General features: G+C 44.7%; 5 protein-coding genes across 9 annotated transcripts in view; 3 read left to right on the top strand and 2 right to left on the bottom strand.

Annotated features, from left to right (window-relative positions):
- LOC106539462 (transmembrane protein 132C) overlaps positions 1-10,098 on the top strand; it is a 75,419-nt gene extending 65,321 nt beyond the window's left edge. The window contains exon 4 of the mRNA XM_087703490.1: positions 9,904-10,098. Within this exon, the coding sequence (XP_087559616.1) occupies positions 9,904-10,098 (195 nt within the window). The remainder of the gene's footprint in view (positions 1-9,903) is intronic.
- A 12,347-nt stretch (positions 10,099-22,445) lies between these two features.
- Positions 22,446-34,455, top strand: LOC148048891 (transmembrane protein 132C-like). The gene is made up of 4 exons (XM_087705815.1): positions 22,446-22,724; positions 24,038-24,311; positions 29,408-29,599; positions 33,098-34,455. Exons 1-4 carry the CDS (start codon positions 22,561-22,563, stop codon positions 34,292-34,294), a joined length of 1,827 nt encoding a protein of 608 aa, XP_087561941.1. The 5' UTR covers positions 22,446-22,560; the 3' UTR covers positions 34,295-34,455.
- A 12,857-nt stretch (positions 34,456-47,312) lies between these two features.
- On the bottom strand, positions 47,313-78,485 carry SLC15A4 (solute carrier family 15 member 4). Its single transcript, XM_087705816.1, has 8 exons — positions 77,132-78,485; positions 69,170-69,465; positions 67,431-67,605; positions 65,907-65,996; positions 60,591-60,759; positions 54,642-54,797; positions 49,110-49,268; positions 47,313-47,586 (listed from the first exon to the last, which is right to left on the bottom strand). Exons 1-8 carry the CDS (start codon positions 77,711-77,713, stop codon positions 47,450-47,452), a joined length of 1,764 nt encoding a protein of 587 aa, XP_087561942.1. The 5' UTR covers positions 77,714-78,485; the 3' UTR covers positions 47,313-47,449.
- A 3,102-nt stretch (positions 78,486-81,587) lies between these two features.
- GLT1D1 (glycosyltransferase 1 domain containing 1) lies at positions 81,588-129,971 on the top strand. 5 transcript variants are annotated; one of them, XM_087705814.1, is made up of 12 exons: positions 81,588-81,872; positions 89,718-89,866; positions 96,391-96,496; positions 97,469-97,520; positions 102,324-102,360; positions 104,092-104,148; positions 110,164-110,259; positions 112,796-112,845; positions 116,019-116,062; positions 120,875-120,995; positions 124,709-124,807; positions 129,181-129,971. In XM_087705814.1, exons 1-12 carry the CDS (start codon positions 81,754-81,756, stop codon positions 129,223-129,225), a joined length of 975 nt encoding a protein of 324 aa, XP_087561940.1. In that variant the 5' UTR covers positions 81,588-81,753; the 3' UTR covers positions 129,226-129,971. The 5 variants fall into 5 exon arrangements, with proteins under 5 accessions (XP_087561940.1, XP_087561939.1, XP_087561938.1 ...); XM_087705810.1 differs by lacking the exon at positions 129,181-129,971 and adding an exon at positions 127,707-128,360 and having other exon boundaries at positions 81,593-81,872; XM_087705813.1 differs by lacking the exons at positions 110,164-110,259; positions 129,181-129,971 and adding an exon at positions 127,707-128,365 and having other exon boundaries at positions 81,591-81,872.
- An 11,697-nt stretch (positions 129,972-141,668) lies between these two features.
- Positions 141,669-142,502, bottom strand: part of LOC106539466 (transmembrane protein 132D) — a 296,128-nt gene continuing 295,294 nt past the window's right edge. The window contains exon 9 of the mRNA XM_087705809.1: positions 141,669-142,502. This exon is cut by the window's right edge and continues 365 nt beyond it. Within this exon, the coding sequence (XP_087561935.1) occupies positions 141,680-142,502 (823 nt within the window). The 3' untranslated portion in view covers positions 141,669-141,679.

Raw genomic sequence — 142,502 nt, 5'->3', positions numbered from 1 at the left:
GTTGCCTCCCCAAACATGAATAAATAATAAATGATCTTTTATTACAATTTATTACACTACTACGTCTTCTGAAATCCTCTATTAGGGGAAAATGGCCACGCTGCAGTTTGGATGAGCAGGCATCTGTCTCATTGTGAGACCGAGCGGCAGTTATTAATTCTCTTTCAGAGATGTCCTCGGCCTTCCTCATCGTTTGGAACTATTCCGTTTTCTGCCAATGCCATTTGTCTGAAATAATATAAGGAGGGGTTGGATTAGAAAGCTTCCAAGGTCCCTTCCAATTCTGTTATTCTGTCTCTCGCTTCATCTGTATATCTATCTGTCTGCCTGCCTGCCCACCCTCCTCTTTTTATGTCGGTCTGCAGGGTCCAATCTGGGTCAGTCATCTGAACTAGAAGATAGTCTTCTAAGACTATTTTCGTACCTGCTCAGCCAACAATCTTAAGTAGCTGCGAAATTGAGTGTATGCCCTTGTTCATTGCAGTGTGAGGCTATCAATGAGTTCAGGTCTCTTCCGCTGACCGCTCACTTGTGTTTGGAGGTTAGCTTCCTCCCCATCTGTCCTGCATAGCCATAGGGGCAATCTATGCACTGGATCTGGTAGATTACATTAGAAGTATCTCCCACCTCCAAGCAATGTTCTGACCTAGGCTTCCCCCAAAAGCACGAAGCAGATTCCTGGTCCTGACAAAATCCCTTTTATTAAATGAAGGTGATTTCCTCTCATTCACATTTAGCAAAGGCCTGGCAAACAGTCTTTCAAAGGTGAAGTTATGACCACAGACCTTATCTATCTTGGAAATCTGCCCTGTAAATATTTTCCAAATGAGGTACTATGCAAGGAAAGGCTGGGCACAGAGTCTCTGAGATTCATGGACAGATCTTTACACTCCTGAAATGAATATAATGAATGAATTGTTTCCTGCAAAAGCCCCCTCCCCTTTCGCTCCTATTTTATTTCCTATGGGAGGGCCATCACTTTACTCCCAAGTTGACCCTGATTTCTCAGCTGTTTTTTTCTTCGGGCAGCTCTGTGCATGCACACACTGTGAACAGGCTCCAGCTGTTCATCTGCTTCACTGATCTCCAACTCCGAAGGCAGCTGAGAACTGTCAGACGGCCTTGGCCCCCTCTCTGCCTCTGATGCAGAGCCCTCATCCGAGCCTTTCCCAGCCTCTAGGACTGGTCCATGTTCCTCCCCAACCTCCTCACTGTCTGACTCTGCTGCCAGCTCCACTGGCGGGCCACAACAAGTGATGTTTGCAATGCATCATTTGTCCTCTTATCGTAGCCTCTGGGTGGTGTTCAGAAGTCTAAATTTCTGGTCCCAGTGAGCAATTTAGATTACATCCTGCAACATTATCCTGGGGCATGTATATTTGCCTTCATCCATCTGTCTGTCAACATGCCTCTCAGTCTGTCCCGTCATCTGCCTGTCTGTAAGTCCATCTAGCTGTTTGCCTGTGTGTCCACCCATCCTTTCTGTCCTGAAAAGGTGACTCCCCGGGAAGCTCCAGTTTAGCGACAATGGAGCTGTGGATATTTGGATATTTTATTTTATTTCATTTTTTGGAACCATCTGGTCTGTGTTTAGGACTGAGGAAGTCCCTTGACGGTATGCGTGAATGTGTGTTCCCTTATAAAACATTCATGCGTGTTGCTTTGTTGGTGTTTGGAGTCCATGATTCTTGTTGATCGCCGCTATTATCCCATTGCTATTAAGTAAATTACCAAATGAATAACTTAGTTCCACCAATGGGCCCGGTATGTAACTTTTTGCATTTTTAATTTTGCTTTTAAAAGGCCTGGGGTATCAAGAGTGTGGAAGGAATTGCCTTTCTGAGCGAGGGAGTGTGTTATCATGTTATGGGTGCTTTGGTCTTGCAGAGTCATTCTTCATTCAGCAGCTGCTTTATAACCTTCCATAATTTCTTCTTCCTGACTATTAAGTGCCTGGAGATCTGTCTGTCTATCTATCTGTCTAGTTGAACTGTGAACTGTGAAACTAGACAATGAAGTATCTAGTTCAGTCGTTCATAAAAGCATAGAATGAAAGAATCCAACATCTTAGAGAGGGAGGGAGGAGAAGAGGGAGGGATGGAAGGAAGGGGGCAGGATGGATGGATGGATGGATGGATGGATGGATGGATGGATGGATGGATGGATGGATGGATGGATGGATGGATGGATAGGAGGAAAGGCAATGGGAGGGAGGGGAAGGAAGGAAGGAGGATAAATGATTTGGATATGAGGGAAGGAGGAAAGGCAATGGAAAGGGGAAACGGAAGGGAGGGAGGGAGCAGAAATGTGGGAAAAGCGTGGAAAAAAAGTGGAAAAAGGGAAGAAGTAAAGGCAATGGGAGAGAGGGGAAGGAAAGATGGAAGGAACGAGGATAAATAATGTGAAAAAGAGGGAAGGAGGAAAGGCAATGGGAGGGAGGGAGGAAAGGGGAAACGGAAGGGAGGGAGGGAGGAGAAATGTGGGGAAAAAGGGTGGAAAAAAGGGGGAAAGGGGAAAAGAGTAAAGGCAATGGGAGGGAGGGAAAAGGGAAAAGAAAAAGAAGGGAGGGAAGAAGGGTCAGGAAACAGGTAAAAATACGATGCCAAACCATTCACACTCCCCAATAATTACTAATGTAAAACAAAAGGAAGGAAGGAAGGAAGGAAGGAAGGAAGGAAGGAAGGAAGGAAGGAGGATAAATCTTGTGAAAAAAAGGGAAAGAGGAAAGGCAATCGGAGGGAGGGGAAAAGGGGAAAGGGAAGGGAGGGAGGGAGGGAGGAAGGAAGGAAGGAAGGAAGGAAGGAGGATAAATCTTGTGAAAAAAATGGAAAGAGGAAAGGCAATGGGAGGGAGGGGAAAAGGCGGAAGGGAGGGAGGGAGGAAGGAAGGAAGGAAGGAAGGAAGGAAGGAAGGAAGGAAGATAAATCTTGTGAAAAAAAGGGAAAGAGGAAATGCAATGGGAGGGATGGGAAAAGGGGAAAGGGAAGGGAGGGAGGGAGGGAGGGAGGGAGGAAGGAAGGAAGGAAGGAAGGAAGGAAGGAAGGAAGGAGGATAAATCTTGTGAAAAAAGGGAAAGAGGAAAGGCAATGGGAGGGAGGGGAAAAGGCGAAAGGGAAGGGAGGGAGGAAGGAAGGAAGGAAGGAAGGAAGGAAGGAAGGAAAAATGATGTGGAAAAGAGAGAAGGAAGAAAGGCAATGGGAGGGAGGAAAAGGGAAAAGGGAAGGAAGGTTGGAAAGAAGGAAGGAATGAAGATGGCTGCCTTCTAATTCTGTGCTTCAACACCTTGTAACACTCAGATACAACTCAGCGCAAGTCAGCGCAGACAAAAGAGAATGTGGTCCTGTTCAAAGTTCTTATTGAAGGTGGGTGGGCACATTTCACAGAAAGACATACACAGAGAGAGGGGGGGCAGGGACAGGGACAGAGAGAGACAGACAGAGAGAGAGATACGCAGGGACTATTCCCAATCTTTTTTCTTCTGCCAAAGTTAAAGTCTATTCTAACTTTTCTTCTTCCTGGCAGTGAGCATTTAAGTGTTGCTATGACAGTGATGGGCCTGGAGGGGGAGGAGAAAGGCAACAATCATATTTTGAAAGTCGGGATCGTGGTAGGAAATTACACCTTTTGGCTACCTGAGAAATATCATTTTCAGTTTAGCAATTGTCCAGGCAGAGGGAGACCGCTGGTCTGTCTCGCCAGCTAGAAATCGTGATTGCTTGTTTTGTTCCTTCCCTTCCAGCCTCTCTCCTTTGCAGCTAATCTTAAAATTGGCTCAACTGGTAATCTGTTATCTATCCATCCTTCTCTTTATTACTCAAAAAAGGAGGAGGAGGGGGGAGGAGGAGGAGGAGGAGGAGGAGGAGGAGGAGGAGGAGGAGGAGGAGGAGGAGGAGGAGGAGGAAAATAACTGGGGTGTCTATTGGTGTTTCTCTTGCAAATGTTTCATTACCCAACCGGGTAACTTCATCAGTGCTAGCATTAGCTAGATTCCTTCTAGCACTGAAGACATTACCAAGCTTGGTCATGAAACATCTGCAAGAAAACAATTGAGCTCACAGAGCACCAAGGACCACACAATCCTCCTCCCTGCCTCCTACTCTTCCACCTCATCCTCTTCCTCCAGCACTGATGATGTTCCCTAATTGGGTCATGAAACATCGGAGGAGGAGGAGGAGGAGGAGGAGGAGGAGGAGGAGGAGGAGGAGGAGGAGGAGGAGGAGGAGGAGGAGGAGAAGGAGGAGGAGGAGAAGGAGGAGGAGAAATAATTCAGTAGGACAAAGAAGGAGGAGGAGGAGGAGGAGGAGGAGGAGGAGGAGGAGGCGCAGGCACAGGCGCATTCGGAACAGATATAGAGTATTGGTAAGTGCCCTTAGTATCACCAGAGTTAGCCCAGAGTGGATAATGGAGGCTGCAGAAATAGGAAAAATTCTTATCTACACACGCCAGAGAATGAGAAGGAAACATTATGCACAGTTGGCATGGACTGTACCATTTTGGACTACTGTTGGGGAGGGAAAAAGCACCAATTTCACAAATAATTCTTCCTGGAGTTTAAAAGAAAGAAATTGTCCACTTTCATTTCCAATGAAGAACATTTATAGCTCAGGATTGAAATGAGGGGTCCTTGGTGCTCTCTGAGCTTGATTGTTTTCTTGCAAAGGTTTCATTATGCAATGAGGTAACTGGAAGGGAGAGGAGTCTGTGGAGAGGAGGAGGAGGAGGAGGAGGAGGAGGAAGAAGAAGAAGAAGAAGAAGAAGAAGAAGAAGAAGAAGAAGAAGAAGAAGAAGAAGAAGAAGAAGAAGAAGAAGAGGGAGGGGGAGGGGGAGGGGAGGAGGAAGAGGAGGAGGAAGAGGAGGAATGTGGTGTTTTCTCAGCTTCTTGAAGATGTTTCATTACCCATTTAGGTAATATTATCAGTGCTAGAAGGAAGTGGGATTTGCAGAAAGGAGGAGGAGGAGGAGGACTGTAGGATCTTTGGTGCTCTCTGATCTTGGTTGTTTTCTTGTAGACGTTTCATGACCCAACTAGGTAACATCATCAGTGCTTCAAGGGAGTGAGATTTGCAAAGAGGAGGAGGACATCCCTTCCCATCCAATTTGGGTTAGAATAGAAGATTGCCAATTTTGACGCCTGAAGTCTCCCTGTTTTGCTAAGACTTTAGAAAATACATACAAGATTGGATTGATTGGAGGCATTTGTACATCACCGGGAGCCATAAATCCTGATTTATAGGCCAGGATGGCAACATAGAAATCCCAAACGAAACCCACCGCAGCAAGGAAGAATAAATGATGCCAAACCCTGAATGCCAGCAGAATCAATTGGCAGAAATATGCAGAAGGTTGTGTATAATTCTTCGTAGCCCCGAAGCTGCTTCAGAAAGAAAATTGCAAGGGCTGCATTCAAAGCCGTGCGCCCTGGGATGAGACGCAGGCAGCGAAACAGAAAAACCAAGTTATTTTTTTTTCCGAAAGGCTAAAACATTGACAAATGCTCCCTGCTCCTAACTGTGCAACAGTGATAGAAGGTCTAAGATTTTTGCAACTTTGGTGTAACTGAGGTGCACGTTACCAGGAAAGGCTCTTGAAGGTTTCATATAAATAATAATGAGGCCTGCAAAGGCTCAGAAATAATTTGTATTTGGGAGGTTTAGAAAAAAAGGCAGCTACGTTTTCTCCATTCCAACAAGTGAAATCTGTAACTCTCAGGGAAACAGATGAGAAAAACCACTCGTCCATCACTTTTCAGCTTCGTTTGTGGGGGTTGAAAGAGCCGGTTGTTAATGCTTGTAGTAGGAGAGGCTCTGAACTTATCAAGCCGTTACAGAAACGAGGGAGAAAAACACCTCTTAATAGCTTTGCTTGTTAATTATCTGTTTACATGAAATCGCTGGCCTCCCCTTTGTACATGAAAAGCACTGGGGAATTCATCACCGTTTGCAAGAAGGAAAAGGAATTCCTTAGCTTTGTAGATTTGAATGGAGAGAAACCACCCCTCCTAGAACAATGAAATAATTTGAGATTTTTTAAAAAGGCAGAATATTAGATTTCCCCTGAAAAAGAAATGGAAATCTCTTTTTAATGTTTTTATTACACATTTTCCTTTATAATATATTACATTTTCAATTTTATGATGACAGTCTATCTCTTTCCGTCTCTTTCCTTTTCCTTCCCTCCCTTCTCTCCTCTGTTTCTCTGTCCTTCCCTCCTTCCTTCTCCTCTCTTCCTCTCCACTTCCCTCTCCTTCCCTCTTTCCTTCCTCTCCCCCTCCCTACTTCCCTCTCCTTCCTTTTCCTCTCCTTCATTCCCCTCTCCTCTCTCTTCTCCACTTCCCTCTGCTTCCCTTTCTCCTACTCTTCCACTCCACTTCCCTCTCTCCTTTCCCTTCTCTGCTTCCCTCTTCTTCTGTCTTCTTCCTTCTCCTCTTCCCTTGGCCTTTCTCTCCTCCCTTCCTCTCCTCCACTCCACTTCCCTCTCTCCTTTCCCCTCTCTGCTTCCCTCTTCTTCTGTCTCCTTCCTTCTCTTCCCTTGGTCTTTCTCCTCTCTTCTCCTCTCCGCTTCCTGCTCTCTGTTTCCTTCTCTACTTCCCTCTTCTTCTATCCTTTCTTCTCCTCTTTCCTCAGCCTTTCTCTCCTCCTCCCCTCCCCTCCACTTCCCTCTCTCCCTTCATCTCTCCACCTCTTTCCTTCCATTTTTTTTTCTTTTCATTGCTGTATATAAATTTCCAGAAATGGAAATCTTAAGGGAGACAGAAACTCATAGCTTCAGCTCCCTGCTCCCAGCAGATATTTGGTGCCCATTGAGAAGGACTGGGCCAGCCTATCTCAAGACAAAAGACCTCCGGCTCCAGGGTGAAGGGATTAAAACATGACCCTCCAGGACATAATAGGTTTATCTATCAGCAGGGCTCACTGCATTGCAAAATCTAAGGACATTGCATCACCCAGCAAAGTTCAACCAAACGTATCTCAGACAAGCTCCTAGGATTTGCACATAGCCCCGTGGGAGTCTGACAACCAATAGAATACATTTCTTGCACAGAAACAGGAAGCTCAAGGGCAAGGCCCAAAGGAAAGTATAATACCTTTCTCTCTCAACTACAGGGGGTCGGCTGCCCAGGACTTCAAACCCATGTGGCCCTGTTCACCAATAAACCATGTGCTTTGGCTTGAAAACATGCCTAAATAGGATGGCATAGAGCCAGGGTGGGTGGGCAGGCCCACTCACAATTTCCACTACCAGTTCAGGCGAACTGGTCTGAACCAGTCAAATACCACCTCTGGCCACAGCTGTTGTGGCCTGCCAGGAGAGCTGGCAGCAGAGTCGGCCAATGAGGAGGTTGGGGAGGAACATAGGCCAGTCCTGGGGGCTGAGGAAAGCTCAGTCAAAGGCTCTGCGTCAGTGAGGCAGACGAACAGCTGGAGCTTGTTCCCAGTGTGTGCATGAGCAGAGCTGCCAGAAAGCAAGAACAACTAAGAAAGCAGGGTCAACTTGGGAGTAAAGCCACAACTCGGAGGTGATTTGCCCCTCCCATGGGAAACAAAAGAGGAGCGAATGGGGAGTGAACTTTTGCAGGAAACAATTTGTTCCTTCGGTCAGTTCAAGAGTGGAAAGTTCTATTTGTGACTATAAGAGACTCTGTGCCAAATGTTGCCTTGCCCTGCATTTGGAAGCTACAGTAGTTATCTGGCAGCTCGCCAAGTGAGATAAGGTGTGTGTGGATAAACATTCCTCTGAAAGACTGTTTGCTAAGACTTGCTGATTGTGAATGAAAGGAATTCACAGTCATGTAAATAAAAGGGGTTTTGCTGGGACCAAGACTCTGCTTCTTGCTTTTTAAGGAAGCCTGGGTCAGAACAATGGCATGCCAGCAACTGGACCACGCAAACAAGCAAATGAAACCACAGCCACGAAATCACGGAACCGATCCCTGGTATCCCAAGTTTGGGGGGCATTGTTGTAAGGCCTTGCTAGAGACACCTGAAGTTCTGATAAGGAGGGATAAAATGTGGGAAGGAAGGAGTAAGCAAAGATAAAACAACCTTAAAAGAAATCAATTTATTTCTTATTTAGCTCAGGGCTCTTATTAAAATCCTGATGATGAAGAAGTAATTCTTTTCTTCTTCTTCTTCTCCAAGCTAGCAATTGAAATTAGAAACCTGCAGCTTCCCCCCACCAACATCCCATTTATCCAACGGTTGGTCCATTTGGTTCGATTTGGAAAAACGGAAGAAGAATCTGCCAAATGTTTTTTTTCCATCCCTGCGTTTTTTTCATACGCATTTCTTAATCTCTGATGACAGCACGATCGTAAATGTCCTTTAAATGTTATGGAACAGGAGCGAAGTTAAACTGTACAAATGTTTTGGAATTGATGTGTTTAGCATTTAAATGGCAGGCTTTTTTTTCAGATGGTTTGATGCACGTCTATGGATCATTTATTTCTATGTCTCTCGGGTCTATTTTGAAAATATTTCCTTCCAAATGAAAAAGGAAAACAGTTTGGCAAAACTTTAGGAGGGGGTGGTGGAAATGTTGACTTATTTGACCAAGATTTAATAATATCCTTTTCCTGGAATTCTTACAGATACCTGCTGAAGACAAGATATTATTTTAATCATTGATTTAATTTAGTACTGAGCTATAAATGTAAATTCTCTCGATTCGGCTCAGCTCCTGGTGAGCTCAGTAATTATTTTAGGAGCAATGTGGAAATGGTTTTCACGGCCTTCTTCTGATTGATTTTTTTTTACATTCTACTTTGATACAACAGTGTTTTTTCTTTAATCGTAATCTCCCTCCAAGTATTAACCAAGTCTGATTCTGCCAAGTCAAGATAATGTTGGCTAGTTTGGATGAAGACAACTAAATGATATCCTGCCCACTTTGTCCCGTGGCCTTTGGCACCCAAGGAGGGAGATTCTTTCCACAATGGGTCAACTCTGGTTTGAAACCTTGACAAAATGGTCATTTTGGAGAACTTCTCTCGACTGGTGCTATTTTAACACCTGAATCAGAATCAGAATAGAGCTGGAAGGGACCTTGGAGGTCTTCTAGTCCAGCCCCCTGCTCAAGCATAAGACCCTGTACTATTTCAGAAAAATCACTGTCCAATCTCTTCTTAAAAACCTCCAGTGACGAATTTTCAGAAGGCAACTGGACTTCCTTGTTTTTTCTTTGAAGACGTTTTGCTTCTCATCCCAGAAGCTTCTTCAGCTCTGACTGGATGGTGGGGAGTGGAAGGGTTTATATTCTTTGCAGACAGCTGGTCACTTGCATCCTTTTTAGAGGGTCGTTGAGGCACTTGGAGGTTTATCTGTGTCCTCAGGGTCACCTGAGTGGTGCAAATAGTTCCTGTAGTCTACAATTTTTCTCTCTCCAGAAATCTATTCCTACTCCCATACTATTCCAAGAGTGTTCATCTCAAATTGTGTAGCTAAAAGTCTACCCTCTGATGCTTGGGAAAATAAAGTAACCCCATCTTCTTTGTGGCAGCCTCTCAAATACTGGAATACAGTGTCTGCCCTAGTCCTTCTTTCTTCCAAACTAGCCATGCCCAGTTCCTGCAACCGTTCTTCATATGTTTTAGTCTCCAGTCCCCTAATTATCTTTGTTGCTCTTCTCTGCACTCTTTCCAGAGTCTCAGCATCTTTTTTGTAATTTGGTGGCCAAAACTGCATGCAGGATTCCAGGTGGGACCTTACTAAGGCTTTATAAAGCGGTACTACTACTTCACGCAATCTTGATACTATCCCTCTGTTTATACAACCAAGGATTGTATTAGCTTTTTTGGCTGCTGCCGCACACGGCTGGCTCATGTTTAAGTGATTGTCCATCCCGACCCCAAGGTCCCTCTTACAGTTACTGGTTTTTTTACCTGCTTTTGTTTCCATTGTGTTCCAGGACACGGATATCTTGAATACGGCTATCCTCACTGGGAAAACAGTTGCTGTCCCCGTCAAGGTGATTTCTGTTGAAGAAAACAATATGGTGATGGATATCTCTGAATCGGTGGAATGCAAGTCGTTTGCTGAGGATGTGGTTAAAGTAAGTGCTAGGATCATCAGCTATGGGAGATGTTTCATTCTTGGTTTTTGAGGAGTTTCACAGAGTTGGAAAGGTCATCTTGTAGGTCATCTAGTCAACACCCCCCTCCCCAAGCAGGAGACCCTACACCATTTCTGACAGATGGCAGCCCAGTCTCTTCTTGAAAGCCTCCAGTGATGAAGCTCCCACAACTTCCGAAGGCAACTTCTGTTCTATCAGTTGATTGCTCTCACCATCAGGAAATTTCTCCTTATTTCTAGGTTGAATCGCTCCTTGGTTAGTTTCCATCCATTATTCCTTGTCTGGCCTTCGGGTGCTTTGGAAAATAGTTTGACCCCCTCTGCTCCGGGGCAGCCCCTCAAGCATTGGAAGGCTGCTATTCTGTCTCCCCTGGTCCTTCTCTTCACTAGATCAGCCATGCCCAGTTCCTGCAACCGTCTATCATATGTTTTAGCTTCCAGTCCCCTCATCATTCTGGTTGCTCTTCTCTGCACTCTTTCTAGAGTCTCCACATCTTTTTTATAATGTGGAGTTGACTTTCTGTCCTTCAGCTCTGCACCTCCATGGTCAACTATGACCTTGTTGGATCAAGATGGCTTGCTGATTCTTGTCCCATCTTTCTGGTCAAGGTTTACTTGTTGGTGTTGCCTTTTCTTCTCCACTGGATAAACATTCAGAACTTTCCTGACAACATACTGGGTTCTGACACCCTTTTGTAGGGGAAATATGTTGATGTTGTTGACTTTATATGGATGCAAAGATGATCTGGAGCAGAAGACAGCAGCCCGCAGCTCTGGATGTGGCTCTTTCATCCCTCTTCTGCTGCTCCCTGTCACTGGTCAGTGCCACAGTTGATAGGGCTTTTGGTTAGGACAGATAGAGAAAAAAGGATGCGGTGCTAGGAGGAGACTCTATGGTGGGGGAACCGGACTTCCAATCTGCAGAGGAAAAAGGATGCCACACTGGGAGGAGACTCTATGGTGAGGGAACCGGATTTCCGGTCCACAGAGGAAAAATGATGGTACACTGGGAGGAGACTCTATGGTGGGAGAATGGGATTTCTGGTCAGCAGAGGAAAAAGGACGTCATGCTAGGAGGAGACTCTATGGTGGGGGAACTGGATTTCTGGTCAACAGAGGAAAAAGGACGCCATGCTAGGAGGAGACTCTATGATGGGGGAACTAGACTTGTGGTCAGCTACAGAATTGAACCAGGGGCTTCTATTTAGGCGCTTTGAATGTTTAAGGTTGCCTGATACCCCTGATCTGGATTAACACCTGAACTTCGGTTCAGCAGTAAGCAATACCTGAGGTGAATTAAAGAGTTATGTTACAAAATAGCTGGGTTATTTGTATTCCAGATTAGAGCCCATCCTGAAATTGGATATAATTAGTGCTTCCTGAAAATATCTCTAAAATGTATTGAGGTGCACCATAGAGATAATATATGTCGCTCCAGCTATTAAAGCATCCCTGCTGGATTTTAATGCTTCCGTATTAATAATGCAGCCAACCTTCCTTTGGCTCAAGGCAATTTGAGTTTTTGGCTGGCCGCCGTTGTCTACCGACCCTTCAGACTTTCAGTTAAAGATGCAGATTTCGCAAACCTTCATCAACTGGCACACACACACACACACACACACACACACACACACACACTTATTTATTTATTTACTGCACAATCTTCCTAATACAAATAGAAAGCCCCAAACTTTATGGCTACCGATCTGTCATTCTCTAATCTCAGAGCTTCCTTGCAACTTCTCTACCACAGTTATGGTCCTGCAGTCAGGGTTTAAAGTAATAGATATAGAGGTGGCATTCAGCAGGTTCTGAGCAGTTTTGGAGAACCAATAGCGGAAATTTTGAGTAGTCCGGAGAATGGTAAATACGACCTCTGACTGGCCCAGCCCCCATCTATTCTCTGCCTCCCGAGTCCCAGCTGATCAGGAGGAGATGCGGATTTTGTAGTATCCTTCCCCCAGGAGTGGGGAGGGAATGCAGATTTTACAGTATCCTTCCCCTGCCACACCCACCAAGCCACGCCCACAGAACCGGTAGCAAAAAAATTTGAATCCCATCACTACATAGATCCATTTCAAGCAACACTCCAAGGCAAGTAGATTCCTCAAAGAATAGCTTTATTGGAAATATCATATTGACACATACCTGGTGAAAACCGACTCTGAAAAGTCCTGCGGTTTTCACCTAATTAAAAGTAATTAATTTTTTCCCCTCCCCAAACAACCAGTCACATGGTCCAATCAAGGTGCTGTCTGGTTGCCTGGTGACATAGCAATAGTTTAGTTTAGTTTAGTTAGTTTAGTTTATTTGTCTTGTATGCCGCCCACTCCCGAAGGACTCCGGGCGGCTCACAATAGACAAGGGAAGGGGGATAAACAGACAAAGACAACACTTTAAAAAATGCAACATTCACAGTTTCCGTGGGGCTGGATGTTTCACAAGCCCCCCGGCCTGCTGGAGCAGCCAGGACTTGGTGGCTTTGCGGAAGGCCGGGAGGGTAGTAAGGGTCCGGATCTCCACAGGGAGGTCATTCCAGAGGGCTGGAGCTGCAACAGAGAAGGCTGTCCCCTGGGGAGTCACCAGCCGACATTGGCTGGCAGATGGAATCCGGAGGAGACCTAACCTGTGAGATGTAATCGGTCTATGGGAGGTAATCGGCAGGAGGCGGTCTCTCAGGTACCCAGGTCCGATGCCATGTAGGGCTTTATAGCACCTTGAAGCGGGTCCGGAGACTAATGGGTAGCCAGTGCAGCTCGCGGAGGATAGGTGTGACGTGGGTGTACCTGGGTGCACCCACAATCGCTCGCGTGGCTGCATTCTGGACTAACTGAAGTCTTCGAACACTCTTCAAGGGCAGCCCCATGTAGAGCGTGTTACAGTAATCCAGTCTTGAGGTCACAAGGGCGTAAGTGACTGTCTGAAGGGCCTCCCGATCCAGGTAGGGTCGCAATTGGTGCACCAGGCGAACCTGGGCAAAGGTGCCCCTGGTCACAGCCGACAAATGGTGTTCTAAAGTCAGATGGGGATCCAGGAGGACTCCCAAATTGCGGACCCTCTCTGAGGGGCGTATAATTTCACCCCCCAGCCTGAGAGATGGAATAATTGGCCAATCTTTGGGAGGGAACATCAGAAGCCACTCGGTCTTGTCTGGATTGAGTGCCAACTTGTTTGCTCCCATCCAGACCCTAACAGCCTCCAGGCACTGGCACATCACTTCTACTGCTTCGCTGAGTTGGCACGGGGCGGACAGATACAGCTGCGTATCGTCGGCGTATTGGTGGTACTTAATCCCGTGCCGACGTATGATCTCACCCAGCGGCTTCATGTAGATGTTAAATAGGAGGGGGGACAGGACCGAACCCTGCAGCACCCCATAATTGAGGAGCCTTGGGGTCGACCTCTGCCCTCCGACCAACAGCGACTTCGACCTGTCCGAGAAGTAGGAGGAGAACCACCGAAGAACGGTGCCTCCCACTACCACCTCTCACAACCACCACAGAAGGATACCATGGTTGATGGTATCGAAGGCCGCTGAGAGGTCAAGGAGCACAAGGATAGAGGGGTGATCCCTATCCCTGGCTCGCCAGAGATCATCAATCAGCGCGACCAAAGCAGTTTCCATGCTGTAACCAGGCCTGAAACCCGACTGATAGGAATCTAGGTAATCGGTTTCATCCAAGGACCGTCGGAGTTGAGAGGCCACCACTTTCTCAACAACCTCCCCAACAAAGGGCAGGTTGGAGACTGGACGATAGTTGCTCAAAATGGCTGGGTCCAGGGACGGTTTCTTCAGGAGGGGTCTCACCATCGCATCCTTTAGGAGGGGCGGGAAAATTCCCTCCCGGGAAGAGGTGTTAACTATCGTCCGGATCCAGCCGCGTGTCACCTCCCTGCTGGTCGAGACCAGCCAGGAGGGGCACGGGTCCAGTATACAAGTGGAGGCACTCACCGCTCCCATGGCCTTGTCCACTTCCTCAGGAAAAGCAAGTTGAAACTCAATCTATAAAGTATGCTCAAGACCTTCCCCCGGTACCTCGGCTGGTACTGTGCAATTGGAGTCCAGCTCTGTCTGAATCCGAGTGACTTTATCCTTTAAATACTGAACAAATTCCTCAGCTCTACCCTCCCTTTCAAGAGGGAGAGGGTTATTCTAAACAAGGCGGCTGGGCGTGATTCAGCGGATGCAATAAGGGCAGCAAAATGCGAACATTTCGCCACCCGTATTGCCACGAGATAGGCTCTGATAAAGGCTTTCATCAGTGCTCGGTCTGACTCAGATTTACTGGCCCTCCAGCGGCGCTCTAGGCGTTTCTTTTGGAGGTGCCCTCCTGGATCCGCTGCCTCGGAGAGGTCGCAAAGGCACAATCCGGTTTAGAGCCCCCGCTGCCGCTGTATTCCAGGCAGCGACTAAGGACTCCACCGGATTGTGGACGATAGTGTCAGGTATTTCTCCAAGCACCGTCTGAAATCCCATAGGGTCCATCAGGCGCCTGGGGTGGAACCACCTAATCGGTTCCCCCTCCCTACAGTGGGGGATTGGTTTCCGAAAGTCAAGCCTCAGTAGGAAGTGATCAGACCATGACAAGGGCAAGGTCTTAATGCCCTTCAACGCTAGATCACATCTCCACTGCTCCGAGAGGAACACGAGGTCAAGTGTGTGACCCGCTGAATGAGTTGAACCCCGAATTACTTGGGTCAAGTCCATGGCTCTCATGGAAGCCATGAACTCCTGCGCCCCGTCAGAGCATTCACCAAGTGTAGGCAGGTTGAAATCCCCCAGAACCATAAGCCTGGGGAACTCCACCGCCAACTCGGCAATAGCAGTTAGACTTATATACCGCTTCATAGGGCTTTCAGCCCTCTCTAAGCGGTTTACAGAATCACATCACCCCCTCCTTCCTCTGACCAGGTGTGAGAACATCCTTGGTTCCCAAGAGTATTTTATTTTGACTGCAAAACCCCAGCTCTCTCTAATCCCCGCCTCCATATCTGTTTTGATCCAACGTTAGCAGAAGCAAGAAACAGACTTCTTGTCACAAAACCCCCCTCTTTATTTACCTCTTGTGAATTAATGGCATTCACCCACCAAAACATCCACACAATAGTCCTTCAAGGAATTAACTGCAATACAGACCTTATCAGTTCCTTGTGATAATTGCCAGGCCGTGAACTCCCACCTGAAAGGCTGCAAATTAAGTTCTGGCAAGCAGTCTTTATGGCACAAAACACAATGAACAAAATCTTCAGAAATACGAACTGTTGTCTCCTACGACCACCACTCCCCTTTCCTTCTATTTATTCCCCAGTCAGGGAGGCGCCATTCAGCATCCACATGTGCTTTGCTTCCCGAGAGTCGGGAACGACTAGCACATATGTGCGAGGGGAAACTTTACCCAGATAATTACAGAACATAGAATACCAGAGTTGGAAGGGATTCAGGGGTCTTCTAGTCCAACCTGCTCAAGCAGGTAACCCTATATCATTCCAGACAAATGGTTGTCCAGTCTCTTCTTAAAAGCCTCCAGTGATGGAGCACCCACACCTTCTGAAGGCAAGTCATTCCAATGATTAATTGTTCTCACTGTCAGGAAATGTCTCCTTAGTTCTAGGTTGGCACCGTCCTCAAAAATTTCAAGAAACATTAAAGGAAACCAGAAAATTGTGGCCCAATAAACCATAAGGCAGAACTGGAAGGGTGAGACTTAATATTTTACACACTCACTCTTGCTATATACCTCTTGGCACGCCAACCAAGTCTGGTCCATAAAACATGAACATCATTGAAAAGTTGGTAATTCTCTATCCTTAGCAATATAAGTGACACACTCAAAGTGTAACTGATGTTCCGGGATATTTAGCCAGTTCTTTTCCTATCTCTCTCCTGGTTTGGCTTATCAACAGCCCTCGCCTTGTCTGAATTCTGAATTTACACTCCTCCCTACAGTTATAAAAGTCCTCAATCTCCCAAGGACGGGTCTAACCTTTTAAAAAGTGGACCAGAAGATATTTACAGTGGCACTAAACCATGAAGAATAGCCCAGGTTTCTTCGCTGGCTCAGCAAGATTCATCCAAGATGCTTTCTCAATGTCTATTAATAATGAGGGTTCCATTCTGGGCTTTGGGAATCTCTTCCCTTCCTGGAAACTTAGAAAAGGAGCCAGTTATTTTTAATTTTAATGTTTTTGCAAAACTTGAGGGGCGAGGAAATCGCTTCCCTCTCTAGAACAGATTGCTCAGATTTGAACTCTAGCCTTGCTTTGGCAGTCAAATGCCTTCTACTTATTTCTGTGTCTATTCAAATGCAAGTAAGTCGAGCATGTGCTGAGGTTGGCAGCAAAGGAATCCAACAGAGAAGAAACATAGAATAAAGGAGAATATCTGTAGCTCAGGGTTGGCATGAGGGGGTCCTTGGTGCTCTCTGAGCTTGGTGGTTTTCTTGCAGAGGTTTCATCACCCAACTAGGTAGTATCATCAGTGCTAGAAGGGAGTGAAGTTTGCAGGGGGGGGGAGGAGGAGGAGGAGGAGGAGGAGGAGGAGGAGGAGGAGGAGGAGGAGGAGGAGGAGGAGGACCACTGTGGAGTCCTTGGTGCCCTCTGAGCTTGGTGGTTTTCTTGCAGACGTTTTATTACCCAACTTGACAACATCATCAGTCGTAGGAGGGAGGGAAGTTTGCAAAGAGAAGGAGAGGGACTGTGGAGTCCTAGACTAGGCTAGCACTGATGATGGTACTCACTTGGCTAATGAAATGTCTGCAAGAAATCAACCAAGCTTGAGGAGCACTTGAGGACCCCTTCCTCCTCCTCCTCCTCCTCCTCCTCCTCCTCCTCCTCCTCCTCCTCCTCCTCCTCCTCCTCCATCATTCTGCAAACCCCACTCCCTTCTAGCACTGATGACATTCCCTAGTTGGGTCATGAAACATCTTCAAGAAACCACCAAGCTCAGGGAGCACCAACAATCCTACTTTCTTCCTCCTCTTCCTCCTTCCTCTCCTCCTCCTTTTCCTCCTTCTTCTTCTCCCGCTTCCTTCTCCTTCTCCTCCTTCTTCTTCCTCCTCCTTCACCTTCTCATCCTTCTCCTCCTTCTCCTTCTTCCTTCTCCTTCTCCCTCTTCCTTCTCCTCCTTCTCCCCCTCCTCCTTCTTCCTCCTCCCTCTCCTCCTCCTCTTCCTCCCTGCAAACCTCACTCCCTTCTAGCATTAATAATGTTATCTAGTTTGGATAATGAAATGTGTGCAAAAAAAAACAACCACCACCAACCAAGCCCAGAAAGCAGCAAGGACCCCCTCAGATACATCTAAGTAAATCAACCCAGTGGGGCATGTCAGGATTTGAAGGACAAAAATCTCTTTTGCCTTTTCCTGCGGGCCTCTTTAAAGGCTAAAGAATGCTAATAAACCTGAGGAAGTTAGTAAAATTCAATACTTTTTAGTATCTCCTCTAGCATTGATGCTGAGATAAAATATGTGTATATCTTTGGAAGCTTTCCACCTGACTTCGAAGTTCAGGAGTTGCTAAATTTGAAGGTTGGAGGACCTGGTGTGCAGTAGGTGTTTTGAACGTTGGACTAGGATTGCAGAGGTTCAGGATGGAATTCCTGCTTAGCCATGATGGAGATGCATAGCAAGCTGCATCCATCCTGCTTTCCGTTGCATTAGAAGTCAATCAAATATCCCATGATCCCCAACTCTTTTGAGATTTTTTCAATGTGCAAATGTCCCACAAATTATGAGATTTCCCAGATTTTCCTATTCTTCAAAAGAAAAAGAAGAAAGTCCAATTGCTTCCTGAAAAAGCACCTTTGGGACAACTGTGACCTGATGGCTGAGAATCTCTACAGACGTTTTGCTATGCAATTTGGGATGAAGACCCTTGGAATGGTGTGGGAGTAGGAACGGATTTCCAGAGGAAAATTGCAGACTACAGAAAACATTTGCACCTCTTAGTTGACCCTGAGGACACAGATAAACCTCCAAGTGCCTCAACGAATCTCTAAAAGGATGCAAATGACCAACTGTCTGCAAGTATAAATCCTTCCCTTCCCCACCATCCAAGTCAGAGCTGAAGAAGCTCCTTGGATGAAAAGCGAAACCTCTTCAAAGAAAAAACAAGTAAGTCCTCCTGAAAAAGCACCTTTGGGATGAGATTTCCTAGTAAGAAAACATCCTGTGATCCCTGACTCATCAGATCTCTATGAGCAAATGTTTCATAAATCCTCAACTCTTTCCCTGTGCAAATATCCCATCATCCCCAATGCTTATCAGATTACCCAATGAGAAAATGTTCCATGATCCCCAAATCTGGCCAAATGTCTGTGTTAAGAGATGAGATCTTGTGTGAGTTGCAGGCATCTTTCTACAAATGCTTCCAAACCCCATGAGATCTCCCGTGATCTTGGGAGATCTCTAACTCCTTTGAACTTTCATTCTCACTCCTTTTTCTTACCATTGAACAAGACTGTGTTATAAGGCAGGTTGACCCAAAACATCAAGATCAAGATACAATCAAGATGCAATTAAGATCAAGTGAGGAACTAATACCTCTCTATAAAGCTTTAGTAAAATCACACCTAGAGTACTGCATCCAGTTTTGGTCACCACACTATGAAAAAGACGTTGAGACTCTAGAAATAATGCAGAGAAGAGCAACCAGGATGATGAAGGGACTGGAGACTAAAACCTATGATGAACAGTTGCAGGAACTGGGCCTGGCTAGTCTAGTGAAGAGAAGGACCAGGGGAGACAGGATAGCAGTCTTCCAATATTGGAGGGGCTTCCGCAGAGAGGAGGGGGTCAAGCTATTTTCCAAGGCCAGACAAATAATAATGGATGGAAATTGATCAAGGAGAGATTCAGCCTAGAAATAAGGAGGAACTTTCTGACAGTGAAAACAATCAACCCATGGAACAGAAGTTCTCTTCGGAAGTTGTGGGAGCTTCATCACTGGAGGCTTTGAAGAAGAGACTGGACTGCAGTTTGACAGAAATGGTGTAGGGCTCCTGCTTGGGCAGGGGGTTGGACTAGATGACCTACAAGGTCTCTTCCAACTCTGTTAACCACAGCTCCAGACTAGGTGAGTTGACAATGTGAATTGCCATGACAAAAGAGTTATGTTGACCTTAAATTTCTTTATTCCGCCTTTATTTCTATTTGGTGCCTTTTACTTGCGATGAAAGCTGTTTGCGAGAGAAGCGACAGATGTTGGATTTCATGTCTGGGAGCAATATTTTATTCCATATATCCAGGGTAGCAGGAAGCTTTCATGAGTTAATGGACCAAGGCTCTTTGCCCCTTTGTTTTTCCCAAAGTAAAATCTCTTATTGCATTCTTACAGCCTGAAGATTTATAGAGAGGATATTGTTTAATTAAGCACACATACCAAGAGATTTTTAGATGCTACAGTGAAAAGAAACTGAATTTTTCAGACTTATAACATCCTTCTAGGGCTTATTCCCACCTTGCCAACGAGTGTTAAATTATGAGAAAAGGTGAATAGTTAGGAAGAAGTCCATTTTAACGCTTTATTCCTTGCACTTCATACTTGATTAATACCTCCCATCAACTTGGCTTAGTGGTGTAAAGGGACGCGGTGGCTCAGTGGCTAAGACGCTGAGCTTGTCAATCAGAAATGTCAGCAGTTCGGCGGTTCAAATCCCTAGTGCCACATAATGGAGTGAGTTCTCGTTACTTGTGCCAGTTTCTGCCAATCTAGCAGTCCGAAAGCACGTAAAAAATGCAAGGAGAAAAATAGGAGCCACCTTTGGTGGGAAGGTAACAGTGTTCCATGTTCCTTTGGCATTGAGTCATGCCGGCCACATGACCACGGAGACGTCTTCGGACAGCGCTGGCTCTTCGGCTTTGAAACAAAGTTGAGCACCGCCCCCTAGAGTTGGGAACAACTAGCACATATGTGCAAGGGGGAACCAACCCAACCTAGTGGTGTAAAAGAAGTTTATTCCATCTCTCAATTTTATACAAATTTACTCAGAATCAACTTTCCAGAATTCTAAATGTCTATGGAGATTCTCAGTCATCCAGGCTGACCCAAACATGTGTTTTTCTCTCTCTCAAAAGGCAAATGAACGTTTTTCCTTGAAGACGTTTCACTTCTCATCCAAGAAGCTTCTTCAGTTCTTACTGAAAGGAGGAGGTTGGAAGGATTCATATTCCTTGCAGTCATCTGGTCGTTAGTGCTCTTTCTGAGAGTCCTTGAGGCCACTTAGACCAATGAACCCCCTCCACCATTCAGTCAGAAGGAAAGAAGCTTCTTGGATGAGAAGCAAAACGTCTTATAGGGAAAAATAAAAAGTCCACTTGCCTTTTGAAAAAGCACCTTTGGGACACCAGAATTCTATTCTTACGGTTGCTTACCCACTCAGCCAGATGTTTCGATCAGATCTGGCATTTCTTTCCACCCATCAAGTCCTTCCCATGCACAGATGTTGTCATTTGATGGCACTAAAAATGTTGTTGAAAGATGTAAGCTGTTCCAAATCAGGCTGCCTTTTGCAATTGACTTATGGGGGTTGTGTCAGTGCTGACGATGTTCAAGTGATGCTCCAGATGTTTTGCAATTATATCCAAGGCACCTTTTACTGTTGGTACTACATGTCAACTCCTAAAGTTTCCACAGTGAGAGAAGGAGGGGGGAGTGCATTCTACACATACCTTCGGCTAAAGTCAGATTACTGCAGAAGGCTTGGGAGGGGCGCACCTCATTGCAGAATGTGATTCATGACACAGACTGAGGGAAGGGGAGGAACGGGTTAAGTTCAGCCATAAAGTAAACAAAGCTTAGATCTGACTATGAAACACCTTGCCTAATGGTGCTCCTAATAAATGACTAGTTTTGTATTGAAACTTGGCTCAATACTCATCAATCAATTAGGGCATTTTTAGGAAACCTGACACTATCTTTGCAAACAATATCTTCCTATCCCAAGTCCTTGGGAAGGAGTCCAAATCCAGCTGCCAGTTCTTTAGTGGGTGTTGGCCTCCATTCATGCCAAGTTCTTCCCAAGAACCATATATCAGCAGCTCCAAGCTGTGATGAATTCTCATCATCATTATTATTATTTCCCAAAGCAGCCCTTCTATTTTTTCTTCTCCCTTTAGACGTTACAAATTCCTAGGATGGTTCTGTACAAGGAATAAAACACCCAGGGGAGAAAAAAAAACCTCCATTCCTTCTATGACAGACCATTATCTCTTTTTTATGGCTGGTTTTATGCTGTTGAACTTTTCTTTTCATTCAACTTCAGGGCAGCCTCCCATCTTCTCACTGGCAGCCTTGAACTGGATTTATTATTTAGCATGTAAATATTGTCCCAGAATAGAAGCATACATTAGCATAGCCAATTTCAGAGGGAGAACCGTAATCGCTTCTTTAATCAGTGTTGGATTTTACAGACCACTGACTTCCCTCTTCTGTTAACATGGCTGGGGACAAGCTGGCTGGTAGAGATAGATAATGGATGGATGGAAAGAGAAAAGAGAGAGAGAAACAGAGAGATGATACAGGGACGATAGACAGACAGACAGATATAAATAATAGATATCATTGATAGATAAAAAATCATTGAAAGAAACAAAAGGTACAGAAAGATTAGATTAGATAGATAGATCGATGATAGATAGATAGATAGATAGATAGATAGATAGATAGATAGATAGATAGATAGATAGATATAGAGACAGACAGACAGTCAGATAGTTATACATAATAGATAGATATCATTGTTGATAGATAAAAATCATTGAAAGAAACAAAGAATACAGAGTGATTAGATAGATAGACAGATAGACAGACAGATACAGACAGACAGTCAGATAATTATACATAATATATATTGTTGATAGATAAAAATCATTCAAAGAAACAAAGGATACTGATTAGATAGATAGATAGATAGATAGATAGATAGATAGATAGATAGATAGATAGATAGATGCTAGATAAAGAGAGAGAGAGAGAGAGAGAGAGAGAGAGAGAGAGAGAGAGAGATGATACAAGAGAGAAGATAGATGACAGAAAGCTACAGCTAGATGGCTGGATGGATGGATGGATGGATGGATGGGGAGAGAGAGAGAGAGAGGGAGAGAGGGAGAGAGAGAGAGAGAGAGAGAGAGATGGTTGCCAAAGAGACTCTGTGATAACATTGCCATCATAACAGTTCTTAAAAGTGTCAAAAATGTTGCCAAAAACTTTGCAACCATGCACATTGTGTCATATGTATTTCCAGTGAAATCATTGAGCCTCACTGAAGGCCCAGGCCCGAAAAGCTAAATGGGCATGGTCTGATCATACCAAATGCCAAGTACCTACCCTGGCTCTCAAAATTCCAGATGTGGCACCAAAGATCTCCTCCAAAGATGGCCAATCCATGGCAATCATCCACTCAGCGACATCCCCTGATTCTATCTTGACCTCTTCCTCGTTTCATTCTTTTCTAGGTCTCTGATCGATGTGACTATGTTTTTGTCAACGGCAAAGAGATGAAAGGGAAGGTGAATGCTGTGGTGAACTTCACCTACCAGTATCTCAGTGCTCCCCTGCGGCTTACGGTTTGGGTCCCCCGCCTGCCTCTTCAGATCGACGTGTCCGACACGGAGCTGAACCAGATCAAAGGTTGGAGAGTCCCCATTGTTTCCAACCAGAGGTGGGTTTTGTTGGTTGGCTTGAGATTTGTGGCTTCGATCTAAGTACAACAGACTTCTGTTTCTATGGCACCTTCTTTTTCAACCTACTGTTCTGCTTCTTTCCCTTCTTTCAGTAGATAGGGGAGAGGAGTTCACCAAGGTGACCGGAAAAGGAATAGATTCCCTAGGGTGATCCACCTCAGTTTTCCCCCCAATTCCAGAGGACCTGGTGCAGTGGTTAGAGTTGGATTGGGTTCAGGGAAAATCAAGCATCAAGCTGTCACTTGATCATGGGACTTTCTGAAATATGTGTCTCTCCTCTATCTCTATCATCTACCTACCTACTATCTACCTACCTACCTACCTACCTACCTACCTACCTACCTACCTACCTCCATCATCTATCTGTTTATCTCTATCTTCTATCTATGTGTATATTTATCTGTTTATCTGTCTGTCTATCATCTATCTATGTACTGTACCTACCTATGTACCTATCTATCATCATCCTGTCTATCTATCATCTATTATCCATCCATCTATCCATCCATCATCTATCTGTCCATCCATCCATCCATCTATCATCTACCTGTCTAACATCTATTATCCATCATCCATCCATCCATCCATCTATCATTTACCTATCTATCATCTGTTATCCATCCATCCAGCCATTCATTCATTCATCCATCCATCTATAATCTACCTGTCTAATATCTATTATCCATCATCCATCATTCATCTATCTATCTATCTATCTATCTATCTATCATCTATCTATCTATCTATCTATCTATCTATCTATCTATCTATCTATCTATCTATCTATCTATCATCTATCATCTATCTATCTATCTATCTATCTATCTATCATCTATCATCTATCTATCTATCTCTATCTATCTATCTATCTATCTATCTATCTATCTATCATCCATCTATCATCCATCTATCATATTTCTCCCTCTCCCTCCCTCTTTCTCTCTCTCCCTTCCCCCTCCTCCTCCCTCCCTCCCTCTCTCTCTCTAATGTAGTTTATATAATGATTGGGGGGAGGATAACATATGGGCAATTCCATTTAAGAAGTCAATAAACAAATATATTTGGTTCAGGGTAATTGCAAATTCTCCCTTAGAGGAAGCCTTCATTGGAGATTAGTCCATGAGCCAACGATGCATTGTCCTCTCCAATCAGCAGAGAGATTCCCATTGACTATAGAGAATCTCCCTACAAGGGCATCTTCTTTGAAGACGAAGCCATGGCAGTTTTGAAGTGTCGTGTGCATATTGAACACATTAAGCATGAAGTTCGTCTCTAAATGCTAATTTTTCAGATTGACGCGAGACAGTGAGGATGAAGATGAAGATGAGCGGAAGGGAAGAGGCTGCACCCTCCAGTACCAGCATGCCATGGTGCGGGTCCTCACTCAGTTTGTGGCGGAAGATGCCAGCCCATCAGGGCAGCTGTCCTATTTGTTGGGCTCCGACTGGCAGATGGACATAACAGATTTGGTGACGGACTTCATGAAGCTTGAGAAACCTCACGTGGCCCAGTTACAAGGAGGCAAGGTTCTGGTTGGGCAGGAAGTTGGCATGACAATGGTCCAGGTGAGTCTATCACGTTGGTAGAACATTCCTGCCTTGATATTCCATTCTATAAAGATATTTGAGAGAAAGGGACAGTGAAACTTGGAAATTTACTAAGTCTGCATTACTATTACTATTAATCTTCTCATCGTTCCCATCACCCACCTCCTTCCACTTATGACTGCAGGACTGTGACTTTGTTGCTTGTATCCTTACGATTTATATGGATTGTTTCCTAATATGATTTGATTGCTTATTTGTACCCTGTGACTATCATTAAGTGTTGTCGCTTATTGGTATTGGTATTGGTATTGAGTTTATTTATATGCCGCCCTTTTCCCTGGGGGGACTCAGGGCGGCTCACAACTTAAAAAGGGAAGGGGGGAGAAAGACAAACTTTTGGACATATAAGACAATACATAATTAAAAAAAAACAACATTCATACCATTCGGGCGGGTTACAATCTTAGTCCCAGGCCTGACGGGATAGCCAGATTCTGAGGGCTGTGCGGAAGGTCTGGAGGGTGGTGAGGGTCCGAATCTCCATGGGGAGATCGTTCCATAGGGTCGGAGCTGCTACCGAGAAGGCTCTCCTCCGCGTAGTTGCCAGTCGGCACTGACCGGCAGATGGAACTCGGAGGAGGCCTAATCGGTGAGATCTAATAGGTCGCGTGGAGGTAATTGGCAGTAGGCGGTCTCTCAAGTACCCAGATCCACTACCATGAAGGGCTTTATGGGTGACAAGTAGCACCTTGAAGCGTACCCGGAGATCGACAGGTAGCCAGTGCAGCTCGCGGAGGATAGGTGTTATGTGGGTGAAACGAGGTGCACCCACAATCGCTCGCGCGGCCGCATTCTGGACTAGCTGAAGTCGCCGAATACTCTTCAAAGGCTGCCCCATGTAGAGCACATTGCAGTATTCCAGCCTAGAGGTCACAAGGGCTCGAGTGACTGTTGTGAGAGCCTCCCGATTCAGGTAGGGGCGCAACTGGTGTACCAGGCGAACCTGGGCAAATGCCCCCCTGGTCACAGCTGACAAATGATGTTCGAAAGTCAGCTGTGGGTCCAGGAGGACTCCCAAGTTGCGGACCCTATCTGAGGGGTGTAAAATTTGACCCCCCAGCCTGAGAGATGGAATACTTGCCAAATTGGTGGGAGGGAAACACAACAGCCATTCGGTCTTATCTGGGTTGAGCACGAGTTTGTTAGCCCTCATCCAGTCCCTAACAGCTTCAAGTCCCTGGTTCATCATGTCCACCGCTTCATTGAGTTTGCACGGGGCGGACAGATACAACTGGGTATCGTCCGCATACTGCTGGTATTTTATCCCGTGCCGCCGAATGATCTCGCCCAGCGGTTTCATGTAGATGTTGAAAAGCAGGGGGGACAGGACCGAACCCTGCGGCACCCCATATGTTAGGGGCCTAGGGGTCGATCTCTGCCCTCCAACTAACACCAACTGCGACCTGTCCGAGAGGTAAGAGGAGAACCACTGCAAAACAGTGCCTCCCACCCCCACCTCCCGCAGTCGTCGCAGAAGGATACCATGGTCGATGGTATCGAAAGCCGCCGAGAGGTCAAGGAGAACCAGGATAGAGGCGTAGCCTCTGTCCCTGGCTAACCAGAGGTCATCGGTCAATGTGACCAAAGCGGTTTCTGTGCTGTAGCCAGGCCTGAAGCCGGACTGGAATGGGTCAAGATAGCTGGCTTCCTCCAAGGACCGCTGGAGCTGAAAGGCCACCACCTTCTCAACAACCTTCCCCACAAAGGGGAGGTTGGAGACTGGACGATAATTGTTAAGAACGGCTGGATCCAAAGATGGTTTCTTCAGGAGGGGTCTCACCACCACCGCCTTAAGTGCGGGGGGAAAGACCCCCTCCCGAAGGGAGGTGGTAACAACCGCCTGGATCCAGCCCCGTGTCACCTCCCTGCTGTTAACAACCAGCCAGGAGGGGCACGGGTCCAGTACACATGTGGAGGCACTCACAGCTCTCATGGCCTTGTCCACGTCCTCTGGGGCAACATCCTGAAACTCAACCCAGCGATGGTCTGCCAGATTATCCTCTTGTGCCTCGGCTGGATCTGCAGGATCGGAGTCCAACTCCGGCCGAAACCGAGCAACTTTGTCCGCTAAGAACTGGACGTAATCCTCAGCCCTGCCCTGCAGGGGGTCCCCCGTGTCCCTCCTATTTAGGAGGGAACGGGTTATCCTAAACAGGGCGGCTGGGCGGGACTCAGCGGAGGCGATCAAGGTGGCAATGTAAGTTCTTTTCGCCGTCCTAATTGCCCTGATGTATTCCTTGACGCACGATGTTAGGAGTGCTCGGCTCGATTCGGATTTGTTGGATCTCCATAAGTGCTCTAGGCGTCTCTTCCGGCGCTTCCTCTCCCGGAGTTCCTCGGTAAACCAAGGGGGCCTCCTGGATCCACTGCCTCAGAGTGGCCGCAGTGGCGCAATCCGGTTAAGAGACTCCATCGCTGCCGAGTTCCAGGCAGCAACCAGAGTCTCCACCGGACTGTGGGTGAGAGTATCAGGAATAACCCCAAGCTCCGTCTGGAACCTCAAGGGGTCCATAAGTCGCCTGGGGCGGAACCACCTGGTCGGTTCCTCCTCCCTACAGTGGAGGTTTGGTCTCCGAAAGTCAAGCCTCAGTAGGCAGTGGTCTGACCACGACAGGGGTATGATCTCACTACCCCTCAGACCAAGATCACAAGTCCACTGCTCCGAGAGAAATACGAGGTCGAGCATGTGACCCGCTGAGTGGGTTGGGCCCCGAATTACTTGGGTCAAGCCCATGGCTGTCATGGAAGCCATGAACTCCTGCGCTCCATCCGAGTGTTCACCGAGCGAAGGCAAATTGAAATCCCCCAGAACCATAAGCCTGGGGAACTCAATTGCCAGCTCGGCTACCGACTCGAGGAGTGAGGGGAGGGCTGCTGCAACGCTGTTGGGAGGCAGGTACGTTAACAGCAAACCCACTTGACCCTTGAGGTCCAACTTCACCAGCAGGGACTCACACCCGACAAGCTCCGGAGCAGGGATCCTACGAGGTACTAGAGACTCTCGGATAACAATAGCCACACCTCCACCCTTTCCCTGGGCTCTCGGCTGATGGAGCACCTGAAAACCTTCTGGGCACATCGCTACGAGGGGGACTCCTCCCTCCGGGCCCAGCCAGGTTTCAGTAATACATGCCAGGTCTGCCCTCTCATCTAAAATTAAGTCCCGGACGAGGGGAGCCTTGTGAACTACAGACCTGGCATTTAGCGACAACAGCCTGAGACCAGGGTCCTGATTACTCGCACCATCTGGCCTTGGAGTGGGACTCATAGGGCCGGAAGGAGGGATCTCTGTGACGTAGCGAGCCCTCCTTCCCCGGTAATGGCCAGCCCTAAAGTCCCCGCCGTATCTGCCCCTCCCTGTTACGACCGTAATGCTCCGGCCCACTCCCGTGTCCGTGGTTCCCTCAACCACCCCTATGGCTCCCGCGTTCCCCGGCAGGCCCTCCGAATCAAACACACTCATTTGTTCACTCAGACAGTCCCCACATGGTAATTAAAACACATAAAATACAATAAAATGGGATAATAAAAGTGGGATCATTCATTCAATCACAAGCAAGTCCCATGCACTCACCATACCAGTTAAAAATTACGGAGCACTGCGATAGTGCGCTATCAGACAATGGTGTAAGAAATGAGGAGGGAGCTGCTCCGCTCTTCTCCCTCTTCTATGTCCCAGAGGAAAGTCCACAGCTGGAAGGCCAGAAGTCAATGATGTACAAGGCAGTCGCACGTGGAGAAGGGCAAGGCAAAAATGCCTGATGTTTATAGATAGAATCTGTTCAGTCTTATTCCCCTTAAGGTCCCAGAGGAGATCAGCAGACCACGTGGAAGGAAGTCTCTTTCCTGGAGTTATATAAGGTCCATAGTCCGGTGGGCCAAAGTCTGAAGCTGGCCCCAGCTGCTCAAGGCAGAGGGAGAGAGCACCAGTTTTCTTGGTACCAAGGCCTCGTCCCTACAGCTGCCATCATCTATTGTTCCTAATAAGCAATTAAGGAGAAGGTAAAATAAGGTTCCCCAATAACTGGGGGGAGCGACAAAGGAGCAATGTCTGAGGCGGCTATGATGATAAGGGGGCCAGAAGATGGGGAGAGGAAGGGGCGTCCAGGCCTCTTTTCTCCTCGGATTGGGAGCGCAGAATGACAATAAAGCTGCTCAGGGCTCCGTCCTCCGTCCTCCATTCAATCCCCAGCCGAACAGACAAGCGGCCAGATTTCTTTTCTTTTTTTTTCCCCGGAGGACCACAGGACAAACAAGGCAGCTGGCAGCAGGGCGAGCAGAGTAGAACGGGGGGGGGGGGTCCAGGGGGGGGGGCTACGGCGGCGGCAAAATACAGCCGGCCGCCCAATCCACCGCTCCCGACGATCTCCAGCGAGTTTCTGATGACCCCCACCTTCAAGATGGCAAGAACTGAGCCCCCAAGCTCACCGCACCACTCAAACCCGTCACAGCAGGCAGGGAGAGAGGGAGCGCCGAAGAGTTACACAACGCTGAGATCAGCAGCGCCGCGCCGCCATCTTCTCCCTCACGCCGCAAATCGCCGTTCCAAGCCGCCGCAGTTCCGCTGCTCAGGGGGACAGCCACAGGCAGCTACCGATGAAATGCTGGCCCTTACAAAATTCCTGGGACCAAGCCCTACCAGGGGGCTTTGTTGTTGTTGTAAATGGACTCCGGAGGCTCTAGAAATCTTCTGTATTTAGCACTGGCTTCTGTGGAACGAGAAGCCAGGCAGCCATCCGAGTCCCGCACATGCACTTATGATTTGTGACAAATGTATCTTGTCTTTGTGTACACTATTCTGCTCCTCTCTGCTCTGCCCTGCCCTGTCCTATCCTGATTTCTCTTCCTATTCCTAATCTTCTATTCTATTCTACTCCTATTACTATTCCTTCCTCTTCCTCTTCCTCTTCATCTTCCTCTTCTCTTCCTATTCCCATTCCCATTCCATTCTATTCCTCTTCTCTTCTCTTCTCTTCTCTTCTCTTCTCTTCTCTTCTCTTCTCTTCTCTTCTCTTCTAATGTTCCTAAGAGGATCTCTTTGTTGACTCCCAAAGGTCCTTTCTCCACTATCTGACTCCATCTTGGCTGAGAAAACTGTGATGGTGTTGGACGACAAGGTGACCATCACCGATATGGGAATCCAACTAGTAGCTGGGTTGTCCCTGGTCCTTCAGCCCAGCACAGCTAGTCATCAAGCTTTCGTGGCTACCACCATAGCTCAAGACTTGCTTCACACTCACAAACAGGTAGAGCATTTTGGATTTTTCTGAGTCATTACACCTATGTCTCCAGAATCTCACTTCATCTTTAACCCACCAGTCCTTATCATCAAAAAGATACGGAGGGATGTATTCTGATCTAGGCTACCCAAGAACAGGAAGCAAACTCCTTGTCCTGACAAAAAACCCTTTTATTAATTTACTGTGAATTCTGCTCATTCACATCCAGCAAAGTCTTTCAGGGAAGGATTTACAGTCACAGACCTTATCTGGCTTGGAGAGCTGCCAGGCCGAGATCTGCAAAACTTGGCAAGGAGTCTCAGAGAGTCACGAACTAATGAAGTAAACTAATGGTCTCCTGCAAACTCCACTCCCCTTTCACTCCTCTTTTATTTCCTCTGGGAGGGGCCTTCATTGTCCACCTGTGGCCTTACTCCCAAGTAAACCCCTGTTCTTTAGCTGTTCCCTTCATCTGGCAACTCTGTGCATGCGCACACTGGGAACAGGCTCCAGCTGTTCTTCTGCCCCACTGATGCCTGACTCTAAAGGCAGCTGATAACAGTCAGATGGCCCTGGCCCCCTCTCTGCCTCCGACCCAGAGCCCTCATCAGAGCCTTCCCCAGACTCCAGGACTGGCCCAAGTTCCTCCCCAGCCTCCTCACTGTACGAATCTCCTGCCAGCTCTGCTGGCCACTGGCAGCCCACGACAGGATGGAGCAATGAAACTGTTCCTCAAATGGGGAGAGTCATTACGCCTTCTTACTTTATGTCCCCCTCTAAAAGCTTACTTCTTCACAAATATCCCACAGAGGTCCAGGCATGTTCTTCCCAAGGCAGTGGTAAAACCTTTTAAGCTAAATGGGTATACATTTGTACCAATTGTTCCAAAAAAGAAAAGACCATTCTCATGTTTAAATGATGTTTGCATCAAGGGACAAATCCTCTTAGAAGAGATTTTCCCCCCCTCTGGCTATTTCCTACCTGGAAGGTATAATAATCCTTGAAGACCATTAAACTGAATGGCTCCCTTCTGCATTGCTTAAAAAGTATCAGATTTATTGATCAGTCCTATTGATTAAGCATTCCAGCCCTGTAAAGAGGCACTCTATTTCTCCTTCCCTTTACAGCTGATTTATGTCAGGAAACAACCATCTCCTTGAAAAGTTTCTAGAACAAGTAAAAAAAACAACACTGATAGTATGGGCCAAAATGTTTGGCTATACCATAGAATTAGATAAATGGCAAAAACTTTGAGAGAGAAATTACAAAATGACAATGGCTGCTGCATATAAGGAAAATCTTTATAAAATGTTCTGTAGGTGGCACTTGATACCAGCAAGACTAGCCAAAATGTTTAAAAATATGTCCACCAAATGTTGGAAACGCAATCAGATTCCGGGTGCTTAGTATCACATGTGGTGGACATGTATGAAAGAAAGAAAATATTAGACGAAAATACACCCACGGCTGGAAAAGATGATTGTGCAGCATTACAGATTTAAAGCCAGAAATATTTTTGTTAGGTATAATCCCAGAAAGTTATGGTTAAGCGACTAGACACTTAATGACACATGTATTGACAGCAGTGAGAATTGTACTTGCACAATATTGGGGAAAACGAGAACACCCCACCAGATGAAAACATAGCTTGGAAAATATTGGACTGTGCAGAGATGGATAGATTGACATTGAAAAGAAAAGATAAAGGAGATACAGAGTATTCAACATAGAACAGGTTTTATCAATGGTTAGAGATGAGAGGCAGAAATTAGATGAAGAAAGATTATTGTTATGTATAAGTAAAATATGAATCTTCTTTTATAATTATAAGTAAGATAAAGGTAAAGGTTCCCCTCACACATACCGTATGTCCTAGTCATTCTAGACTCTAGGAGGTGATGTTCATTCCTGTTCCAAAGCCAAAGAGCCAGCGCTGTCCAAAGACATCTCTGTGGTCATGTGGCCAGCATGACTAAACCCCGAAGGCACTTTCCCGTCCCAGTTGTTCCTTATTTTTCTACTTGCATTTTTACATGCTTTCAAACTGCTAGGTTGGCAGAAGCTGGGACAAGTAATGGGAGCTCACTCCATTATGCGGCGCTAGGGATTCAAGCCGTCAAACTGATCGATAAGTTCAGTGTCTTAGCCACTGAGCCACTGTGTCCCTATAATTGTTATAATTTTAAAAAAAGAAAGAAAAGTCAGTAGGCTTTCACCAGATTCATGAACCTCAAAGCTAGAATGGAATAACAACTTGAGAAAATAAGAGTTACGGATAGTAACTTGGGAAACATACATAAGGGAAGTCCTTGACTTTCCAACTGTCTGTTTAGTGGTGATCTGAAGTTAAGAGACCTCAGAAGCAGTTGGGTCCCAGTAGTAAGTGGGATTCAACTGTAATAATTATTAATTATTAATCAATAGCAATAATTCCAAAACCTGGAATTAAGGAGAAACTTCCTCACAGTGAGGCCGGTGAACCAGTGGAACAGTTCACCTTCAGAAGTTGTGAGTACTCCATCACAGGAGGTTTTTAAGAAAAGACTGGACAGTCACTTGTCTCAAATGGTACAGGGTCTTCTGCTAGAGCAGGAATTGGACTAGGAGACCTCGAAGGTCCCTTCCTTCTCTATTCTGAACTTGAATTTAGTTGGGTCCCAAACAGTTGAGTCACAATTCATAAAACCAATGCAATCCTAAATTGCATTAACAGAGGGTTTCAGTCAAGATCAAGGGAGGCTCCATAAAGCCTTAGTAAGACCACACCTAGAGTACTGCATCCAGTTTTGGTAACCACACTATAAAGAAGATGTTGAGACTCTTGAAAGAGTGCAGAGAAGATGACTAGGGGACTGGAGGCTAAAACATATGATGGACAGTTGCAGGAACTGGCATGGCTAGTCTAGTGAAGAGAAGGACCAGGGGAGACAGGAGAGCAGTCTTCCAATATTTGAGGGACTGTCATAGAGAGGAGGGATGGTCAAGCTATTTTCCAAGGCCAGACAAGGTATAATGGATGGAAACTGATCAAGGAGAGAGTCGACCTGGAAATAAGGAAAAAATTTCTAACAGTGAGAGCAATCCGCCAATGGAACAGAAGTTGCCTTTGGGTGTTGTGGGAGCTTCATCACTGGAAGCTTTCAAGTAGAGATTGGACTGCCCTCAGTCAGAAATGGTGTAGGGTCTCCTGCTTGGGCGGTGGGGGTTGGACTAGATGACCTACAAGCTCCCTTCCAACTCTGTTAATCTGTATCTGTAAGACGTCACATTATCTCTGCGGTTACAACATTGCAATTCAGGCACTTGACAACTGATTTAGAAAGTCATGTGGTTGTACTCTATTTTTTATTTTGCCAAGGTAGAGTCTGCTTCCTGTCTGGACTATGTCAAAGACTTAACACATGCAATGTGTTTTCTTTTTCACTGGTCCATTTTCCATGAAAACTAGCGAGCTGTTCAACTGACATCTCAGAAGGCAGAAGGCGTTTGACCTTGTTTTAACTATTTCCTTTTGTTTTCTGCTAGGAGGCCATGGTGAGCTCCTGGATCCAATTCAGTGATGGTGCTGTGACCCCACTGGACATCTATGACCCCAGAGACTTTTCCCTCTCTGCCTCCTCACTTGATGAATCGGTTGTTACGGCCCATCAGAGCTCTGCGGTCAAATGGCCAGTGGTGGTAGCAGAAGGGGAAGGAGAAGGCCTCTTGGTCAAAGTCGATATGATGATCTCTGAATCTTGCCAGAAGTCCAAGCGGAAGAGTATCCTAGCAATTGGCAATGGAAACATCAAAGTCAAGTTTGGCCAGAACGATGGCAACCCCCATAGTCTTGGGGATTACAGTGCTGAGGAAATTGAAAACCATGCCAGTGACCGGAGGCAGAAGGTGTTGGACCAAGACCACCATGGCCAGGAAGGACAATATTATAGAAGCTCTTCTGCTGAACGAGAAGAAGGTCCTGCAAGGAAGAACGGTGTGACAGCCAAGTCTACAACCAAAAACAAAGTCTTCAAAAGTATCCCCGAAGGAGATAAACTTTCAGATGAAGGTCTACTCCAGAACATCCCGATTGACTTCACCAACTTCCCGGCTCAGATCGATCTTCCCCAAAGCAATAATGGCATGAAGGACAGCGACCTGGTTGAGACACCTAGAGGTCTCAGTGACTTGGAGACAGGGATGTATGCCCTGTTAGGAGTCTTCTGCCTCGCCATTCTGGTCTTCCTAATCAACTGTGCCACCTTCACATTGAAGTATCGTCACAAGCAGCTTCCCATGGAAGGGCAGACCTCCATGAACCACTCTCATGACTGGGTGTGGCTTGGGAATGAAATGGAGCTGTTGGACAACCCAGCAGATGTCTCACCTCCGCCGGATGAATGCACCACGATCATAGACCAAGGGATAGGCTTTGACATGGGCAGTCAACTCCTCGTTGGCACGCCAAAAAAACTCCCGAGTCAAAGCAGTCCCAAAATTCAATTGGGAGACAAGCAAATCAGGGACCTGAAGCAGGAAAATCCTCTGCATTCGCCCGCCTCCAAGCGGAAGCGGGTCAAGTTTACCACATTCACCACCATCCCTCCTGATGATGGTTGCCCCACAGTCAATTCCATCCTCAATTGCAATGAAGATGACATTAAATGGGTTTGCCAAGATATGAACCTGGGAGAATCGAAACAGATCAGGAACTATCTGGAGAAACTCAAAGACAAAATGTAGCATCACTCCTTGGTTTTAAGAGTCAACAGCCACACCTTGATGCCTTCAGATGCATTGAAATATGTGAATAAACAAATATATGCATGAACTGGAGTGGAGACTGAGTAGGTGATGTGTAGGACCAATTTTGATAGCCCAGCAGATACGTTCTTTGATAAACCCAGCTAATGTCTAATCAAGCTGGACTGATTGCAGGGGGCAAAAAAACAGTTGGACTTGGTTAATCCTTAGATAGAACATCATCAATATGTTCTTGGGCTGTAGGCCCTACTGGGAAGTAATAAAACACAACCAGAAAGAGACAACAGCAAATTACTTCCACATTGTTGCCAACTATACTACATGGATGTTTTCATTAAAAGTTAATTCCATGTTTATTTGTTAAAGCATATTTGCTAATGTCTATGGAGATTCTCAGTCCTCCAGGTCATGGTTGTCCCAAAGGTGCTTTTTCAAGAGGCAACTGGAGTTTCTTGTTTTTTCTTTAAAGATGTTTCGCTTCTCATCCAAGAAGCTTCTTCAGCTCTGAAGAAGCTGAAGAAGTTTCTTGGATGTCGATGCCTTGTGATTTCTCCCACATCCCATCCTCTTCAGACCAAATGTGTAAGTTTGCTGCAGAAATCAAATCCAGAAAGCACATACAGGTGACTGAGTCAGCAGGATTCATTAACTTCTTTATACACATAATAACACATGAGTAAATGTACAATACCAATAGTGGATTCTTCCAACGTGGTAGTCGTTACAAGCAAAACACAGGAGAGGTTGGTTTTCAGTTTCAATTCAGAAAGCAGACTAGACTAGTTCTCTTGCACAGATTCAGAGCTTCATAGGTAAGCCATGCCCAGGCTCCGAGCCATCTGGAATGGCTCTCAGTCACCAAATAGTTCCCGTTGGCTGACTCAGTTGCCATGCCTATACATTGGCTGACCTTGTTACCATGTCCTATTCCAGCCAGTCCCCAATGGCTGACATGTTGCTATGTCCTATTCCAGTTCATGAATATCCTGACAAAATGTTTCTAAGGTCAAATGGAAGTTCCCAAGCAATAGCTGGTGGATAGGTACGAATCAAAAGGTTGGGTTTGGAGAGATTATCAAGTGCAAAGTAACCAAAAGTATTCTTTTTTTTAGAGAGGAATCCAAGTGGATAGTAGAGATAAAAGGCCGCACACTTTTTAGGTGTCTTGTAAAGGTTTGAAAAGGGACGCGGTGGCTCAGTGGCTAAGACACTGAGCTTGTCAATCAGAAAGGTCAGTAGTTGGGTGGTTCGAATCTCTAGTGAGCTCCCGTTACTTGTCCTAGCTTCTGCCAACCTAGCAGTTCAAAAAATGCAAGTAGAAAAATAGGAACCACCTTTGGTGGGAAGGTAACAACTTTCTGTGCACTTTTGCATTGAGTCATGCCGGCCACATGACCATAGAGACGTCTTTGGACAGCGCTGGCTCTTTGGCTTTGAAACGACTAGCACATATGTGCAAGGGGAACTTTCCCCTTTAACTTTAAAGGTTTGAAAAGTCTTGAGATCTAAAGAAACCTTGAGGGAGTTATCATGGTGGACTTCCCATTCCTTGAAATGAAGAAAATTGGGGATGATGCCTTGTGCAAGAGATTGAAACAGGGCTCATGTTTGGATTCAGCTGCATTTTTCCTTTGAAGGAACACATATGGAAATTTGGTTCTCCTTATCGTGCCTCTTTCTTTCCCCAACAGCCATTTAGGGCAAAGGAGACTTATTCTACAGAGATTCCAATCCCAAAGCTTCCCATTGGTCCAAAATTAACATAATCCACTGAAGTGTCTTGGAGAAGACAACTTTGGCAAGGAAATTCTAGACTGAGATGTGTCCCATGAGCTCCTCCTGACTATAAGCAACGACAAAAGCAACACCTCCACATTGCAATGTAAGTTTCATTCCCCTATGGGTCCTGTGTGTGATGTCACAATGCACATAGAAAGGGGGTAGGGCACCACAACATTGCTTTATTCAGCCTAACCACCAGTGGGTAGATAGAACAGCCAACTCTGGTTGTTGGGTTAGCCTTGTAATGAATAAGCACCACTTGACATTGAGCGTTGTCTAATCCACATCCATGTCTATCTTAGAAGGTTTTTCCCCCCACTCCCTTGAAGGCAAACCCAATGGCCTGTTTGAGAGGACAGAGCTGATCTGGAAACCAGAATGTCATCTTCTCCTTTCTTAAGAGAGCAATCATCTTGAAATTAACAGATTAACAGAGCTGGAAGGGAGCTCTAGTCCAACCCTCTGCTCAAGCAGGAGACCCTACACTATTTCTGACAGATGGTAGTCCAGTCTCTTCTTGAAAGCCTCCACTGATGAAGCTCCCCCAATTTCCAAAGGCAACTTCTGTTCCATCAGTTGATTGTTCTCACTGTCAGAAAATTCCTCCTTATTTGCAGGTTGAATCTCTTCTTGATCAGTTTCCATCCATTATTATTCATTGTCTGGTCTTCAGGTGCTTTGGAAAATAGGTTGTCTCCCTCCTTTCTGTGGCAGCCCCTCAAATATTGGTTCATTCTAAGCAGAACAGAAATTAGTTCATTCTAAGTGGAGCAGAAACCCTGATATCCAGCTTTTCATTCTGGTCCTCCTTTACTCGAAACAAAAATGAGTCCTAGTTCAACGGACTAGGGTTGAGTTGGCTGGATTTCCACAACCCAATGAACCAGAGCTGGTCAAATCTGTGTGACTGCTGCTCCCTTGGTTCAGCTTGGCTGGTGTTAACCTTGATTAGCTATCTCTGGGTGTAGTCCAGCACAGGGGCCCCCAACCTTTTGGACCTCAGGGACCACTAAATTCATAATTTTAAATCCCATGGACCACTAATATGATCTGCCTAATGACTGGCTGGATGGGCGTGGCTAGGTGGTCATGTGACTGGATGGGCATGGCTAACTCGATGTCACTCACATCAAGGGGCACCTCGCCGGCCTCTACTCGCCCCTCCCCTCCCTCCCCTGCCCACTTGGGCTCCTTAGGGCCCCAACAGAAAGCAGTTGCTGGAGCGAAACAGTCACCATGAGAAAGAGTTGGTGAAAGAGCTCAGTTCAAATTGGATCTGACTGAGTAGGAGGCCCAGCAGAAGCACCTCACTGAGGACTAGGAACATAGGCTTTCCAAGCAGAGGGAAGACCTGTGGGAGTGCAAGGCCAGGTACCTGCGCCTGGAGGCTCAGCGGGCTGACATGGTCAGCTAGTTCCAGGCCATGATGCAGTCCCACTGGAACAAGGTCCTCCGGCTCTTCACCACCAGTGATGTTTCTCTCCACCTTTGCCCAAAGCCCCAGACCAGGAGGCTGAAGCAGACCCCAAGTCAGAATTTCTGCCCCCCTCCGACCTGCACAAAAAGACCTCCAAGGGGGAGATTCTCTGCAGCAACACAAGCGTTCATTGCACGTATCCATCCCAGGGGCCGTAGTTGAGGACCCCTGATTTAGTGCAATATAAAAAATGCAAATAATTTTTCTGCGGACCACCAAAATTTTCTCTCAGACCACCAGTGGTCCACGGGTCCCCAGTTAGTGACCGCTAGTCCAGCATATCAACTTGGCCCTGGAGTGTTTACAGCTGACAGCATTGTATGAATTCAGAAAATTGGTTCATTTAGTTACTCAGGTTAAACGTGTTGTGCGAATGAAGCTTCTAAAAGCTTTCCAGACTGCTTGCAAAGGGGAATATGCTCTGTCAATCATCATTAGGGATACTTAAATGCCTCATTACATTTTATTTGTGCCCTGTTTGGGTTTGGGCTTTTCTCCCACCCAAAACACCTGTCTTATTTTACTTCTTTCTTTGGGAAATGTAGACCAACTTTTTTATTATTATTATTATTATCATTGTTATTATTTTAACAAGACTGGCCTGGTATTCACTGTAAACGGAATGAATGTAATATTTATTTCTACGTGTCCACCGTTGTAATTAAAACGTTTCCATGGCTTTGTTGCATGAAATGTCCATCTGGGTTCAGTTTCAAGTGGGAGAAAAGACCCTGGATTCATGGAAGTTGCTTGGAAAGAAGGTTTATTGATGATGGACAGGATCACATGGTTTGAGGTCCTGGGGGTGGAAAGGGTATAGATTAGAGATGGTATTCAGCAGGTTCTGAGCAGTTCTGGAGAACCAGTAGCAGAAATATTAAATAGTTCGGAGAACCGGCAAATGCCACCTCTGGCTGACCCCGCCCCCATCTATTATCTGCCTCCCAAGTCCCAGCTGATCAGGAGGAAATGGGAATTTTACAATATCCTTCTCCTGGAATGAGGAGGGAATGGGGATTTTGCAGTTTTCTTCCCCAGGAGTATGTTTTCTGCCTGATCCTATTCTTCCTCTGTGTTGTGTCTACGTGACTTTCTTGTTGCGTCTTGAAATATTGTGCAGCCATCTTTGACAAATAGAAACCTTGCCATTAAATGAACTAAAATACCCTTATTTAAACTGTCATTCCGGACATGAAGGCATTCCTGTTCAGTCAATCCTTGTTTGCGTGTAGATCAATTTGGCTGACCACAGGAAGATCCAGTCCAAAGTTTTGGCCACGTAACCGACTTCAATCTCTAGGCTGTTTTCCTCCTGATGTCCAAGCAACCACTCCCAGCAAGTGAGTCTATTTTTTTTAAAAAAAAGCGGGGGGGGGAATAAACCAGGAGTTAGTGTGATGAACCAGGATAGACCAAGTTCTAAAAGAAAGTTGATTATTCTCCAATGTAGCCAGAAGAGGGCGCCTGATAACTTCCTAACTGATAACTTGTGAATTTTGCTCTCTACTTCTGCCTTCTCCAAATCCTTTGCAAAAAAAAAACCAGTGCTGCGCTAAAGCGTTGTTGTTGGGGTGTGTGTGTGTGTTTGAGTGTGAGAGAGAGAGAAGGGGAGGGGAGAGTTTGTAGGAAAAACAACAACAACTAGCTATGCTTGGGATATTTGACACTAGGAGGTTTGCTGAGTAAACGGTTTCCCACCGTTAAAATTGGTTCTGTGGTTCTATGAGCTCTTTAAAGTGCTACCTTTTGGGGGGAGAGGAAAAAAGCTCCCCTACACACTTCTTCTTTTGCTGCATCCAACAGCTTTTGAATAGCTAGGCTGCTGGATTCAGAAGCTGAGCTTGCTGTTAATGCTTTCCCAGCTTTTGAAAGACTTTTGAAATGAGCTGTTGAAATTGCAAGTATGGAAAGAGAAAATAAAAGAAAAAAGAGGAAGGGAAGGGAAAGGAAAGGTGGGGAAGGGAAGGGAAGGAAGGGGAAAGAAAAGAAAGGGAAGAGAGAAGGAAAGGAGGGAAAGGAAAGAAGGGAAGGGAAAGGAAAGGTGGGAAAAGAAGTAAAGACAAAATAGAAAGGGAAGGGAAGGGAAAGAAAGGAAGGAGGGAAAGAAAGGAAAGGAAAGGAAAAGAGGGAAGAAAAGAAAAGGAAACGCAGGAAAGGAAGGAAAGAGGGAAGGGAGAAGGAAGGAAAGAAAAGAAAAGGGGAGAAAGGAAAGGAGGAAAAGGAAATGAGGGAAGAAAAAGAAAGGAAAGAGGGAAGGGAAAGGAAAGGAAGAAAAGGAAAGGAGGGAAGACAGGAAAAGAGGGAAGGGGAAGGAAAGGAAAGAAAAGAAAAGGGGGAAGGGAAGGAAATGAGGGAAGAAAAAGGTAAAGAAAAGAGGGAACGGAAAGAAAAGGAAAGGGGGAAAAGGAAAGGAGGAAAAGGAAAGGAAAGGAGGGAAGAAAATGGGAAAGAAAAGAGGGAAAGGAAAGGAAAGGGGGGAAAGGAAAGGAGGAAAAGGAAAGAAAAGAGGGAAGGGAAAGGAAAGAGGGAAAGGAAAGGGGGGAAAGGAAGGAAAGGAAATAGCTCTGAATTGCTGGAAGAACAAAACCAACTTCCCCACCTGCAGGGGTGGAAGACAGCCACCCTGTCCTTCTTAGAGTTCTCCATGGTAACATGGGAAGAGAGAACTCTACTCTACATTAGGGTTGAAAGTTCTCCATCTGTAGGCTTTTATGAAGAGGTTGGGCAGACCATCCTAGAGGCTGGCCAAGTTGCTTTTCCTGCAGATGACCAAAGGCTTGGAGGAGAAGTTCCTTGGGGTTCCATCAGCTCCTCCATTCTGTGGTTCTATGATTTATGGATGCAGCCTATTTAGCCATTGGCAAATGACCATTCAAAGCAGCCATTCTTTTATTAAACCTCATATTGGCACCAAACAGGAAAAAAGATGAATTCCATTTGGACGGCAGTTGCCATATTATGGGAGATAGATTGAACTTTTGTTTGGCTCGACAAGGAATTAAACATCTCTTGGATGCTTTTCCTTTTTATTTCCTAATTAGGACCCCAACTTCTTTTGGAGAATAAATTCAGACCATTGGCTGTGGTCAGCCTCATAAAGGATCTCATTATTATAGAGCTGCTCCAAAGCCATGCGATGAGTTATAATTATTTTCTTCTTTCTTAATTGGGCCGTCTGTGTCTCTTGTTTCCAAATATGGCTGGAAAACAAATGACTAATTGCGGGGAAACTTTGCTGGTTTTTTTTAAAAAAATTGGCATGCAGGAAATGAAACTCGGCAGAAAATGCTGCCCCAAAAAAACCTCGGCAAAATTCACCCAATGAAAGCTTTTCTTTTAGTTTTTTGCCATGGGCGGGGGGAGGGAGGGAAGGACAGATTTTATGAGCACGGTCGAAGGTAGCCTTTGAAAATATTGGCTTAGGAAAGCTGTACGTGTTACTCTAGGCATTCATTCTGTCTGTCTGTCTGTCTGTCTGTCTGTCTGTCTGTCTGTCTCTCTCTCTCTCTCTCTCTCTCTCTCTCTCTCTCTCTCTCGTCTTCTCTGCTTCTCCTTCTCCCTTTCTCCTCCTCCCTCTCCTTCTCTTCTCTTATCCCCTCCCCCTCATCTGCTTCATTTTCTATTTCTCCTTTCTCATTCCATTCCATATTCTATTCTGCTCTATTCTATTCTATTCCATTCCATTCCATTCCATTTTCCATTCCAATTCCAATTCCATTCTATATTCTATTCTGCTCTGCTCTGCTCTACTCCATTCCAATTCTAATTCCATTCTATATTCTATTCTGCTCTATTCTATTCTGCTCTATTCCTTTTCTATTCCATTCCTATTCTATTCCTATTCTGCTCTATTCTATTCTGCTCTATCCTGTCCTATCCTATCCTTACTTAGAGTGCTCAGCAGTTGGAAAGAGACATGACCTGTTACATCCCCCCTTCCCCGCCTCATAAACAGCGGTGTTTTGCTAACCTCAGGAACCCTCCAATCTAACCCGCGCTTCCCGAAATGCAGACCCGTTCTGATATTTCATTTCCCTTCCGCCTGAAATCTATATAAAAATATTTCAAGTGCTCTCTGCCAATATTAAAAACACTCCAGAAGGTGCACACACGCTGCAATTTTGAATTATTGCTTCCCTGCACACTTATATATATATTTTCCCCCTCCGCACGTAAGTCTTCGGTACACAATATTTTTGATGTGTTTTTAAAAGCAAGAATCATAGCAATTTAACAATACTGCCTTGGCAGCCAGCGCATGTTATGCCTTGGAAACTGGGCGCTGTTATGATTCTCCGAGTGCGATTTCTGAATTATTAACCTTTCATAAATACTTAGCTGGAGCATTAATGGATTTACAACGGCTGGGTTTGGAATGGATAGCGGCAGACCGATTTAAGGTACATTATCTTCCAAATAGAGAAGCAGGTGACATAACCACAAGCGAGAAGAAAAGAACCCAAGTAACCAATAAAAACAGTCAACCCTGAATGCTTGCCTTCTTCGGGATTGCTGTTGTCCTCCCTGTAAATTGCAGGCAGTCCTCAACTTATGTCCATTACAGTTGTAAGGTAAAATGGCTCACCCCTGGGACCAAGCCACTTGTACGTCCTTGTCTTGTTTTTTTCATCCAATGATCAGTTTTGCCATGTACTACCCTCCCTTTCTTGGCTAAACAGATGATAACATTCTCTCCAGCAAATGAGGTTTAATTTCTTAAACTCTTCTCACAAATTTCCTGTAATCCCCAGGAGAGATACAGGACTGATAGCAATAGCACTATGCCTCTTCACAGTGCTTTCCAGCCTTCTCTAAGCGGTTTTAGAGTCAGCCTATTTTATAAACTCAGCCTATTACTCCCAACAATCTGGGTCCTCATTTTACCGACCTTGGAAGGATGGAAAGCTGAGCCAACCTTGAGCCATCAGAGCCTGCAATACATAGATATAGATATAGATGACAAAAAAATGGCAAAAAATAGAGAAAATAGATATTAGATAGATAGATAGATAGATAGATAGATAGATAGATAGATAGATAGATAGATAGATAGATAGATAGATAGAAGACATGATTATGATTATGATCGTAGAAGATAGATGATTATGATTACGATAGATGAGATAGATAAGGATAGATAGGTAGGTAGGTAGGTAGGTAGGTAGGTAGGTAGGTAGATAGATAGATAGATAGATAGATAGATAGATAGATAGATAGATAGATAGATAGATAGATGATAGATAGATAGATAGATAGATAATAGAAGACAGATGATTATGATGATAGATAAGATAGATAATGATAGATAGATAGATAGATAGATAGATAGATAGATAGATAGATAGATAGATGGATGGATGGATGGATGGATGGATGGATGGGTGGGTGGGTGGGTGGGTGGGTGGGTGGGTGGGTGGGTGGGTGGGTGGATGGATGGACTGATAGAATGATAGATGAAACAGATAGAGAGGTAGACGTAGATGATAGACAGATGATCTCTGCTTCTTTTTCCATTTTCAAAAGGAAGGGCAGGACTTTTGAAAACTCCATATGGGAAAAAACCCCGACAGTGTCAACATCATCGGATGACTGAGATTAAAGGTTGGTTAGTTTGATTTCACGACGGGATAATTCTAGCCCATCAAGCCATTAAGATCTGACAGCCATTGAGGTGTAAATTTTCCCCCCTCTTCAGAGGAATAGATGTTAAATCACCCCAAATTTCCTCTCTTAAGAGGAGAGTCGCTTAAATACCTAATAGACGGAGGAGGAGGAGGAGGAGGAGGAGTGACTTTAGTTAGGTGCTCAGAGATCAGCCTAATAAGATATTGTAAAATAGAATAAAACACACATTTCGCAAACTGAGATGGGTTCAGGATTGACACCAAGGGTTAGGTTTATAAATCAGATTCATTTATCAGGATATTAGCTTTTATGTGATGGCAGGCCTTCACATAAGTAAGTCCTTGACGTACAACGGCACTGAAAAAGTCATTTATGACCATTGTTCACACTTACATCCGTTGCAGTATCCCCCATAGCCGCTTAATCAAAATTCAGATGCCAGTTGCCATGTCTTAGGGTCCCTGATCCCCTTTTACGACCTTCTGACAAGCCAAGTCAATGGGAACATTTAATGTGTGGCTCAACAACAGCAGTGATTCATTTAACAACCATGGTAGCAAAATGGGGCAAAACTCACTTCACAACTGTCTCGCTTGGTAAAGCGAAATTGGGGGCTCAGTTGTAGTCGTAAGTCGAGAATTGCATTTTACTGTTTGCAGAAAGAAAGGTAGCTTCTCTTAGCACATGCTGGATTTCTGTTTACGGGGAAAATAGCAATAGCAACAGCCCTTGGAGTTATAAACCGCTTCACATGCTTTATAGCACTAAGCAGTTCAGAGTCAGCCCATTGCCTCCAACAATCTGGGACCTCATTTTACCCACCTCGGAAGGAGGGAAGGCTGTCAAACTTGAGCTGGTCAGGATCAAACTGTCGAATTGCAGGCAGCTGGCAGGCAGCAGTAGTAGCTTGCAGTACTGCATTCTAACCACTGCCTACCATGGATGGATGGATGGATGGATGGAAGAGGAAAAGGAAGAGCAATAGAAATAGCACTTAGACATATACCGCTTCATAATGTTTTATAGCCCTCTCTAAGGGGTTTACAGATTCTGCCTCTTGCCCCCAACAATCTGGGTCCTCATTTTACCCACCTCGGAAGGAGGGAAGGCTGAGTCAACCTTGTGCTGGCCAGGATCAAACTGCTGAATTGCAGGCAGCCAGCAGTAGCAGCCTGCAGTACTACGTTCCAACCACTGCACCACCACCACGGCTCTTACAATGAAGGCATTTTGAAACGGTGCCATTCAGGGGTGTCTCCATTCTCTGGTTTCTGGTCAACGGATGCCCCAAAAGTTCGGCCTCGCTTGATTTATTTCCCAATGATTTATTTCCCAGTCCAGAAGAAAAGGACTTAAAAAGGCAGGACGATGTTTCTGCTACATTAAATCAGCCACTGAACCCGAAAGCATAAACGATGAATTGCCAAGGTATTTCTTTAATTAGCCATAAAGTTAATTGGTTAGGCTTTCAGGGGAAAAGAAGACTGACCCAGAATGTGGTAAATCTTTATAAGGAAACCTGTTCAGGCAAAAATGCCACGTTCATCTCCAGGAATCCAAATAAATGGATATTGAAGATTTAGACACTGGCGGACAAAAGAGCAAAATTGTGCCAAAAGTTGCAAGGTTCACTTTGTCCCTGGGATCAGAGGGTGGAGCCTGACCTGGCAAAATTAGAGGCTGTCTACATTTAGTGACTGCCTCACACAGCAACCCTTAATAGTGATGGAGATGAAAAAGTTAACTTTGCTACCAGTCCTTGCGTTGATGGCTTTTGCAGGTCTGCCCAGCAAGAAAAGATGGAAGATGGCAAGTAAAATTGGGGTTAACAGATTAAGAGTTGGAAAGGACTTCGTAGGTCATCTAGTCCAACCCCCAGCCCAAGCAGGAGACTCTACACCATTTCTGACAGATTGCAGTCCAGTCTCTTCTTAAAAGCTTCCAATGATGAAGCTCCCACAACTTCTGAAGGCAACTTCTGTTCCATGGGTTGATTGTTTTCCCTGTCAGAAAATTTAACCTTATTTCCAGGTTGAACCTCTCCTTGTTCAGTTTCCATCTATTATTCCTTGTCTGGCCTTCGGGTGCTTTGGAGAATAGCCTGACCCACTCCTCTCTGTGGCAGCCCCTCAAATATTGGAAGATGCTCCCCTGTCTCCCCTGGTCACTAGACTAGCCATGCCCAGTTCCTGCAACTGTTCTTCCTATGTTTAGCTTCCAGTCCCGTAAGTTGTGCTTGGGTTTCATTTAGTAACCTCCTCACTGAACGACCAAGTGGCTAGTCTCACTGTGATTGCTAAATGAAGATGACCTGTAGAAGGAACAAAATATTCCCACCAAGGTGTACGATGTGCTAAGTTATGTTGTTTGTACAATATTATAAAATATAAATAGACCAATGAAGATAAAAATTGGACACGTTTCTTAGGTTATTACACAGGAGCTTTGGTGTCTTGTCAGTAATGATTATAGATGGAAAACCTATTTGAAAAAATTATGGTATTCACTGGTTTTCAAGTTTCTAGCCCTTATGAACTGTGAAAATAGCTTCCAACAGCGACGTAGCACAGTTTCTTAAGTATTGAGTTTATTCGCAGACATTTTGCACCTTGCAACTAAAAAAAAAAGACTGAATTTGGAGAGAAAATGAAGAGACCAAGTTTGTTTTAAAATTTATTTACACAGGCTCACATCACAAGGTTTTTGTAAACAAGTTAAAAGGGAAGATACTTGATATTTTTTAAAAGAGAAGGGCTGCCTGCTAACCCTGTTTAAGAATTAAAGAGCAATTTTCAGGGTTTTTTTTTTTTAAAAAAACAGGCAAAGTTTCTTCCCTCCAATGGCTCTAAAATTCAGTGCAAAGAATTGGTTAAAAGGGTTTCCGAGTCAAGGTTGTGTGTCTGAGACAACTTGGAAAACATGAGCGGAGGAGAAATTGAGAATTTTGTTTGCATGTTCATCTCGGATTTCAACCCATATGTCATTAAAAAAAACCTGGAAAGGAAGGGAGGGAGGGAGAAAAAGGGAGGAAGAAGGAAGCAAAGAATAGAGGGAGAGCAATGAGAAGGAAGGGAGGGAGAAAAAGGGGGGAGGAAGAAAAAGGAAGCAAGCAAGGAATATAGGGAGGGTGGACAATGAGAAGGAAAGAAGGAAGGAAAATAAAGGAGGAGGAAGGAAGGAAGGAAGCAAACAAGGAATATAGGGAGGGAGGGAGGGCAATGAGAAGGGAGGGAGGAAGGAAGGAATATAGTGAGGGTGAGTGGGAGGGTAATGAGAAAGAAGGAGGGAGGGGGAAGCAAGCAAGCAAGGAATATAGGGAGGGGGGGCAATGAGAAGGAAGGAGGGAGGGAGGGAGGGAGGGAGGAAGGTGGAAGAGGAAGCAAGCAAGCAAGGAATATAGGGAGGGAGGGCAATGAGAAGGAAGGAGGGAGGGAGGAGGAGGAAGCAAGCAAGGAATATAGGAATGGAGGGCAATGAGAAGGAAAGAAGGAAGGAAGGAAGGAAGGAAGGAAAGAAGGAAGGAAAGGGTCAGAAAATAGGCAAAATTACAAAGCCAAACCAGTTTCACACTCCCAAATAATTGCTAACATAAAACCAAACCACAACATCTCCCAAAATCTACAGTAGATTAAAAAACATCCTTTATTTCAGTCTAACTAGACCTCTTCATAGCTTGGACTAAATGAACTATGATCCCCAGCCCTAACGCCAGAACCGTTGGTAGAGCTTTGGAGTTCTACCCATGCGGACAACCGGTGCATGTGTGTGTGTGTGTGTGTGAGAGAGAGAGAGAGAGAGAGAGAGGGAGGGAGGGAGGGAGAGGGAGGGTTCGATGCACAGCACAGCAACTCATAAACCTGGCTTGACGCCTGCAACTTTTACCTCTGAACCTTTATGAAAGGCGTCCAAGGGGGGCGGGGGGGAGGAATTCTTTCCAAGCCAGGATCTGAACTGATCCGTTGGACAGTTCTGTCCATCTGTCTTTACATCACCCTGGAAGGGAATCTGAAATGCTTCCGGGTTCCAACGCCTGGCCTGCATTGCATTTACACCTTGTAAAATTAGTTTGCTAGCATAAGGCACTCTCTGCTTTGTATGTGTTTGTGTGTAAGATTTGGGGGGGGGAGCAACCTAGAAGTCAAAATCATGCAAATCAAAAGAAAATGCCCCTCCAAATGGCTCTTTCCTGCTGGATCAGCAACCTCTTCCGATCCCCACTGACTTCTGTTCGTCTTCTGTTACAGGCCTCGTCAAGTCCGTCCGGCATTAGTCCTCGCCTTCTGGCGGTCGTATTTGACGGACACGATGAGGAAAAGCAGCAGAGTGACACCCTGGATGACCGCCAGGAGGAAAAAGTAGTAGTTTAAATGGCAACCGTTGATGTTGCCTGCGAGGGGAAAAAAACAAGAGGCAGAGTAAGCAGCGGAACGGAGAAGAGAAATTAAGCAGAGACCTTCTCTTTTTTTTGTCTGTGGAAGGAGCCTGGGAAGTTAGGAAGTGTCCTAAAGGGAAAGAGGTATGATTTTAAGGCAAAGGTTGGGCCTCGCCTAAGGAAGATGTACAGCTAGGAAGAAAAGAGATGAGAAGAGAAGAGAGGAAGGAAGATAGAAAGGAAGGAGAAAAAGATGAATGGGAGGGAGAGGAAGGGAGGGAGGGAGAGGAAGGAAGGGAGGGAGAAGAAAGAGATTGAACGAGGGAGGAGGGAGAGGAAGGGAGGGAGGGAGGAAGAAGAAAGAGGTGGGAAGGGAAGGGAGGGAGGGAGGAAGATAGAAAGGAAAGAGAAAGAGATGGGAGGGAAACAGAAAACTCTCTGAATTTCGTCAGTCTGCTGACAATACCCCTGGGTCAAGGTGAAGCCTCTTTCCTTTGCAAGCATTAATTCAATTAAACCTTTTTTTTAAAAAATCCGAGGTGAGAACTGCACCCAAGCTCCTCCATTGACACTTGAAAAACAGGATATATATTTCCCCTGAAAAGCAGAGGGGCTTAAAAACTGCCTTTCCCCTCCCTGATTTTTTACGGATCAGACTGCGAATGCCATAAAAATCTTTTTCTCACTCACAAGGCAGAACTAATTTTAATTGTTTTAGAGGAACGCTGGCTGGCGATTTCGGGCTCTTACAGATCCATGAAGAAGATTTTGAGCCGACCCCGTGAATGGAGAAGGGATGGAAGAAACTGGATCAATTCATTGTGTTAATTATTGCACATCGAGCAATTTATAAGGGCTGGTTTTGCTGAATCAGTTTCTCAGAAGGACCTGAGAACTTTGAAGCTCTGCCTCCCCCCAAAAGTTCCCCATGGGCTCGTTTAATGAGGTAGAACGCTTCTATGTTACTAAGTTGGATCTCACCCAGCTTCTTCACCATGAGATGGTGGTTGTCCAAGATTTCAGAGGAGAATATATCATGGGTAGTCCTGGACTTATGGCCATGTAAGGCAGATGATCTCCAAGATTTCATAGGATATATTATGGGTAGTCCTGGACTTATGGTCATGGAAGGCAGATGTTCTCCAAGATTTCAGAGGAGAATATAGTATGGGTAGTCCTTGACTTATGGTCATGGGACAGATGTTCTCCAAGATTTCAGAGGATGATATGTTGGAGAATCTTGGAGAACCAGTATCTCCCTTGGTTGTTAAGCCGAAGGGCTTCTTGCTATAGACTCCTTGACTTACAACCAGGGGAGGTAGTGTTTCTCCAAGATTCAGTGGCGAATATGTTTATTATAGGGAGTCCTTGACTTACAACCGTGAGAGATAGTGGGTCCCCAAAATTTCAGAGGAGAATGTGTTTACTACAGAAAGTCCTAGACTTTGGGATCAGCCTTTGGGTAAACTTGAATGTGGTTTTCTGCCTGCCTATTTTTTTTTTTTAAAGAAAAATCCAAGCCAATAGAGATAACTGACCCAAATCTGTGTGGTTGCTCATCCAACCGATTGATTTGAGGGACACCAACTCCAGGAGACCGGAGCCCACGAAAGACCCGATTCCAGAAAAAAAAAAGAAGAGGCCCATTATTGCACTTTGCATCGATTTCGGAGCCGCGGAGTAGGCGAATTCCAAACCTGGAACACAAAAGAGAAGACACAGACAGACAGACCATGGTTTAGTTCTGTCAGAGTTTGTTGCAAAAATCAAATCCAGAAAGCACACACAGATAACTGATTCAGCAGGATTCATTAACTTCTTTATATACATAAATAACACATGAATAAATGTACAACGCCAACAGCAGATTCTTTCAACGTGGTAGAGAAGAGAAATTGTAAGCAGTTTCAAACACAGGCAGGCTATATATAGTTTCTTTTAGTCTCAGTTCACAGCTCAGCCACACCCAGACTCCAAACTGTTTCAGCTCCCATTGGCTGACCTTGTTACCATGTCTCTGCCGCTCATGAATATTCTCACACGTTCACAAGCTAACTTCAACAGAAAGACTTCTGTTTCTCTAGTCTCGAATTTCCCACCGCTTTATTTTGTTGAGAGTTGTAGTGCTAGGCGCAAAACCTAAGTCACTCTCAGGACGGTGTTGAAGCAATGGATTTTCAGTCATTTAAAATTTAGTTTAATTCACTTGCACTGCAGGTTTTATACACTCTTACTTTTATGGTGTTTGTGCCACTGGACAAGGATGTTTCTGACTTTTGTGCTTGGAAATTAAAAAAAACATGGCTGCCTCTGATGTCAACAACGAAAGCCCAGAATGCTATGCAGATTTTTTTTTTTTTGGGAAAATATATTTTCCAAAGCACCAGAAGGCAAGAAAAAAAATGGATGGAAACTAATCAAGGGGAGAAGCAACCTGGAATTGAGGAATAGCTTCCTGACAGTGAAGACAAATAACCAGTGGAACAGCTTGCGACCAGAAGTTGTAATGACTTCATTACTGGAGGTTTTCAAGAAGAGAGTGGAGAGCCATTTGTCATGAATGGTATAGGGTCTCCTGCTTGAGCAGGGAGCTGGACTAGAAGACCTCCAAGTTTCTATTCTATTCAATTCTATTCCTTATTCTCTTCTCTTCTGTTGTGTTTCTTATTCTGTTCTATTCTATATTCTAATTTATATTCTATTCTCTCTTTTCTTTTTCTCTTCTCTTTCCTTTCCCCTCCATTCCATTCTCTATTCTATTCTATTCTATTCTATTCTATTCAAGATAAAAGTAAAGGTTCCCCTTGCACATATGTGCTAGTCATTCCCGGCTCTAGGGTGCGGTGCTCATCTCCGTTTCAAAGTCAAAGAGCCAGTATTGTCTGAAGACGTCTCCGTGGTCATGTGGCTGGCATGACTCAACGCTGAAGGCGCACGGAACACTGTTCCCTTCTCACCAAAGGTGGTTCCTATTTTTCTACTTGCATTTTTAATGTGCTTTCGAACTGCTAGGTTGGCAGAAGCTGGGGCAAGTCACAGGAGCTCACTCCACTACACGGTGCTAGGGATTCAAACTGTCGACCTTTCTGATCGACAAGCTCAGCGTCTTAGCCACTGAGCCACTGCATCCTTATTCTATTCTAGTCTAGTCTAGTCTTTCCATTCCAATTCTCTCTGCATTCTCTCCAAATCTCTGAAAATTCCACCCTCTCGTGCTCAACACGCAGCTACAAGTAACTGAGCAGACTTGGAGAACCGTTGATCTCTTGATGGCATCCAAAAATGAGTTCTCTTCTCCAGCCGAAGCCTCTTCAGAACTCAAAGAGAGAAGCAAAAATCCTTATTTTCTAAATCCGAGTCACCCCTGGAGAAGAGAGGAGAAGAACGTGGCTCGTTCCCAAAGGAAAGGAACCAAATAAGGAACAGGAAAGTCTTGTTCTCCATCCAGAATTCAACCCCCCCTCCCACACACACCCAATCCCCCCCCTCTACACACACACACACACACACACACACCTTAAAGGTGCCTCTGGAGGCCTCTCAAGCAAATGGCCAAATTGCCATTTCAAATGTGTCCAGAGGGGAAGAATAATTCAATATTATGAATGGAAAATAAAGGCAGCCGGTGTATTGAATTTTAATGAAACCTAAATACCAGCAGTGTGATTGTTCTCGTGTACGGCTTCACGTTTGAGATCGAGCCACACACAGAGAAAAGAGACATGGCACTCAAAGGTTGCACATTCCTGGTTGAGGAAGATGGTCCTTTTGCAGATCAAGTGTTTATTTATTTGTTTGTACCTGGCTCTCCTTGATCTTTACGAGTAACTCAAGGAGGAGGACACATATCCAGCACACCTTCCTCACACAACAACAAGCTTGAGTAGTGAGTTGGGGTGAGAGAGAGAGGGACTAGCCCAAAGTCATCCACCTGGCTTTCATGCCTAATGTGGAACTAGAATTCTCAGTCTCCTACTGATGGGCCAAAATCACCCAGACAGTTTTCATGTCCAAGGCAGGACTAGAACTCCCAGTCTCTTGGTGAGTGGCCCAAACTCTCCCAGCTGGCTTTCATTCCTAACAGGGGACCAGAATTCCCAGTCTCCTGTTCATTGTCCAAGGCTTTCACGCCTATGGCAGATCTAGAATTCGCCATCTCCGGGTGATTGGCCTGAAGTCACTCAGCCAATTTTCGTGCCTAAGATGGAACTAGAACTCACAGACTCTTGCTTTCTAACCTGGAGCCTTAACCATTAGACCAAACTGTCCCTCTGAATCTTGGAAAGAGTCTTCACTAGGCCTTGGATCTGGCATTTTTCTCCCAAGTGCTACTCTACAATATTTGGTTTCTAGGCTCAAAAATCACCCTGCCAACGACAGTGCCAAGTCTAGTCAAGGCTATGGTTTTCCCAGTTGCAACGGATGGCTGCGAAAGTTGGACCATAAGGAAGGCTGAGCACCAAAGCATTGAGGCCTTTGACCTCTGGTGCTAGAGAAGACTCCTGCGAGTCCCTTGGACTGCAAAGCCATCCAACCAGCCAGTCCTGGAGGAGATCCACCCTGACTGCTCTTTAGAAGGCCAGATCCTGAAGAGGAAACTCAAAGACTTTGGCCACCTAATGAGAAGGAAGGACTCCCTGGAGAAGAGCCTCATGCTAGGAATGATGGAGGGCAAAAGAAGAAAGGGACGACAGAGAAGGAGGTGCCTGGATGGAGTCACTGAAGCAGTCGGTGTGAGCTTCAATGGACTCCAGAGGATGGTAGAGGACAGGAAGGCCTGGAGGAACGTTGTCTATGGGGTCGGGATGGGTCGGACACGACTTCACAACTAACAACAGCAGCAGGAGCAGCAATAACAACATGCTTTATAAGCAGTGTATTGTCTGAGTCAATTTGCAAATAGGTAGTAATAACAATAGCCACATTCTTTACTTGTATGGTATTCTTCCCATTTCAAATTTCTACCTTGGTACAACAAATCCCAAGTTAGAAAATATTCTGTATCTTCTTTGTCCTTTATCTTTAATGTTAACCTATTCATTTCCGCACAGTCTAATATTTTTATTTTATTTAATTATTTGACCTCAAGGCGATCCAACTGGTCAGTCCTAGAGATCAATCCTGATTACTTAGAAGGCCAGATCCTGAAGAGGAAACTCAAAGACTTTGGCCACCTATTGAGAAGGAAGGACTCACTGGAGAAGAGCCTCATGCTGGGAACGATGGAGGGGAAAAGAAGAAGGGGATGGCAGAGAAGGAGGTGGCTGGATGGAGTCAACGAAGCAGTCCGCGTGAGCTTAAATGGACTCCAGAGGATGGTAGAGGACAGGAAGGCCTGGAAGAACATTGTCCATGGGGTCACGATGGGTCGGACACAACTTCACAACAAGACTCAAAAATGCCCAACTCATCCCCGTAAACCTGGAGGCCAGTTTGTCACTGCTAGCAAAAAGCCACAAAAAGGACCCCGGAGAAACCAAGCTGTTCAGAATTGGTTGGGCCCCCACAGCGAGAACACGGCTACGATTTAATTAGAAGACGAGGCAAAATGAGGGCTGTGCAAAACATGGAGAGCCTAGCGGCCTTTTTTCCCCCTAATGAACCCAAAATGTGTGTGAAACAGAGCAGAAAATGAGATTTTATGGCCACGCACACACCTCCCGTTTGCAGGTTGCACCAGAAAAGTTGGAGGGGAGGGGAGGAACAGAGAGAGAAGGAAAATCAATCGCTGATGATGAGCCCAGATAGTTATGCACTAGGAAAGAGGCCCACAACTTCCTCATTTACTCAAGCCAGGAATTTTCTAAAAATCCACCGGGAACAACCTAGAGACAGTCCCAAGAATCTGGCTGCTTCCCTTGAGTTAAATCCTGGTTTGAGCCAATAGTAAGTTTGTAAGTAGTGTGTTTAGACCTGGGCATATTATGGGACTCAAGACCATATCCAGCCCTGTGGTTGTTCTTGTCCGCATGAGATCAATCAGAAAATTAGAAATCATATATAAAGGTAAAGGTTCCCCTCACACATATGTGCTAGTTGGTCCCAACTCTAGGGGGCGGTGCTCATCTCCGTTTCAAAGCCGAAGAGCCAGCACTGTCCGAAGACATCTCCGTGGTCATGTGGCCGGCATGACTAAACACTGAAGGCACATGGAACGCTTTACCTTCCCGCCAAAGGTGGTTCCTATTTTTCTACTTGCATTTTTAACATGCTTTCGAACTGCTAGATTGGCAGAAGCTGGGACAAGTAAAAGGAGCTCACTCCATTACGCGGCACTAGGGATTTGAACCACTGACCTTTCTGATTGACAAGCTCAGCGTCTTAGCCACTGAGCCACCATGTCTCTTAGAAATCATATATTAATATATGTAAATAAGTGTATGAGGGGTCCTTGGTGCTCTCTGAGCTTGGTTGCTTTGCATGTAGACATTTCATAACCTTGGTAGGGAACATCATCAGTGCTAGGAGAGAGTGGGATTGGTACTCCCTGAGCCTGGTAATTTCCTTGGAGACATTTCATGACACAACTAGGGGACAACATCAATGCTAGAAGGGAGTGGACTTTGTGGAGTGGAGAAAGACAAGGAGAAAAATAGGAGGACTGTGGGGTGCCTGGTGCTCTCTGAGTTTGGTTGTTTTCTTGCAGACATTTTGTGACCCAACTAGGGGACAACATCAGTGCTAGAAGGGAGTGGGGTTTGTAGGAAACCATTCATTCGTTCCTTCGTTCGTTTCAGGAGTGTGAAGATCTGTCCGTGAATCTCAGAGACTCTGTGCCCAGACTTTCCTTGCACAGCACCTCATTTGGAAAATATTGAAATGGCAGCTTTCCAAGGTAGATAAGGTCTGTGGTCATAAATATTCCTTTGAAAGACTGTTTACCAGGCCTTGGCTGAATGTGAATGAGAGGAAATCACATTCATTTAACAAAAGGGATATTGTCAGGACCAGGAATCTGCCTCGTGCTATTTGGGGAAGCCTAGGTCAGAACATCTAGGGAATTATGGACCAAATGAAGGACCTTAAAGGGGGCCTGTTTTCCTGTGACACACGCGACATGGCAAACCAACCTGCAATGCTGGCTAAGATTTCGCTGATTCCGATCAGAATATACTGGGGGACCTGCCACCAGACGGACATGTCGGCTGCATAGTAGATGGCCGTCCCAATCTTCTGATCAATCGTTTTGGTCTTGACTCTCCTCAGCCGGTCGCTTTCCAATATTCCTGGAAGAAGAAACACACAGGAAATGACTCCCAATTGCCAACACCCATTGTCAGGGTTCCAAATAGCATCCAAAAGTAAATCAGAGTCCGAGGCAAAGTATTTCTCAAAGTTCCAATTTATGAAGAGAGCCATGTTGGCACATCTGGGAAAACCTGAATGTGAAAGCTTCCCGGTTTTCCCACCCAGTTGAAAGTTCATGATCTTGCCCCCACACCCACAAGTCCATCCCATGGTTCAATCTCCCACTGCCATGCTGGCAGTGCCACCCATCCAATTCTGGCCAGTTGCAGAGACAAAGGATGACCTTGGCTTTCTGGAAAGAATTTTGTTACGGCTACATAGCATCTAACTCTGTACAATCCCCCCTCCCATTTTCCCACAATAGAAAATGCATAGTAGAATAATAGACAGTGTGGCAGGCCAAAGATCCAAAAGAAAAGATGGCTGCAGGCCTGACACCCATCTGATGTTCAACCTCTGTATTTCTGCCACATTGTCCCTGATCTCACCCGTGTGTTCAAAGCATTGCGCTTTTGATTGCACGGTTGCATCCTGTTGCATCCTGTTTAGGATCAACCGTGCAATGTACTCCAAACCATCAGAAAGGGAATTCGGATGGGTTTAGCTCCCTATAAAAGGGATCCCCCCCGAAGAATGGTGCAGTGGCCTAGAGATGGAGCTCTCGCCTTACAATCAAGAGCTGTGAGTTCGATCCTAGGTATAGGCAGATATTTCTCTCTCTGGGCACGATGAGAATATTTCTGCCAAAGAAAACTCTGCATTGGCAACAGGAATGGCATCCGGCCAGTAAACGCTCAGCTCCATTCAGTTGCCCAGACTCCACCCCCATAAGGGATTATGGGGTTGTTAAAAGATGATGATGATAGTTATTTATTAAGCTTTAAAATGGAAGAAACAAGTGAAAGAAACAAATAGCACAGGCAAATTTTTTTAGATATACAATAGAATTAGACAAATAGCAAAAACTCTGCGATAGAAATGATAAGTTGACAATAGCAACTACGTACAAGGAAAACCCGTATAAAATGCTTTACAAGTGGCATTTGCCACTGGCAAGACTAGCAAAGATGTTTAAAAACATATCTGCCAAATGTTAAAAATGTAATCCCACACCGGGCTCGTACCACCATATGTGGTGGACATGCCCAAAGGTAAAAAATGATTGGACAAAAATACATACGTGGCTATAGAAAATGATAAAGTAAAATATACAGTAAATTTAAAACCAGAAATATGTTTGTTAGGTATACTGTCAGAAAAATACGACAAAGGGAATGTATATTTAATATTACATGTTTTGACAGTAGGGAGAATTGTATTTGCACAGCATTGGAAAAATGAGGAAAATTCCTACAAATGAAAATATAATTTAAAAAAATTAGACTACATTAAAGATAAAAGACAAAGAAGACACAGAATTTTTTTTAACTTGGGATTTGTTTTACCAATTGTTAGATAATAATGGTGAAATTATTAAGAAAATGCTCCATGATCTTATCCTTCAATTCTTTTTGTTTTTGAGTTAGTTCATCAGTTGGTTCAGTGATAACTGGTTCTAGTGGTGGTGGTGTTATTTCCTCCCCGAGAGCTTCTTCTGGGAGTTCTACTATAGTGTCTTTAGTTGTGTCTTGAATATCAGTTATTTCCGCTTGTGATATTGTTTTTTTGGTTTTGTAATTTGCCTGAATTTCCTCAAGTTCAACTTCACTAAACACTTTATTCCGTATAATAAATCGCCTTTGATCTGCTAGTCGTTGTTCACTAACATTTGAATCTGGATATTATTCTTTCCATAATTCATACATTCGCTTTAAATAACCTCTTTTTTCTGGCTCTGAGTTGTAGTAACAGGCCATTATGGCACGGTTTTAATCTGCACTATATTTTTGTCGTTTTGTTGGCTGGTCCACTTGTAGCCCACTTGTCAACGGATGTCCAGGGACCCCAACATCCGCCGCGGCCCTTGTTAACCCGCGCGACGACCGATGCGGTATAAATTTTTTATTTGTTTCTTTCACCATATTGTATGGGTTGGCAGGGGTTTTTTTATGGGGCCAGTTGCCAACCTGACCCCAATACTCCTCCTTTCTCATCCGGGCTTGGGACCGGCAACGGCGGAGTATTATTATTATTATTATTATTATTATTATTATTATTATTATTATTATACAATTGTATCACAGCGGCCAGTTGTTTCGCTGGATTTGGCATTGGTTACTAGTTGGGCCCCACCCAGGGGCCTAGGACGTCGTAACGTATTTTCGTAATATGCGTGCAGATCCAACCAGTGCAGCTTTTTGCATTTGACTGATGGTGATTTTGTCAATTTTTAACTGTTTTAAATGTAATTCCAGTGCTTTTGGAATAGCACCCAGTGTGCCAATTACCACTGGAATTACCACTGCTGGTTTGTGCCATAGTCGTTGAATTTCGATTTTTAAGTCCTGGTATCTTGCGATTTTTTCATGTTCCTTCTCGGCGACCCTGCTATCACCTGGTATTGCGATGTCTATGATTGTGACCTTATTTTTCTCAACCAGTGTGATGTCTGGTGTATTATGCGCCAGTATTTTGTCGGTTTGTATACGGAAATCCCACAAGATCTTGACCATCTGATTTTCTGTGACTTTTTCAGGCTGATGTTCCCACCAGTTTGTTGCTGTTTTAATATTATAATTTTTGCACAAATTCCAATGGATCATTTGTGCTACTGAATTGTGCCGCAATTTATAATCAGTCTGCGCGATTTTTTTACAGCAGCTGAGTATGTGATCAACAGTTTCGTCAGCTTCTTTGCAAAGTCTGCATTTGGCATCATCAGAGGATTTTTCGATTTTGGCCTTAATGGCATTTGTGCGGATAGCTTGTTCTTGCGCAGCCAGGATTAGTGACTCTGTTTCTTTCTTTAATGTACCTGTTTTTAACCATAACCAAGTTTGTTCCCTGTCCACTTTATCTTTTATTTTTTCCAGAAATTGACCATGCAGTGCTTTGTTCTGCCAACTCTCCATTCTTGATTTTATCACATCTTTTCTGTATTCTTGTTTTGTCTGTTGGGCCTTCAGTAGATTTTTGTTCTTTACTTCGATTAATAGATGTTCTTGACTTTCTTTTAAATAATCAGCCAGTGCATGTTTTTCTTCTTCAACTGTTTGCTTCACTTGTAATAATCCTCTGCCACCTGATTTTCGGGGCAGATATAGTCTATCAGTATCACCACGTGGATGTAAACTGTAGTGTATTGTCATTAGTTTCCTGGTTTTTCGGTCCAAAAGGTCCAAATCAGCTTGTGTCCAGTTAACTATGCCAGCTGTGTATCTTATAACTGGTATTGCCCAGGTATTTATGGCCTTGATTGTATTTCCACCATTCAATTTAGATTTCAAAATTTTCCTAACTCTGTTGGTGTACTCTCGTCTGACAATAGTTTTTACTTCTCCATGCTTGATGTTATCCAACTGCAGAATGCCTAAGTATTTGTAGGCTTCATTTTCTTTGCATTTAATTAGTTGGCCATTGGGCATTTCAATTCCCTCAGATGCAGTGATTTTGCCTCTTTTTATGGATACAGTGGCGCATTTTTCCATGCCAAACTGCATTGAAATATCGGTGCTGAATACTCGGACTGTATTTGTCAATGATGATGATGATGATGATGATTATTATTATTATTATACAATTGTATCACAGCGGCCAGTTGTTTTGCCAGATTTGGCATTGGTTACTAGTTGGGCCCCACCCAGGGGCCTAGGACGTTGTAACGTATTTTCGTAATATGCGTGCAGATCCAAGCAGTGCGACTTTTTGCATTTGACTGATGGTGATTTTCTCAATTTTTAACTGTTTTAAATGTAATTCCAGTGCTTTTGGAATAGCACCCAATGTGCCAATTACCACTGGAATTACCACTGCTGGTTTGTGCCATAGTCGTTAAATTTCGATTTTTAAGTCCTGGTATTTTGCGATTTTTTTCATGTTCCTTCTCGGCAACCCTGCTATCACCTGGTATTGCGATGTCTATGATTGTGACCTTATTTTTCTCAACCAGTGTGATGTCTGGTGTATTATGTGCCAGTATTTTGTCTGTTTGTATGCGAAAATCCCATAAGATCTTGACCATCTGATTTTCGGTGACATTTTCAGGCTGATGTTCCCACTAGTTTGTTGCTGTTTTAATATTATAATTTTTGCACAAATTCCAATGGATCATTTGTGCTACTGAATTGTGCCGCAATTTATAATCAGCCTGCGCGATTTTTTTACAGCAGCTGAGTATGTGATCAACAGTTTCATCAGCTTCTTTGCAAAGTCTGCATTTGGCATCATCAGAGGATTTTTCGATTTTGGCCTTAATGGCATTTGTGCGGATAGCTTGTTCTTGCGCAGCCAGGATTAGTGACGACGACGACTACTACTACTACTACTACTACTACTACTACTACTACTACTACTACTACTATTATTATTATTATTATTATACAATTGTATCACAGCGGCCAGTTGTTTCACCGGATTTGGCATTGGTTACTAGTCGGGCCCCACCCAGGGGCCTAGGACGTTGTAACATATTTTCGTAATATGCGTGCAGATCCAAGCAGTGCGGCTTTTTGCATTTGACTGATGGTGATTATGATGATGATGATGATGATGATGTTAATCTTTGGTGAGATTCACAGCCTTTGGGCTGGTTGGTAGCTCAACAGCTCGAGTCCTAACCAAGGACCTAGGAACTGTTAAGGTAACGTCGGAGGATAGAAGCTGTTCCAAGTAGGGTGGTTTTTTGTAGAATCAGAATGTTCAAGTCTGATAAATTTAAAATTTCCAAATAGTGAAGTAGGCCTTTGGGTATTGCTCCAAGGGCTCCAATTACAATCGGGACAACATACAATTTCCTTTTCCACAGTCGCTCAACTTCAATTTCCAAGTCCTGGTACTTTGTGATTTTTTTCTTGTTGCTTATTTATTATTGTTATTTATTTGCAAATTGACAAACAACACACTATTTATTAAGCACTTATATATGTTAAAGAAAAATGTATAAATAAAAACTAGGAAAAAAAGTTGTTGACGATGATGAACAGGGATCCCCCTCCCCAACATTTGGGCTGCGGCCCCCTAGTGGACCGTGAGCTGTTTTCAATTGAGCCACAGAAACGGTGGGCAAGCGCATGAATGCGTATTCCATGTGTGTGAGCTGCATGCGGTGTGCCCGCCGCTTGTGGAAAAGGAGCTGCGCATGCACACACACACACCGGCACATGCTAGCTTGACTCCTGTGCAGAACTGTCCCCTCTGACCCATCCATCCCCACAAAGCCCGAATGATTGGGAAACTCTGACCTATAATGCCCACAGATGTTAAACCACTGGTGAAGATTTTAGGATCATTGGAAATTTTGGTTGACCAAAACAAAGTGTTCTCCAACAGCAGGTTATTCCTGTTTAGGGGCTGCCTCATTTTGCAACCATACGAAGTTAACGGTGGTGATGAAAAGGGTCCCTTAGGGTTACATAGATGACCTTCGCAGGCGTGCGAAGCAAAGGAAAGCTCTAAGTGCAGCCTCCATTTCACTTAACGACCGCTTCGCTTAATGCCCAAATTGTCAGCTGTTCATGGGGGGAAATCTAACAGCTAAAGTCGTTAATTACAGCAAGCCTAGAAACCGAATGGCTAAAGTGTCATTTCTGAGCGGAGATCTAGAACAGAACCCTATATCGATGGCCTGCGGTACCCAGCGTTAGCACTCCATAACCCCAAATCCTGCACCTCACCTGCAGCGAATGCAGAGCACATGACGAAGAACATCCCAAAGGCGATTCTCTTCAGCGAGGAAGGAAGGAGACCCTTCCTCTTCAAGATGGGGTCCACCACTTTGTCTTTCAGGGGGATGAGGATGAGGATGAGGACAGCATCAAACATGGTCAGCCAAGCCGCCGGGAACTATGAAATATATAAAATAGTATTCCACACTATAAAAAAAGCCGTTGAGACTCTAGAAAGAGTGAAGAGAAGAGCAACCAGGATAATTAAGAGACTGGAGGCTAACATCTATGATGAACGGTTGCAGGAACTGGGCATGGCTACTCTAGTGAAGAGAAGGACCAGGGGAGACAGGAGAGTAGTCTTCCAATATCTGAGGAGCTGCCACAGAGGGGGGGGGGGTGTCAAGCTATTTTCCAAGGCATCTGAAGGCCAGACAAGGAATAACGGATAGAAACTGAACAAGGAGAGATTCAACCTGGAAATAAGGAGGAGTTTCCTGACAGTGAGAACAATCAACAGAAGGAACAGAAGTTGCCTTCAGAAGTTGTGGGAGCTTCATCCCTGGAAGCTTTCAAGAAGAGACTGGACTGTCATTGGTCAGAAATAGTATAGGGTCTCCTTCTTGGGCTGGACTAGATGATCTACAAGGTCCCTTCCAACTTGATTAATCTGTTAAGAACTGTGGTGGGGAGACAGAGAGGATAGCCTCTCTGATAGTCACCATGTGGCTCGATGAGGAACCTCAACCCCATGCTAGCAATGATTAATGTGTGTGAGAGCAGAGCCTACTATAGCAATAGCCCTTATAGACCACTTCACAGTGCTTTAATGCCCCTCTTTAAGTGGTTTGCAGGGTCAGCCTGTTGCCCCCAACAATCTGGGTCCTCCTTTTACCCATGTCAGAAGGATGGAAGCCTGAGTCAACCTTGAGCCAGTGAGAATCAAACACCCGGCTGTGGGCAGAATTAGACTTCTAACCACTACGCATCATGGAAGGAAGAAGGGAGGGAAGGAGGAAGGGAGGAAGAACAATAGCACTTAGTCAACCTTGAGCCTGGTGAGACTAGAAATGCCAAATTGCAAGCAGCCGGCAGTCAACAGAAGTCGCCTGCAGTACTGCCTTCTAACCACTGTGCCACCGCAGCTCTATTTACAGAATAACAATAGCAGACTTGGAAGGGACCTTAGAGGTCTTCTAGTCCAACCCCCTGCTCAGTGGGGAAACCCTACGCCATTTCAGACAAATGTTGTCCAATATCTTCTTAAAAACCTCCCGTGTTGGAGCACCCACAACTTCTGGAGGCAAATCGTTCCACTTTGCATTTATCCCTATGACTTTCTGGTTTTGGAGTACATCTGCTAAATCCTTGGCACCAAGAGGACCAACAAGCTAAGAACAATCACATTGCCACTCTGATAGCGTCCGCTGAGTCTCGTCCTGCTGCCTTGTTTAGGGTGACCCGCTCCCTCCTAAATTACGAATAACCCTTTACAAGGTAGAGCAGAGGAATATGTCCAGTTCCTCGCGGACGAAGTCGCTTGGCTTCGGATGGACCTGGACTCTAATTGCGCAGAGCCAGCCGGGGTACCGGGGGAAGGTCTTGAACACCACCTCTGGACTGACTTTCAACCTGTTGCTCCTGATGAAGTGGACAAGGCCATGGGAGCGGTGAGTGCTGCCACGTGTGTACTGGACCCGTGCCCCTCCTGGCTGGTCGCGAACAGCAAGGAGGTGACGCGGAGCTGGGTCCAGGGGATGGTGGATGCTTCTCTTCGGGAGGGCTTCTTCCCACCGGCATTGAAGATAGCGGTGGTGAGACCCCTCCTGAAGAAGCCATCGTTGGACCCAGCTAGTTTGAACAACTACCATCCAGTCTCCAACCTTCCCTTCATTGGGAAGGTTGTTGAGAAAGTGGTAGCCTCTCAACTCCGACGGTCCTTGGATGAAGCCGATTATCTGGACGCCTTTCAGTCTGGATTCAGGCCTAGCTACAGCACGGAAACCGCTTTGGTAGCACTGACCGATGATCTCTGGAGAGCCAGGGATGGAGGTCATTCCTCCATCCTGGTGCTCCTTGACCTCTCAGCGGCCTTCGATACCATCGACCATGGTATCCTTCTGCAACGGTTACGAGAGGTGGGAGTAGGCGGCACCGTTTTTCAGTGGTTCTCCTCCTACCTCTCGGACAGGTTGCAGTCGGTGTTAGTTGGGGGAGAGAGGTCGACCCCTAGGCCCCTAACATATGGGGTTCCTCAGGGTTCGGTCCTATCCCCCCTTCTGTTTAATATCTACATGAAGCCACTGGGTGAGATCATTCGATGGCACGGGATCAAATACCATCAATATGCGGACGATACTCAGCTGTATCTGTCCGCCCCGTGCCAACTCAGGGAAGCGGTTGACATGATGTGCCAGTGCCTGGAGGCTGTCAGGGTCTGGATGGGGGTTAACAAGCCTGTATTCAATCCAGACAAGACCGAGTGGCTGTTGTGTTTTCCTCCCAAGAATTTGGCCAGTATTCCATCACTCAGGCTGGGGGGTGAAAATGTACACCCCTCAGACAGGGCGCGCAACTTGGGAGTCCTCCTGGACCCACAGCTGACTTTAGAACATCACCTGTCGGCTGTGACCAGGGGGGCATTTGCCCAGGTTCGCCTGGTGCACCAGTTGCGCCCCTACCTGAACCGGGAGGCACTCGCAACAGTCACTCACGCCCTCGTGACCTCAAGACTGGACTACTGCAATGCGCTCTACATGGGGCAGCCTTTGAAGAGTATTCGGAGACTTCAACTTGTCCAGAATGCAGCCGCGCGAGCGATTGTGGGTGCACCTCGGTACACCCACATTACACCTATCCTTCGCGAGCTGCACTGGCTACCGATCGGTCTCCAGATACGCTTCAAAGTGCTAGTCGTAACTTATAAAGCCCTTCATGGTATTGGACCCGGGTACTTGAGAGACCGCCTGCTGCCAATTACCTCCCAAAGACCCGTCAGATCTCACAGGGTCGGCCTCCTCCGGGTTCCGTCCACCAGCCAATGCCATCTGGCTACTATCCGGGGGAGGACCTTCTCTGTAGCAGCTCCGGCCCTTTGGAATGAACTCCCCATGGAGATCCGGACCCTCACCTCTCTCCAGGCCTTCCGGAAAGCCGTCAAAACCTGGCTGTGCTAGCAGGCCTGGGGTTGATGAGTTCCCCTCCCCTCTCGACTGGTATGGCTGTGTGATTTTCGTGTATTTTAATTATGTGTACTGTTGTTTATGTTCCCTTCCCCACTGAGTTGTTCGCCGCCCCGAGTCCCTCCTGGAGAAGGGCGGCATACAAACAAACCAAATACAATACAATAAATACAATACAACTTTCCAGAAGCTAAAAACAAAATCCCATCAGCAGAGAAATTAAAATCCCCCCCCCCCTTTCTGATACGCAGAAACTGTAAACTCATTAAGGATTTGTCTTCATCAAGCCAGAAGCGGAGAAAAATGACGGTTTCATAGGTTAAAACACCAGGACACATGATCTGTGCAGCAAAATTGTTCCTAAAATAGTTATTTACACAAACAAGCAGCCCCTCGTGGTCTCGCTGTTGTCTCAGACCTTCTGCAGATGCCCTGCTCTTCATTAAAATTTCTCCTTTGCAAGATTTTGACCCGGGTCAAGCCGATATACCCTTAGCTGCCTGCAGAAAGTTACTCCCTCCTCTGTAGTCACTGGAAAAGTTCACGAGGGGAAGGGTGAAAAGTCCCAATTAAACGAGGAAGCAGCCAGGATCTCCGATGAGTTTAAAAAAAAAACCCACAATGACTCTAATGATGAAATATTCATGCCGGAGAAAATGCAGAAGGAACGATGAAATGGGCAAGAAATGGGTAAGGGATAGGTCAGGCATTCCAAATGATTTTGGGGTGGTCGGGGGAGACGGGCATCTCCAATTGGAGATATTTTGACCTTCGGTTTTGCGGATTGACCTCTGGGCTTTCACCGACACAGTGGCTTCAGGGTTATCCAAATGGACATATGGAAAGGCGTTTAGAAGCCCTTCTGTTTTTAGCCCTGCAGAAAAAAGGTGTGGAGACTCTAGAAAGAGTGCAGAGAAGAGCAACCAGGATGATGAGGGGACTGGAGGCTAAAACATATGATAGACGGTTGCAGGAACTGGGCATAGCATGGCTAGCCTAGGGAAGAGAAGGACCAGGGGAGACAGGATAGCAGTCTTCCAATATTTGACGGGCTGCCCCATTCCTCTATGGCAGTCCTTCAAATGTGAGTTACTAATACCACTCTATAAAGCCTTAGTAAGGCCACACCTAGAATACTGCCTCTAGTTTTGGTCACCACACTATAAAAAAAGATGTTGAGATGCTAGAGCAACCAGGATGATGAGGGACTGGAGCCAAAACATATGATGAACGGTTGCAGGAACTGGGCATGGCTAGTCTAGTGAAGAGAAGGACCAGGGGAGATAGGAGAGCAGTCTTCCAATATTTGAGGGCCTGCCCCAGAGAGGAGGGGGTCAAGCTATTTCCCAAAGTACCTGAAGTCCAGACAAGGAATAATGGATGGAAACTGAACAAGGAGAGATTCAACCTGGAAATAAGGAGGAATGTCCTAACAGTGAGAAAAATCAACCCATGCAACACACACACACACACACACACACACACACACACAAATACACATATGCTGGTCTTGTTGTATTCAGGTCTTTTCCCGTGCAAGATTGAGATTGTCTTATTATTCTAATGATTATATATTATGTATTGTACACATTATATATTATAGTCTAATTATTCTCTTGTTGAAGTATTATGGAAGCTATTGAAATAGAGAAACACCCCCACAACATGAATAAACATGAGAATACCTCCCGCCTATCAGACATCTGGAAACCAGCCCTAGTCAACGAGCCCCACCCACCACCCAGGCCGCTACAACATGAAACAACAACGGACACACAGCCAGCACCAATCAGCAACAATCTACCAATCATGATACAACCACACAACCAATCATTCCACTTACTGAAACAAAGCCAGCATTCCACACACCCCCACCAAGATTTATAGAAAGATGGCAGCTCCGACCACGCTTTAAGCCCAAAACCCAGCCTGAGAATGGCAAGTGAGACCTCGCCGAAATGTTGCCAAGACAATCTCAATCTTACACGGAAAAGACCCGAATACAACAAGACCAGCATACCTACTCCAGTGACAGTCATTTGTCAGGAATGGTCTAAAGTCTCCTGCTGGAGCAGAGGGATGGACTAGAAGATCCCCAAGGTGCCTTCCAACTCTGTTATCCTGTTTCCACTTTGTGGCTCACCGTGGGGACGTTCATGGTGCCGTTTGATGTGCTGTTGGAAAACTGTGGAATTCTCAGGTGGAGGCTCTGGAGGACATAGGTGGTTTGCATCTGTGAAGTCAAAAGGAGGCATTGCTCAACAGCGTTCTTTACAAAACCCAGGAAGATCAACCTTTCTTTGTCAATGGCTTAGAAGCAGCTGACCAACTTTGGTCTGACTCGCCAACTCATCCTTAAAAAATAAATGTAATTATTCCATCCTTCGGGGCGATCTGTTTCTTCTGACAAAGCAAGAGAACAGTTCCTAAATTTTATTTATTTACTTAAATGTGTCCAGCTGCCAATCTTAACCTGTTATTTTAACTCAATTTAGAGCCTGCAGAAACACACACACACACAAATGCCTGCATGACTCTGGTCCACTAAGAAGGAACAAAACAGTAAATGGTAAAAACATGTGAATCAAAGAATAAGTTACAAATATAGATGCTATCAGGCCTGCAAGCCATCTTTTCTTTTGGACTTCGGTCCTGCCACACTTTCTACTATTCATTTTCTATTGTGGGAAAATGGGAGGGAGGATTATACGGAGTTGGGTAATATGTAGCCATAACAACATTCTTTTAGAAATTCGTCATCCTTTGTCTTTATACCTGGCCAGAACTGGATGGGTGGAAACTGCCAGCAGGGCAGTGGGAGATTGGGCCATGTGATGGACTTGTGGGTGTTGGGGGCAAGTTCTTGAACTTTCAACTGGTTGGGGGAAACTGGGAAGCTTTCAGATTTGGGTTTTCCCAGATGTGCCAACATGGCTCTCTTCATAAATTGGAACTTTGAGGAATCCTTTGCCTCGGACTCTGATTTACTTTTGGATGCTATTTGGAACCCTGACAGCTGCTGCTGAAGGTTTCCCATCTCTTCAGCATTGTTTATTTATTGTTTTATTTATTAAGAAAATTTATCTGGCTGCTCAACTCACTCACAGTGACTCTGGGTAGCTTATATAGAAGTAAAACCCCAAATATTAATCTCAACAAACTTGTGAGGAGGTCCTAATCTTGTAACCATATAGCCCCAAGCAAAGAAAGAGAGAGAGAGAGAGAGAGAAAGACAGAAAGAAAAAGAGAGAGAAAGAGGGAGAGAGAGAAAGAGAGGAGAGAAAGAGAGAGAAAGAGAGGAGAGAAAGAGAGAAAGTGAGAGAGAAAAAGAGAGAGAAAAAAAGAGAGAGAGAGAGAAAGAGAGGAGAGAAAGAGAGAGAGAGAGAGGGAGAGAAAGAGGGAGAGAGAGAAAGAGAGGAGAGAAAGAGAGAGAGAGAAAGAGAGAGAGAGAAAGAGAGAGACAGAGAGAAAGAGGAAGAAAGAAATGTATAACATGATCAAGCTCCTAGTCCTAGTTCTGAGGACTAGGAGCTTGATCTTATTTTGAAAGTGAAGACGTTTGGATGAGGCGAAGGTTTAATTTGCTGCACCTACCCACTGGTTTGCGTACTGGTTGGGCCACCTAGAAAACAATCCAGACGGACGGACGGATGGTCTGTCCACTCACCTGGAAGTAGACTGTCCAGTACGGGATGAGAGCCAAAAAGACGGGGATGATTTTGACCAGGGCTTTGACGTCTTCCACTTTGTCTTCTCGGAAAGGGCCCCCGTGGGAGGCCTTGGCCGCTTCCAGAAGGCTGTCCTTGGAAGGCTGAGTCTGGTGAAGGACCCCCTGCGTGCCCCTTTGAAAAGAGAATGAAAATTTATCCCCTGGTTCAGTGTTTCTCAACCTTGGCGACTTGCAGTCCTTTGGACTTCAACTTCCAGAATCCCCCAGCCAGCATAGCTGGCTGGGGAATTCTGGGAGTTGAAGTCCACAGGACTTCAAGTCATCAAGGTTGAGAAACACTGCCCTGGTTCCTTCTCAGATGCATCACCCAAAGACTTTGGAGCTGGGCGTTGTGTGTGTGTTTTTTTAAAGGCTGTTGGTGCCAAATATTCAGGGGATCCAAAGGGGGAGAATCGACTAATTCAAAGAAGGGGTGGAATGGAGACACACTAGACTGAACACTGCCTTTTGGTTAGGGTGCAAATCAAAAACTGAAATTCTTTCAAATTGAAGACAGGTTGTTGTTTTTTTCTGAAAAATGTCAAATACACCCACGTCACACCTATCCTCCGCGAGCTGCACTGGCTACCCATTAGTCTCCGGATCCGCTTCAAGGTGCTGGTCGTCACCTATAAAGCCCTACATGGCATCGGACCTGGGTACCTGAGAGACCGCCTCCTCCCATAGACCGATTAGATCTCACAGGTTAGGTCTCCTCCGGATTCCATCTGCCAGCCAATGTCGGCTGGCGACTCCCCGGGGGAGAGCCTTCTCTGTTGCAGTTCCAGCCCTTTGGAAAGACCTCCCCGTGGAGATCCGGACCCTTACTACCCTCTCGGCCTTCCGCAAAGCCACCAAGTCCTGGCTGCTCCAGCAGGCCGGGGGGCTTGTGAAATATCCAGCCCCACGGTAACTGTGAATGTTACGTATTTTAAGGTGTTGTCTTCTTTATTTATCCCCTTCCCTTGTTTATTGTAAGCCGCCTGGAGTCCTTCAGGAGTGGGCGGCATACAAGATCAATAAACTAAACTAAAGGCTTGCATGAAGTTTCTGAAATGCTCTGAATAGGAAGGAATGGGGTGAGGTGGAAAGGGGGGGAGGGAGAGGGAAGGAAGGAAGGGGGAAAGAAGGAAGGAAGAAGGGAGAGAGGAGGAAGGGACAGGAAAGAGAAGGGAGGAAGGAGAAAGGGAGGGAAGGAGGGAAGGGAGAAAGGGAAGGAGGAAGGAAGGGAGGAGGTAGGGGAAACAAGGGAGAAGGGGAAGGAAGGGAGAAAGGCAGGGAGGGAGGAAGGAGAAAGAAGGAGGGAGGAAAGGGGAGGGAGGGAGGAGAAAGAGGGAGGGAGGAAAGGGAAGGAAGGAATGGAGAAGGAAACAAGGGGAAAGGGGAAGGAAGGAGGGAAGTGGGAAGGAAGGAAGGGAGAGGGAAAGAGGAAGGGAGGAGGAGAAAAGGTGGTGGAAGGGGAAGAAAGGGAGGGAAAAACAAGGGGGAAGGGGAAGGCAGGAGAAAGAGAGAGGGAGGGCTGCCAAAGGGACTATTCACTTTCAAGACCCCTCAAAGCTGGTTTAACATAGCCCTCCCGTAGATCCTGAGCAACGTAAACTTCATGCACCTCCAAGACTCCTGTTTTTACGCCAACCAAGTCTCTTCAGGCCCAGCTTCCTGGGAGGAAGATACCCTGCCGCCTTAATTATACATACCTCGGGCCAGAAAACCGCTCCGGCTGTTTTCGGTTACAGCACGAATAAGCCAGGATTCTGAACATGTCGGTGAAGGCACTGCCATCCGGCGGCTTGGTGATGAAGACACTCTGGCCGCACAAGAAGACCACAAAGGAGACCCCGATGCAAACAGCGGGGATGATGTAGCCAATGGCGAAATTGAGGTTCTGCTGGATGTACGCGATGCCTCCCAGGGAAAGGATGGCTCCCAAATTGATGCTCCAATAAAACCAGTTAAAGAAACGCCGGGTGGCTTCCGGACCCCGATCCTTCACCTAAAGGAGATTTTTTTCCCCCAGGGAGAAGAAAACTCTATGAGAAAAGGTTTTTTTGCTTTATTTTCATGCTTTCTCTTCTTCTTCTATATATATAAAAGGCAAATACCACCCACTCGTCATGAAATCTCCAGAACCGTAAAAACTACAAACTTAAAATTTGGCACATATGTTCCTCTTAACTTCTAGGTGCTCACTAAGAAAGGATTTGTCGAAATGACCATCAGATCATTAGTATTTCTTATACAGTATTATATTAACACGCTAAGGAGTTAGACATTCTACTCTCCCTCCCCAACTGAAAAGAACTCTGTTCCCACTGCCAGTTGCAACTGGGTGCTGGTGGGATTAAAGGGCTTGAGCCTGATCAAATAGTTTCATAGCAAAGCATGGGTATCCAGTGTGTGTGTGTGTGTGTGTGTGTGTGTGTGTGTGTGTGTGTGTGTGTACAATCTATTTACGCAAATGCCTTCTCTGTATCTCTCAAAGGAGCATTTCAATCACAGGGGGTCCCACCTGCAATGGGAACATTTTACAGGCGTAATTTTTATAATACCACAAAAAGAGACCAAAGATATTTCAGGAAGCAAACTTCGAAGGAGCAGGTGCAAATCTTTGCCTCTATAAAAAGCAACCGAGAAATGCAAAACAGAATTCCATTTTTAGTCCGTAGAGAACAGAGTTTCCAAAGATTGGACCTTTCAGGAGAAATGGATTTCGGCTCCCAGAATTCACCAGTCAGCCACGGAAAGAGTGAGAAAGAAACTCAAGAAAACCCCACTTTGATTCTATTTGGTATAAGGGGAGGCGGAAGAATGTTTTGGCAGATTTTCAAGATTTTGTTGTTCTATCCTGTAATGCGCAGTGGCTCAGTGGCTAAGATGCTAAGCTTGTCGATCAGAAGGCTGGCAGTTCAGCAGTTCGAATCCCTACTGCTACGTAACAGGGTGAGCTCCTGTTACTTGTCCCAGCTTCTGCCAACCTAGCAGTTCAAAAGCACATAAAAATGCAAATTGAAAAATAGGAACCACCTTTGGTGGGAAGGTTACAGTGTTCTGTGCTCCTTCGGTGTTGAGTCATGCCAGCCACATAACCATGGAAGCATCTTTGGACAGCGCTGGCTCTTCGGCTTTGAAACAGAGATGAGCACCACCCCCTAGAGTCAGGAACGACTAGCCACTTATGTGCGAGGGAAACCTTTATCTTTACCTTATCCTATAAGAATAAAGTAGCATTCTTGTAATCCAGTGGTTTTTAACCTTGGTGGCTTAAAGACGTGTGAATGTCAACCCTCCAGAATTCCCCAGTCAGCTTTTCTGGCTGGGGAATTCTGGGAGTTGAAGTCCACATATCTTAATGTTGCCAAGTTAACAACATTAGAGTTAAACAGCTCTCTCTAATCCACTCAATACAAATAGTCTTTGAATGACAAACACAATTGAGGCCAAACTTTCTGTTGCAATGTAAGGCATTTGTTAAGCGAATTTTGCCTCATTTTATGACCTTTCTGGGCAGTTGTTAATCATTGCAGTTTTTAAGTTAGTATCACAGTTGTTAAGCAAACCTGGCTTCCCCAATGACTTTTTTTGTCAGAAGGTTGCAAAAGGAGATCAGATGACACGAGACACTGCAGCCATCATAAATACAAGCCAGTTGCCAAATATCTGAATTTTGAACTTGTGACCACAGGGATGCTACAAGGTCATTAAAGCCACTTTTTTAATGCCGTTGTAACTTTGAAAGGTCACTAAGTGAACTGTTGTAAATCGAGGATTATCTGTATAGCTGTCACTTCGTAAAGCATTTGCATAACTGTTATCAAGTTGCCAAGGTGAGGAAAGCGGGGGAGGGCATTCCATGCATACATTCGTCTAGAGTCGGATCTCAGATTACTACAGCAGGCTTGGGAGGGGTGCACTTCATTGGGGAATGGGATTTATGACACAGACTGAGGAGAGGGAAGGAACAGGGCAAAGCCGTAATTTAAATTCAGCCGTAATTTAAATGGTCACATCTGACTGCAATGGGGTATTGCCTAAATGGTGTTCCTAATAAATCACTGGATTTCTTTCGAAACTTGGCTCCAAGCTCATGAATTAATTAGGGCATCTTTCGGAAACCTGACAATAGCTTTACTAACACATCCTCTCCAGCAGCCTGTAACTATCCTGTTTCCCCGAAAATAGGATCTCTGCAGATAATAAGCCAAATCAGGCTTTTGAGCGCATGCACTAAAATAAACCCTCCCCCGAAAATAAGCCCTCCCTGAAAATATTGCAACACAGCAGTAGCCATGAGGTGACCACATTCACCACCTCCTGCACCTCAAAAATAATAACACTTCCCCAAAAATAAGGCCACGTGCTTATTTTGGGAGTCAAAGGAAAACAAGACTCTTATTTTCAGGGTAGATAAGCAGGGATTGGCACCAGACAAACAAGCAAGCAGGAAGCACTACCCTAATCAAAGAATCACCAAGGAGAAAAAACACCCCCCAAATTGGTGAATCTCCATTGCTGGTTAAGGAATTCTGGGAGCTGAAGTCCACGTATCTTAAAGCAACCGAAGTTGAGAAACATTGAGAACAGAGAAGTTTTTTAAAAAAAAAAAAAAAAGAACAGAGAATAAGTCACCGTTTTTTGGGGGACTGAATGCCCAGCAGCTGTTATAGGGATATATCTATTCACACAAGACACACCCTTGGCCCCAAAGTCCCATACTTCATGACTCATTGGGGCTACTGTTCTATGACACATCTGCAAATGAAAAGCCACTACTGTATCTCTCTCTCTCAAAAAAAGGAAGAAAATAAAAAATTCAGAACATTCCTCCGGTGCCAGCTGAATCATCCAGAGACTTGTTTTGCTGTGTTTTGGTTCAATGATGCCATCCCGGCTTACATGAAGCCAACCTCCTTAACGAACAGGGCTTGTTCATGGCCTCATTAAAAAGGTCCAGTTTCAATCTCGGAATCTCTGCCAATGCAGCTGGATGAAGACCACACAGGACACCGCTGCCCTCATCCCTAGCCCTCTTTTTTTCTGGTTTGATTAAAAAACACTCAAAGAAAGGAAGCCCCCTGGAATTCGGATATGTGTAGCCATTTTTCCTTTTCACAGTGCCCCAGGTTTTAAAATCCAATATATATATATAAAAATATAAAAATATATGGTTTTATATATATAAGCCAAATCCCATTCATTCATCATGAAATCTCCAGAACTGTAAAGCCTACAAACTTGAAACTTGGCATGTGTGTTCCTCTTGGCTTCTAGATGCTCGCTAAGAAAGGATTTTTCGAAATGACCATCAGATCATTAGTAATTCTTATACAGTAATTAACACGCTCTAATGCTAAGGAGTTCTACTCCCACTCCCCACCTGAAAAGAACTCTGTTCCAATTGCCAGTTGCCTTATTAATGCACTCTGATGCTAAGGTGTTCTACTCCTGCTCCCCACCTGAAAAGAACTCTGTTCCAACTGCCAGTTGCCTCACATTCTGTTACCTCAGTTCAAATTGGCAGACATTCCACTCCTTCACTCAGCAGCAGTCTGGGGCTCCTTGTAGTACTAAACGTCGATACCTCCCCAAAATGTCCACACCTTTCACCTATGGAACTGCTTCTAGATTCAAGGCAACAGGAGCAATTTTCCCTTATGTATTTCAATCACTGACCACTAGTGCTGTGTAACCACTGTGCACCATGGATGGATAGATGGATGGAAGGAAAATAGCAATACCAATAAAGACTTATATATCGCTTCACAGTGCTTTACAGTCCTCTCTAAGCAGTTTACAGAGTCAGCCTCTTGCCCCCAACAATTTGGGTCCTCATTTTACCAACCTCAGAAGGACGGATGGAAAGCTGAGTCAACCCTAAGCCTGGTGAGATTTGAACTGCCAGAAGCCGGCAGTCAGCAGAAGTAGCCTGCAGTACTGCATTCTAACCACTGCACCATCACAGCTCTTAATGATGATTTTTCTGGTCCCTACTGTGGTCGTAAGTCAAGGTCTACCTATTGTTGGGGGTCGAGATTGGAGGACAGACTCCATGCTTTGAGTTCTTGGAGAAATATGCAGTAAGCAAATATATACAAGGATTCCCTTGACCATAATGAATTAAGAACCATTCATGCCCCTGGTGAGATGTAGAAGAATTTTTGGCTTCTTGTCCATTGCCATTTTTATGTTTTAGGTCAGTTTCATTTCCTTGCAGTGATGACAGCTGAATTCAGAACTATGAGAAGTCATGGTTGTTTCTTTTTAAACTGTGTCAATGAGAGGAACAGGAAACAAATCAATTCAAAAGAGGAACTTGAAAACAGCTGGGAGAGCAAGAAAAAAAATCCTCATTTTCACCACACTGGATGAAATCACTGCATTGCTCAAGTCTGCCTATTTGGAACAGGGCATAAGTGTATTTTGCGAGTATAATTAAAGCAACATCAGGAAAATGTAAAGTGCCCTACATTCATTTTTGAGAGAACAATGAATGTGTATCTTGACAAACTTTGGTTGATGGCAGAGGTATCCAATCTTGGCAACTTTAAGCCTTGTGGACTTCAACTCCCATAATTCTCCAGCTATCATGCTTCAAGATAAGTGGACTTCAGTTCCCAGAATTCTCCAGCCAGCATGCTTCAAGACAGGTGGACTTCAACTCCCGGAATTCCCCAGCCAACATGCTTTAAGATGGGAGGACTTCAATTCCCAGAATTCTCCAGCCAGCATGCTTTAAGACGGGAGGACTTCGATTCCCAGAATTCTCCAGCCAGCATGCTTTAAGATGGGAGGACTTCAATTCCCAGAATTCCCCAGCCAGCATGCTTTAAGATGGGAGGACTTCAATTCCCAGAATTCTCCAGCCAGGATGCTTTAAGATGAGTGGACTTCAACTTCCAGAATTCTCCAGCCAATATGCTGGCTGGGGAATTTTAGGAGTTGAAGTCCATGGGTCTTAACATTTCCAAGGTTGGACAGCCCTGGTTTACATCTTAAATCAACAGAATAAGCTGATGGATAGGAAACAGAAATTTGATTTCATCTGTGATTGACTGAATGCCATGAAGTTAGTGTTGACTCTCAACGACCATATACATACATTTTCTCTGGAAGGATGCCTTCAAGAATATTTTGAATATCAATGGTGGTCCTATCATCACTGCAACTTGAGTCCATCCATCTCACCTTCTCCTTTCCTTCCACCTTTTCTAGCATCTGAACCTTCTCCAAAGATCTTCACATGAAGGGGGACTAGAGCTAGATCATTCATGCCTTGAGTGAGAACTCTAGATTTATCTCTTTTGTCGACCCATTAGTTGTCTTGGTTGTCCATGGCCTTCTCAGCAATCTTCTCCAACTCAGAAGTTCAAATGGGTCAATCCTCTTTCAATCCTGTTTCCTCAAAGCCCGGGTTTCATTTCCACAGAGACAGAGCTTCCAGATGTTGTCGAATTACACACCCAGAATTCCTCACTATCAGCCAGCTGATGGGGAGGGCCATATCAACAACATCTGGAGGACCAAAACCACGAAAGGCAAGTTGTTGTGTGCATTTTTCTGGAACAAACCTTCCCCTTTGGGCATCACATGTCTGATTGGTCACAAGGCCACAATTGGTTGCATTTCAGGTCAGGGCGATTAGCACAGAGGAAGAATTATATAGAAATTTAGCACAACATAGCATAGTAAGCAAAAGAGAGAAATTAGCATACTAGGATGTTTAAGAGGCCAATTTCCTTGTCTCAATAGAACACAAATGTTTTTTTATACTCAAGCCAGCTGCCTCTGGGGAACAGTTCGGTACACAGTTGGTAGAGGCCAAATGACTGTGACTACAACTCCCATGATCCAAAACCACCACTATTTTAGCCACCTAGAAAGTGATACAGCTTAAACAAGCCAAATGCAAAGATGTAAACATATCTCAAAAGATATCAGAGCTGGAGAAGGAGGATGAGACTGCAAAAAAACAGACGCTAATATCCCAAGAAAGCAGAGCAAGCACATTCAGAGCACGTGCATATCCACTATTGATGGGGACAATTTGGTCTAAAGAGCAGCTGAATATTTCCAATTTTAAATCTGGCCTACTCAGAAATATTTCTTAACCCTCCATGGTCCAACCCAAAGGCAAGAGAACGGAAAAAGCAGGATCTGTTAAAGGACAGGACCTCACTCACAGACACTGTTGAAGGACAGAAGAATTGAGAAGAAACCACCAAACATTTCTTTATCTCAGTTTTCCTGTGTCTTCTTCTAAAGCAAACAGGAGACTGGCCAGGTCATTAGTTTATGGAGATAATGTGCTTATGTCACACACAAACTCAATCAAGCAAGCTTGGGAGCAAAACCATCTTAACGTTCTTGAGACGGACATCAATTCACACCACATTTCAAAGGTAGCTTTTCTTGTGGTGTTACTTAGCTCATTCATGGCCCTTAATTCTTGAATTCTTCCCCTTTCTTGAGCCTTTCCTTTCGAAGGTATCTCCTGATATGAAGAGCCTTTGAAACCAACTCTGAAAATCTTCCACCACGCAACCAAATTTGGTGATGGAGAGGCAAAGAGAAGGGGACAGTTGATAGAAAAGACCATCATGAGGATTAGATATGGGAAGCTAATCTCAGAATCTACAAAGTCACAGATTATGGAAGGAGAACCAAGAAAAAGTTGGCTTTTCCAGCAAGCCAGCCTGGCCTGAACAAAACAAATCAAAGTATTGATTATTGCTAATTTTAATTTGAATTCTTTAAAAAAAATGTTTCATTGTTAATTTTAATTGGATTTGGGGATATCCCATTTAATTTCTTTTTAACTTTTGTAGTATGTGTTTCTTTTAATGTTGTACGCCGCCCTGAGTCCTTGGGAGAAGGGCAGCATATAAATCGAATAAACCTCAACCTCAAAAACTCCACACTTTGAGCATCACATGCAACACACCTACAGAATATCTTGGACAATGTTTATCTGAAATGGTACAGGTTCTCCTGCTTGAGCAGGGGGCTGGACTAGAAGACCTCCAAAGTCCCTTCCAGCTCTATTCTATTCTACAATTCTAAATTCTATTCTAAAACCAGGATGTTACAGGAATGGGTTTATGTGGTGGGTCTCACCGTTAAAATCAATCACTGCTTATCACTTGAAAGCCAAAAAGCTGCTAACTATTATTTGAGGCCATTGCTGCATTTAGCTCAGCATTGTCCACTCCAACCTTGTTTGAACTGACCATGGTGGCCAAACCTATGAATTGATGGGTAACACCAGATTGAAGAAGGCTGGTCTTTGCTATAAGGCACCATTTTCCAGATGCTTCTGCAGCCATGTCTGGAAATGTGGAAGATGATCAGAGATATCTAGAATAGGAAGACTCTATTAATTATCTTCCCACTCCCACCACCCAAATTAGTGCAGAAATTCCTATAAAAGCACCCAAGCCTAAGATGGCCCAACCTCTCATGGAACCTATCTTAAGGAACCACTTGGTTTCCTACTTAATTATGGTGTTTTGGCAGGGACCACATCTCCAAGAAGATCTACACCAACCAACTAAGGACAGCAACAAGGACAGACATGAAGCTGTCCAACCTGTTGGCTTGGCCACTCATTTTGACAATCCACCCCAAGACATCGTTAGGGAAGAAGACAATGAAAGCTACTCCACCTGATCAGCTCCAAAGGGGGTGATGTTGGCCTTGACAGAGCCCACGCTCAGCCCAACGAGCACCAAGCCGACATAGGTGGCGATGAGACAGTAGCGCGTGTTTCCTTGCGATGGGCATGGAGCAGACGTGGTATTGCTCTGCAGAGACGTTGAGCAGTTGTCAATGAGCCGTTGATGAAGCTCCCCGCAGAGCCACTGGCGGCTGGGAGCGATGGCCATGGCAGGGAAAGCCAGCATGCCCAAGAGGTAGACCGCCATGCTGACCAAGATGGTGGGGAACTTGCCCAGCAGGGCATCGGCCAGCCAGCCCCCAAACGGGGAGACCAGGTAGGTGATGCCCATGAAGAGCAGGAGGGCCTGGCTGGCTTGGGTGCCCTCCCAGTTGTATGGCGTTCCATTGAGGAAGAGCACCAAGTTCGAGGTAATGCCATAAAAGGCCACCCTCTCCAGCAGCTCTGCTAGAAGCACCGCAGCACATGCCAGGCGCCGTCCATGGAAGACATTGGCCACTGGGAAGGAGACGGGTGACCGAATGTTGGGGTCCAAGAGCGGGCTCCTCTCGTTGGACTCCACCTCTTGCATTGCTGGTTGGCCAACTCCTTATTCAACTTCTTCTATTGGGTGACCCAACTGAAAGTATCTCCCAACCTTTACTCAAGTCCCCCTCCAAAGTCCTCTCCCTTAGGGGACTTTGAGGTTCCTCTGCTACCCTCACCCAGCTTTGGCCCCCACACTCCAACCCTTCCTCCCTACTCCAGGCAACCTCTAAGCTCCTGGGCTACTCAGATCCCCTTAGGAGCTAAGAGAACGAAGGGGCACTGGCTTCCAAGAGCCTGGCTCACCTTTGTACCCCGAATTTTTTAAACTAATCCCCGCTTCTAAACCCAAACTCTTCCCCAAGTGGGATTCGAACCCGTAATCGCCCAATTTCGGGGGCTCTTCCCAGCCGCGCCAGATTCTCTCCCCACCTCCCACCTCGCTAGAAAAGCCTGGCGCTGGCCGCCGTTCTCGGAGCCTTCTCCCCCTCCCGCCGCCGCCTCTGCCGGCCGCCGTTTCGTCTCTTTTGCTTTGGAATGCCCAGGTTGTTCTAAGCCCGCCTCTTTCGGTCCGGGCCGCGCTCGCTGATTGGCCCCCGCGCACCGTCGCTCACGGGCTCCCCCGTGATTTGCAACGCAGGCGCCTCTTCCTGGTTCTGCAAAATAACAAAACTCAAATTGCAAAGCGCGCGTTTTAAAGGGTGCAGTTCGGAGCCGATCCGGATCCGAGACGGCTTTATTCCAAACCGGTCCTCTTGTTCTTTTATTTCTTTGGCCTTCTTGGAGAGGTTCCCCCCACTTGTCTCCAAGAGAAACTCAACAACAGAGCACGCCCAAAGCGAGTCATGGGTTTTTGTCACGTGCAACCATGTTGCAATGCTCGAGCATGCTTTGGAATGGGGTTGGGGGGCGGGGGCAGCGCCGTGCCCTTGCGTGCGTGTGCTTGGCTCTCTTTTGCACGCACTGGTGCTAATTTCTGTCCGGGGTGAGCGGCTTTGGACGCAGCTGGGCGGGCTGGGGGCAGCTGGGCTTCCAGCCAGCTGCTTGTTGGATAAGTCCCCAAATTTCGCCAAGAAGTGAAATTCGCCATGGGACTTTTCGTTCGTTTTTAGCTGGGGGCACAGTTTGTTTCTTTCTATATCTGGGATGGGGGGAAAGCGGATGCGGTTTCAGGATTTTTCTTCTTCTAAGGATTCGGATTCCAGAAGGGTTCTAAGAATTTGAAATGCACATCCAATTGTTTTTGGAAAGCCAGAAAACAATGATCTCAAACCTAAAAAGAAAGTGAATATATATATGTGTGTGTGTGTATGTTGTGTGTGTTGTGTGTATGTATGTATGCAAGCAAATATGCACAGTGCTTAATTGACAAGTTTGAGTAGAGAATAGAATAAGGAATAGAATAGAATATGGAAGGGAATGAGAATAGAATAAAGAAGGGAATGGCAAGAATAGAATAAGGAAGGGAATGGGAATAGAATAAAGGGGAATGGCAATAGAATAGAATAAGGAAGGGGATGGCAATAGAATAGAATAAGGAAGGGGATGGCAATAGAATAGAATAAGGAAGGGAATGGCAATAGAATAGAATATGGAAGGGAATGGCAATAGAATAGAATATGGAAGGGAATGGCAATAGAATAGAATAAAGAAGGGAATGGCAATACAATAGAATAAAAAAGGGAATGGCAATAGAATAGAATAAGGAAGGGAGTGGGAATAGAATAGAATTCTGTATTGGTCAAGTGTGATTGGACACATAAGGAATTTGTCTGGTGTATATGCTCTCAGTATACACAAAAGAAAAGATACATTCTTCACGAATCATAATGATATCAACACAATGATAGTCATAGGGTACAAATAAGCCATCAAATATTAGGAAACAAACAATATAAGGATACAAGTAACAAAGTTACAGTCCTGCAGTCATAAGTGGGAGGAGATGGGAGATAGGAACGATGAGAAGATTAATAGTAATGTAGACTTAGTAAATAGTTGAATTATTTGTTTAGCAGAGTGATGGCTTTCGGGATGAAAAGGCCTTGTATCTAGTTGTTCTGGGGTGCAGTGCTCTATAGCCTCGTTTTGAGGGTAGAAGTTGAAACAATTTATGTCCAGGATGTGAAGGGTCTGTAGATATTTTCAGGGCCCTCTTTTTGACTCGTGCAGTGGACAGGTCCTCAATGGAAGGCAGGTTGGTAGCCATTGTTTTTTCTGCAATTCTAATTATCCTCTGAAGTCTGTGTCTGTCTTATTGGGTTGCAGAACCAAACCAGACAGTTATGGAGATGCAGATAAGGAGAAGTAAGAAGGAGATACGAAATGTAGACATGCAGGAAGAAAAGTACAACAGTAGGTAGTGGAATTAACATACAATACCACCAGTCAGTAAATAAGTCAGAATTTCCAGTAGAAAGAATTACACAAATCAGAATCTGATAACATTCCCCCCCCCCCCCTGAAAACTGAATCATTGTTATTGTTACTGCGATATTGGCAAGATTGTTTTTCTCCGCAAAGATTTGGAGGCACAATCAATCCAGCTTTCTCTTTATCCTGAGCATTTCCAGTGATGTTGAACTGCCATGCCCATGTTGGCTGGGGATAATAGACTTTGTCCTTCACAGCCCCCAAAGCGTTTATCTCTTTGGATTTCTGCTACAGAATTCAAAACCTGCCTTCCTGAGACATGAAGGTTTTAGACCTGAGATGTCAGATGATAAAACCGCTTCCTTCTATTTCAAGAGATAAGTCGGAAAGATATGGCTTTAAAATCAGAAACTAGCTGCTATCTCTCTTCTAGGGGGAGGGAAAAAACCTCAAATACAGATAGTGGTGAGACTGAATCAGAGTTTTTAAGGAAACTTGCAGCCAAACAGTTTCCAGTGTTTTTCTGACACCTGTCATTCATAAGAGAAAATCCTACTTGTCTTTGGACAGGAAGTTCATTAACAGCTGCAGCTGAAAAATATCGATCAGGCTACTGTATCAATAATTTGATTATTATTGATAATACTTGGATAATTAAAACAGTAATTTAATATTTGTTTCCACTGCTTAAGGTGGTTTGCAAGAGAATAATAAAACACAGGCTTAAATAAAGCCAGGGGAATTATGTATTCAAATGTGTGTTTACTTCTACTGTTAAGGAGACATGAAAGGGATTGAGGAATTCAGAGCTGTGGGGCTGGGGAATTCTCCACATATCTGAAAACCACCAAAGCTGAGAAACACTAGGCAATCTAAAAAATATCTCTGCAACCATTTCACCACAATACAGTATTTTTCCTTAAGAGACAATAAAGAACACATAGTTAAATACCTAATACTTCATCTACCTAATACAGGACACTGTTATTGTTGTTTTTGAGTTTCTTTGAATTTGGTCTTGGACTCCATACATTCCACAGTCTATATTATCAACTGTCTATCTCTCCCTCCCTCCCTCCCTCCATCTATCCATTGTTTGTCTGATGTCTGTCTGTCTGTCTGTCTGTCTATCTATCTATCTATCATCTATCTATCTTTAGAATACAATAGAGCTGGAGGGGACCTTGGAGATCTTCTAGTCAGCCCCGTGCTCAAGTGGGAGAACCTATACTAACTCAGACAAGTGATTGTCCAATCTGTCTGTATCTGTATCTGCACCTACCTACCTACCTACCTACCTACCTATCTTTAGAATATAATAGAGTTGGAATGGACCTTGGAAATCTTCTAGTCCAGCCCACTGCTCAGGCAGGAGAACCTATACCATCTCAGATAAGTGACTGACCAGTCTCCCCGCCCCCCCCGCCTCTCTCTGTCTCTCTATCCAATCAGATCCATCCATCCAATCATCTCGTCTGCAGGCGGCTAACAAACAATAGAAAACTGGTAAAAAAAACATTAAAAATGACCATGGAATAAATCGCCTCAGTAAACAACAGTGTTCCCCTTAAGCGGAACGGCATGGCCATCCACCTTGTTGCTTGGTGGGATCGTTCCTAACGGAGGACTGCTGCAGCCGTAGGGCGGAGCGGACCATAGAGTTGGGGCAAGAGTGGACGAAGAGCCCCTGGCTTCCGGTGCCGGGAAAAGGGAATGAAGCCGCCAGGGACCTGGCCGGAAGTAGGGCACAGCTGCCAACTCGCCATGCGACTATTGCTCCTGGCTCCCGGGCGAGCCCAGACGGGCAACGGGACCACCGCCCGGAGGATACAGTAAGTGCCCCTACCTACATGCCCGGCTTTGCACCCCCTTAGGCTGAAATTAGCCTGGTGCAAATCTCTGTAGCCCTTTGGCGGGTGGTGGGCAGGCGGGAGTTCGACCGGTGCAGCTGCAAAGGGTGGACCAGTGGCTGGAGGGATGCTCAGGAGGTTTCCCCTGGAGCGGAAAGGGAAGCCCGTGTTGCTGACTGGGTGCACACGAGCCGCCAAACCCGGGTCAATGAGACTTAAGCTAACAGTTGCAGAGAGTTTCATTTATAACCCTGGATTTTAACATTGATGATGATGATGATGATGATTTGGTTAATCTTTGGTGAGATTCACAGCCTTTGGGGCTGGTTGGTAGCTCAACAGCTCGAGTCCTAACCAAGGACCTAGGAACTGTTAAGGTAATGTCGGAGGATATAAGCTGTTCCAGGTAGGGTGATTTTTTGTAGAATCAGAATGTTCAAGTCTGATAAATTTAAAATTTCCAAATAGCGAGGTAGCCCTTTAGGTATTGCTCCATGGGCTCCAATCGGGACAACACATGATTTCTTTTTCCAGTCGCTCAGCTTCAATTTGCAAGTCCCGGTACTTTGTGATTTTTTTCTTGCTGTTTATCTTCAATTCGTGCATCTCCAGGTACTGCAATGTCAATGAACCATACTTTTTTCTTTTCAACTATTGTTATGTCAGGTGTGTTGTGGACTATACTCAATTTCTTTTTCCACAGTCGCTCAACTTCAATTTGCAAGTCCTGGTACTTTGTAATTTTTTCTTGCTGCTTATCTTCCAATTCGTTCATCACCAGTTATTGCAATGTCAATGAACCAAACTTTTTTCTTTTCAACTATTATGTCAGGTGTCTTGTAGGCCAAGTGCCTGTCAGTCTGAATTCTGAAATCTCACAAGATCTTGACTTTCTCATTCTCTAAAACCTTCTGAACCTGATGTTCCCAGTGGTTTTTGCTGTACTCAAATCCAAACTTTTGGCACAATTTCCAGTGAATGGTCTTAGCAATGCGGTCATGGCGTTGTAGATAGTCAGTTTGTGAAATTTTGCTGCATCCACTGATCAAGTGGCCGACTGTCTCATGTTTCTCATTACAGAGGTGACATTTGTTGTTGGTGGTAACATGTTGAATTTTTGCCTTCATGCAGTTTGTGGCTAAGGCTTGTTCTTGAGCTGCCAAAATAAAGCCTTCTTTTTCTTTTTTCAGTGCTCCTGATCTTAACCAGTTCCAAGTTAGCTTTTGGTCAGCTTTGCCTTCAATACTTTTCAAGTATTGGCTATGCATAGCTTTGTTTTTCCAATTTTCAGCTCGCTTCTCAATTACTTCTTTCTTATATTCAGCTTTTGACTTTGTTGTCTTTAAAAGGCCTCCTTTATTTACTTCCTTAATCATTGATTCTTCACTTTTCTGGATGTAATTATTCAAGCTGTGTTTTTCTTCTTCCACAGTTTGTTTTACTTGTAGGAGTCCTCCACCACCCTCTGCTCTTGGTAGATATAATCGGTCAACATCACTTTTAGGGTGCAAAGCATGATTCATTGTCATAAGCTTCCTTGTTTTTCTGTCCAACTCCATCTGGGTCCAGTCAATTATTCCTGCAGAGTATCAAATCACAGGTATTGCCCAGGTATTTATGGCTTCCTCCACTCAATTTGGACTTTAATATCTTGCAAATTTGTCGAATGTACTTGGCTGAAGTTAATTCCTTGACTTTATTATGCATTAAGTCAGAGGCCTCTAAAATCCCCAAGTACTTGTAGCCTTCTTCTGGTTTTACTGCCTTTGTCATTTCTTCATTCTCAAGTTCTATTCCATCATCTTCTATGATCTTGCCTGCTTTGGTTGCCATTGTTGCACATTTGTCAATTCCAAACTGCATACCAATGTCTTGGCTAAATTCTTTTGTGCTTTCAATTAATAAATTCAGTTCAGCTTTTGTTTTACCAAACAGCTTCAAATCATCCATGTACACTAAGTGTGAAATTTTCAGTCCTTTCTTTGCAAGTTCCTATCCATAGTTCATCTTCTTCAAAATGATTGTCAGTGGTAGCATTGAGAGTATAAAAAGTAGGGGTGAAAGGGAATCGCCCTGGAAAATGCCTCGTTTAATTTCAACTTCACCCAGTACTTCTTCATTAGCTATAAGCTTCGTTTTCCAGAGGTTCATTGAAGTTTCCATGAATTTTTGTATGTTGCTGCTGATGCCAAAGATTTTCAGGCATTTCTTGATCCAGCTATGGAGAACTGAATCAAATGCTTTCTTATAGTCTATCCAAGCCATGAACAGGTTGGTTCATCTTTTCTTTGAATTCTTTAGGATTAGTTTGTCAATCAGCAGTTGGTCCTTTGTTCCTCTTGAATTTTTGCAGCATCCTTTCTGTTCTACAGAAAGGAGGTTATTTCTTTCCAAGTATCCATAAATTTGGTTTGCAATGATACCAGTAAGGAGCTTGTATGTTGTTGGCAAACAGGTGATTGGCCTATAGTGTCCAGGGTCCTTTCCTTTTTCTTTATCTTTTTGGATCAAAAATGTCCTTCCAGTTGTCATCCATTCATCATTTTCAGGTGTTTTTGAGATCTGGTTATTTGGACTACCAATCTTTGGTGCATACTTGTAAGTACCTTTAACCAGAAGCCATGTAACTCATCTGGTCCAGGTGCACTCCAGTTCTTCACTTTTCTTGACTGTCTTTGAACCATTTCTTTTGTTATTTTCACATCTTCCATTTTATGCACTTTAATAGAATCCTCAATCTGTTTGATCCATTTTGCATTTCTGTTGTGCTTCTTGTTGTTTTCCCACAAATTCTTCCAGAATTTCAGAGCTTTCTCTTTATCAGGCTTTTCATTTGTTGTTACTCCATCTCCACTTTCTAAGCTCTTATAAAACTGGTGCTGATTTGCTCTGAACTGTGAGTTTTCCTTGAATTGAGTTACTCGGTTATCATCTTTTAACCTTTTCAGCAACGGCAACAACCCTCTGCTTCAGCTCTTCAATTACTATCGCAATCTCTTTATTCTCCAAATCGTATCTTGCTTCCAGGCTGCTTTTGACCTGCTTGTTCTTTAGCTGACCTTGCCTTAGGTTCTTCAAGTTGCTCAAGTCTCCACGAAATTTTTTGATCTTCAATTCCAACCGAATTTTTATTATTATTATTATCACAACAACACAATTGTATCACAGCGGCCAGTTGTTTCGCCAGATTTGGCATTGATTACTAGTCGGGCTCCACCCAGGGTCCTAAGATGTCATATCGTATTTTCGTAATATGCGTGCGGATCCAAGCAATGCGGCTTTTTGCATTTGACTGATGGTGATTTTGTCAATTTTTAACTCTTTTAAATGTAATTCCAGTGCTTTTGGAATAGCACCCAGTGTGCCTATTACCACTGGAATTACCACTGCTGGTTTGTGCCATAATCATTGAATTTTGAGTTTGAGTTTGAGTTTGAGTTTCATTTTATTTATATGCCGCCCTATTCCCTGCGGGACTCAGGGCGGCGCACAAACCCAAGGAGGGGAAGGGAAAAACACAAAAACTACAAAAATACAGGGCATTTAAAAACAACCAACAGCCACACGATTCGAGAGGGGAAGGGAACTCATCGACCCCAGGCCTGCCGACACAGACAGGTTTTAACGGCTTTTCGGAAGGCCTGGAGAGAGGTGAGGGTCCAAATCTCTGCGGGGAGTTCGTTCCAAAGGGCTGGAGCTGCCACAGAGATTTTTAAGTCCTGGTATTTCGTGATTTTTTCGCGATTATTATGATTATACAATTGTATCACAGCAGCCAGTTGTTTCGCCAGATTTAGCATTGGTTACTAGTCGAGCCCCAACCAGGGGCCTAGGACGTCGTAACGTATTTTCGTAATATGCGTGCGGATCCAAGCAGTGCGGCTTTCTGCATTTGACTGATGGTGATTTTGTCAATTTTTAACTCTTTTAAATGTAATTCCAGTGCTTTTGGAATAGCACCCAGTGTGCCAATTACCACTGGAATTACCACTGCTGGTTTGTGCCATAGTCGTTGAATTTCAATTTTTAAGTCCTGGTATTTTGCGATTTTTTCATGTTCCTTCTCGGCGACCCTGCTATCACCTGGTATTGCAATGTCTATGATTGTGACCTCAACCAGTGTGATGTCTGGTGTATTATGCGCCAGTATTTTGTCCGTTTGTATACAGAAATCCCACAAGATCTTGACCATCTGATTTTCGGTGACTTTTTCAGGCTGATGTTCCCACCAGTTTGTTGCTGTTTTAATATTATAATTTTTGAACAAATTCCAATGGATCATTTGTGCTACTGAATTGTGCCGCAATTTATAATCGGTTGTTATTATATTATTATTGTTATTGTTATTATGTTAATCTTTGGTGAGATTCACAGCCTTTGGGGCTGGTTGGTAGCTCAACAGCTTGAGTCCTAACCAAGGACCTAGGAACTGTTAAGGTAACGTCGGAGGATATAAGCTGTTACTTTATTCATGAAACATGAAACTCAGCCAACTGAACATTCAAAAATGCTTCGCAAATACCAGTGACTGGTGCTAATGGTTGATATGGGTTGCTGCCAGCGTCCTAGGTATCAACCAAGTACCTTCTTAAAATATAAGATGTTCCGAGCAGCACAATTTTTTGCAGTTCCGCTGGTGTTATTGCAGGAAGCTGCAATTTGTTGATATATCTTATAAAATTCTTGGACATGGTGCCAAGTGCCCCGATGATAACTCTTTGGGGGGCTTAAGGGGTGCATATCTGTGGGGTGAATCTGAAATGGGAAAACCGGGTGGTGGGAATGTAACTTTTTGTGTTTGTTTTAAATTCTGGGTGGTTGTTTTACACTTTTAGATGGTTATTTTGTCTTCTGGATACTTTGTATTGAAGGAAGTTAGCACCCACTTCCTCCTAGAAGAATGAAATATTGTAGGGAATATTAAAAAGGCAAAATATTATATCCTAAAGGACAAACACTTCATCCCTGGAAGCTTTCAAGAAGAGGCTAGACTGCCATCTATCAGAAATGGTGTAAGGTCTCCTGTTTTGGCAGGTTGAGGGTTGGATTAGATGACCTCCAAGGTCCCTTCCAACTCTGTTATTCTATATTCTATTCTATGGTTCCTAAAGACAGAAACTTAGAGCCTCAGCTCTCTGCCCTAAGTAGAAACTAAGGGGCCAACTTTTAGAAATGCAGATCTGGTAATCCATTCAAGGCAGGATTTAAAAAACCCAAGGAAGCCAGCATCTAAGATTAATTACATTTGTTAAACCAAGATTAAAAAACCCAACTCATTGCAGGACTTCGTGAGACAAACTAATTAAAATCAAATTTAAAAATACACAACACAAGCCTCTAAATGACAAAATACTGTAAAACAAACTATAAAAATCCGTGTGCTGATTAAAACAAGTGTTCAGCTACCCAGAATCACAGGTACTTGGTGGTTCTGCTTCACCATTATACCATCCTCCCAAGCAGCCTCCATGTTTCCAGTGTCTTTCTCCCTGCTTGGAACTGAACTCAGATGGACATTTCTTCCAACAGTTTTTTCTGTATTTATATTTGCATTGTAACCCGGATGTCAAACAGGAGGTTTTTGGATCTTAGCTTGGCCTTTGTGTTGATTCTATACACAATGTGCAAACATGGCATTCTCTCCGACGCCAGAGTTCAAGAACTTTTGAACTTTATTGAAGAACACGTCTAAGCATGTAGGCAGCCAAGAAAACAATGGATTATCAAGCAAATTCTCTTTCCACCCAGCTTCTTGAAAGTCCAGCTTTTACTTCCCTAGAGCATCACAAGGAATAACATGGTTTACATGAGAACGGAATTTATTTGATATTCCTAGTGGAAAAAAGTTAGATTAGATTAACGGAAGGGTTCTTGCAGGTCATCTAGTCCAACCCCCTGCCCAAGTAGGAGACCCTACACCATTTCTGACAGGGGGCAGTCCAGTCTCTTCTTGAAAGCCTCCAGGGATGAAGCTCCCACAACTTCCGAGGCCAACTTCTATTCCATTGAATACAGAATAACGGAGTTGGAATGGACCTTGTAGGTCATCTAGACAAACCCCCCACACAACAGGAGATCCTACACCATTTCTGACAGATGGCAGTCCGGTCTCTTCTTGAAAGCCTCCAGTGATGAAGCTCCACAACTTCCGAAGGCAACTTCTGTTCCCTCAGTTGATTGTTCTTACAATCAGAAATTTCCAGGTTGGATTTCTCCTTGTTCAGTTTCCATCCATTCTTCCTTGTCTGGCCTTCAGGTCGTGACCCGTCAAAACCGCGCTCGACTAAGCCATGCCCGATTAAACCGCGTCACTGACGTCATCAACAGGGCGACAACAGCCAGCGCGGAGAAAGAAGGGCGCTTTAAAAAGCGCTTTGAAAGCAAGCCGATTCAACTTAAGGTAAGGGTTAGGTTTAGGGTTAGCTTTAGGGTTAGCTTTAGGGTTAGGTTAAGGGTTAGGGTTAGGGTTAGGGTTAGGCTTAGGTTAAGGGTTAGGGTTAGGTTTAGGGTTAGGTTAAGGGTTAGAATTAGGTTTAGGGTTAGGTTAAGGGTTAGGTTTAGGGTTAGGTTTAGGGTTAGGATTAGGTTTAGGGTTAGGTTAAGGGTTAGGGTTAGGTTTAGGGTTAGGTTAAGGGTTAGGTTAAGGGTTAGGTTTAGGATTAGGTTTAGGATTAGGTTTAGGGGGGTTAGGTTTAGGTTTAGGGGTTAATTTTAGGTTTAGGTTTACAGCGTGCTTCTGTCTCCGCGCTGTTGTCGCCCTGTTGATGACGTCAGCGACGCGGTTTAGTCGGGCGCGGTTTAGTCGAGCGCGGTTTTGTGGTGGAACCCTTCAGGTTCCTTGGAAAACAGCTTGCCCCCCTCCTCTCTGTGGCAGCCCCTCAAATATTGGAAGATTGCTCTCCTGTCTCCCCTGGTCTTTCTCTTCACTTTATTAGCAACACCCAGTTCATCGTGTTTTAGTTCCATCGGTCAATTACAATGCATGCTGGTGGAAAAATGTTTGATGCAATTTCTGGAAATGTCAGAAAAATAGCATTCCTTCAACTAGAAAACACAATATGTATGTATGTATGTATGTATGTATGTATGTATGTATGTATGTATGTATGTATACACAAACAGACATACACATACACAGACACACAGACACACACACACACACACACACATATATATAGACACACACCCCGTGTGTGTATGTATGTATGTATGTATGTATGTATGTATGTATATATATATATATATATATATATATATATATATATATATATATATATATATATATATATATATATATATATATATATATATATATATATATATATATATATATATACCGCGTCTTATTTTCTTTTGACCCCCGAAATAAGTGCTTGGCCTTATATTCAGGGAGGTCTTATTATTTTTGAGGTGCAGGAGATGGCAAGCATGGTCACCTCATGGCTGGTGCATTGCAATATTTTCAGGGAGGGCTTATGTTAGCGCATGCGCTCAAAAGCCCAAATACACACACACACACAAACACACACACACACACACACACACACAGAGGCTGCTAATATCTCTCCTGAGTCTCATTAGGAAATTAGTTTCAAATCGTTGGCAAGCCTATTCATCTGAACAAGAATGTAAATCACGGTTATTGGTACAGTGGAAAGAAAGAAAAGAAATCTGATTTGTGTTATAGTGGTCATCCTGTTCCCAATTTTAGCTGTAAGTGGAAGACGATCTGAAGAGTAGAACTTCATGGCCTTATTTCCCCCGCAGAAATTAATGCTAATATCCTGCCTTTTTTAACCTTATTCCGTCTGCTCCTGTTTTCCAAAGAGATCATTTACAAGCTGCTGGGCATTTGTGTATCTTGAAGGACACCTCTGATTATGAGTCCCCGTTGGCAATTTCAAAACTTATCTCTTCGGAGAAGTTGGAGGCAGCTCTGGGTATCCATCTTTTTAAAGCTGGAAGGCTTCTTCAAGGTAAGATAAGGTCTCTTGGTTTCAAAAGGGGTGGAAAACAGTGTTGTTGTTGTTGTTGTTTTGACAAAAGCCTGCTTCTTTAAAATGTGTGGTATAGCATGGATAAGTCTGTTAATAACAGGGCTGCAAGAATATGCATAACCCCCTAGGTGGAGGCAGAGAGTTAGTTTTCTGTATCGCTCTGCTACCCTCTGCTGGTTATGTAGATGTTTTGCACTGTGGATGTGTTCTTTGGCCTAACCCAGGGGTCAGTAACCTCCGTGCCCAGCCATGTATTACTGAAACATGGCTGGGCACGGAGGGAGGAGTCCCCCTCGTAGAGATGTGCCCAGACGGATTTCAGGTGCTGCATCAGCCGAGGGCCCAGGGAAGGGGTGGCGGTGTGGCTATAGTAGTCCGGGAGTCTTTAGTACCTCGTAGGATCCCTGCTCCGGAGCTTGTCGGGTGTGAGTCCCTACTGGTGAAGCTGGACCTCAAGGGTCAAGTGGGTTTGTTGCTTACGTACCTGCCTCCCAACTGCGTTGCAACAGCCCTCTCCTCGCTTCTCGAGTCAGTAGCCGAGCTGGCGGTTGAGTTCCCTAGACTTATGGTACTGGGGGATTTCAACCTGCCTTCGCTCGGTGAACGCTCTGATGGAGCGCAGGAGTTCATGGCTTCCATGACAGCCATGGGCTTGACTCAGGTAATTCGAGGCCCAACCCACTCAGCGGGTCACACGCTCGACCTCGTATTCCTCTCGGAGCAGTGGAGTTATGATCTTGGTCTGAGGGGTAATGAGATCATACCCGTCGTGGTCAGACCACTGCCTACTGAGGCTAGACTTCCGGAGGCCAAACCCCCACCGTAGGGAGGAGGAACCGACCAGGTGGTTCCGCCCCAAGCGACTGATGGACCCTGTTAGGTTCCAGACGGAGCTTGGGGTTATTCCAGATACTCTCGCCCACAGTTCGGTGGAGACCCTTGTCGCTGCCTGGCACTCGGCAGCTTCGGGGTCTCTAAACCGGATTGCGCCACTACGGCCCCTCCGGGTCAGCGGCCCCCGGAGGCCTCCTTGGTTCACCGAGGAGCTCCGGGAGATAAAGCGCCGGAGGAGACGCCTAGAGCACCTGTGGAGATCAGACAGGTCCGAATTGAACCGGGCACTTGTAACAGCATGCACCAAGGAGTATACTCGAGCTTTAAGATCGGCAAAAAGAACACACATTGCCTCCTTGGTAGCGTCCGCCGAATCCCGCCCAGCCGCCCTGTTTAGGATAACCCGCTCCCTCCTAAATAGGAGGGAGACGGGGGACCCCTTACAGGGTAAGGCTGAGGAGTATGTTCAGTTCTTGGCGGACAAAGTTCCCCGGTTTCGAGCGGACCTGGACTCCACTCTTGCAGAGCCAGCTGAGACACAGGGGAAAGACTTGGCAAACCATCTCTGGGTTGAGTTTCAGGAAGTTGCCTCTGGGGATGTGGACAAGGCTATGCGAGCTGTGAGTACCTCCACTTGTGTACTGGACCCGTGTCCCTCCTGGCTGGTTGCCAACAGCAGTGAGGTGACACGAGGCTGGATCCAAGCGGTTGTTGTGGCATCTCTTCGGGAGGGGCACTTCCCCACCGAGCTTAAGGCAGCGGTGGTGAGACCCCTTCTGAAGAAACCGTCTTTGGATCCAGCTGTTCTTAATAACTACCGTCCAGTCTCCAACCTTCCCTATGTGGGGAAGGTTGTTGAGAAAGTGGTTGCTCTCCAGCTTCAGCGTACCTTGGAGGAAGCAAACTATCTTGACCCCTTCCAGTCCGGCTTCAGACCAGGTTACAGCACAGAAACCGCTTTGGTCGCATTGACCGATGATCTCTGGAGAGCTAGGGATGGAGGCTTTGCGTCCATTCTAGTTCTCCTTGACCTCTCAGCGGCTTTCGATACCATCGACCATGGTATCCTTCTGCGACGACTGCGGGAGGTGGGAGTGGGCGGCACTGTCTTGCAGTGGTTCTCCTCCTACCTCTCGGACAGGTCGCAGTCGGTGTTGGTGGGTGGGCAGAGATCGTCCCCGAGTCCCCTAACATATGGGGTGCCACAGGGGTCGGTCTTGTCCCCCCTCCTTTTTAACATATACATGAAACCGCTGGGCGAGATCATTCGGAGGCACGGGATAAAGTATCACCAATATGCGGACGATACACAATTGTATCTGTCCGCCCCGTGCCAACTCAATGAAGCAGTGGACGTGATGAACCAGGGTCTGGAAGCTGTTAAAGACTGGATGAGAGCAAACAAACTGGTGCTCAACCCAGACAAGACCGAGTGGCTGTTGTGTTTTCCTCCCAATAATTTGACCACCGTACCATCAATCAGGCTGGGGGGACAAAGCTTATACCCCTCAGATAGGGTCCGCAACTTGGGAGTCCTCCTGGATCCACAGCTGAGTTTTGATCACCATCTATCGGCTGTGACCAGGGGGGCATTTGCCCAGGTTCGCCTGGTGCGCCAGTTGCGGCCCTACCTGAATCGGGAGGCTCTCACGACAGTCACTCGAGCCCTTGTGATCTCTAAGCTGGAATACTGCAATGTGCTCTACATGGGGCTGCCCTTGAAGAGCACCCGGAGACTTCAGCTAGTACAGAACGCGGCCGCGCGAGTGATAGTGGGCGCACCTCGGTTCGCCCACATAACACCTATCCTCCGCGAGCTGCGCTGGCTGCCTGTAGATCTCCGGGTGCAATTCAAGGTCTTACTTACCACCCATAAAGCGCTCCATGGTAGTGGATCTGACTATCTGAGAGACCGCCTCCTGCCAATAACCTCCCTGCGTCCCATCAGATCGCATAGAGCGGGCCTCCTCCGTATTCCATCCGCCAGTCAGTGCCGACTGGCGACCACCCGGAGGAGAGCCTTCTCTGTTGCTGCTCCGACGCTATGGAACAATCTCCCCGTGGAGATCCGTACCCTGACCACAGTCCAGGCCTTCCGCACAGCCCTCAAGATCTGGCTAGCCCGTCAGGCCTGGGGATAAATTTTCTTGCCCCTCCCGAATGCTGAGTGAATGTTGTGTTTTAGTACTTTTTGTTATCTCGCATTTTTTTTTTTTCTGTATTTTGTCTTTCACTCCCCTTCCCTTACTATTGTAAGCCGCCCTGAGTCCCCTCAGGGAAAAGGGCGGCCTATAAATGTTAAATAAAATAAAATAAAATAAAAAATAAACACTCAGAGCCACAAAGGTCCTAAACCGGAAGCCCCCCGTTCAGTTCTGGAGCTGACCAGAAGTCCAGTTCCCCCACCATAGAGTCTCCTCCTAGTGCGGCATCCTTTTTCCTCTGCTGACCTGAAGTCTGGTTCCCCCACCATAGAGTCTCCTCCTAGTGCGGCATCCTTTTTCCTCTGCTGACCAGAAGTCCAGTTCTGCCACCGTAGAGTCTCTTCCTAGTGCGGCATCCTTTTTCCTCTGCTGACCGGAAGTCCAGTTCCCCCACCATAGAGTCTCCTCCTAAGGTGGCATCCTTTTTCCTCTGCCTGCCCTAACCTAAAGCCCTATCAATTGTGGAGCCAATCGGCGACAGGGAGCCGCAGCAGAGGGACGAAAGAGCCACATGTGGCTCCAGAGCCACAGGTTGCCAACCCCTGGCCTAACCATAGCCCAAATCTTTTCTATCGATGTGAAATCTCCATTTTTAGCAGGAGAATAAGGGCAGGATTCAACAGAAGCCATCTGTTGGTAGTTCCTCTCCAAGAGATGCTTTTAATTGGCATTTCAACATCAGTGCCTGCATTCCCCCCTCCCGCCCCTTCGACGGCTGATGTCCAGAGATGCTGGACCACCTGACCAACCTCTCTAGAACAGCCGACATTGGAGAACAGCTGGTAAAATGGGTCACAAATTCCTCTGTCGGCTCTCTGACAGCCAGTTCTTGACAGTTTACCTGATTCCTTTTTAACAAGTGAACTCATTCTACCTAGAATTTAAAAACAGCCTTGTTCCTAATTAGCTGCCATCAACCGCTGCTGTTTGTTAGCTTAATGGAGTGTAAAACTGCCCAGTTAATTGTTTCTTCCCTCCCCTTCCACTCTCCTAATGCTTTTTTTTTTTTTTTAGGAAGAGGGTGGTTTATAGTTTTGTTAGCATCACTGCTTTTGAGCTTCCCTGTTGGCAGCCGAGGGATGCTTGATTTGAAAAGACACAATGCAATTTGCCCTTCTTTGTAACAACAAGGGTGGCATGGCAGAACAGGTTTGAGTGGCCAGGTGGCTTCCATTTGGCCAAAGACAACCTGCAGGATGGCTTGTATCGCATTTCCGTTTGAAAAGAGCACTTCACATGGCTAAAAGCACCTCCTCCTCCCAAGAAAGGCACACCGGGGCAAGATTCAAAAAGGCAGAGAGATAATACAGGTGGTCCTCATTTAGTGGCGACCGTTTGCCACCACAGCAGTGAGAAAAAAGTAACTTGGCAACCTGTCCTTGCCTTGACAACTTGTGTAGGTCTGTTAAACAAAGGAAAGTGTCAGATTTCCTAAAAATGCCCTAATTGATTCATAAGTGGTGTGAGTGATTCATAATTGATTTGTAACAGGTGTTGTGGCCCATCAGTGGCCAGTGGAGCTGGTGGCAGACTCAGACAGGGAGGAGCTTGGGAAGGAACATGGGCCAGTCCTGGAGTCTGGGGAAGGCTCTGATGAGGGCTCCGTGTTGGAGGCAGAGATGGGCTAGGGCCACCCAACAGTTATCAGCTACCTTCAGAGTCGGACATCAGTGAGGCAGAAGAACAGCTGGAACCTGTTCCCAGTGTGCGCATGTGCAGAGTTGTCAGGAGACGAGAACAGCTAAGGAACAAGGGCTGACTCAGGAGTAAAGGGACAGGTGGACGGTGAATGGCCCTCCCATAGGGAATAAAAGAGGAGCAAAGGGGGAGTGGAGTTTTCAGGAGACCATTAGTTCATTCCTGCATTCTTGCCAAGTATTGTGGTGTCTGAAAAATATCGGCCTGGCCACTCTCCAGGCCTGATAAAAGTCGGTAATTGGGAACTCTCTTGAAAGACTGTGGGAGAGGAAAGACTTTGCTGGAGAGGAATTCACTGTCAATTAAATAAAAGGGATTTATCGGGACTCGGGCTCGGCTTCGTGCTGCTGGGGAAGCCTAGGTTGGAATAACAGGATCATGAGCCTAGCCATTTTTCACTCAGGGTTTGTTTTGCTTAATGACCTATGGATGATGGTTGTTAAACAAGGACAATGTGTGGAAGAAAGCACAAGCAAAGAACCGTCCTTGGAAAACAAAACCCAGAGGTCAAATGATAGAAAGTAGAGTTGGTTTTCATATTACGACCTTCATTGGGACTGGAATTTCCATTGCTGATTTTATGACCATTTTTGTTTTTTGTTTGTTAAGCAAATCTGCAGTTGTTAAGTGAATCGCGTGGTTCTTAAGCCAATTCGGGTTCCTTCCATTGATTTTGCTTGTTGGAAGCCCTCTGAGAAGGTTGCAAATGGTGATCATAAATCCGTACCGGTTGCCATTTTTAATTGTGATTGTGTGTCCACAGGGAGGCTGCAATGGTTGAAAGGGCAAGGGCCAGTTGCAAGTCACTTTTTTCAAAGCCATTGCGATTTCAGAGGGTCGCTAAACAAATAGTTGTAAGTTGACTACCTGGATTTGCAAGCACCTTCCAACGGAGTACTTCAACACATGGGTTGCTTCAAAGGGGAGATCATTCAATCAGAACGGAATTGGAAAGGATCTTGGAGAACTTCTAGTCTAGCTCAAGCAGGAGAACAGAGCAAAACAGAACAGAATAGAATAAGAATAGAATAGCTATTGGAATAGAATAGAATATGGAATGGAGCAGAATAGAATAGAGGAAACAATAGAATGGAATAAAGAATAGAATAGAATAGCTATTGGAATAGAATAGAATATGGAATGGAGTAGAATAGAATAGAATAGAATAGAAGAAACAATAGAATGGAATAAAGAATGGAATAGACTAGCTATTGGAATAGAATAGAATATGAAATGAGAATAGAATGGAGTAGAATAGAATAGGGAATATAATAAAGACTAGACTAGACTTTGGAGATCTTCTAGTCCAGCCCTACTCAAGCAGGAGAATCTATACTACTTCAGATAAGTGACTGCTAGTCTCTTCTTAAAAACCTCCCCTGATGAAGTACCACAACTTCTGAATGCAAGCTGTTCCACTGGTTAATTGTCCTCACTGTCAGGAAGTTTCTCCTTAGTTTTAGGTTGCTTCTCTCCTTGATTAGTTCCCACCCACTGCTTCTTGTCCTGCCTTCAGGTGCTTTGGAGAATAGCTTGATTCTCTCTTCTTTGTGGCAGCCCCTGAGATATTGGAAGACTGCTTTCATGTCACCCCTAGTCCTTCTTTTCATCAAAGTAGACATATGCAGTTCCTGCAACTGTTCTTCATGTGTTTTAGTCTCTTTGGAAGGGTTTCACCCAACACTGATCTCGGAGTTTTGTTTGGTGGACCAAGGGGCACAATCTGTGCCACGGGATTAAGAACTGTTGAAATTCTCAATTTTTCAGGAAGTCCCGTTCCTTTTGGAATTATCTTTGGAGGCACGGATGTTAATGAAGATCCCAAAAGTGAGGAGAAGTTCCAAATTATGGAAAAGGTGTTGGATGAAGCCAGGTAAAGAAATATTCCTCTTACTTCTCCTTATTGTTTTATCATGAATCAATCAACATCTATTTGGACCTTTGTCCCCAAATTGTTTTTTTTTTTTTTAAAGACCACTGGACTATCTTGGTGTTTTCTTTGAAAGCATTTCACTTCTCTTCCAAGAAGTTTCTTCAGTTCTTAGATGAGAAGCAAAAACAAGAAAGTCCAGTTGCCTTTTTGGAAAAAAGCATCTTTGGGACAACCATGGCCTGGATGATTGAGAATCTCTATAGACTGTTTGGACCTTCCTTAGACTGGAGCAGAGGATCTATAAGTCAACCTTCTTCAAGACTTCGCCTTGGAAAGTTCTCAACTGTGGACATTTGGATGGTGGTATCTTACGATTCAGAGCCCATTTTGGCAAAGGCCCCAGTTTGGAGAACCTCTCTGGATGAGCCCCCCTGTCAGTCATATTCCTTTTAGGATCTTTGGCCTGCCACACACTCTCTCATTTTACTATGCTGTTTCATTAGTGGGGTGATTGGGAGGGGGAATAGTAAGGAGTAGAATTGTAGAATGTGTTGTTGTCAAAATAAAACATTTCTTTCTAGAAGCCCAAGGTCATTCTTTGTCTCTGCACCTCTGCACCTGACCGGAACTAGATGAGTGGAAATGCCAGTGTGGCAGAGGAAGATTGGACCATGTGATGGATTTGTGGGTGTGGGGACAAGATCATGAACTTTCAACTGGGTGGAAACCCCAGGAAGCTTTCAGATTCGGGTTTCCACAGTTTGTACCAACATGTCTCTCTTATTAAATTGGAACTTTGATGAAAGCGATGCCTTGAACTCTGATTTAATTCTGGATATTTGGAACGCTGACAATTGCTAAAAATAGCCCCTTTGCTCTGAACATAAAGATCTTAAGTTGGGTTGTGTTTTTGAGTCCATCAAAAAAAAAAGTCTGTCATGTTCAGAAGTACTTTCTTCTCCATGTCTCTAGGTTTGCTGTGTCCTTCACCGAAGCCATGAAAGAAGCAGCTGCAACGTATTGGGTAGGTGAGTCTTAGGGATGGAGGACATTTTTATTTTGCCTCTTTCTCTTTGTTTAATTTGCTTAACCTTGGTTTTGAACCTTCTTGGTTTTGAGCTTGAAGTTCTTCTGCAAGGAGTTTGCTCACCTGGCTTAAGTCATGCCAATCCTCCTCCTCCTCCTCCTCCTCCTCCTCCTCCTCCTCCTCCTCCTCCTCCTCCTCCTCCTCCTCCTCCTCCTCCTCCTCCTCCTCTTCCTGGACCTTCTGTGGAAAAAACAGATGTGACGTTCTTGCGAAAAGACAGAATTGGTCCTCTTTGAAGCTACCTCTCCTCCTTCTCTTGATCTTCATCCTCATCATCAATGAAAAGATATCTCTTCTCCTCCTTTTCTTCTCCATTAACACCAGCATAACCTTGAGTGGGGAACACTCTTCCTCCTCCCTTCTGCCTGCTTCTCCTCTTCCTCCCCCTCCTCCTCATTAGGGATCTTCAAAGATAACAACAGATCTGATATTCATGTGAAAAGAGAGAAAATCATCTGAGACATATCCTCTTTTTGATCTTCTCTTCTTTTTCTTCTCCTTCTCCTTCTTTCTTCTTCCTCCTCCTCCTCTTCTTTTTCTTTCTTTTCTTCTTCTTCTTCTTCTTCTTCTTCTTCTTCTTTTTCTTCAAGGTATCTCTTCCTCTTTTCCTCCTCCTCTTCTCCATCAACACATCAACTTGAATGGGAAACAGCCTTCCTTCCCTCCTCCTCCTCCTCCTCTTCCACCACCACCACCTTGCACCACCACTTTCCCTCTGCCTTTCACTTTTCTCCTCTTGGCAAGCCACGCCCCCAACTTCAATTTCTGCAAGCCTCATTCTATTCATTTCTGTGCTCCATCTGTACCTCCCTTTGGCCCACAAATCAGCTCCTCAACCTTGTAGCATTCAGCAACGCTAGCCAAACACCTGCAATTCCAAAGTACGACATTTTTTAGAACCGGGTGGACGCAAAGGGGACCTGCTAGGTTTGGGGGCTTATCTGTGCACTGGCAAACCAAGGTCAAGAGCCTTTGGGAACAGGACTGGCAACCTGAATGAAGGTAGAAAAACAAGGGTTATGGGTGGGAGAGCGAATTTAGGCTTGTGTCTGGCTTGAAAGCGGTAAAAAAAGACAGATTTGGTTCAGCAATGTTGGAGACTGGAGGAGAATTGCTTTTTGTGTAAATACAGTGTTTGATAGCAATCACAGACAGGCCTTTAATTTATTTCGATACCTTCAAAAAGAACTACTCTAGATAAGTGCCCTCCTCGGCTATGATTCTCTGCCTTGAAAACAAATTATGCCTCTTTTGTGGGCAACCTTCTTCTTCCTCCCCCCTCCATCTCTCTGAATGGCAGCCTTCATTAAATGTTCTTGTTTCTTTTTTCTTCCTTTTGATTTTTTTTAAAAAACCTCTGCAACGATGGCAGTGGGAGTTTGTCATTTGCCCAGGAAGACAAATAAGTCTAATAAAAGATAGAAAAATAGTGCTGGAGAATGACTCTCTCTCTTTCTCTCTTTTTCTTTCTCTCTCATTCTCTTCCTCTCTCTCTCTCTTTCTCTCTCTGACTCTTATTCATTCTCTCTCTTTCTCTCTCCTTCTCTCTTTCTCCTTCCCTTTCTCTCCCTTTCTCTCTCATTCTCTCTGTTTCTCTCGCCTTCCTTTTCTCTCCCTCTTTCTCTTTCTCTTTTTCTCTCTCTTTTTCTCTCTTTTTCTCTTTCATTCTCTCTCTTTCTCTCTTCCCTCATTCTTCTTCCCTTTCTTTCCCCCGTCTCTCTTATTCTCTCTGTTTCTCCCTCTTTCTCCTTCCCTTTCTCTCTCTGTCTCTCTTTCATTCTCTCTCTTTCTCTCTCCTCTTCTCTCTTTCTCCTTTCCTTTCTCTCCCTCTTTCGCTCTCATTCTCTCTGTTTCTCTCTCCTTCCCTTTCTCTCCCTCTTTCTCTTTCTCTCTCTCTTTTTCTCTCTCCCTTTCATTCTCTCTCTTTCTCTCTTCTCTCATTCTTCTTCCCTTTCTTTCCCTCTTTCCCTCTCTCGTATTCTCCCTGTTTCTCTCTCCTCCTTCTCCTTCCCTTTCTCTCCCTCTCTTCTCTTTTTCTCTCTCTCTTAAAAATCTGCTTCGCTAAAAACCTGATAAGTGTATCAAGTTACAGAAATTGATTGCTGCATACCATAAATATTGATTGAAGCTCATTGAGGGCTGCCTGCTCTGATTAGCTCCTGACGTCACCCGACCAGCTGCTTTTTAAAAGGGGTAATTTTAGCCAAAACTCTAGGCAGCTTCACCTTCTTGGCTGTGTCTTTTAGGCTGCCCAGTTTTTAAAGCCAGCATTGAGATCTTTATTTATTCCTTCTTTTCCTTGAATATATTTCTGAACGGCCTGCGTAGGGTCAAAGCCCAAAGTGAAAAGAAAAACAGTTCTCAACTTACAACCATTCTTTTAGTGACTGTTTAAACTTACAACAGCACTGAAAAACGGGATGTAGACACTACATTTTTTACACTTAGCACCATGGGAGCATCTGATGGCCACACGATCAAAATTGAGCCGCTTGGCAACTGACTTGTATTTATGATGCTTGATCCATGTCTCAGGATCATGCGACCTTCCGACCAGCTAAGTCAATAGGGAAGCCTGGTTCACTTAAATGTGTTACTAGCGAATAGATTGGAATGGAATGGAATGGAATAGAATAGGAATAGGAATAGAATAGAAAGAGAATAGAATAGAATAGCTATTGGAATAGAATTTAATAGAGGAATAGAGTAAGAATAGAATAGGAATAGGAATAGAATAGCTATTGGAATAGAATTTAATAGAGAAATAGAATAAACAGAATAGAATAGGAATAGGAATAGAATAGAAAAAGAATAGAATACAATAGCTATTGGAATAGAATTTAATAGAGGAATAGAATAGAATAGAATACAAAAAATAGAATAGACTAGGAATAGAATAGAAAAAGAATAGAATACAATAGCTATTGGAATAGAACTTAATAGAAGAATAGAATAAACAGACTAGAATAGAATAGAAAAGAATAGAAAAAGAAAAGAATAACTATTGGAATAGAATTTAATAGAGGAAGAGAAGAGAATACAAAAAATAGAATAGGAATACACTAGACTAGAATAGAATAGAACAGAACAGTTCAGTTATTGGAATAGAATTTAATAGAGGAATAGAATAGAATAGAAAAAGAATAGAATAAAAAAATAGGAATAGGAATAGAATAGGATAGAATAGAATAACAGAGTTGGAAGGGACCTTGGAGGTCTTCCTAGTCCAACCCCCTGCTTAGGCAAGAGACCCTACACCACTTCAGACAAATGGTTATCCAATCTGTTCTTAAAAACCTCCAGTGTTGGAGCATTCATTGGACACTTTTTAAGAAGAGACTGGACAACCATTGGTCTGAAATGGTAGAGGGTTTCCTGCCTGAGCAGGAGGTTGGACTAGAAGACCTCCAAGGTCCCTTCTAACTCTGTTATTCTATTAACAGGACTAGAACAGGGGTGTCGAACTCAAGGCCTATGGGCTGAATCTGCCCCAAAGGGTGCTTAAATTCCATCCATTGTTTCCTTGGAGGTCATCTAGTCCAATCCCCCCCCCAGCCCAAGCAGGAGACCCTATACCGTTTCTGACAGATGGCAGTCCGATTTCTTCTTGAAAGCTTCCAGTGAAGGTTGTCAGTCAGTTGTTGTCAGTTGAGTTTATTTATAGGCCACCCTTTTCCCTGAGGGGACTCAGGGCGGCTAACAACTTGTATGGGAGGGGGAGACATACAATAACATAAAAACACAATATATAATTAAAACCAAGCAACATTCATACAACATTCGGGTGGGGGCGGACTATGGTCTTACCCCCAGGCCTGGCGGGATAGCCAGATCTTGAGGGCTGTGCGGAAGGTCTGAAGGGTGGTGAGGGTACGAATCTCCACGGGGAGATCGTTCCAGAGGGTCGGAGCTGCTACTGAAAAGGCTCTCCTCCGCGTAGTTGCCAGCCGACACTGGCTGGCAGATGGCACTCGGAGGAGGCCTAATCTGTGCGATCTTATGGGTCGAGAGGAGGTTGCTTCTCTCTTGGATTAGTTTCCAGCCATTGTTTCTTGTCCTGCCCTCTGTTGCTTAGGAGAATAATTTGACTCCCTCTTCTTTGGGGCAGCCCCTCAAATACTGGAATACTGGTATCATGTCCCCACTAGTCCTTCTTTTCTCTAGACTAGCCAGACCCAAATCCTACAGCTGTTCTTCATATGTTTCAGTCTCCAGACCTTTGATCATCTTGGTTGCTCTTCTCCGAACTTTTTCCAAAGTCTATTTGGGTCTAATAATTTTCCACCTGCCTGAATGAAGGGACTATATATAGAGAAGGGGTCCCCAAACTTGGCAACTTTAAGACTTGTGGACTTCAACTCCCAGAATTCTCCAGCTGGCTGGAGAATTCTGGGAGTTGAAGTCCACAAGCCTTAAAGTTGCCAAGTTTGAAGACCTCTGATATAGAGGATACAGACCTTCCTTTTAAGAGGGGTGACTGGGGTGGGGTGGGGTAGGGGGTGCTATGGGGGGGGGGAAGGCAAGGGATCCTGATGAAATGAGGGGAGCAACCAGGATGTATCTTGCAGACAAAAGACTCTTGTTTGTTTCTTTTTGTTTTGCCTCTCTTTGCACACATTTAGAATAGCAATCTTTGAAATGTGAACTGTTTTGCAAAAGATTGCCTTGCCCCTTTAGTTAGAGTAATTAACTGTATTTCCCCTGTGTTTTCTTGTTTTTTGTTTTTATTAATTTGCAAAGCCTCAAAGCAGGAACAAAATCTGTGTCCAGGCTCAAGGTAAGTATTTTTTTTCAAAATCCTCTTTCCGCCCCCTGGAGAACGATTTCCTCTTTCTGTCTGTTTTCCAAATGGGAACCAACCACCTGCTTCCCTCCAAGCCTCTTATGGTTTTTGGGGTTGGGTTTTTTTTGGGGGGGGTGGGTTGTTAGGTAAGCTCCCCGTTGGGAGAGCGAGTACGTTCAGAGAAGCGTTGTGAGAGGAGTAGACTGCATTTCATAGACCAGGAAACATAGTTTGTTCCATCCAACCGAGTTATCATTGATAGGCTTGATGATGGGTCGCTCGCCATCGTCCCCAGGATAGTAACAATCACTACAATAAACAGCTGTCTGTATGTGGTATTGTGTATCAACACCAACTCTCCTTTAGCTACGTCTGGTACACTCTGGGCCCATAACCAGTGTTAGGTAAGCTCCCCGTTGGGAGAGTGAGTGCGTTCAGAGAAGCGTTGTGAGAGTTGTGTTGGAGAACACACAAACCAGCATACAGAGACACTGCAGTTTAAATAGGCTTTTACTTTACTAGAGGTATCAGAGTCCATCAAACAGTCCAAGCCATACACGGATAAGAGAGTCAGTCATCAATGTCTTTCAGTTAAGGGATAATCCAAATAACATAGTCCATAAATATACAAACAGTCCGGTACTCAAAGTTTGCTAGCTGTTGCAGAACTTACAATAGCTCACGGCACTTTCTAACAGCCAGCTTCCAAAACACTCAGATCAGACCAGCCCAGCATCTAACAGAGAGTTAACAGTCGTTCTGGCTCCCTCTTATGGCCGATTGAGGAAAACAGCAACCAATCACATTTTACAGTATGATTTAAAGAAACAGGCACAACATTGCTATATGATTTATATATTGCCAACCCAACCGTTAGATTATATTCCTAACAGGTTTTGCATAAAAACAAGAAGAAAATGAACCTGCCATCTCTGGTTTTAAGGATTAGATAGGAGAGATCAAAGAAAGAAGAGCCATAGGATGTAACTTTGGAAAGAGGTTAAAATATATTTGTACTTTTAACAGCTGTGGACAAGAGTAGAAGGCTCTTTCTTTCCTTTCTTTCTTTGTCTCTCTCTCCCTCTTTCCTTTCCTCTTTCTTTTTCTTTCTTTCCTTCCTTTCTTTCTGTCTTTTTCCTCTTTCTCTCTCTCTCTTCCTCTTTCCTTTTTGTTTCCTTCTTTCTTTTTTTCCTTCTCTTTCTTTCCCCCTCCTTCCTTCCTTTCCTCCCTCCCTCCCTCCTTTTTCTTTTTTCTTCTTTCTTTCTTTCTTTCTTTCTTTTTTCTTTCTTTCTTTTGTTTCCATTCTTTCTTTCCTTCCTTCCCTCCCTCTTTTTCTTTTTTCTTTTCTTTCTTTTCCTTCTTTCTTTTCTTTCCCCCTCCCTCATTTCCTTTTTTTTCTTTTTTCTTTCCTGCTTTCCTGCTTTTTTTTGCTTGCACTTTTTGGCTTTTTCTTTGAGTTCTTTCATCTTCTTTTTTCTTTCTTGTATTACTTTGTGTTGGTTTTTATTTCCTTGTTTAAAGGTTTGATGTGCACATTTGATTTTTCCCTCATTCTCTTTTTTCTTCCTTACTTTCTATTAGTTTGTCTTCATTTTTATCTTCTTGTTTAAAAGTTTCTATTAAAAAAATGATAGACCAAATGAAAACAACCTGCTGAAAATCTTGCCCTGGGTTGCTTTTGGAGGGGAGCTGAACGCATGACCCCAAATTTGCTCTCATTTATAGGGATCGTGAGCCTTCCAAATAGGCAGCATAACTGGGCTGAATTTCTGCAGAGGGCAGGTAAGAATGCATACAAGCGTGAAATGTCCCAGAATTTTTAGTAAAAGTCTTTCTGAACACAAATCTCTTTCTCTTTGGAGATCTGGGAAGGGAGCGGAAGAGAGAGGAAGGAAGGGAAAGGAAGGGAAGAAAAGGGGGTGAGGGCAAAGAAAGGAGAAAGGAAAGGAATGGAGGTAAATGGATTAGGGACAAAATAAATGAATGAGAAAGTAAGAGAAGGGAAAGGAAAGGAAAAGAGAGGAAAGGAGGTGAATGGATGGGAAAGAGAATAAATGAATGGGAAGGAAAGGAAAGGAAGGTGGACAGAGAGAAGGGATTAAATAGATAGGGAAAGGAAAGAAAGGGGAGGAAAGGAAAGGAGGTAAATGGATGGGAAAGAGAATAAATGAATGGGAACGGAAGGAAAGAAAAGGAAGGTGGGAGGAAAAGGAAAGAGGAAGACGGGAGGGGATTGAAGAAAAGGAGGAGAATGGAAGGAAAGAAAAGGAGGAAAGGGAAGGGGTTAAATGGATGGGGAAAGGAAAAGAAAAGAAATAAATGAGGAAGGAGAAGAAAAGAGAGGGAAAAGAAAGAGAAGGAAAAATGCCCAGGAAACCAACACAGTTTAAACAGAATTCCTCCGTACCACACCTGCCCCATCCCCTTGCCATTTTACTGAGGCAAACCTGGGGAATTGAACCCAGAGCCTCTTTTTCAACCGGGGAAAGCAGATTGTTTAGCAGTAAAAGAAAGGATGTTAAGGTTTTCCCTCTGAAAGTTCTGCAAAAGAGCTCGTACATTCCTCCCTCCTCCCTCAGCCGGTTGGGTACTTTATTCATTCCCACCCCGCGCAAACTTTATCCTGGAGTCACACCTCCGTTGGGCCTTGTGGCTTGGCCCACGAATTGCACCCTCCAAGCTGTCAGCAATTCGAGGACCGAGAAGCCTGGAAGACTTTCCCTTCAAGCTGAGCGCTGGTGACAAGTAGATAACAAAAAATTTCCATAGAGTGTGTCGCAGACGGCTTCTCCCTGGCTCAGTCTCCTCTCCGCCAATCCTGGCGACTCCCTTGGTTTGCCGAACCAGAGACGGCTTCTTTTGGAAGGTAGAAAAGCACTAAGCACAAATCAGAAAGGATGTTGAAGAATCCTTCATTGTTTTGTATTTTGGCAGGAGGCTATTGTGGCTCAGGGGCTAAGACACTGAGCCTGTCGATCAGAAAGATTGGTGGTTGGGCGGTTCGAATCCCTACTGCCGCGTAACGGAGTGAGCTCCCGTGACTTGTCCTGGCTTCTGCCAACCTAACAGTTCGAAAGTCCATAAAATGCAAGTAGAAAAATAGGAACCAGTTGCCTTTGGAAGTTATGGGGGCTTCATCACTTGAGACTTTAAAGAAGAGACTTTTGTCAGAAATGGTGTAGGGTGGGGGGGTTGACTAGATGACCTACAAGGTCCCTTCCAACTCTGTTAATCTGTAATCAAGAGAAATCTTGGTGTCCCCTTCCAGGCTGATGGGAGTTGTAGTGACGGGTACCACTCCGTCATCCTTAGGGGAGAAGACGCAAAAAGACGCAAAACGTTGCAAATTGATCCCCCAAGTTTGCCTATCACTCCTAAGTCCTCAACAACCACAGTTTGTTTCCTGACAATTCCAAGTTACAGAGGGCACCAAAAAAGGAACTTATGTGACCATTTTCCACACTTACGACTGTTGCAGCCTCTCCCAGAAGTTCCGTGGTCTAAATCCCTACTTACTCCTATTTACGACGGTTGGCCGCGTCTCGTGATACCCTTTTGTGTCCTTCTGAGGTGGGGGAGGGTGTAAAGCCAGATTCATTTAATGACCATGTTAGTAACTTCACTGCTGCAGGGATTCGCTTAACAACGGTGGCCAGATGGGTTGTAAATTGAGGCAAAGGTCACTTATCAAATGTCTCCCTTGGCAGCAGAAATGTTTGGGCTCCATTTGCGGTCGTAAGTCGAGGAGCCACCTATATTTGAGGAGAATATTTAGAAGACATGGGAAAGGGCGGGTGGGGGAAGCTTTGAAATACTCACAGGTTGCATTGCGTTGCGTTGCTACGCTTTTGTGAAGGACGGCAAAGAAAAAATACGAAAAGGTCAGCCCGCCGCAAAGAATTTCTCGTTTTTTTGAAAAATGCAGCTTTTCACTGCTGTGAATACAGTTAACAAGTTACCTCCACAGAAGGAGGAGGAGGAGAAGAAGGGGGAAAAAATCAACGTAGGTTAAAATTGGAAATGGTTTAGACCTCCGCGGAATATTAAAATTGCATTAAGGGTAATTTTTGCTTCTTTACATTATCAAGCAGAATGGCTCGGTGTTTTATGGAGCACTAAGGGATATTTTGATTATGAATCTTGTTATTCCTCTCTCTCTCTCTCTCTCTTCCAACCCTTATTTTCTTTTCAGCTCCTGTTTGTTAATTGAGCTATTTTTTTCCTTTTCTTCTTTTTCCCCCCCTTTCACGTTTCCTTTCACTCGCCTTCTGTCGTCTGCTGCTTTGTAGTGTCGCCTGGTTCCGACTGGAGCTTAATGAGGCGTTTGCAAATTCTAGAGGAAAGCAGAGCCATACACACACACACACACACACACACACACACACTTTCTCTCTCTTTCTCTCCCTCTCTCCTCTTTCTCTCCTTTTCTCTCTCTCTTTCTCTCCTCTCTCCTTTCTCTCTCTCTCCCTTTCTCTCTCTTTTCCTTTCTCACTTTCTTTCTCTCCACTCTCCTTTTTCTCCCCCTCCTTTTCTCTCTTTCTTTTCTTTCTCTCTTCTCCTTTCTCTCTCTCTCTCTCCTTTTCTCTTTCTCTTCCCACCCTCCCTCCCTCCTCTCTTTCTCTCTTTCCAGATTGGGTTTTAATTTCCAGAAAGTAATATTACAAGCCTGACCACTGCCTCCCCCCCCCCCACTCCCCTGGTGATATTTAGGAGAGATGAAGAGACAGCATTGGCGGTGCTGGTTTTAGATTACTGATCAGCCCCCCCCCCCCCCCCGGTTTTATGCCAATTTTGAAATAGATTGCAGAGATTGTTTTTTAAAAAACGAAGTGGTGGACAGGGGAAACAGCCATCGAAGCCTTTCCTCTTTTTTTTCCTTTTTTTTCTTGTTTAAAAGGTCACTGCAGGGAGAGAGACGGAAAAACCATAAAAACAGAGGATGGTCGTATCGTTTCCAGTTCAATTCTTTTTGCAAAAAAAAAATTTTTTAAAAAAATCCCCTGAATTACTTGCAGCATCTACTGTGGATGGAGACATCAATAAAGCTGCTGGAACTAGCAGCCTCGTTTTTTGTAACCTTTGGGTTACAAAAGGACTTCTGAAGTCCTTGAGTTACGACCATATTGAGCCCAGCTGTTACAGTCGTCCATTGTTCACCATCATAATGCATGATCAACAATGATTTTACGTTGGGGTTTTTTTGTTTGTTTGTGGCGGTCGTTAAGTGAACGCCGTAAAGCAAATGCGGCCGGGAGTGCGGTCGTGTCCTGGTCGTGAAGTGGACACAGTGGTAGTAAGTACGAACCCATTGATTGGCAGGGGAAGGGTTTCGCCGAAAACTAGGATTAATTGAACGGGGTTTTGGCAAAAGCCATTGGGCAAATTGAGTCGCAGGACCGCGGGAATCTCCAGACTGACGTAAGTGTGGTTGTGTTGCTGAACCCTCCCAAGTGTGATCACGTGACTGTGGCAGCAGGGATGGGATTCAGAAAATTTATCAACTGGTTCTCTGCCCAGTTGCTGGGTGGGCGTGGCCTACTCGTCCTCATGCGCCACGGCTAGGGAGGTAGTTTTTGTCTTCTGCAGGCTCTGGAGGCTTTCCTGGAGCCCCCAGGAAGGTGAAAATGGGCTCCGGAGGCTGGAAACAGACCCATTACCAGACTTCCGGAACTTCCGGGAGGCCCGTTTTTTGCTCTCCCAGAGCCTTTACCTGGCATCCAAAATGGACCACATGGAGACTCCTGGGAGGGGCAGGGGCGGGTGGGAGTGGCCAGCCAGTCCTTGCGCTTATCGGTTCGGCAAACCACATGTCCAATTAGCATCCAGTTCATCCGAACCAGCTGAATCCCACCCCTGAATGGGTGTGCGTGACTGCTGGAACTTCAGATCTGGGTTATAAACCCTCTCCCCCCCTTTTTTTCCAAGTAGGTCGTAACTTCAAACAGTTGCTGAGTGACCAGTTGTAAGTCGAGGACTCCCTGTACAGCAGAAATTCTGGTGACAAGTTAGACCAGGGGTCGGCAACCTTAAACACTCAAAGAGCCACAAAGATCCTAAACTGGAAGTCCCCCTGTTGAATTCTGGAGCCGACTGGAAGTCCGGTTCCCCCACCATAGAGTCTCCTCCTAGCACGGCATCCCTTTTCCCCTACCTGTCCTAACCAAAAGCCCTATCAATTGTGGAGCCAACCAGAAAACCTGCCCCTTGCCATAGAGTCTCCTCTTGGCCTGCCGTGATCCCCCCCCCCCCAAAAAAAACCCAGAATCTCCTCTCACAATTGTGGCACCGAGCATCAACAGGGAGCCGCAGCAGAGGGATGAAAGCAGATTGCTGACCCCTGGGTTAGGCTGAGGCAGGTTGGATTGGTTAATCTGAGCTGGTCATTCTGCCCTTGTTGATGCCACCATTGTTCTGTAAGAGAGGCTACTTAAAAAATTCCACTTCTACATTTAAGTGGTTAAAATCTATTTCAATTTCCCCTCATTCAAGTCATGGAGCCTCATTCTAACTATTTTCCTTGGAAAAAGGTGGCAAAATTTCTTGGCTTTTTTGATCTCTACAAAGCCTCCTTGAATGGCCTTCTGGTTAACTTTCCAAGATGGACTTTCCAGAAACTCTCTTGAAAAAGCACCTTTGCTTTTTCCAAGCAACATGGATGACTGAGAATCTCCATGTGTCCACGATGGACTAGTTCTCCAGGATATGGATGGTATAAGGCCTCCTCCCTTGGGTTGGACTAGAAGACTTCCATTTCCAAGGTCCCTTCCAGCCCTAGGAGTTTAGCCAAATATTGTTTTGAAAAGCAATGGAAAGAGAGAGAGAACATGAAAAAACTAGTTTCAGTAGATTGATTAATAGCACTTAGCAAGAATGCTTGGACTTATATACTGCTTCACAGAACTTTACATCCCTCTCTAAGCCTCTTTCCCCCAACAATCTGGCTCCTCATTATACTCACCTCGGAAGAATGGAAGGCTGAGTCAACCTTGAGCTTATTGAACTGTTGGCAGTCAGCAGAATTAGCCTGCAATACTGCATTCTAACCACTATGCCATCATGGAGGGAGGGAGGGAGGGAGGGAAGGAAGGAAGGAAGGAAGGAAGGAAGGAAGGAAGGAAGGAAGGAAGGAAGGAAGGAAGGAAGGAAGGAAGGAATGAATAGCAGTAGCAATAACACACTTAAGACTTATATACTGCTTTACAGTACTTTCCAGTCTTCTCTAACTGGTTTACAGAGGCAGCCTCTTACTCCCAACAATCTGGGTCCTCATTGTACCCACCTCGGAAGGATGGAAGGCTGAGTCAACCTTGAGTTGGTCAGGATCGAACCGCTGGCAGTCAGCATAATTAGATTGCAATACTGCATTTTAACTACTATGCCATCATGTAGGTAGGGAGGGAAAGAAGGAAGGAAGGAGAAAAGGAAGAGCAATAGCAATAACACTTAAGACATATACTGCTTCACGGTGCTTTACAACTCTCTCTAATCAGTTTACAGTTAGCCTCTTGCCCCCAACAATCTGGGTCCTCATTTTACCCACCTCGGAAGGAGGGAAGGCTGAGTCAACCTTAAGCCCATAGGAATTGAACTGCTGGCAGCCGGCAGAGTTAGCCTGCAATACTGCATTCTAACCACTGTACCACCATGGCTCCTAATAAGAGGGAAGGTGTTGGGTTGGAATCCACAATTTGACAAATTTCAAGATGGTTGGTTTGCTGACTTGGCCCTTCTTTAATTTCCCGAGAAGTTCTGATCCTTTGAAACTTAAAAGGAGTTTCAATCATCCTTTCTCTACAGGGATTGCCCAGGACGACCAGAGTCTATACACCTTCCTGCTGATCTGTGGACTAAGGAGAGTCAAAGATCCGCTTTATCTGCTGGATGTTTTCTCAGGTCAACATTTTCCCATCCAACGTCTTCGCAATACATTTGGCATGGATGACCTTGCAAAGGGCCATCTTTCTGGATGACTGGGAGGCATAATTTGAGGAGGCAGGGGGGCCTGGAATGTGATGGATACAGCTGTTGTGTCCATCTGACCAGAGTTTGGGTTTTCTAACTTCTAAATTTTTCTAATTTTGTGTGTGTGGTTAGGGAGGCGCACTTGCCTTTTTACAACATCACTTGGTGCTATGGAATTAAGACCCTCAGAATTTTAGCACCACAGAATTTTTACCCCCCCCCCCTCCAAATCTCTCAGATTTGTCTTGTTCTGGTTCTGATCAGGTCCATGTCCCACAAAAATCAAGATACAATGTGTTTTGTAATTAAATAACTTGGCCCTGGAGAAAAAGTGGAAATGTAAAAAAAAAAGATCTGGTGTTACAGGGCTCTTTGCAACAGATCTGAATGCAGAGTTTAGAGCAGAGCGCAGAGAAGAGCAATAAAGATGATTAGGAGATTGGAGACTAAAACATATGAGGAATGGTTGCAGGAACTGGATAGATCTAGTCTTATGAAAAGAAGGACTAGGGGTGACATGATAGCAGTCTTCCAATATCTCAGGGGTTTCCACAAAGAAGAGGGAATCAAGCTATTCTCCAAAGCACCTGAGGGCAGGACAAGAAGCAAGGGGTGGAAACCACTCAGAGGCTCTTAGTGTATCAGTGAGCTGGGCAGCAAAATAAATTTAATCGAGCGATTAAAAAATAAGTAAATGGAGCCCTTTTTCTTTGAGGACTGAGGATTCTTGGTTTTATAAATGATTTTATATAAGACAGTGTGAACATCAGACTGTTGCATTGAAGGGACAGCTCCGGAGATGACAGGGCACCAACCGTCATCCTTGGCCTATCTCTTTAATTGATCACATTAAATTAAAATTAATTTCATTGATTGAGTGGTCCATTTGCTCACCAGACAAATCAGAATTCTCCGGGTTTATTCTTTCGTTTATTCAGTTCCTGGAGCCATTCGTCTTCAGCAACCAAGATGATTAGGGGATTGGAAGCTAAAATATATGAAGAACGGTTGCAGGAACTGGGTATGTCTAGTTTGATGAAAAGAAGGACCGGGGGAGAGATGATAGCAGTCTTCCAATATCTCAGAGGCTGCCACAAAGAAGAGGGAGTCAAGCTATTCTCCAAAGCACCTGAGGACAAGAAACAATGGGTGGAAACTAATGAAGGAAAGAAGCAACTGAGAAATTGCCCGACAGTTAGAACAATTAATCAGTGGAACAACTTGCCTCCAGAAGTTGTGAATGCTCCAACACTGGAAGATTTTAAGAAGATGTTGCATAACTATTTGTCTGAAATGGTGTAGGGTTTCCTGCCTAAGCAGGGGGTTGGACTAGAAGACCTCCAAGGTCCCTTCCAACTCTGTTATTCTATCTCAAGCAAATGACTCTGGACACCAAATATAAAACAATTAAAAAGAGTTACAGGATACTACAAAAATATATAGGGCAACCCAGAGGGGAAAAAATTCCATTATAGGTGTCAATTTAGCCAGAAAACAGGGGCCTTGATACTTAGATTGACGCTACATTGGTGTAGGAAACGGTTTACTAATCAAAGGAGATATAACTCTTAATTGGTTGGCCATGGGAGATTTAGTTGAGGAATTACTTGTACTTCAGATTTTGGGGGATGCTAAGAGCTAACCAACAGCTGGTTGAAATGTTCCTTCTCAGGAACAGAATCCTCCACCATTTGGGTCCAATGTTTCTGTAGCCATCTCTGGTAGCTTCCCACCTCGGCTGGACTAAAATAACAACTTGAAACTGCTTCACTCACCACCATCAAGACACCTTCTGTTGTGGCCTGTCAGTGGCCAGAGGAGTTGGCAGCAGATTCAGACAGTGAGGAGGTTGGGGAGGAAGATGGGCCAGTCCTGGAGTCTGGGGAAGGCTCTGATGAGGGCTCTATGTTGGAGGCAGAGAGGGGGCAAGGGCCATATGCCAGCTATCAGCTGCCTTCGGAGTCACACACCAGTGAGGCAGAAAAACAGCTGGAGCCTGTTCCCAGTGTACACATGCGCAGAGTTGCCAGATGAAGGGAACAGCTAAAAAACAGGGGTCGACTTGGGAGAAAGGCCACAGGAGAATGATGAATGGCCCCTCCCAGAGAAAATAAAAGAGGAGCGAAAGGGGACTGGAGTTTGCAGGAGGCAATTAGTTTGCTTCATTGGTTTGTGACTCTCCGAGACTCCTTGACAAGTTTTGCAGATAATGCCCTAGCAGCTCTCCAAGCCAGATAAGGTCTGTGACTGTAAATCCTCCCTTGAAAGACTTTGCTGGACGTGAATGAGCAGAATTCTCAACCAATGAATAAAAGGGGGTTTTGTCGGGAAAAGGAGTTTGCTTCATGCTCTTGGGAAGCCTGGGTCAGAACACCTTCTGCTGCCAGTTATTGTTAGTCCATGTTACCATGCTTTAGTCTCACCTGAATTTTCATCTAACTAGAGTTCTCACCTGTTCACTTGACAGAGTGGCATCGGGAAGACTCCAGGGTACACCTGATCATTGTTGGACCTGCCGTAAGTTCTCTCCATGCCCCTATCACCACTATAAATGAACTCCATACTCCATGCTCCTTGTTGTCCTTTCCTTCTCTTTCTTTCCATCTTTCCCAGCATTAAGCTTTTTCCAGAGAGCCAATTCTTTGCATAAGATTTATTTTATTTTATTTAGTTAGTTGTAAGGTAAAGGTAAAGGTTCCCCTCGCACATATGTGCTAGTCGTTCCTGACTCTGGGAGGCGCTGCTTATCTCTGTTTCAAAGCTGAAGAGCCAATGCTGTCCAAAGATGTCTCCATGGTCATGTGGCTGGCATTTCAAAAACCACTCCCCCACCGCAGGGAGGTGGAACCGATTAGGTGGTTCCGCCCCAGGCGCCTGATGGACCCTCTGGGATTTCAAATGGAGCTTGGGGATATACCTGACTCCTTGGTCGCTGCTTGGAATATAGCGGCGGCTGGGGCTCTTGATCGGATTGCGCCTTTGTGGCCTCTCCGCGGCAGTGGATCCAGGAGGGCTCCTTGGTTCACCGAGGAGCTCCGGGAGATGAAGCACCAAAAGAGACGCCTAGAGCGAGGCTGGAGGACTAGTAACTCTGAATCTGACCGAGCACTGCTAAGAGCCTATATTAGGACTTAACTCGTGGCGATACGTGCAGCACATGTGCACATTTTTCCGCTCTTGCGTCCGCAGAATCTCGCCCAGCCGCCCTGTTTAGGATCACTCGCTCCCTTCTGAAGAGGAGGGATGCGGAGGAACCTTGCAGGGAAGAGCTGAGGAATTTGTTCAGTTTCTGTCGGATAAAGTCGCCCAGATTCGGACGGACCTGGACTCCACTTAGGCAGTTCCAGCCGAGATGCCGGGGGTAGGCCTTGAGCGGATTCCTTGGATTGAGTTCCAACCTGTTACTCCTGAGGAAGTGGACAAGGCCATGGGAGCGGTAAGTGCCTCCATCTCCTTATTGGACCCGTGTCCCTCCTGGCTGGTTTCTGCCAGCAAGGAGGTTATACGAGGCTGGTTCCAGAGAATCATTAACACCTCTCTACAGGAGGGATCTTTCCCGCAGCCCCTAAAGGATGCGGTGGTGAGACCCCTCCTTAAGAAACCTTCTCTGGATCCAGCTATTTTTAACAACTATTGTCCAGTCTCCAACCTCCCCTTTGTTGAGAAGGTTGTTGAGAAGGTGGTGGCCTTTCAACTCCGACGGTCCTTGAATAAAGCTGACTATCTCGATCCCTTCCAGTCCGGTTTCAGACCTGGTTACTCCACCAAAACTGCTTTGGTCGCGCTGACCGATGATCTCTGGCGGGCCAGGGATAGAGGATTGTCCTCTATCCTGGTGCTTCTTGACCTCTCAGCGGCCTTCGATACCATCGACCATGGTATCCTTCTGCGAAGACTGGGGGAGGTGGGAGTGGGAGGCACCGTTCTACGGTGGTTCTCCTCTTACCTCTCTGACAGGTTGCAGTCGGTGTTGGTTGGTGAGCAGAGGTCGAACCCGAGGCCCCTCAAACATGGGGTGCCGCAGGGTTCGGTCCTGTCCCCCCTCCTATTTAACATCTACATGAAGCCACTGGGTGAGATCATTCACCGGCATGGGATCAAGTACCACCAATACGCGGACGATACTCAACTGTAACTGTCCGCCCCGTGCCAACTCAGCGAAGCAGTGGAAGTGATGTGCCAGTGTCTGGAGGCTGTTAGGGTCTGGATGGGAGTAAACAAGTTGGCACTCAATCTAGACATGAGCGAGTGGCTTTTGATGTTTCCTCCCAAAGATAGTCTGGATTTTCCATCTATTAGCCTGGGGGGTGAAAGTTTACACCCCTCAGAGAGGGCTCGCAACTTGGGTGTCCTCTTGGATCCGCAGCTGACTTTAGAACATCATTTGTCGGCTGTGACCAGGGGGGCCTTTGCACCAGTTGCGACCCTATCTGGACCGGGAGGCACTTCAAATGGTCACTCATGCCCTCGTCACCTCAAGGCTTGACTACTGCAACGCACTCTACATGGGGCTGCCCTTGAAGAGTGTTCAGAGACTGCAGTTGGTGCAGAATGCAGCCGTGCGAGCGAAGCGATATCAGGGATTCAAACCTCTGAACTGCCAACCTTTCTGATCAACAAGCTCGTGTCATAGCCACTGAGCCACCGTGCCCCCTATTGGTTGTCCCATTAGTTAGTTGTACCCCACCTTTATTATTTTTACAAATTGATCAACACAGAAAACATATCCAACACAAATTCATCTTTATTTTCCCAACAACAAATGTGGGCTACATTAGGAGAGAGAGAGAGACTGGCCCAAGGTTGGCTTTGGACTAGAACTCACCATCTCCTGGTGATTGGCCCAAAGTCACCCAGCTGGCTTTGGTGTCTAAAACAGGACTAGAACTCCTAGTCTCCTGGTTTGTAGGCCAGCACCTTAACCACTAGACGAGACAGGCTCTCTAAGATGCCTCCGGTAGGACACGTTTCCTTTTATTACCTTGTCTTGATAAAAACTCCGCTTTCATTTCAACGTCAAACCTTTGTCTTCCCGCTTCCCGTTTGGCTACAGCGCCTATTCCCCCCCCCCCCCATTAATTTTTTCCCCCTTTCCACTCCGGTTCACTGCGAGATTGGAAAGCGAACTGGTGTGGAAGAGAAGATTGTGGAAAGGTACATAATCTAAACATGTATTTTTTTTTATTTTTCTCTCCCTCCTTTTTCTGGCTGCTGATGCCTCCCTGCTTAGTGGAGGCTTCAGGCAGTCCACTTGTCAATTTTTATTTGCGTCAAGTTTCATCCCAAATGAGTTGTTGGAAGTGCCAGAGGGAGCTGCCAGGACGTTACACATCTGGAGAAAACTCAAATTCTCTCTTTCTGAACTTAGTCCTGGTTGTCGGGGGGCAGGTAGGTTGGTGGGAAGCAGGAGAAAGGTTTTTTGGGGAAAGGGGAAAACAACAAATAAAAGAGCAAAGTTTTAAGTCCTCAAATTAGAGCGTTAGAACTAATTCCTCTGACCTGAATGTTGGCATGGTAGATATTTGGTTTTTTTTAAAACAAATGCTTTATCTTGGCATCCTACCCTGAGCAAACAACTTCTTTCCAACGCCAACAATTTTATTTCCACAATCTGGAGCTTGTTTTCCTAGCATGGAATCCACTTGTGTGTTGCCATCTTTACTTTATTTTATTTTTCCCCGCTGCTGTAGGCTGATCCAACCTTCGCAAAAGAAGTTGAGGAGAAGGTGAACAGGTAGGTTGCTCCAAGATGATAAGGAGATTATTATTATTTTTCTCTCCCGAAGGAAACCTCTGTTTATTTTCCTGAATTTCTTACCCCAACTTTCTCTAATCTCCTCTCCTCCAGAGGTTTAGAAGTACAACCTTGAGGGCCTCAGGATTTTCATGCTATGATCCTTCTTCCCTCCTTCCCTCCCTCCCTTCCTTCCTTCCTCTCCTCCCTCTCCCTTTCTTTCTCCCTCTCCTCTCTTCCTCTCTCCTTCCTTCCACCCTCTGCCCTCCCTCCCATCTTTCTCCCTCCTTCCTTTCCTCCCCCTCCCTCTCCTCCCTTTCTTTCTCCCTCTCCCCCCTTCCTCTCTTCCTTCCTTTGTGCCTCCCATCTTTCTCCTCCCTGCCTCTTCTCTCCCTCTTCTTCTCTCTCCTCCCTCTCCCTTTCTTTCCCCATCTCCTCTTCCTTTCTACTTCCTTCCTTCCACCTTCTGCCCTCCTTCCCATCTTCCCTTCCTTTCCTCCCATCATTCCTTCATCCCATCCTCCCTCCCTCCCATCTTCTTCCTTCCCTCCCTCCCATTTTCCTTCTTTTTTTCCAACCCATCTTGTCTGTCTCCCATCTTTCTCCTTCCTTCCTCCCTTTCGTCCCGTCCTCCCTCCCTCCGTCCCATCTCCTCCCTTCCTTCTTCCTTCCTTCTTTCTTTCCTTTCCCACCCATCTCCCTATCCAAAGCAATTCTGGGCAGCTTACTATGATTTAAGTTGTCATTTTGAGCAACCAAAAAACCCACTTTGGCTGCCCAGGCGCTTGGCGTTTGAGAGAGAGGCCTTGTGGCATCACATCCATTAGAGATTTCCCAGCTCTGAAGTGATGAAAATTTCTCAGCTCTGACAGAATTGCACCTGAAGGGGAAACACGTCTTCTGCCCAAGAAGCATCCCAGGCCTGCTAGCCTATTCACCCTATACACGGAACCTGCTTTGATGTTGGGAGAGCAGAAAGCCTTACAGACGGGGATCCTTAGTTTTGTTCTGACCCAGCCATCCTTAAAAAGCAAGAAGCAGAGTCTGGATCCCTGCAAAGCCCCTTTTATTTACACGACTGTGAATTCCTTTCATTCACAGTCCACCAGGCTTGGCAAACAGTCTTTCAGAGGAATGTTTATCCACACGCACCTTATCTCATTTGGAGCACTGCCAGATAACTAGTTTCCAACTGCAGGGCAAGGCAACACTTGTCTCTTATAGTCACAAAAAGAACTTTCCGCTCTTGAACTGACCAAAGGAACAAATTCCAGCGGGTCACAGCAAGTTTCAGATTTAGCTCAGTCAAGAATGTCCATCGATTTGACTCTGGGGTTACGAAGAAGTCAGAGTCAGAAAGAACAGCGTTTAGACTCCTGCGCAATTGGGCAGCGCAAGGAAGCATGATTAAAATGTAATATTCCCCCTGCCTCCAGGAATCGGGAATCGCATTGCAACGTATCTAGAAGATGGCAGGCTAGGTCTCTCTTTTTTTAAAGTTTTTTTTTTAATTTTTAGTCCCAGACACACATTTACAAGTATACATTCTCCTAGTTATTTTTCTAATCACATTTTAATACTTTTAAACATTCATTTTTCATATATATATGATCGGGATTGCTTTGCTTACCATCCCATATACCTATTTTGTTTTACCGCCACCTTACTCTTCTTTCTTTTCCTTTTCTCCCTCCCTCCCTTCTCTACTTTCTTCTCCTCCTCCTCTCCTTTCTCTTTCTTTCTTCCCCTTCCTCTCCCCTACTCGTCTCTACCTCTTCCCCTTCATGCCCTCTGTCCTCCTCTTCCTACCCCCTCCCCATCTTCCACTCCTTTCCTCTTTCTTCTTCCCCTTCCTCTCCCCTACCCCTCTCTACCTTTTCCCCTTTCTAGACTCTCTCCTTCTCTTTCTCTCCCTTCCATCCTCCACTCCTTTCCTCTTTCTTCTTCCCCTCTCCTTCCCTCTCTTCAGGCAGTCTACAGTGAGGCTCCCTTGGCATCTGACAACTTGCTCTTTAAGCGTGCCTATTCTTAACTTCCCTGAGAAATCAATAAACACCCTGACTTAGTGTTTCTTGTTGAAAGAGGTTGGCTCTGCGCTTCTGCTCTTGACATTTTGGCGAGGCCTTGTGGCCCGGCCTCAGGAGAAACGGTCTAAATTCCATGTCATGCTTCAGAACACACCCGCTAGAATCTCTCCAGGAGACAGCTTAACACCCCCCCTTCCAAAATATATATATATGGGTGGATAAATAATTAAAAGAAATGAATTCACAGTTGACCTCTTTGAAGGAGAAACATCTAAGAAATTAAGAACTGAAGGACTTGGTTAAAAAAAAGTATAAGTGAACAGCTTAGGGAAAGTTTATGTTGGACATTCCATAATAACACAGAATTTAGAAATGATACTGAATTATATTTGGGTTGGTGAAAATACCATCCCATACACTGAGTTTTGAAATATACACCAACAACAATAGAAAAAGAAAGGGAGAGAGGAGAAGAGAATGAAAGGAAGAGGAGGGAAAGAAGGAAGAGGTAAGGAGAGGAGGGTGGAAGGGAGAGAAAGAGAAGGAGAGAGGGTAGGAAGGGGAAAAGGAAGAGTAAGAGAAGGAGAAAGGGAAGGGAAGAAGAAAGGGGAAGGAGAGGAGGAAGGAAGGAAGTAGAGAAGGGAGGGAGGGAGAAAAGAAAGGGAAAATACGGTGGTTTATAACAGGCGGAAGGGATGGTAAATAAAGCAACCCAAACTGTATATTATAACCTATTAAATGAAATAATAAATGTATAAGAATGATAATTGTAAAGAAGAATAACAATCATGTTAAAATGGTATGTAAGAGAATAAAATAAAAAAATTAGAAAAAACAACAACACAGAATTTTTAAAAAAAATGAACACAAAAATTTAAAATCACAGGAGAATTGGCAAATCTCTCCCCCCCCCCCCCCAGATGATGATAATCTATGGAGATTCTCCGTCATCCAGGTCAGGTTGTCCCAAAGGTGCTTTTTTTCCCCCCAAGAGGCAGCTGGACTTTCTGGGTTTTTTCTTTGAAGACGTTTCGCTTCTCATCCAAGAAGCTTCTTCAGCTCTAAGAGGAAGGTGGGGAATGGAAGGATTTATACTCCTTGGAATCATTTAGTTGTTAGCCTTCTTTTGGAGCAGTGATGGCAAATCTTTTCGGCACCGAGTGCCCAAACCGGAAAGTGCGTGGATGCGCACTAAAGCGCCAGAGACCCAATGACCAGCTGGGCAGTGTGCATGCGCATGCCAGCCAGCTGGTCTTCACTTTTCCGGCACGCACATGCCTGGTTTTTAGCTGTTTTCTGGGCCAAAAACGATGTCAGGCCTGCAGTCATATTCCTTTTAGGATCTTTGGCCTGCCACACTTTCTATTATTTTTTCTATGCTGTTTCATTAGTGGGGTGATTGGGAGGGGGAATAGTAAGGAGTAGAATTGTAGAATGTGTTGTTGTCAAAATAAAACATTCCTTTCTAGAAGCCCAAGGTCATCTTTTGTCTCCGCCCCTCTGCACCTGACCGGAACTAGATGGGTGGAAATGCCAGCGTGGCAGAGGAAGAGTGGGCCATGTGATGGACTTGTGGGTGTGGGGAGCAAGGTTTTGAACTTTCAACTGTGTGGAAAACCCAGGAAGCTTTCAGATTTGGGTTTCCACAGTTTGTACCAACACGTCTCTTTTATTAAATCGGAACTTTCATGAAAGCTCTGCCTTGAACTCTGATTTTATTCTGGATGATATTTGGAATGCTGACAAACCACCCAAAACCGGCCTGAAAAGGGCCTGGAATATGGCCTGAAAATGGCTCCCAAATGGCCTCTTTTGGGGATATTTTTCAGGCTATTTTCCGATGCTCCAGCGCCCGTGGAGATCAGTTGGCAATGGCACATGTGCCCATAGAGGGGGCTCTGCATGCTAACTCTGGCACGCATGTCATAGGTTCACCATCCTGGTTTTAGAGGGTCGTTGAGGCCACTTGGAGGTTTATCACTGTTCGGAGGGATACGACGTCATCTATCTCCTGACTACAACACAGGTAAATCTCCAAGTAGCCTTAATGATCCTCTAAAAGGATGCAAATGTCCAGCTGTCTGCAAGGAATATAAATCCTTCCATTCCCCACCATCAGTCAGAGCTGAAGAAGCTTCTTGGAGGAGAAGCAAAACGTCTTCAAAGACAAACCAGAAAGCCTAGTTGCCTCTTGAAAGAAAAAAGCACCTATGAGACAATAAGATGATGATTGATTACTGTTCACTGAGCTGGCCTACCTGCAAGAATTGATCCTTGGTAGGGACTTCCTACAGGTAATCTGGAATATCAATCCTCAATCTGATGGAATTCCATCTCTTTCTTAGTTATGGTGGCTAACGGGCAGAGATGGTGGGAGTTACAAGTAGTCCTTAAGTTATAGCCATTCCTTTAATGACCATTTGAAGTCATGACGGCACTGAAAACAGCCATGACTGGTCTTTGCGCTGAGGACCATGGCAGTATTTCCCGCGATGACGTGATTAAAACTCTTGGCAACTGGCATGTACACATGACTGTTGCAGCCATGCAATCTCCATTTGCAACTTTCCCACAAGCAAAGTGTATGGGGAAAGCTGGATTTGCTGAACAATGGCATGTTTTCTCTTGATGCCGTCAGAAAAAAGGTTGTAAATTGGAGCATGACTCACTTAAAGACCTCATGACTAGCAAAGAAAGTTTTGGCCCCGATTGTGGTAGTAAGGGGAGGACGGCTTCTACCGGCCATCCATTGGAAGATGATTAACAAGCTGGATTTACTCTGTAGGTCCGATGGGGTCCACTTATTGTCGGAAGTCCCCCAGGAAGATCTTCACGCCGTTATGAAAAACTGTTTTGCTGTGGTGAACAGTTCTGTATCTGAAGGGATGTCAGCTGCGATTTTAGAGGTAATTCTTCCTTACTTCCTGGTGGGGAGAACAGAGCATTCCTCTTGGCAACCTGTGTTCTCTTCCTGTTGATGTTTCTCAAAACTCTTAAAAGATGTAGAAGATAGAATAACAAGAGTTGGAAGGGACCTTGCCGGTCTTCTAATCCAGCCCCCTGCTCAAACAGGAGACCTTATATCATTTCAGACTAATGGCTGGCCAATCTCTTCTTAAAATCTCCAGATGAAGGCAAGTTGTTCCACTGGTTAATTGTCCTCACTGTTAGGAAGTTTCTCCTCAGTTCTAAGTTGCTTCTCTCCTTGATTAGTTTCCACCCCTTGCTTCTTGTCCTGCCTTCAGGTGCCTTGGAAAATAGGTTGACTCCCTCTTCTTTCTGGCAGCCCTTCAAATATTGGAAGACTGCTATTATGTCACCCCCTTAAACCTTCTCTTCGTTAGACTAAATATACCCTGTTCCTTCAAACATTCCTTGTATGGTTTAGCCTCCAAATCTTTTGTCATCTTTGTTGGTCTTCAAACAGACAAAGCTTTTTTTTTTTTTGGTCAAACAGACAAAGCTGTTTGAACTGTTTTGTGAAATTGACCAACAATGTTGAGTTTGCTCTCCCCTGTTTGGCCCACTGACTTGGATCCTCATGGAGACTGAGAATACAAGCACACACATGCACAAAGAGACAGACACACAGGGAGAGGGAGGGAGAGAGAAAGAGAAAGAGAGAGAGAGGAAGAGAGAGAGAGGAAGAGAGAGAAAGAAAAAGAGCAAGATAGAAAGAGAAAGAAATGAGAAAAAGAGAAAGAAAGAGAAAGAGAAAAAAGAGGGAGAGAAAGAGAGAAAGAAAAAGAGAAAAAGAAAGAGGAGGAGAAAGAAAGAAAAAGAGAAAAAAGAAAGATGAAGAGAAAGAGAGAGAGAAAGAAAAAGAGAGAGAGAAAAGAGAAAGAAAGGGAGAAAGAAAGAATGAAAGAGAGAAAGAAGAGAGAAAAAGATAAAAAGAGAGAGAAAGAAAGAGAGAAAGAAAGAGAGAGACTGCAGAGGGGAAAACACAACTGAAATTTTTTGCTCTCTAATAAAACCCCCTGAATGAAGCCCACTGTTGTACTGTTTAAATCAACCCTATTATTAAAAGTCAGCTCTGATTTAGTCTGGCAATTACAAGCAAGAGAGGCCAATTCTCCTTGGCTGATTTATCGGCCTCTTCTTCCTCTGAATTGTGAAAAGGCTCACTGAACTGTGAACACCTCAAAGTTGGGGTGTCAAGAGAAAAGTTTTTAAAAACAAAAAGAAGAAGAAAGCAAGTCGCAGAAGAACATAAGTTTCCACTTCCCTTTTCACAATCTTCAAAAGGTCGGAAAATCTCTCTGGATTTCCTATCTGAAGAAGCTGGAAATCAAAATCAGGAAGGTTTGGACAAGGTTAAAACCCCTTTGGGCTTCCCTCCTCATTTTAAATGAGACCCTGAGGATTGGAAGCACAGTTTGGAAAGGAAAATAATCGCGACCACCTCAGCAGCTCCAAAGATTCTCCCGTGTAAATTACAGGTGTAGGGGGAAAAAAATCAATGGAAACCAGCTTTGAAATGCAATCCTTTCCTTCCTTCTGTTGGCGCTCCAAAGCCTTTTTTATTTTTATTTAGCCCATTTATTGCTGGATGGTCTGGCCTGAAATTGTAAAGTCTGGATTTTAGATGTTGCAGCGAGCCAACACAATTTCAGCTAGTTAACTTTTCTGGTTTATGTTGGCTGATCCAGGCAGGGTTTTCCGAAAGAGGAAAAATAGCCGAACAACCCAATAACAGAGTTGGAACGGACCTTGGAGGTCATCTAGTCCACCACCACCCCACAAGCAGGAGACCATACACCATGTCTGACAGATGGCAGTCCAGTCTCATCTTTAAAACCTCCAGTGATGGAGCGCCCACGATTTCTGGTGGCAAGCAATTCCACTGCTTAATTGTCCTCACTGTTAGAAGTTTCTCCTTAATTCTAGGTTGCTTCTCTCTTTGATCAGTTTCCAACCATTATTTCTTGTCTGGTGCTTTGGAGGATAATTTCTGACAGATAGCAGTCCAGTCTCTTCTTGAAAGTCTCCAGTGATGAAGCTCCCACAACTTCTGTAAAATGGGTTGATTGTTCTCACTGTCAGGAAATTCCTCTTTATTTCCAGGTTGAATCTCTCCTGGGTCAGTTTCCATCCATTATTCCTTGTCTGGCCTTCAGGTGCTTTGGAAAATAGCTTGACCCCCTCCTCTCTGTGGCAGCCCTCAAATATTGGAATATATTCTCTGAGAACCAATAAATGGCAAAATTTAGAGAGTTTAGTTGGGAGGAAGAGAGTTAAGAGAAGAGCCCTCTTAACTCTCTTCCTCCCAACCAAACTCTCTAAACTTTGCCGTCTCTTGGTCCTCCACAAGGCAGCCCCTCCCTTCTGGGGATTCCGGACTACATTCTACCACATCTGATAAATTTTGCAGAATTGTAGAGTTCCGTCCTTCTAATTTGGCCTCGGGATTTAATATTTGCTCAAGAGTTGAAGGAACAAGGAGGAGAAAAATAATCTTACATCAACTGGAAGTGGTTTCCTTCTGAAAAGGGGGAACACCTTGTCAGCTGTCACATTCTAATGCATCCAAATTACAGGTATTTTTAATCACACAGTCACCTTGCTCAAGGAAAGGACAACTGCCTTAAAAGGCCCAGGCATTTAGGGTAGTAATTGCATACTGCATAATCCATTCAGGTAGGTTTGGTTGGTACAATGCCAAGCATTCACCTCCTGCATTCACCATCTGCCACCATAGTTCCTGCTGATGGAATAGCAGGATGTAGGCATGCATGTATGAAACAAAAGTTCAGCAGATGAGTTGGATACAGATACAGATTAACAGAGTTGGAAGGGATTCTTTAGGTCATCTAGTCCAACCCCCTCCCAAGCAGGAGACCCTACATCATTTCTGACAGAGGGCAGTCTAGTATCTTCTTGAAAGTTTCCAGGGATGAAGCTCTCACAACTTCTGAACGCAACTCATTCCATTGAATATAGAATAACAGAGTTGGAAGGGACCATCTAGGCCAACCCCAGCCCAAGCAGGAGGCCCTATACCAATTCTGATAAATGGCAGTCCAGTCTCTTCTTGAAAGCTTCCACTGATGAAGCTCCCACAATCCCTGAAAGCACCTTCTGAATATAGCATAACAGTTGGAAGGGGACTTGGTGGTCATTTAGTCCAACCACCACCCACCCAAACAGGAGATGCCACACCATTTCTGACAGAGGGCAGTCCAGTCTCTTCTTGAAAGCCTCCAGGGATGAAGCTCCCACAACTGCTGAAGGCCAATTAAATTAATGAATTAATCTTAATCTTTAAGTTCTCTTCTCCCCAAAAGACGTAATAATTTCAGCTCCTACATTCTACTACAAGTAGCCCTCGAAGTTACAACAGCACTGGAAAAAAGTGACTTATGACCAGGTTTTTTTCACACGTATGACCTACAGCATCCCCATGGTCAAGTGATGAAAATTCGAATGCTTTGGCAACTGGCTCTTATTTGTGACCGTGGCAGTGTCCCAGGGTCATGTGATCACCCTTTTTTGTGACTTCTTGACAAACAAAATCAATGGGAAAGCCAGGTTCCCTTAACAACTAATTTAACCTACCTCAGTTATCTGCGAGGCCTCCGTTCTACCAGATGTGAGCCCTGTCTTTTCTGTGTTACAGGCAATGGATTTAAATGTCCTCGTGCTGGCAAGGGATATTCCAGGAAACGCTGCCGTAATTGCACACCAAACAACTGGATTATTATATACGACCCCAAAGGTAATGTTAAAATATGTGTAGATCTATCTGTCTTTCTATCTATCATCTATCATCTGTATCATCCATCTATCTATCTATCTATCTATCTATCTATCTATCTATCTATCTATCTATCTATCTATCTATCTATCATCTGTGTCATCTATCTGTTGGCAGGCCTGAAGATCCAATGACCAAGATGGCTTCCAGGCCATCAGATATACATCTGTATATCTATATCTATCCTATGTCTGTGTGTCTATCATACATCTGTCCATCCATCCATCCATCCATCCATCCATCCATCCATCCATCCATCTATCCATATCATTTGTATATCTTTATCATCTATCTGTATATCTACCTCTATCTATATCTATCTATCCATCCATCCAACCATATTATCTTAATATCTTTAACATCTATCTGTATATCTATTTCCATCTATCTGTCTGTCTGTCTGTCTCTGTATCCATCTGTCTGTCCATCCATCCATCCATCCATCCATCCATCCATCCATCCATCCGTATCTTCTTTATATCTTTATCTGTATATATACCTCCATCCATCCATCCATCCATCCATCCATCCATCCATCCATCCACCTACCTACCTACCTACCTACCTACCTACCTACCTACCTACCTACCTACCTACTCTATTATCTATGTCTGTCTGTCTGTCTGTCTGTCTGTATGTCTGTATGTATGTATGTATGTATGTATGTATTTTTGTATGTCTATCATCTCTCTATCTCTCTACCTACCTACCTACCTTATCTACCTACCTACCTACCTATCTATTCTATCTCTGTTATCTCCTGACTGATGCTGGAGAGGAGAAAGAAATAATTTCATAGCAGGAGCTGTCCGTGACTCATGGTGCTGAAAGCCGACTTGGGGGTTAAGCTTTCAACCAGGACCTAATTCTGCCTCTCCTCCCCCCTGGGAAGCCCACAGGATGTGTCACCTCCCAGATAATTTATAGCTCCACTACCATAATGAAAACCTTGATCTTATTTGTGTTAAGCTTTCGAACCGTTTGTGGCACACAGGTCACAGCTGTGAAAGTTCCTAACCACAGCGATTTTAAGTCCTCTGAACGTAAGCTGCCGTGAAAGGTTCACCCCGTCTCCTAATTAACCAGAGTGTGTTATTAAAACTCAGAAAGAAGGGTCCGGGGGGAGGGGAGGGAGGAATTATGGGGGAATTAATCCTGTTGATCCCATAAATTAGATTTCAGTTTCCCATCAATAATCAGGTACGTGCAATAACGCTATGCTTTTAAAGAATAAAAATGCGGACCCAGATTAAATAAAACCACCAAGTGGAAAATACATTTTCTCCTTAAGCCTATTTTTTTAAGCATGATGAATGCTGTTAAGTATAGCGAGGAAGTTCGATGTTCCGTTTTCATTAGTCTTTGATGGAAAAAAAAATCCGAGAAAAATGTTGCGCTTAACATGTTCCTCTCTGTAGTTGTTTTCCTGCAGGGCTCAGGAATGAATCTTTTTTTTCTTATAAGTTACAGCAGGTTTTTCTTGAATCAGAACATTATTATTATGTTTTTAACATGTCCATGAGGTCCCAGGGGTGAAGACCAGAGAGAAAACAATATCTTACTTCAGGCTTTGAATTGGTTTTTTGTTTTGTTTTTTGGCAAATTGTCTTGAGAGTTGTGTTCCTTCTAATCTATCCTGTGATCAAAGTTGGTGTTGAGTAAGATGGTGAGGTTCTAGAACCTTTTGAGAATTTTAGGTGTGTGGGGATATGATCAGTGTCCCCTCCCGCCAAGATCCACTATTAACAGCTAAGAATTCTCTTGAGAGAGAAAGAGAGAGGGAGGGAGGGAGAGAAGGAGAAAGAGAGAGAGAGAAAAGGAAAAAGAAGGAAAAAAGAGAGAAAATGAGAGAGAGGAGAGAAAGAGAGAAGAAAGAGAGACAAAGAGGAACAGAAAGAGAGAGAAAGAGAAGAAGAGAGAGGGAAAGAGGAGAGAAAAGGAGAAAGAGAAGAAGAAAGAAAGAGAGAGAAAATGAAAGAGAAGGAGAGAAAGGGAGAAGAGAGAGAGACAAAGAGGAAGAGAAAGAAGAGAGAGAGAGAAAGAGGGGCAAAAAGAAGAAAGATAAGGAGAGAGAAAGAGGAGGGAAAGGGAGAGAAGAGAGAGAAAGAGAAACAGGAGAGAAAGAAAAGGAGAAAAAGAAGGAGAGAGAGAGAAAAGGAGAGAGAAAGAGAGAGGAGAGAGAGAAAGAGAAGGAGAGAAAGAGAGAGAAGACAGACAGACAGACAGAGACTTTGGTCTCTTTCCTTCTTTTCCTCCATTCTTTCATCAGCCAGAAGTGGAAGAAATAACACCACCAATAAAGGAGAATATTTGTATCTCTGAGTTGTACTGAACTATGAGGGGCCCTTCGTGCTCTTTGAGCTTGCTTGTTCGCCTGCAGATGTTCATGACCCAACCTAGTTACATCACAAGTGCTACAAGGGAGTGGGTGGGGTTTATGGATTAGAGGAGGAGGAAGAGGAGGACAAGGGGACGAAGCGGAGGAGGACTGTGAGGTCTGTGGTGCTCTCTGAGCTTGGTTGTTTTCTTGCCAACATTTCATTACCCAACTAGGGAACACTACCAATGTTGCGGTTGATGCAATGATGAGGTTACCTAGTTGGATCCCTAGTTGGATCATCAAGAAAACCACTAATCTCAGAGAACACCAAGGATCCAACAAGTTGAACTGTTATTTTGGGTTTTGGTAAACCATGTTGGGCAAATCTTCTGGTAGACCATGAGCCTGGCATCTGCTTCCTAATCTGGGGTACCCTTGAAAACAGGGTAGAGATATTTCTAAGGAACTTTTGAGAAGTACTGCTGTTATTAGTCATAGAACTATACTAATAATGGCCCACAACGTACCCTTCCTTTTCAGGAATTTGTCCAGCTGGCCAAAACTTTGATGAAAGACCCAGTTTTGTACAGAGAGATTGTAAGAAAGGCCCATGAATATGTCCTGAAATACCATTCATGGGAGAAAGAAAGGAAGGTCTATCAGAACCTTGTTTTGAGACTTCATGAATGTTCTTGTACCAATCAACCATGAGTGGTCAACCAGGTTTTTTTCAATCTTAATGCTCTGATTTGTCTTCATTAATGTTATTACCGTTGGGATTTTGTAGGGTTTTGTACCAGTAGTAGACTTCTACAGCCTGGCAGCCCTCCAGGAGCTTAGGATTTATGTTCCCATAATCCCCTACCAGTCATTACCAAAGGACTATAGGAACTGAACTCAAACACATTACAGAACCCCAAGATGAAAAAAGAAATCCTAAATATGCAATCAATCTACCATTTATTGTTGACTGGAAACAGATTTTTATAGATTTTTTTGCATGAAGCATAAGAAATTGAATTTATGATTTGTGGTTGGGATGATCAGAAGGAATAGATTATAGTTATGCTGTAGCTCATAGAGCAATGTGTAAATTTAGAATTGTTTTTATAACTGATGTAATAAAGAAAATTGGAAATTATTTCTATATATTTTTGTTCTCTTTGCTTTTCCACTTTTGTTTCTTTGATCCTTCCTTCCTTCCTTCCTTCCTTCCTTCCTTCCTTCCTTCCTTCCTTCCTTCCTTCCTTCCTTCCTTTCCTACAGTTATGTTATAGCCCACAGAGCAAGGGGTAAATTTAGAATTGTTCTTATAGCTGATGTAATATAAAGAATCGGAAATTATTTCTATATATTTTCTTTCTCGCTTTGTTTTTCCATTTTTATTTTTTTCCTTTGATTTTTTTCCTTCCTTCCCTCCTCCTTCCTTTCCTCCCTCCTTCCTTCCTTCCCTCTTCCTTCCTTCCCTCCTCCCTTCTTCCTTCTCCCTTCTTCCCTCCCTCTTCTTTCCTTTCCTCTCCTCTATCTATCTATCTATCTATCTATCTATCTATCTATCTATCTATCAATCATCTATCTATTTTAGTTTCCATTGTGTTTTATCCTCTTTTTAAAGAATCCTTAATCATTGCTATGCATCAAAATTGCATGGACATAATGCATTAAATAAAATAATCTGTCTGAGTGACAGGGCACTGTTGAGGTTAGGGTAGGAAATAGTGACTATTTGCATTATTTGGGGTAATTTCACCTGCATCTCTACACAGATACACAGATACTCAATTAGGGATATCTACCGTAGATCCGTCTAGAAAGAGTGAATTAACCATCAACCCTAACAAAATTATTTGACTCTCTGCCACTACGGATTCCCAGCTCGTTCCCTTCACCAAACTCCAGAAGACCCAAAATCAAATTTGAACCGAGTCAGCCAGTTTTAACTCTGCAGCTTTTTTTTCCAAATGGAAAGAAAAAAAATGACAACGTTAAAAGGTTTTTTTTGTTTTTTTTTAAGGAGTCTCTTTTCTCAGTGCAAAGAACGGGGATGAAAAAAATTTAATTTCCTCTTCTTGTCAGCTGGAGTTGCCAAGGTAGTTTTACACACACACAAACACACACACACAAGCACACACTCCATTCCCTGTGGTGAGCAACTGCATTTTTTAAAATAATAATAAAAAAAATGAATTTGACTCTATTGGTCCAAAGCAGCCAATAAAAAAGATGAATCCCTCTTGAAAGCAGAACTAGATAAATGCTACCTATCGGAGAATGTCTTTTAATGATTTCCTGCCGGTAACACAGCGAGAACTCTGGCCGGGGGGAGCGAAAACAACTCAACTCATCTGTTGAGCGAAGACCCATCTTCAAACCGGCTGATCTTATTTATTTATACATTCTTGGGGAACAGTAGATACCTCAAAATAAAACAGCCGTTCAGCTGGATTTCCTAAGCAAGAATTTTCTTCCCGCAAGCTCATTTGTATTGGTTACGTAGAGCAATTTTGGCTCTTTAGTGTATTATTCCAGACTTCTAAATCCCTTAGTCATTACTGTGGTTCGATACACGTTCGTAAGATTTGTCTCTCATCCCCCACCCATCCCCCAAAAAAGCAATTAAAGGAAGACCCTTTGGCCCATAAATCTTAGAGCAAGCATGATTCATTTTTTCATTCACGGTAATACTGGTTTTTTTTTCAATGCTTGCAAACAAAACCATTCTGGAGTTCTGGCTTTTTAAAAACAACAACAACAACAAAACTTGTTTTATGTTGGTTCAATAAAACCCCACTATTTTGGCTTGATTCATCTGGGCTACTCTTGGTCTTGCGTGTTTGAATATTGGTTGGAATATGCTAATGAAGAGAAGGATTATGGGGGACGTATAGCAGCCTAAGAGATGCGGTGGCTCAGTGGCTAATGAATGGAATAGAATAGAATAATGACAAAAATAATAATGGAATGGAATAGAATATGGAACACAGTGGTTCAGTGGCTAAGACGCTGAGCTTGTTGATCAGAAAGGTTGGCAGTTTGGCGGTTCGAATCCCTAGCACCGTGTAATGGAGTGAGCTCCGGTGACTTGTCCCGGCTTCTGCCAACCTAGCAGTTCGAAAGCACGTAAAAAATGCAAGTAGAGAAATAGGAACGACCTTTGGTGGGAAGGTAACAGCGTTCTGTGCGCCTTCGGCATTGAGTCATGCCAGCCACATGACCACGGAGATGTCTTCGGACAGCGCTGGCTCTTCGGCTTTGAAACGGAGATGAGCACCGCCCCCTAGAGTCAGGAATGACTAGAAAATATGTGCTCTTTGATTTGGAAAAAAAAAAGCAATTACACCACTCTTTAAAAGAGATTGTTTCCAAGGAGGGTTTAAGGGGATGAGAATATCTTTGTTGTGTAGCTACAAGAGAAAGGGATTGGATTACGCTCTATTTCTCTTTGAGAAATACTACATACAGTTAGTCATGGTATGACAGCCTCCTTAACTTTTGGAGAAGGTGGGGTTTTTAATGCCGGGTGGGGTGCAATGCAACGAGGATGCAAACTGGGTGCGGCTGGGTTTTGTGAACAACAGGTAATCAACTTACGGACTTGGAACCAAAATTGCCATTTTGTAAGGTGGTTTTTTAATGGGACGCGGTGGCTCAGTGGCTAAGAGAATGAGCTTGTCAATCAGAAAGGTTGGCAGTTCAACACAAATTAATGGTCAAACACATCATGACAACCGAGGACAACACAAGGCATCCATAAATCGCCATCAGCCTCACAGGTTCAATTAACCTCTCCATACCGTGCGTCCGTATTTCTAAAGCTCTCTGAAATGACAGCAGTCGGGGGCCAATTGAATCTCCAGATAATACAATGAAGTTGTGCCACATAATAAGACTGTAATATCGCTAACAAGGGGCACGGTGGCTAAGACGCTGAGCTTGTTGATCAGAAAGATTGACAGTTTGAATCCTTAGCACCGCGTAACGAAGTGAGCTCCTGTAACTTGACCCAGCTTCTGCCAAACTAGCAGTTCGAAAGCACGTTAAAAATGCAAGTAGAAAAATAGAAATCACCTTTGGTGGGAAGGGAACAGCTTTCTGTGCGCCTTCGGTGTTGAGTCATGCCGACCACATGACCAGGGAGACTGTCTTCTGTTTTGAAACACAGATGAGCACTGCCCCTAGAGCCAGGAACAACTAGCACATATGTGCGATGGGAACCTTTACCTTTAACTATAGCAGTCCTCTGATATTTGAGAAGCTGCCACAAAGAAGAGGGGGTCAAATTATTCTCCAAAGGACCAGACAAGAAACAATGGATGGAAACGAATAAAAAAAGAAGCAATCTAGAATTAAGGAGAAACTTCCTAACAGTGAGGACAATTAACCAGGGGAACAGTGTGCCACTAGAAGTTGTGGAAGCTCCATTACTGTAATATTACAGGGGTGGGATTCAGCCAGTTCTGGTGAGCGTTTTGCCCCGCCCACCCACCCCTGCGGTTTCCTGTCCTATATTTCCCTGTTTTTTTAGCTCAGCTGATTCACATGGCACAGGGGATTGCCACGCATCAGCTGTTTTACATGTGCTGACATAGAAGTTAAGTTTTGAAGCTTAAAAAGGTCCTACTCACTGAACCGGTTGTTAAACCAATTGCATCCCACCACTGTTAATGTGTATGTGTGTGTATTATATCATATCCGTTTCTAAGTCAAAGAGCCAGCGCTGTCCGAAGACATCTCCGTGGTCATGTGGCCGGCATGAATCAACGCCGAAGGGGCATGGAACGTTGTTCCCTTCCTACCAAAGGTGGTTCATGCTTTTGAATTGCTAGGTTGGCAGAAGCTGGGACAAGTAATGGGAGCTCACTCCGTTACGCAGCACGAGGGATTCGAACCACTGAACTGTCGATCTTTCTGATCAACAAGCTCAGCATCTTAGCCACTGAGCCACCGCGTCCATATATAGAGAGAGATAGATATAGATATTTGATTTGTATCCTGGATGTTTTCGTTCATGCAGTGATGTTTTCCTTGTGCAAAATGTTTTAAACAAACAGAATAAAATTAGGTATTTAAATTCCACCTCGCCCCAAAGAGCGACCTTGAGGCAAGGCTGAAGTGAGAGCTGTTCCCCCTCCCCCACCCCGACACACATACATTTTTCAAGCTAGTTTTGTCTGCTGCAAAAATTATCATTCTGACTTGTTTGTCAGTCCACCGAGTCCCCCTTTGCTCCTCCTATTTTTAGCAAGGCCAAAAGCTCTCATGGTATTATAATTATTCCAATCAAATCCATCAAGCTAGGAGGGGGGGGGGAGATCTTGCTCCATTGCATTTTCTGCAAATCGGATCCAGGTGGATGTGACTTTTTTTTTCTCTCGGGGATGGAAGAAACTAATTCCCAAATGTTTTTTTGGGGAGTAGGTAATTTTCAGGTTTTGCCAGAAGTGGGAGAAAGAGCATTGGGCATTATTTCTGGGGGAATTGGGTGAACTTCCATATATGTTCGAAAATAATGGTCTACGAGAGAGGGACTGGCTCAGTCACCCAGACAACTTTTATGCCTAAGATCTAACTAGAACTCCCAGACTCCTGGTGACTGGCCCAAAATCACCCAGACAACTTTCATGCCTAAGGGAGAACTACCTCTTCCAGGCTCCTGGTGATTGGCCCAAAATCACCCAGACAACTTTCATGCCTAAGGCAGAACTAGAACTCCCAGTTTCCTGGTGATTGGCCCAAAGTCACCCAGCTTTCTTTCATGCCTAAGGCAGAACTAGAACTCCCAGTTTCCTGGTGATTGGCCCAAAGTCACCCAGCTTTCTTTCATGCCTAAGGCATGATTAAAACTGCCAGACTCCTGGTGATTGGCCCAAAATCACCCAGACAATTTTCATGCCTAAGGCAGAACTAGAAATCCCCGTCTCCTGGTGATTGGCTCAAAATCACCCAAACAACTTTCATGCCTAAGGCGGAACTAGAACTCCCAGACTCCTGGTGATTGGCCAAAAATCACCCAGCTGGCTTTCATGCCTAAGGCAGGACTAGAACGCACAAATTTTGGGTGAGTGGCCTAAAGTCACTCGCCCTGTTTTCATGCCTAAAATGGGATTAGCACTCAGTTTTTAACTGAGTGCAAACTGGAACTCATCAACCCCATCCTGCAAATCAAAAGCCCAGAGAGAGTTGGCATCCAGCAAGTCACCCAGAGACCAAACCAAAGCCGTCTCTCTTTCAACACCCGGCCAAGTTTTCACCCAATCTTTCCGAACGCCACTCCCCGCCTGCAAGCATGAATTTTAAAACTGGCAAAATCTTCAGCGTCTCTGAGGCCCCCTTTAGCCGCAACCATAGAAACAGTGAGCACCAAAAAATGCCGAGAAATGTGGCTTGTAGGTCGGGTGTTGTGAAAAGGACATTCTCTCCCCCTCTAGGGGACCTGTTTGCAGATCATATGTTCCTCCTTCGACTGCATCCAAACGAAACTACGAGACTCATTCCCGAGTCATAATTTAGCATCGTAGCACATAACGAACGTCGTTAGGCTGGGCTAAGGCATATTACGCGGCAGTGTTCTTGCTTGCAAGCGGTTTTTTTTATCGCTGTTCCCTCTGTTGACGGGAGAGCGCGCATCGTTTGATGGTTACTATTTTGGGAAGCTACAGAAGCCGACGTACTTGCAGGGCACGGATGGAGGAGGCGAGAGCTTCAACCAGGTGGTTAATTAATGGCTGCTGTCCAAATTAAGTAACGCTCGGATGATTATTATTATTATTTTTTAATAATAATCCAGCAGCCTTTTGGAATTCTTTTAACTCTCTGGTTCGAAAGGCAGGAAGGAGCTGCACGGTTCAACTCGGGAGACCTGAACGTCAGTCGAATAGATGAATAATTGCTGACGCTTATAAAAAGGGCGATTTTTCATTCTCTTTTCTTTTCCCCCTTCTCTCCATCTTATCTTTCCTGCAAAAGGAGGAGAGGCCTCTCCGTAGAACAAGTGGACATGTCAATCTGCTTTTTTGAGAAGGTGTTTGGATTCAGAATGCTGCAAGGGACGAGGGACATTAAGCTGAGGGTTTAAGGCTTTATCCTGGCAAGATTCTGTCTATGGTGTGTAAGGAAACAAAGATCCGGACACTTGAATTGTTCTATGTCCGTGATGCCGAGTATATGGAGCCATATTCACTGCCACAGCAGCCCTCGGCCGCCCTCTGATCTGGCACATGTTGGCCAGCTGATTTTAGGCCTTCTGAAGGGCTGGGGGGTGTTTTTGCCCTCCCCAGGCTTCAGGAAAGCCTCCAGAGCCTAAAGAGGGCAAAAAACAGCTTTCCTGAAGCCCGGGGGTGGGGGCGAAATAAGGCCCAACAGGCAAACTGGAAGTTCGGGAATGAACTTCCGATTGGCCCATTGGGCCTGTTTTTTGCCCTTTCCAGGCTCCGCAAGTTTTCCTGAAGCCTAGAGAGGGTGAAAATGGCTGTTTTTATCCTCCCCAGGCTTTAGGGAAGCCTCCGGAGCCTGGGAGGACGAAAATCCCCCCCCCGCGCACAAACGTATGCAGGTAGGTGGGTCGCTTGCACCTGCATAGGTGGGTGGGCACACCTTTAGAAAAAGGTTAGCTATCACTGTTCTATGTCTCCTTCATGCGTACAGTTCAGAGGTGGTATTCTGCCAATTCGCACCATTTCGGGCAAACAGGTTGTGGCAGCGGTGCAGGGTTCCACTCACCCTCACAGACCTTCTGCGCATGCACAGAAGGTTCTGGGCATGCCCAGATGTGCGTGCTCCCACCAGCGAACCGGTAGTGAAGATAAGAGTATGCCATTACTGCTGCAGTTCCATAATGCAACCTCAACACGTTTAAAAAAACACAATACAACACAGAGGTATTGTTTCCCTACAAAGCTTTCCTGCCTGATCCTTTTTCCTGCATTCATGCCGGCGCACAATCCCTGTAAATTACAACACCCTAATGTTTAATTGTGGGAGATATTTAAATCTTGTCAATTAAGGGCTTTGCCAATTACCTTTTTTCCCCTCCTCCAAGGTGACAAGGTGGTCACGATCAATAAATTAAAGGAAAGGCCCACTTTTGCCTCCCTCCCGATTAAAAAAAAGAGAGAAAGAGAAACGGTAGCTGGGTTGTTTATTACCCTTATTACATTATCTGTGGCAGCCAGGCAGAGAGGAGGGAAGGAGCGAGCAGTGTCAGGATGCTCCGAAATTTAATGAAGTGGTTCCAAATATTAATAAAGCGACTGGATAATGGAAGTGCACATTTTTCCCCGAGTCCTCTGACAATAACTATAACGAGGCCTCCCGGAAGCCATGAGATGGATTGGCAATGAGAAAGTGCCACTCTGGCATATTGCAAGGCCAGGAATACATTTGGCCGTGGTAAATGGAGATATTATTTTAATTCGGTGATTCTTTAAGTCCAGGAAGGGAAGAAGGTGGGATCAGGTGGGAAGCTTGAAATTTTGGGCTTAGACAACTTAGAACTACGCCACCTTCAATCTGAGCGTAGTACATAAAATTATCTGCTACAATGTCCTACCTATCAGCAACTACTTCAGCTTCAACCACAACAATGCACAAACATACAATAGACACAAACTTAAGGTAAACCGTACAAAATTCGATTGCAGAAAATACGTCTTCAGCAACAGAGTGGTCAATGCCTGGAATGCTCTACCTGACTCTGTGGTTTCTTCCCCAAACCCCCAAAACTTTAACCTTAAACTGTCTACTGTCGACCTCACCTCATTCCCAAGAGGTCTGTAAGTGCCTACTTTCCCTGTCCTACTGTCCCCACTTAACAAATAAATAATAAAATAAATAAAATAATAAAATAAATAGAATAATAAAATAAAAACAAAATAAATAAAATAAATAATAAAACAAATAAATACAATACATAAAACAATGCATAAAACAATACATAAAATAAATAAATTACAGTTGCTTCCGTCCTTCACGATGGGCAATCTGATTTTCGCTTACTGGGAGAAAATTGACACAAGCCAGTCCTTAATTGGTTGTTAGGTCTGGCAAGACAAGAATTTGGAATCGACTGGATCACCGAATCTGGGGAACAGATCTAGGGTGGATTTTTCAAGGCTCGAGTGTTGGTTCTGAAGGTGTGGCAGTTTCGTGTAAAGTCACCTTGTGGCCCAAAGTCACCTTGTAGGGGAAATGGCAGCATAAACGAAACAAAACAAAATGAAACATAATAAAATATAATAAAATATAATAAAATATAATAAAACAAATAAAATAATAAAATAAATAAATAAATAAAATAAAAAATAATAAAGATAAAAATGATAAAAACTAATAAAACAAATAAAACATAAAAATGATAAAAGAAAGAAAAATAATAAAAGAAAGAAAAATAATAAAAGAAAGAAAAATAATAAAAGAAAGAAAAATAATAAAAGAAAGAAAAATAATAAAAGAAAGAAAAATAATAAAAGAAAGAAAAAATAAAATAAAATAACAATGCGATCTATGGGTCTATGGTTGACTGAAGCACGCTCTCACCAACACTGGCAGGACAAACTACTGTATACATATTAACAAGGAACAAAACCAATACATTCTCACACTGATGATGTTCCCTAGTTGGGTCATGAAACATCTGCAAGAAAACAATCAAAATCGGAGAGCCTCAAGGACCCCACAGTCCTCCTATTTTTCTCCTTCTCCACTCCACAAAGTCCACTTCCTTCTAGCACTGATGTTGTCCCCTAGTTGGGTGATGAAATGTCTGCAAGAAAGCGACCAGGCTCAGGGAGCACCAAGGACCCCTCAGTCCTCCTCTTCTCCTTCTCCTCCACTCCACAAATCCCACTCCCTCCTAGCGCTCATGATGTCCCCTACCAGGGTCAGGAAATGTCTGCAGGCAAACAACCAAGCTCAGAGAGCACCAAGGACTCCACAATTCAACCCTTCGGCTACAGAGACACCCTTCTATTGGAACAGAAGTCTCCCTGAGTCTTCACCTAATCCCACTCAACTTTCATACATGGTCTCTGGTGCCCCTTCCTCTCCACTGTCTTTCTAAAGAGGTTTTTTTTTTCAACAAGCATTGGGGAAATTAAACTCCTCAAGAGCTGCGGAAATCCAGCAAGCTATTTTGAGCTCAAAGTGTGTGTGAAGTGAAAAAGTTTCTGGCGATCAAACGCAGGAAGGGAGGACAAGGATGAAACAATCTCACCGGGCGAGCAAAAACCTAGCAAACTAAGGGAGGAAAAAGAATTAAAACCAGAAACTGGCCAGCATGAATCTCTTCCCTTTCGATTCTGCGAGGCTGAGTGTCATCCCCCCCATCGGAGCCTGAATCTGTGTGGGGGGGTGGGGGTGGGGGAGGGAGAAGATGAGCTGGAATTGGAGACGGCTTCGTTGGCTTTGGAGGAAAATGGGGAAGGGCTCAGGCGAGGAGGCTCCCCTCCTCCCAATTGAATGGCAGTATCACTTTTAGGGATCTGACAACAGGGATTGAGTCTTAAGCCTAGCTCAAAGCGTCTGTCATAGTTTCTCATTTGAAGTTTGTTCTAGCCCTCACAACACACACACACACACACACACACACACACACACACACAAAACAGAACTCCACTTACAGCTGCAACACACCGCTGGGATGCTTGACTCTTTTCTCCGCATTGCTTCATTTCTGTTTCATCCATTACCTGAACGAAGTGTGAAAGCATTTTCTGCACTTACTTACCCCGGCACTGAGAGTGTGCGAAGTCCATTCGTCTTCATCATTAGCTAGCTGGAGAAAAAAAAACCTAAAGAATTACTCTGTTCCTCAAATGAATCTGTTGCTTGCCTCGAGTCCGTTCTCCAGATCAATGTAGATGATGATTAACTAGCGGTTTGGGTGAGAAATCCCCAAAAGAAAAGACTGCCTGTGCGAGAGATTCTTTCTGAAAGCATTAAGAGGTTCCCCAGGAGAGTCTCTGGAGGTACTCACTCATCCAGGTCCTTGTTGTCTCCATGGAGCTTTTTCAAAAGGCAATGGGACTGTTGGTTTCTGGAGGAGGAGGAGGAGGAGGAGGAGGAGGAGGAGGAGGAGGAGGAGGAGGAGGAGGAGGAAGAGGAGGAGGAGGAGGAGGAGGAGGAGGAGGTGGTGGTGAGGAGGAGAAGAAAGAAGAAGAAGAAAAAGAAGGGAGAAGGAGAAGGAAGAAGAAGAAGAAGAGGAAGAAGAAGAAATTTCGCTTCTCATCCAAGACAAGATTGGGTGGTCCATCTGCATTTGAAAAAAAATTTTGAAGACAGCAAAGTCCCATATTTTGGATAGAGAGGACTGCTGGATCGAAAGATCGAAAGATGGTGCACCAGTTGCGTCCCTACCTGAACCGGAAGGCCCTCACAACAGTCACTCACGCCCTTGTGACCTCTAGACTGGACTACTGCAACGTGCTCTACATGGGGCAGCCCTTGAAGAGCATTCGGAGACTCCAGCTTGTACAGAATGCAGCCGCGCGAGCGATCGTGGGTGCACCTTGGTTCCTCCGCGAGCTGCACTGGCTGCCTATTGGTCTCCGGATACGCTTCAAGGCGCTAGTCGCTACTTATAAAGCCTTTCATGGTATTGGACCTGGGTACTTGAGAGACCGCCTGCTGCCAATTACCTCCTCTAGACCGATTAGATCCCACAGATTAGGCCTCCTCCGAATTCCATCCGCTGGCCAGTGTCGACTGGCGACTACCCGGAGGAGAGCCTTCTCTGTGGCTGCTCCGACCCTCTGGAACGAACTCCCCATGGAGATTCGAACCCTCACCACCCTCCAGGCCTTCCGCAAAGCCCTTAAAACCTGGCTGTTCCGACAGGCCTGGGGCTAAAGAGCTGTTGCCCCCGTCTCGAATGGTATGACTGTCGTGTATTTTAAATTATGCATTGTTATGTGTCGTTTTTTAATTTTTGTCTGTATCCCCCTTCCCTGGTTTGAGTTGTGAGCCGCCCTGAGTCCCCTTCAGGGGAAAAGGGCGGCATATAAATATAATAAACAAACAAACAAACAAACAAACAAACAAACAAGAGGGGTAAAAAAAAATCCATTTATGTTAGAATTGAGGGGGAGCAACACGACACCACCTATCTTGCAAGAAGATTCCACAAACAATTGCATCCCGATTTAGGTGACCCTGAGGGCACAGATAAACCTGCTAAGTGGCCTCAAGAACCTGCTAAGGACCAGATGACCCCAAAGAAACACAATCCTTCTATTCCCCCATCCACCCACCTCCATCCTATCAGAAGATATCCATCCACCCACCATCAGAACTCATGAGGCTTCTTGAATGAGAAGCAAACATTGTTTCTTCCTCTTCCTCCTCCTCCTTCTTCCTCCTCCATTTCTCCTACCCCTCTTTCTTTCTTTTCTTTCTTTTCTTTCTTTTTTTCTTTCCTTCTTTCCTTCCTTCTTTCTAAAAAAAATGCTCAGTTGCCTTTTGCCTTTTGAAAAAGCACCTTTGAGGTCCTAGGACTTCTGAAACATTTGCTTTGGTCTACATCCTGCATTAGCTTCCGTTCATATGTGCAAATCCTTCACTGGTGATTAAAAACCACTAGACATATGCAAGATATTGAAACCAATCACCTACTGTATCTGAGAATTCAGCATTTTTATGAAGCATTGGAGAAACATTAACCTTCTCCCATTCTGGAATGTTCAAAATGCTGGAAGCTAATCCTGATCATTTCTACCTTGAATACAAAGACCTATCAAGCTCCAGAGTTAACATCTCTGGTTCCAAATAAAAAACAATTACAGAGAAGTCCATAACTCTAGCTCCAGTCAGACCTGCTCGTGTTCCAGAGATATGGTGGTGAGTTGTTCTAACTAGTCCACCTGTCAAAATTCCCTCTCCCATATCTGGAATGACAGAGGGTATTTCAGAAATGGGGAGTTAGAAAGGGGCAAAGAGAACGGCACTTGAGAAAGTTCGGTCAATCTTTCCTTCTCTGATCATCAAAGAAATCCATGAGGAATAGAATAGAATAACAAAGTTGGAAGGGACCTTGGAGGTCTTCTAGTCCAACCCCCTGCTTAGGCAGGAAACCCTACACCACTTCAGACAAATGGTTATCCAACATCTTCTTAAAAACTTCCAGTGTTGGAGCATCCACAACTTCTGGAGGCCAGTTGTTCCACTGATTAATCGTTCTAACTGTCAGGAAATTTCTCCTTAATTCTAAGTTGCTTCTCTCTTTGATTACTTTCCACCCATTGCTTCTCATCTGCCCTCGGGTGCTTTGGAGAATAGCTTGATTCCCTCTTCTTTGTGGCAGCCCCTGAGATATTGGAAGACAGGTATCATGTCTCCCCTAGTCCTTCTTTTCATTAAACTAGACATACTCAGTTCCTGCAACCGTTCTTCATATGTTTAACCTCCAGTCGCCTAATCATTTTTGTTGCTCTTCTCTGCACTCTGCTCTGCACTCTGCATTCAGATCTGTTGCAGAGAGCCCTGTAACACCAGATCTTTACCTTTTTTTTTACAACTCCACTTTTTCTCCAGGGCCAAATTATTTAGTTACAAAACACATTGTATCTTGATTTTTGTGGGACATGGACCTGATCAGAACCATAACAAGACAAATCTGAGAGAAGAAGGTGAGTTCTCTAATTTTGGACGCCCCTAAATATTCTGTGGTGCTAAAATTCCGTGCTGAAGTTCTAGGGGGGAAAAAAATAAAAAGGATTCCTAAACACAGTCTGAATGTGACAAATGGCCACAGAGTTTTATTTAATTAAAAAAGGAGGACACTTTTATATTCCCCTTGATGAAGGCTCGCGTTGCGATCTTTCCTACTAAATCACTTGGTAAATCTTCTTTGGGGGGAAAAAAGAATGAAAGAAAATAGATAAATACATTCCACATTTTTTGGCAATATTTCTGGCGAGAATTAGAGAAATGAGAAGTACCAAAGTAATCCACCTTACGATTTTGTTTCTGCTGGTCCTTGTGGCTTAGACGTTTCCTCCATCTCACGTGGATTGAGATATGGCCTTCAACTTTTCCATTTTTCCCTCTCGCCCATTGCCCCCTCCCTCCCCCAAACATAAGATCCAGGTGCCAAACCTGAAATACTGAGAATTAACCAGCTTGAAAGTGTCTAAACCAGCATTTACTTTTGGGTCTTGATTAGGAAGGAGCAGCTCAAAGAATGAGATCTTAATTTGACTTCTCCTTATTTATTTATTTTTTAATTTTCCCTTATGTGTTGGCTTCAAACACCTCTCTATAAGTCACATTATATATATGTGTGTGTGTGTGTGTATAAATAAATACATAGATACATACATATATACATACACACACACACACACACACACGAAAACCCAACAAACCACAGTTGGGTTGTGCCCTAAGTTCTATTTTTTTCCTTCTCTCTCTCTCTATGCTCCTCATCTTTGACTAGTATCTCAACGTAAAGGCAGAAAGGTGAGTGGGCGGAGGGAAAAGAAGAGATAAGAAAGAAAACCAAATCTTTTTCAGCTGTATTGTTACACTTTTTCATGGAGCTGTTCCATGTAGTTCCTTAGTTCTTTACATCCCCCCAAGTCCATGTCTTGACAAACCCATTTGATATCGTCCTCACTGCTGTTCAAAATGGAGTTGACCGTTGGGTAGCCACCATCAGAAGAGATGGTGGTGAAGGTGGTAAATTGGACTCGTTTCCGTTTGGAGGTGGGCGAGGTGGTTTGTTCGCTCTTCTGCTCCTTCCTTTCTGGGGTGGTAGCAGAATCTGTGGAAGATCGGAAGACTTGGCCATTGAGGTTCTTCTGAGGGTTGGCACTGAGGAGATATTTGCTTTCTTCTAGATCCATGCTCCGGTCAATGGCCGTAATGCATTCCTCTTGTTGGGTGGAGAAATTGAGGTGATTCTCCAGAAGTTCAGTTCTATTACTCAGTCCCACCCAGTCGTGAGAATGCCTCAGGCCTTCTTGCTCTTCAAACGGAGCCTGCTTATGCCTGTATTTCAAGGCAAAGGTGACACAGTTAATGAGGAACACCAAGATGGCCAAGCAAAAGACACCCAGCAAAGCATACATCCCAATTTCCAAGTCACTTAAGCCCCTGGGTGTCTCATCGGGATCATCTTCTTCCAAATCCCCATTGCTTCTGGGCAGGTCTACCTGAGCTGGAAAACTGGTGAAGTCTATCGGGAGATTTTGCATATGACCGTCATCATCTAAGAGACTCTCGCGATCTTCTTTCTTACTCAAGACGGACTTCTGAGTGCTAGTTGTCCTGGTTTCTTCGTGTCCCATAGAGGAGCTGTAGTAAGGTCCCTCAGGACGAGATCTCTCTTGCAGGCTTGTCTTC

Source organism: Thamnophis sirtalis, unplaced genomic scaffold, assembly GCF_051295495.1.
Source record: "Thamnophis sirtalis isolate CommonGarterSnake01/CBP01778 unplaced genomic scaffold, rThaSir2_p1.2 scaffold_2, whole genome shotgun sequence".
NCBI lineage: Eukaryota > Metazoa > Chordata > Lepidosauria > Squamata > Natricidae > Thamnophis > Thamnophis sirtalis.
Note: the sequence above shows the minus strand (reverse complement) of the source record. Positions and strands in the feature narration are given on the sequence as shown.

Bases quoted from the DNA above. Each gene is read 5' to 3' on its own strand.
- LOC148048891 (XM_087705815.1), top strand. From the start codon at position 22,561: ATGAAAGGGAAGGTGAATGCTGTGGTGAACTTCACCTACCAGTATCTC. The intron at 22,725-24,037 runs GTGGGTTTTGTT...CTAATTTTTCAG, and splicing joins CCCATTGTTTCCAACCAGAG to ATTGACGCGAGACAGTGAGG. The intron at 24,312-29,407 runs GTGAGTCTATCA...TGACTCCCAAAG, and splicing joins TTGGCATGACAATGGTCCAG to GTCCTTTCTCCACTATCTGA.
- SLC15A4 (XM_087705816.1), bottom strand. From the start codon at position 77,713: ATGCAAGAGGTGGAGTCCAACGAGAGGAGCCCGCTCTTGGACCCCAAC. The intron at 69,466-77,131 runs GTGGAGTAGCTT...AATCTCCTTTAG, and splicing joins CCCCCTTTGGAGCTGATCAG to GTGAAGGATCGGGGTCCGGA. The intron at 47,587-49,109 runs GTCAGTTATCTC...TTCCCCTCGCAG, and splicing joins GAGCAACCACACAGATTTGG to GCAACATCAACGGTTGCCAT.
- GLT1D1 (XM_087705810.1), top strand. From the start codon at position 81,754: ATGAAGCCGCCAGGGACCTGGCCGGAAGTAGGGCACAGCTGCCAACTC. The intron at 96,497-97,468 runs GTAAAGAAATAT...CCATGTCTCTAG, and splicing joins AAGGTGTTGGATGAAGCCAG to GTTTGCTGTGTCCTTCACCG. The intron at 97,521-102,323 runs GTAGGTGAGTCT...TAATTTGCAAAG, and splicing joins AAGCAGCTGCAACGTATTGG to CCTCAAAGCAGGAACAAAAT.